Raw genomic sequence first — 115,996 nt, 5'->3', positions numbered from 1 at the left:
ATAAAATCCTAATTACAATATACGAAAGTATTACATAAAACAAGAGCGGTCCAAAGGAGAGCAGCTCGACTATTTTAAGTGCTCGTCAGTAAGGAAAGGGGCATAACTCTGTAAAAAGCAGCATTATGGGATCTGTGCCCATCATGCTAGATAATTACAGAACACAAATGTGAACTAACTTTCAGTAGTTTTCTGGTTACCAACTTACCAAAGTGTGGCATTAACATAGGGGTGAACATCTTTGAATAGTCAAGCTAAAAAAACGGTGCATTCTTGTAGAAATAGTGCTAGGGCAATTACAACAATTAATATGTAAACAGCCTTTATTTGATATTTGAGCCCATGCTAAGATAAGGGTCTGCATACATACAAATAAAGAGAGATGACAAAATGATAGTAATCTATGACATGCTTAAAGGTGAACAAATTTACATTTATTTTTGTGTAGAACACCAAACATGGCGTAATAATGATTAAAGTGAAGTAAAAGACAGCTCTGAATTTGGAAATATTTTATTGAATTAGCATTTTTTTTAGATATGTATAAATGTATAACTCAAGACTTGATGATGATATCTTTGACCTCATTGCGTAACTTTCACACATGCGTACCCTTATGCTTTTATTTTTATAAACATGCTGATAAAATGGTCACATTTATGACTATGAGCAGAGAATTGTTGCATAGTTAAAGTATAAGGCATTGAATAATTGACACTAAACAATAAAATGTTGCAATTCTGGGTGTAAAATTGCTAATTTTTTCTAAAAATTCTGATACTTAAAGAAAAAGAACAAGCAACATATATATCTTTTTTATGGGAATAAAATTGCTAACTTTATGTTACAAATTCTATACCTATAAAAATAAAACAATCAACATATAAATCTATTTTGTGAGTATAAAATTGCTGACTTTTCATTACAAATTCTGATACTTGTAAAAACAGAACAATCAACAAACATCATGCAAACATATATCTTAATAAATGCAACTCTATTGTAATTATTAAAAATTGTAATCTCTGAAGAGTGACCCTCTGATGAACAATTACCTTGTTACAACAACAGTAACATTTCCTCTTGTAGTCAAATCTCAGTCTACTAGAATTAACCTTACTAGAATACCTCTAAACACATTGTCTCCCAATGGATGTTTCTCTGCAGAGATTATATTGTAACATAAACATGAAAAATGTTTAAGAAGAAACAAAATTGTCACATAAATTCATAAAAATATGTTATGATATAATAATTAACTTATCAAAACTATTTTTTTCTTGATTTTTGATGTCTATATTATCTGTTTTCAGATCAGAGCACATGCATCAATCAATATCATCAAAAATCAAAATGTGCTGAAATGGATGAGTGTAGGACAAAAGCCCTCCCGGACAAAACCCCTCCCGTACAAAATTAACAAGGTGGACAAAAGCCCTCCCGTGAAAATGACAAGGCGGACAAAAGCTCTCCCATGAAATTAACAGGGCAGACAAAAGCCCTCCCGTGAAAATGATATTGTGAAAATTCAATGCACTCCACATATTAAAATTGTAATCATGAATATTTTTCTTTTCCATTGGCATAAGAGTGTTTGTATGAGCTTGAGTACATTCCTGATTGACATCTGAATAATAAGTACTAAAATCTGTAAGTGCATAATTATTCACGTTAAAATGAAGAATTACTCACATGAGAAATTTAGACTAACAGAGTATTAAATGATGAAAAGAAGCTAAAATGAACTAAAATTAAAAGTCCAAGTGCCTTGTAATGAGTCAATTACTTTATAAAGTGACTTTGTTTTAAACGTCATTCGTGTGAAAATATTACCTCGTTAAAATTTCTGAAAGGTATATTTTAAATTAAAGGTGGTTCTAGCTCATAAAAATACTTAGATCAATAGAAAACAACAACAAATATATATGTTACAAATTTAATATCTTAAGTGCGTTGAAAAAATGAAAAAACCCACAGGTATGTAACATACATAGATCTATATATTTTGTTACGGGGGGGCTTTTGTCCGCCTTGTTAACTTCACGAGAGGGCTTTTGTCCGCCCTGTCATTTTCAAGGGAGGGCTTTTGTCCGCCCTGTCAATTTCACGGGAGGGCTTTTGTCCCCCTTGTCATTTTTTGTACGAGAGGGCTTTTGTCCGGGAGGGCTTTTGTCCGTTTCCCGAAATGGATATCAAATCACCAAATTTTAAGGGTGCCGAGTTGTAGGATATTAAAAATGCTGAATTGTCCAATTTCAAAAATGAAGTTATCAAATTAACAAATGCTGAACCAACAGTCTATTGGGTCTCCAAATATCACAGATTGTTGAATTTTTACACAATGGACATGTTATCTGTGTGAAAGACTTTGAGCCAGAGACCACCTGGTTTGGAGATTAGCCCTTCTTTACCTTTGGCTGCGAGGTTATATCTCTTGATGATGTTGCCACCTGTATACTGGTGAGGGTTGTCCATGGGAAGTGTGGCGAAGCCCATAAACTGATCCTTAAATATGTTGTGGTTCCAAACCTGTTAAAAGGAAATTGTAATTTTGTATGTTACAAATTTTGTTTGTTTGTTTCATTTTACGCCTTTTCCCAACAGTATTTCAGTCATATAGGCGGGTAGTTTCCTAACCATTGTTCCTGGAGAGTTACACAAGTACTAGACTACCTTCCTTCGCACTAAACTACCAAAGCATATTCCAGGGATCGAACCCATGCCAGAGAGGTAACTGTATTAGAAGTCATCGACTCTAACCCCTCGTCCATGGAGGCGGTTCATGTTACAAATTGGTCTATTGGTTTTAACCAATTGTGTGCTTGCTGACCACTAAGCTCAAAGGGGACAACATCGAATTAGAAATCATTCAGGCCTCTCTGGTTTGATCCTCGGATGAGGTGTAATTTCTCCATGACAATAATTATTGATCCTAGACTTTGAGTCTAATGGTCACCTGTCTCTCAGGACTGATAAGGACAAAATTATATGGAATGAGTAGTCAGTCAATAGTGGAGAAATTGGTAATTGCCAAATAGGAAGACTGTGGGTCAAAGGATTCATATGCTATTGGGCGTACAATCTTTTTGAAGTCAAAGCCCTTGTGACCTTGACCTATAATCCAGTGACTTCAAAATCAATTCAGGTCATCTAATGGTCATTACTAACCACCATGCCAAATGTGAAGACTGTGAGTCAAAGGATTCTTAAGTTATTGGGGGGGACAAGCTTTTTTAAGTCAAGGCTCTTCTGACCTTGACCTTTGACCTCAGAATCAATAGGGGTTATCTACTGGTAATAACCAACCGCAATACCAAATATGAAGACAGTTGATCAAAGCATTCTAAAGCAATTGAGCGGACAAGCTTTGCCCCCGTGACCTTGTACTTGGATCAAATGACCTCAAAATCAATTTGAAGACTGTGGGGCAAGGAATCTTAAGTTATTGGGCGGACAAGGAAAACCGACGGCAGGCCGGACGGACAACCTGATTCCAGTATACCCCCCTTACAACTTTGTTGTGCAAGGGTATAAATATGCAGTAATGACCCCTAACTGTGTTAGTCACACAGTAGAAATATAGTGATGAATACTGCAGTCATTTATTGCACATAACATAATTATAAACTATTACTTGAATCTTTGTACCTTTCTTAAAATCAATGTCATTTTTCTCAAGATTTATAGTCTTGAAATATTTTGGCTCATCTGGAGGCATGTAGCTTTAAGGGTTAAAAGCAATGAATACATAAATTTACCTCAATAATAACATCCTGGTTAGGTTTCTTTCTGTATAGTGTGAAACGATCATTCCATTCAGGGTTTAATGTGTCTTCCTTGTGGTAATTCTGTAAAGTTCTACCCTCATATTTCACAACACAGTATGGGTCTGCAGCTGAAAGAGATATGTCTCACATGGTATGTCATGATACAAAAGATAAGGTCATAATTATGTTGACTTTTAATCTTTATATCTTGAAGTAAAACATTTTTTAAAGATAAGAAAACCACTGACATTGTACTTGTAATTGCAGGTATGAGCCCTAATTGGGTCACAACCATGTTTCTTCATATGACACCATTACTGAATGGTTCGAGGAAGCAGACTCAAAAGTGATTAATAAAGTTGCAAGAACTTGTTTCACAATCCAGCTTAAATAAATATGTTTTAACCAAGTACACAATCACTGGAAAGTAAGCCCTCTGAGACATTTTAAAGTTTTCACTCAATAAGATATTACAAATTAATGTTTAGCTTGTTTGGATTTGGTATCACACAACTTGACAAAACTTGTAAGAGTAACAATGTAACCAGTACGTAAGTGAAAGCCTAGCCAGGAAAAGTTATGTCAGCTGTACTTACTAGAACCTTTGTCTTGAGCCTCAAGTCCATCTGCTTTCACTAGTGTTATTTGAGTGGCTGCAATCTTTGATCTCTTCATACCAAAACCACAACAAGAACCTGGTTGTGGCTCATCATGTATAAGTTCACTGAAAAAATCAAAATTCTTTTTTGAATTGTCTTTTACAGGGTAGTTGGTGGTTATACGATATTTTGACAGATTAATTAAAGCATTTTTTACTGTCCTAGGAAACTTTGATTTATAAATAGACGGCTATTTATTTCACTTATATCATTGGATACTCTGGCTGAGTCATTTACATTTTTTTTTTGGCTGATATCCAGTCCATTACAGGTGTGTCAAAGACAGCCTTTTCATTGATTGCCTCCGAATAAAATCAATCACAACGTCTGTTCTATACATGGCAGTATTAAAGACAAAATTGCGGCAAACAATTAAATTCAACTGTGAAAAGTTCAATAATTAAATTGTGAACAATTTCCAGCAAAAAAAGCATATAAAATTTACAGTTACTCATAGTTTTTACCCTCCCTGGTGAAGAATATAAATTTTGTTAAATGCAATTTCATTGGTCAATATTTTACGCACCTGTTGCTGTAATTGACACAAATCAATTCATTTTACCCTCGACTTTAATACATGTTAATCAACCATGGGTATCCAACAATGTGTCACTCACTTTAATAGAGCTTTGTATTATTAGGAGAAAACCTTAAAGACTTTGGTGTAACTGGTCCAATATACCTTGTATAACCTTAAACAAACATGTACAACATCTCATACTAATGCCTAAACTGGTTCAGACAAGGGCCATAGCTCTATTATTACTTGTCCAATAATTTTCATGAAGCATCTCATTAAAGTAAAGATGAAAAGTTAAGAATTTTCATGATATATGTACAAATAGACAGCAGAAGGCATGGAGCAAATATATATGCCCCTGGTGTGCGAGGGCATAAAAACCTGTACGAAATGTTACGCCCGGAATTGGGGCGGAATATTGGCACGGATTACGCCCAGAAAGTTAAAATTCCTTTAAAATTTACAGTATATGATAAGGGTTCATTTTACGGGCGGATTCTGGGCGGAAATGGCACGGAATTTGGCACGAAATATGTAAATGAGCAGGAGTAAATTCCGTGCGGAATTTTGAACGGAATTTTAGGCACGGAACTATTGGCACGGATTCTGGGTGGAAATGGCACGGAATTTGGCACGAAATATGTAAATGAGCAGGAAAAATGTCCGTGCGGAAAACTGGCACGGAATCTGAGCACGGAATCTTAGCACGGAATTTTGGCACGGAATTTTGGCATGGAATAATCAGAGCAAAATTCCATAAACAGTTGTTTTTTTATTATATTTAATTTAATTAATGATGACCATTTTGTCATGTACTTTGGACCATTGATAATTAAATGACTGGCTAAACAATTGTATTTAGACTATCTTAATTAAAGATATGCATCTAAAATTATAGTTTATATGTAATAATTAATTCAATATTCATGTAGTAAACTTCTCTATAAGCTTATGAGTAACTGTAAACATACATGTATGTTTATATGATTATTCTCTTAAAATCACATCTAATTGTATTTCAATAATCCAAGTTAAGATATGAAAATTATCACAGTTTGTTTTTCTTCACAAATAAAAGATATCCTTTTTGTCTAGCTACAGAATACATCCTACATTAACTTCAAGTGTCACAAACAGCTTTTTTATTGTGCAAGTATCTGTACATGACTTTTGTAGGTACTGCTGCTTTCTTTGATCACCTTGATTTCAACTATTATGTTGTCTGTCACAAACCAAAACTTTCTTTCAAACTGATTATCAAAACCACAATTTTTCCTCATTATGTCAGCTAACGTCCTGTGCAAGTGTTTCCTAGTGGCACATCTTGTAGTTGCGTTCACCTTCAAGGACAAAAATTACAATTGATTTAACCCATTACTTCATATACACGCCTTTTAACGCCTTTTTCACCCCCCCCCCTTTTTGTTGTCTCAAATGATGAAAAAATGCCTTATTTAGGCCCCAAACACTTGTTTTTGTTTGAGAAATGTTGTTAAAAAAATTGACCTCTTTTTCGGCGCGGCCCCCCAACCAAAAGATACATCAGGGGGTTGCCAGAAGTTTTTTGGGGGGTTTGAAGGGGGGCGGAGTCCCCCTCATCGCCAAGAAAATTTTGGACTTGTGAGAAGCTGTAAATGACCCCAGATTGATCATAAGGTAACGTGTAACCAACGCTGAAAAGCATTTGACTCTATCTCAATCCATTGATAAGTTGCAGCACTTTGAAATCAATTTTGATGGAAAAAATCAACGCAAAATAGTGATTTTTGGCAATTTTGAGATGTCCCCTCGTTGCCATGGTAACAGAAAATTTAAGTCTGAGCATGTTGTTGCAAGGACAATGGTCCAGTCAACATTTGTGCCAAGTTTGATTAGTGTTGAAGCCGTTTTTATAGTATTATAGCAATTTGAACTTGTAACGGGAGACTTTTCAATGAAAACAGCCATTTTTCACAAAATGCTCATGAAGCAATGGGTTAATGAAAAAAATAAAAAAATCTACAAAACAACAATTTTTCTTCAAATTTATATGACAGGCCATGTTTAAACATGAAAAAACGCGATTTAGGGTAATTTCAAGTATTTTCATAATTTTCAGTTAACCCATTACTTCATATACACGCCTTTTAACGCCTTTTTCACCCCCCCCCCCCTTTTTGTTGTCTCAAATGATGAAAAAATGCCTTATTTAGGCCCCAAACACTTGTTTTTGTTTGAGAAATGTTGTTAAAAAAATTGACCTCTTTTTCGGCGCGGCCCCCCAACCAAAAGATACATCAGGGGGTTGCCAGAAGGGGGATGTGCCCCCTTCTGTTTTGGGGGGTTTGAAGGGGGGCGGAGTCCCCCTCATCGCCAAGAAAATTTTGGACTTGTGAGAAGCTGTAAATGACCCCAGATTGATCATAAGGTAACGTGTAACCAACGCTGAAAAGCATTTGACTCTATCTCAATCCATTGATAAGTTGCAGCACTTTGAAATCAATTTTGATGGAAAAAAATCAACGCAAAATAGTGATTTTTGGCAATTTTGAGATGTCCCCTCGTTGCCATGGTAACAGAAAATTTAAGTCTGAGCATGTTGTTGCAAGGACAATGGTCCAGTCAACATTTGTGCCAAGTTTGATTAGTGTTGAAGCCGTTTTTATAGTATTATAGCAATTTGAACTTGTAACGGGAGACTTTTCAATGAAAACAGCCATTTTTCACAAAATGCTCATGAAGCAATGGGTTAATGAAAAAATAAAAAAATCTACAAAACAACAATTTTTTCTTCAAATTTATATGACAGGCCATGTTTAAACATGAAAAAAACGCGATTTAGGGTAATTTCAAGTATTTTCATAATTTTCAGTTAACCCATTACTTCATATACACGCCTTTTAACGCCTTTTTCACCCCCCCCCCCCTTTTTGTTGTCTCAAATGATGAAAAAATGCCTTATTTAGGCCCCAAACACTTGTTTTTGTTTGAGAAATGTTGTTAAAAAAATTGACCTCTTTTTCGGCGCGGCCCCCCAACCAAAAGATACATCAGGGGGTTGCCAGAAGGGGGATGTGCCCCCTTCTGTTTTGGGGGGTTTGAAGGGGGGCGGAGTCCCCCTCATCGCCAAGAAAATTTTGGACTTGTGAGAAGCTGTAAATGACCCCAGATTGATCATAAGGTAACGTGTAACCAACGCTGAAAAGCATTTGACTCTATCTCAATCCATTGATAAGTTGCAGCACTTTGAAATCAATTTTGATGGAAAAAAATCAACGCAAAATAGTGATTTTTGGCAATTTTGAGATGTATCCTCGTTGCCATGGTAACAGAAAATTTAAGTCTGAGCATGTTGTTGCAAGGACAATGGTCCAGTCAACATTTGTGCCAAGTTTGATTAGTGTTGAAGCCGTTTTTATAGTATTATAGCAATTTGAACTTGTAACGGGAGACTTTTCAATGAAAACAGCCATTTTTCACAAAATGCTCATGAAGCAATGGGTTAAAAAGAATGGAAACAAATTCTGTTCTATGGTAAAATATAATTGTGTTCCATTATAATATTTCATCTGGGATGTTAAAACACTCATACTCAAGCAAATGCAGTTTCAAAAATACTATAGCAACATCATTTCACAGTAAGCAAATGATGTAAAAAATTGCCCATTATGAGTACTTTAGTAATTACACTTTTGATGTCAAAATTAATAATGATTTTACATTATCTGGGAAACAATTGTAGTCTCTAAAAATGGTTTGTTCAGATATTTAAAAATACATGTAATTACCTTTTCAGACTCCAAGGTAGTGAAATATTGCTGATACTATAAACACTAAGTTGGCAAATTTTCACAGTCTGCAATGGCCCAGTCTGCAATTATATATTCTCATAATTTAAATTGTATGTATATTATAACATGTAAGATCTTATAGAAATTTAGCACTGTAAAACATAAGCTCAGAGGCCAGTCTATGGACCATGAACTTTAAACAAATACTTTTGGTAATACATCTAGATTTAATAAACAGATAATTATTCACAGCATGTAAATGTAGTTTGAATAATTATAAGTTTTATCAACATTACTTTATAATTATCAACCTTATTTTATAGAAACAATTTTTGCTTACTGCCACAATATATTTTGATTGTTTATAATAACCTTTTTCTTGCATAAATGTATCTAAAAGTTGTTTACCTGAAACTTTTTACTATGATTCTTTTGTATAATCTTCCTCCCTCAGTTCACTCTTAGTTCATTTACAACAACCAAACATTTCCACAGTCTTGTCACATTTAGATAAATGTTTTCTTTGAAAATTCCAAAATATGTACACAACATTCAAAAACAAGATGTAATCTCCAAAATTTTGCAAGACCCTTTGTGGTGGCATTCAATAAGCAGCTGACCCATATATCTGAGATTTCAAATTGTTCAACAGTTTAACTGGACGGACAGGTCCATCATTATGTGAAACAGGGATTATCCAAAAATATCAAAACAGTGCCACCATCTTATTTTTACATTTATTGAGTGTAAAAACATATCAAATGATAAGTAAATGTAGAATTTGAAAATCATAATAAGTTTTTGAAAGAGAATCAAAGTGTCAATTACCTTCTTAACTGATTGTTTTGAAATGTATACTGCTCAGACTACCTTAATAATCACATGGAACAGTCTGGTCAGTATACCAGAATGCCCCATCAGGAAAATTAGTCATGCATCAGATAGAGGGAAACACAAGTGTTTATCATTAGTCTTATCTGATCTTTACCTTAATGTCTGTAGTATTTATTTATCCTGACTTTTAAGAAATTATCAAGCACACAGTGGTTATTATATTTAACACATTAATTGTGCATGTATATAATGGGCAATAATGATTATATATGTGTTTATTGTACACAATCATAAACTAAATGGCAATAATTGATATACTAGTATATGTGTTTATTGTAACATAATAAAATAAGTGGCAGAGTAAAGTGTAAATAATCTAGATGTATGTCTACAAATTTCCAAACAAACTTGCTAGTAGATTATGTACTATTTTATATGGCATTTAAAACATAAATTAAAGTTTAAAATATCATTCTTAAATTATTTAACAATTAATTGCTTTAATGCTACCAAGAAATTAAAAATCTATAGATACACACTGCAGGGAAGAATTACTCATGTATTTAGATATGTAGTAATTTAATTAAATAGCATACAATTTACATTTTACTTCAGTATCTTTAGTAATGTAATAAGCTATGTGATATAGAAAATTAAATAAAATTTTGCATTAGATTTTAGCTCTTTTGAAAATTAATAATGTTTGACAAAATCTGTTTAAATAACAGATATAAATAACACTTCGATTATTTCACCAATTATCTTTTAATTGTTGAATTTTCATTCTTGTGTACTGATTTAATGAAGTAATTTCAGTGAAAATTTCCAAACAAAAAATTCTAAGTGTAAAAAAATTCCACCTCAAATTTAACTAAGATTGAAATTTGGCCGGACAGAAAATTCAAAGTTCTGAATTCCGCCCATTCTATCTCAAGAAAAAGTTAAGTTTGAAATTCCATCCAAGATAAAATGTACAAGTACAAAATTCCGCCCGTAATAAAATTCCGCCCGGAATGGTTCTTGTTTTACGCCCAGAAATAATTTCCGTGTGGGGCGGACTGACATGGAATTTGCTTTTCCGTGCTTAGTCCGCCCAGAAAGCAATGATTCCATCCCAATTCCGTGCCATTTACGCCCAGAATCCGTGCCAAAATTTCGTACAGGAAGTAGCAAATAATGCAGCCAACACCAAATTTCAAACCAGAAGATACCACTGTCTTTGGTAATGTAACGGTGAACTTACATCAAATTTAAGTTGTTACTGGCATACAGTCTCAATACATAGTCTCCAGTTTGTCCAGGGTCAAACGTTGAAGGAATAACACAATAACGACCTCTCGTCAACTTCATACGGTTGAATACACTTCTTGAAAGCACAAATGGTCCGGAAGAAACACGCTCCATCCTGTCATGCATGCGATACTTCCGGTTCAAATCAGCCTAAAATTAACAAAAAACAATTTTTAATTGAAGCTGTGTTTTTTAAGACACTCCCTGTTTTTATTTTTCAAATAAAATTTTAAAGAAATCTAGATTTTCATAAACCAGCCAGGGCGAACATAATATGTATACATGCACCTGTTTTACAATATCCTGTTGTTCATAAGTGAACATCAAATTCTCTTATAAACTATTTGTTATAGCTGTGGAGGACAAAATTTAAAATATCCATTTCACTCCTTCAACACTGTAACTAATGAACTTCCAGAATTTCTACCATGTGACTTTCCAATATAAATCATTATTGGATCCAATGTTACCAATTCAGCCATATTTTTTTTTCATTTTCAGAGTCCAAAAAAAATCATATCATATCCATATTGTATTTTAAGTTACGCTGTCGTCATCATTAATTTCTCTTGTACAAGTTATATCACTTTCTGTATCATCATGCACCTTATCACTGTGATTGTATGTTGTATGCAATGAAAGTACTTTAATGATAAAGTGTAGTCACACTGTAGACTGATATTGAACTGACATATTTCATATTTTACTTTGACTGTCATGTGTTTTATCTAATCTGATATATTTTATTCTTAAAATTTGGTAGTGTGAAATAAGGAGATCATTATACATTGTACACAGCTGCGAAACCTATATTGGACTCAGCTATAGTGCCTCTTTTGGCATGAATGAAAATTACACTATTTTAAGGCACTCTGCTGAGGTCAAAATGCCTAAGAACATAAAATTTGAAATTCTTGCATAGATCAAGGGATGCACTTAAAATGGAAATATCTGCGAAAGATTAAAAAAAATAAACTCACAATTACATTGGAAATCAAATTTTGCACATTTTTTAGCCCAGTATGAGTAAAAACCATTTCAATACTTTTCATTTTATGGATTTTTTTTGCTTAGTTGAAATAATTATTAAAAGAAAACAGTAATGGAATGATAGGAAATTTTGCACTTACCTGTACATGTAAGTTACTAATTCAGATCTACAAATAGTAAACACGTCTTGAAAAAATATTTCCAGTACATTCAAGACAAAAAAAACTCAGTGGAGTTCCTTTAACAATCTGAATTTTTTTTTTAAAGAATCATTGAAATGAAATCAGTTTAATACTGAACATACCCGCAATATAGTAAATCCAATGGTATAATTATCCTTCCCTTTATCTACACGCTTATCCTGTTGTTCTAAAGACGCCATGATTTCCTCTTCGTCCTCCGTGATGTCAAATATATACTGTAAGATAGGAAAATATTTATCCTATTGTTCTACCGCAATATGAGAACATATTTATTATGTTGTTCTTTTGAAATATAGCAGCATATCTATCATATTATGTCGTTCTACTGTTATATGAGAATATATTTATCATGTTGTTTTTCTGAAATATAAGGACATATTTATACGGTTGCTTATAGTAATATACATATCCGGTTGTCTTACTGTAGTGAAATATCATATTTATCCTGTTTTTCTTACAAAATATAAGAACATATTTATCCTGTTGTTTTTTTAGAAATATAAGAACATATTTATCCTCTTATGTACTGCAATATAATATCATAGTTATCCTGTTGTTTTACTGTAATATAAGAACATATTTATCCTGTTGTTCTTTAGTCATATAAGAACATATTTATCCTGTTGCTCTACAGTAATACAAGAGCATATTAATCTTGTTGTTCTTCTGTAATATAAGAATATCTTTATCCTGTTGTTCATTGCAATATAAGAACATATTAATCCTGTTCTTCTTCGGTAATATAAGAACATATCTATCCTGTTGCCCACAGTAATATAAGAACATATTATTCCTGTTGTTCTTCTGTAATATAAGAATATATTTATCCTCATATGTACTGTTATATAATAACATATTTATCCTGTTGTTTTAAAAATAGCATGCTCCCCTCTTTATTCAAGTTGTGATGCCTAAAATGTGCATTTACATGTCAAAAAAATAAAAATATTTCTTAAGTTTCATATTTTCATTTACAACGTTTACCTCTGTTATATCAACTATATATTGTAAAAACATCATATTTATTCTGTTGTTCAACTTCTGAAACCTGTGATGCCTATGTATATGTTAAAATAATACAATAAAAATATACAATGATTCTTTAAAGACATCTTGATATCATTTTTAACTTCTTTATTTATGTCCAATAGGTTCAGTACAAAACTAAAGATTTCTTCTGGTTGTTTTTCTGTAATTACATGTTTGTTCTTTGGAATCGAATATGCACTGAAAATTTTTTATCAATCTAGAATAAATATGTTTAACAAATTATTCCCTACCTATTTTAAATAACCCAACATGTAACCTTATAATTACTGTTAACTGATCAACAGCATACCACTAAACGTAACATGAATAAAAGCATAGTTAATTAATTCACCTGAGGATTATTCAGGAATGTAGAGTGGTTCCCGCAGCCGCCAGCCCGATCTGGTCTCTTCCAGGTGCCGCTCACTTTCCCTTCCCGCCAAGTTTTCTTGAAGGAGAAAAATGACATGTTGATCATATGACAGATGTCCATGCTGGTAAAGTAGTGGCAGAAATCCTCGTACGACATCCTGAAAATTGACAGAATAATACAAATTATACTATAGTGAAAACATAACATAGTTCTTGAATATGTTTTAACACAGCATGAATTGCAACAAATAAAAATTAGTTCGGAAAACATCTTTTTATTATGTAATATTATGTCCCTAGGTTTAAAGACAAAATGTTTTCAAGCCACAGTGACTATTAACACTAAATGAGACACACATAATACAAATGTAAGCAATGATATAATAATATTCGGTGGAAAGTAGTCAAGTAATTAACACATCAGACTTATAATTTAAGAATTGCTGGCCACATGGGTTCAAATACTTTCTTGCATAGCAGACTGGCGATTCTGTTAGTTTTCCCGATGTCTCAAATTTCATCTGCCATGTGGGGTGCCAGATAAGTTGCGTGCAATACAACAACTTCATTTTAGCGCATTTTATGAATGAACCATGTGTAAATAACGTCAATTTGGCGCATTTTAGAAGGGAAATATCTGCTTAAGATGACATCGTTGTTATTAAAGTTGTAAATTCATAGGCTATCATAAGAAAATACATGTAATTATGGCTGAAATGACATTAATTTCCATGAACAAAATATTTTATAGAGGTAAACCATTTTAAATATGAAAGAATATGGCAGAATATGCAAGAAAAAATGTCTGACACATGTTTGAAGTTTGGATCGGAATATCTGTCCCTCACATACCTGCCCATGACCGTAGTACCCTCAGGACGGATATTCCAATCGGAACCGTAAAAATGACAGATATTATAAGTTAGGTACTGAGTCAACCCATTACTTCCTTGGGTAAGAAACTTTACACTTAAAAAAATGCATTGCTTCATAATGACTGGTTCAAGAAAAAAGATCCAAAAGTGATTCTATAAGCTAATAGCTTTCATCACAATCAAACTAAAATAATCACTTTATAAACTAAACTAATTATCACTTTAGTTCTTTGTTACTCTCTGAACGCTTGTGTTGAAAATTCCAGCCATTCTCCACATCTATGTAGTTAAATAACAAGACTCTATACACTTTATTGGTCACATTATCTTACTATTTTGATACTGAAATCCATTAAACTAACTATTATCAGGTCTAATTAGGTTCAAACAGGTTGTGTCCATTTTACTAGTTAATCATTCCTGGTGAAAAGTAAGAATAAATGACTTAAATATTCTTGTATAGAAAATAATTATACCAAAACTCTCCATTGTCATCAAATGTCAGGCCAAGGTCTTTCTTCTGACTGTCACTAACTTTCTTCCATTCTGCTGACCTAAATATAGACATTACATGATCATGTATGCACTAAATATAAATATTACATCATCATGGATGACCTAAATATAGACATTACATCATCATGTATGCCCTAAATATAGACATTACATCATCATGTATGCCCTAAATATAGACATTAAATCATCATGTATGACCTAAATATAGACATTACATCATCATGTATGCCCTAAATATAGGCATTACATCATCATGTATGACCTAAATATAGACATTACATCATCATGTATGCCCTAAATATAAATATTACATCATCATGTATGCCCTAAATATAGACATTAAATCATCATGTATGACGTAAATATAGACTTTACATTATCATGTATGCCCTAAATATAGACATTAATTCATCATGTATGCCCTAATAGGGAACACATAACATATTTACAACAGATAATTGTTAATTAATTTAGAAAATAAGATATAAGGAAATACCAAAATATCTCTATTTATTCAATTTTTCTTTCTTTTTGTGGTACTTCATCTACATGTTTCAAGTCAATGACAAGATTCTAATAATAGATGATCCTAAAAAAACTTCACCAGTAAAGTGTCAATTAATTTCAATTCAGCATTTAAATTTCTTTACAGATATATAGGATTTTAACCAATTCTTATATCAAATTAGCTAGTACACAAGGGTGTCACAACAGCATTTAACTGCAAAGTAATCAAAAGGGTTCTAAAAAAAGTTCAGTGATATTTAATATGCCATTGCCGAGTGTATTTGCAAACTGGAGCTTAAAGAAGCCTAGAGAATATCTTTATAACCTCAGACCAAAGCCAGTTACACAAATACACATGTGTAAAGGTTAATATGCATGTTCAGTCCATGAGCTTCATTCTTTACATGCTTCAACTTTAAAACAGGAAGGTATACCCATCACTCCAAGCTCCTTTCCATTCAGTACCACCCCATGGGTTGCGGCATCGAACCATCTGTAAGTAATCTCGTGCAAATATGGAAAACAGTCCAGTCCCCAACTTGATTTTCTTGACAGCTGTGACACTGTAGGCGTGGCCTTTGACAAGACCGCATGATAGTTCCGCCTCCATATCATTGGCTGTAGCCTGTAACAGTGTGAGAAAAGAATCTTCAAATGGAAATATGGTTATAAATCTAAAATGTGAATTATTAATCAGCAAGTCAAAGAAATTCTCACAAAACCAGGTTTTCTGCCAATACATGTACATGTAATTTGTTGAAATCCTTTAAGAATAGTCATTGCCAGGCAAACAGATGTTTAAATGATCTTGAAAAACATTAAATTTTCAGCAACATTATAATGCTGTTGAAAGAGATTTACATTGAGAAATTGTACAAAATTTTATGAACACTCATTATACAGCTCATGAGCACTGGTAAATGAGTGAAAAATTGCATAAAGGTTGCAAAACACAACTAAACAGCAACTCCATATGTACAAAACTCAATATTGAAACTCTCAATTGTCAGGACTTTCAAGACAAAATACATGTGGAATGATAAAAATGTGAAAATTTTACAATCAAAAACCTCAATATTGCTTTCATTTCTCAGTAACTTATAGCCACAAGGTTATAGAATTTTTCTCTATTTTGAATCTCTGGATTTTCATTGGTCAATGTACATTCTGTGGCAGTGTCTGACCAATCAAATTCCTGAGATCTGAGTTTGAGCTTAGAGAATTTCTTTATAACCTTGGACCCTGGCTTAAAAAAAATAAGAGGGCCATAATGGCCCTGAAATCGCTCACCTGTATATAAAAGCTCTCCATGACAAGAAACAGGAAAAATTGTAAACTATAAACAAAAACAGTCTTAAACAGGTATCACAAAGTTCATATTTGTATCTGAAATAGTGCATGTGTAAAAACATTACTGGTTGCTATTGCTAAGGGAAAATGTGACAGGTGAGCTAAAAGAGAATGAAATGCAAAAGAAAAAATGCAAAAAATTGCTGGCACATACCACAATAGATGCACTCATGAGAGAATGATTCTCCTTGGAATGTTTTAGAATTCTAAATAAATCTTTCTGTTTCTCTGGTGTGGTGTAGTCCTCCATAGCTACACGTTCCCCGACTCCGCCTGTCATGTCAACAAGAGCATCCTTTGCATTTCCTGCAACCAGGGATTCATAATCACCAGCCAATCTATAAGAGGAAATTTTGTTAGGAATTGTTATTGAATATAACTTCATTATTCCAGGGCATATTCTTCTAATAGAATGGTTTACTACAACGGCATGAAAATATCCAGTGTCCCTGAACCTACTGCAGTAAGAGGCTAGTGATTTGAAGTTAGCAACCATAACCACTTAGCATTGGCCACCTCATCACTCTATCTCTTATCATTAACCCTTAAATCTGCAAGAACAGAAAGGAATAGGACTAAAACCTGGCCAACTTTCATGTCTGTGCAGTCTGGCCACGTTTTATACTGTAACTGTAGCTCAATTTTTGTAAATCACACAAACTTCAAATAAACAGTCACAAATTCAAAGCAAGATAAATCTATTACACAAATTAAGAAGCTTAAAGGTTAACTTCCAAGCAAGAACAATTCTGATTATGATGACATATCATATTAGGCTGCTTGCTTAATTTAGACCATCAATATGATTTATAATTTGAATAGGTAAAGTGTAAGTAGGTCAAATGTATTACATTGATGGGTGAATTTTACTGTTGAAAAGAGAGGCATTTAAATTTAATCCATCTGTTATTTATAATGTATACGGGAAAGATCTTAATTTTCACATCTACATGATTTATTTATGTCATGCTCACTTACTTGGCATAAGCTTTCTCTAGAAGAGCTGACCAAAACTCGTTGCCTGAATTGGAATGGACAAAGATAAGACGACCATGTCTTGTAGGTAGATAATCGTCAATAACTACATCCACCCACTGCCCACATCGCCAAAACTTAAAGTGAAATATTCCTGCATACTTATTCTTTTCACTCCATTCTTGTTCTTCATAATCAGGCACAATCTAAATAAAGAATAACATGGTTAATTATCTTTACAATAAGATAGTATTATAACTATTTCAAAGACAAATTTTGATACAAGATTTGGTTTAAACATATTTTTTTAAGCTAGATTGCGAAGTTCTTGCATACCTCTTTCGAATCCACTTCCTGGAACCAACCAGTACTGGTGTCATATGAAGAAACATGTTCGTGACCCTATTAGGGATCAAACTCACAATTACTGGGTTTAGAGGCAGACACCTTAACCACTAGACCATCGCTTCCCTTACAAGATTTATTCAGGCATGTATCTGAAATATTTTCCCCCTAAACTGAGACGAGCTAAAAATGATCTATAACAAAGTATTCTGTTGCTATTTTTATGGTTGTGCAATAATTTTGGGCAAATACTATGTTGGCTTTCACAGAAATATAAAAAATTTCAAATCTAAAAAGTCCTATCATGTATGATATGGTATTTTCATCAACAAGTTAGTAAATATTCTTCCAATTTCACAGACATGTAAGCGAAATTATACTTGTATTATACATGAAACATAATAGCAACCCTTAACCAGACTTTCATGATGGAACATAAAAGTTATTAACCTTTGCCACCAGTACAGAACCAGGCCAGCAATGCACATCAGTGCTGCTGTACGAGTCTGACCAGGTTATATACTGTTGGCAATAAAATTGTCATCTTGTTATCCCCAAAATTGATAACAGACAGTCCCATTTAAACATGAAAACTGGGCATGTCCATTTAAGAAATTCAGGTAGTTAAGGATAAAATGCAGAGAAACTTTCACTACTTTATAAACATGTATATACACACTAAAATGTTTCTAAAACACCATTAAGGTGAAAAGAAAAAACTGTACAAATCACACAAACACCTTCTTTTTTTGTAAGCTGCCAGCTTCTCAATGTTTTCTCACATTTTAAGACATAAAATTTGCAGACAAGCTGTCCTGATAAAGCTTAATAGGTAGAGCATTGGACTGTGAGCCTTGTGACCTTGGTTCGATTCCCTGACAGTGCAGGTCACTTTCCATGTGACTAATCATTAAATCCTTCCAGTCATTTGCACTGTTCCTCTGCTCTGATATATGTACAGGAGTTATTAGTTTCTTGCAAAAGTGAAGCAAATATGGTTTAACTGCTTGACAGCCTGCCCATGAATGATGCAGGGACTTTACTGCGCTCTGGTGGATTCAGAGATTCAAGTGGCAAGATTCAGTGGGTAAACTACCAACACCACCACCACAGGGATAACTGGCAAATGGTCTCTCAAACAAGGGCAAGGTCAAACAATCATAAAACAAACAATTGATGAAGTCTGATGGTCTTTAAAGACAAGCATGTACGATATGGTCTTTTTTCTTGAAAGTGTAAGATAAAGTAAAATATGGCTTTTATTAACAAGTGGTCTTTATCTCAGGGTTGACTTCCTACCTTTTTCCACAGTCTTGAGTCAGCCAGGCAGGCACAGGCAGCAACAAACCAACAGTTACCCAACGAACCTTGCGAAAAGTCATCTGAACTTACTCCTGCCTCGAAGAACTTTGGGTTTGTTGTTATTTCCTGAAAAGTTAAAAAATAAATCATTAATAACTGCTATAGTCTTAAAATAATTCTCATCAGCAAGTAGGTAATTAAATTATGTGGTTTATTTATAGTAGATAGACAGCTTAAACAGCTTTGAAGGGGAGATAAATTGGTACTTAATTATGAGAAATGTAATAAAACTACAGAACTTGTCATGAAGGATGATTAATTCCTATTAAAATCTTGGCAGCCACCATTATATAAAATTTATGGCATAATTTTTAGCAGACATAGTGAAATCTTATTTTAGGAAAGTCATATTGACTATAACAAAGTTAATAGTGATATCTAATTGTGTGAAACTTTGATGTGCATTTTACATGACTGTACAATTATAATTTAAAGCAGCATGCCTCCAGATTCATGCTAATTTTCATTAAATTTTGAAAATATATTTTAAAGTACATGTAGAAGTGAACAAAGAATGTAATGTAGGCATTGTAAACGGCATTCTAATTTCAGCAACGCAATCAACATAAATTTCAAAAAAAGAAGTCGAAATATGCAAAAATCTAAGCTCTTACTTATCATATTATAGTCACGTAGTTAAAATGATATGGTGTTTAAATTACCACTATTATACAGTAATTTAAATCACACATAACAAGTAAATTATTACTTGAATCCTTTTTACGTTTCTTGAAATCTTATTAAAGAATGCTTTAATTAAAATTTTAGAACATATTATTCTCAAGCTTGACATTCATGAACTATTTCTGCTCGTCTGGAGGCATGCAGCTTAAGCTACTCAAAAATGAGCTGTTTTTAATTGAAGTAAACATGCGTATAAAAAACCCTAAAGATTGAATGATCAATGAAAGAATAATTTTTAAGATCTGTTCTCTACCAAAATACAACAGAGGGGAGGGGGGGTAAAGCAGTAATTATCCAACAGTATTGAATTGCTTATTTAGACACTTCTTTGCTATATGTCTGTGCATTTGTAAATAACTATCATGCCTGCAAATATTTGTTTTGTTTATAATGCTTAAACCAGACACATGCAATCTAATAGAAACATTAAAACATTACAGTTTTGTACATTATTAAAGTACAAAAAATTTACAAGTTGCAACATAATTAATTGTGTACACCACTTAATAATGTGTACAGACTGTAATGTACATCACTTATGTGCCTTTAAAAGTCTTATTTCACATTTAAAATTTAATAAGAATTTTCAGCTGAAACCGCCTAATATTTTTGAGAGATTTTGGTCATCTTCAGAGTACAAGCATGGTATTGGAAAGATCCTAAAGGATATAACACATATGAAGTAGCATCAATAGTAATCTCCCTTGAAAGAAAAAAGATAATCTACTTCATGTAAATAAGATTTTAACAGTTTTAAGATTAAGATGAGATTTTTGGAAATAAACACTTTTTGTATGTATTTTTTAGATGTACCTTATAGTTTCCTTTCCTAAAAAAAAGTTTTCCAAAAAAGCATGTCTATACACAGTACAATCATGGGCATATCAGTAATTGATCTAATCTGAGATCTTGACCAGAGCCACCTGTCCATACCCTAACCTTCAACTCACTCTCTGCTACCTGTCATTCAGCTGTAGACATTCCCACTTCAGGGTAGAAAAAATGCCTAAAGTAATTAATGTAGTACTCAACCAAAGATCTTATAAAATTAATAACAAAGGTGTTGGCTTGAATAGCTCCAGGGACCGAAGACAGAATTAAAGGAACTTGAACAAATTGTACTGGTTATCATTTACTGAAATTCTGACTCATATTGCAGTGCTTAGTATATAATTGAGCCTTGCCATGACAAAACAAACATAATGGGTTTGCGACCAGCATGGATCCAGACCAGTCTGCGCATCCGCTATCAGTTTCTCTACTTGTTATACGGTTTGTAAGCGAACAGCATGTATCCTGATCAGACTTCCCGGATGCGCAGGCTGGTCTGGATCCATGCTGGTCGCATATCCATTATGTTGGTTTTGTCATGGCAAAGCTCAATTATGTTGTTTATAATGTTCTAAACTTGTCTATCTGTGTTGAATTTATATATTTTAGTTAAATTCAAACGTTAAATTTGTATAAATATGTTGGGTTTTTCAGTTTTCCAGCAATATATTAAGATAATACCTATGGCTAAATTCAAAGCGAGGGAATCTTAGTTAGCTACTTAAATTACCGACTAGACAATAGAGGTGACACCTGTCAGTTTTTTTCTTTCCAATTTAATACAATATGATTTGAAAAATTTGCTCATACTGTGTTAAAATAAATCTTTAGAATCAATTACCCCAGGTCTTTTCCATATAATGTCCGATGGTGCACCCCTGCTGTAGTACAGTGACCTCCCACTGGGCGGAAACACAGGGTCAGTAAATAACACGCCCTTTTTTATACAGTTACTTTTCAGGTCCTTGTACTTCTGACCTTTAAAAGGCACTGTGTCGTCAAACAGACCCATTCTGAAATATAAAATAAAAATATATTTAAAGTAATACCAATAACGTACATGACAAAGATATTGACCTACATTTATCCCAATGACAATTGTATTGTCAAGGTTTTTGACATAATTATGGCCCCATTTTTACTCAGAAAGTGTAGTGAGCTTGTACTACACCCCACAAGTTCAGGTGGTAGTACCCCACAATTTCACGTGAAAAACTTTAATCAAGAATTTCAGAAAGGGTCTCAAATAAATTTGTGAAATAACAAACAATTATGATTGGTGGTTGTCTGATGAGATATGCTGCTGTATGCAAAATTTTAACCCAAAGTGTTGTGCTGACAGTCCAACACCTAGGGGCATATGTAGGATAGACTTAATAATTATTCAGTATAAATAAATGTTTGAATGCCATGCTTTAAATCTCTAATATATAATGATATAATTAAAATATTATGCAAATTTTGCCAAGGTATAGGATTAGGATTATCCGTTACACATTATCCTGAATTTCACAGAACTCTTCCTGATGTCGAAAGACTTTATTTAAGCTTAATTTGACATAAAACTTGAAATGGCTTTAAACTTTTCAAATTTGTTACAATATTTTGAAAATTTTCACCAAAAATAATAAATCTTCCTTTAAAAATGTCAATGGAAGCAAATGTTGTGAATTCAGGCTTTATATGGGCCTTTAAGGTCTTTGATATGCATGGAAAATATAAACACTCTTTGATTTCAAATTATTGGAAGGACATGATAAATATTTACACAAAAATAAAGAATGTATATAGGTACAAAAAAATTAAATTTTTGGCAACCATACTCTGATAAAGCATTAATGGAATTCCATACAAATAAAAGCAAATTAGTTACGGAAACAAAATATCTCATTTCCATAACATTAACCATTTGGCATTTTCTTATAGTTTCCAATTTTTTGGCATTTAAATTTACCTAACAGACATGAAACAAGCATATATACATTATTTATTATCCTTGGGCCTAAAGCAGACATAAAACAAATGTATAACCTATAAGATTAAGAAGACAGGAAACAAACATACAGTTTATATTATCCTTGGCCTAAACAACATAAAACAAATGTATAACCTATAAGATTAAGAAGACAGGAAACAAAAGTAAAGTTTATATTATCCTTGGCCTAAACAACATAAAACAAATGTACATTATAAATTATCCATAGCCTAAGTCTTGATTACTGAAATGTTTGGCAACAATATCAACAAAGCATTTGTACATCATTAAACATCAGCTTCATAATATATTCCTACACCAGGCACTACTTTCAGCTGTCTGCCAGTCAGATATCTACAGACACAAATTATCTGTTACCTTAGCATAAAGATCTACTAAACTTAAACTTTTTCTCTCTCTTTTTTTTTTTTTTTTTTTTTTTGAAAAAAAATAGATAAAATAGAGCTCTGTTAAGATTTTGATGAACTGCATGCAAAACCTCATATTGTAGAATGAAGCACAATGAAAATAATAATAATTACTTCTATATTTCTTTAAATCATCAAAAGTCACAAATCATTTGTCAGTTTTATGTTATATAATATTTTTTTAAAGATAAGTAAAATATAATTTATTCCACTTCTTATTTTAATTCCTTAGGTTCTGAATTAGTATCTTACAGGAAGTGTAGGAATTTGTATACTAACTAACCACTTCAAATATCACCATCTTATAATCATACCACAAAATTATCATTTCCGATATGAAATTAGTAAAATATTTCCTGCATGATAATGGTCAAGACACAAATGATTTCATTTTAATTTAAGCTAGGGTGTAGGGGCGAAAATGTTTGTCTTTGGTATATTAGACTAAAAATTCTTTAATTGACTGTAATTTAGCCCTACTCAGTATTATAATTTAATAACACAGCATCTGGGTATATATACAGCTTAGCATTAGTCTAAGAAGTACTCAAAGACATTTAAATAACTTATCTCAGACTTTGACAACTTTAACTTCATAAATCATGAATTATTAACTTTAATATTTTTATATCAAAATATTATTCCTCATACATATTCAGACAATGTTAAGAAGCTTATAATTATGGCTACTGTGCTAAAAATCAATAGACAAAAATTCACATTTTTAATCCGTCAAATTCTAATGCACACCAGTCCTGAGAAATCTTTAAGAGAATGTTTCCTAAACCTACGATGATCAGGGAACCAAATAATTTTCTTTATTTTGCCTTATCTCAATATATACATTCCAAGTCTCAGACTTTGAAAATTTAGCCACACAGACATGTTTAAATACTGGCAATCTTGTTTAAAATATCTTCTGTATAAATCTGTATGACTAGCATGTATAAACATTTTATCTCTGTTTTATGATTATTTACTTTTCCCTACAAAATATTTCACCAGAAATATATCAATGTTGTTTCTACAGATCTGTTTGAAGATATAAACAAAGAAAATTGTGAATTGCTAGGAAATATAAACAGCATTTTAGACTTATATGTTTGAAGGTATAAACAAGGAAATAATTAATTGCTAGGAAATATATACAGCATTTTAGACCTAAGTAACATAAAGCATAACCACGATCTCTCCCTTATAAAAATAGTTGTTAGAGATCAAAAATAAATTTAGTATTTCTTAAAGCTTAGACGTGACATCACATTTATGCAATTCTGTTAGAAATTAAACATCATTTTTTCTTTATGTTTTTAAAATAATGTTCACAAATCACAATATTTTTTTTTACTTCACTAATACTTGTAGTCATATCTTCTTTTTCTTCTACCTATTCATAAATGAATTTCTCATACTTTGCTTAAATAACCCTGTGCTCCATAATTTGTTATCTAAGGGTATTTTTTATGAAGTTACATGTTGATACTTCCAACACTTTAAATTACACTGATCTGGACAAAAATTGAGTATAAAATTGTCAAAGTAGAAATAAACTATAACAAAATATGCAACAAAGCTAATTACAGAACAGAACAGAACAGAACAGAATTTATTGATTTAGGCCACCAGCCCATAACATATACAATTGTAACATTAAAAAGATACAAAGTTATGTGGATACACTCATCAATACATTATAACAATTCACACAAATTACATTGTTAATGATAAAATATAGACGTATCTAAATCAAAACTGCATAATCATCTTTTTTCGAATTGTTGCATGATAAACATAATTGGCAAGACTTTTTATAACATTTTCATTTTTACACGATAATAATATATTCAATTTGTGCTCTGTTGCACAAGTATAATATTTCTTAGCAATATAGTTTGCTCTTAAATCTGCGTATACAGGACAGATTAGTAGAAAGTGAAATTCATTTTCAAATAATCCTAAGGAACATACTTTACAATTCCAATCATTCGTGTTAATTTTTCTATATGACTTTTTAGTCACTTCTAAATGTGAAAGACCTGAACGTAATTGAGCGTAGCAATGTCTGAATTTCCTGATATTTAAGATAGATATATAAGTTTCCAGGTCATAATTGATATTAATACGATTATACAATGACAGACATTCACTAGAATCTAACTTGCTATACCATCCCTGCAAATAAAAATTATCTTTAAGTCTTTGACAAAACAAATTGGGAAAAATATTTCATTTTGAACGCATTGGTTCAACCAAACTTGCCAAAACCAATGATTACATAAAATAATTACAATTTGCCCATTTAAAATATTTAGCACATGTTGTACTTGAAAGCATTCTTTTAAACAAATTTTTACATATCTGTCATTAGGTAATTTCAATAATTTGAACCAGTACTTTATGCAACGCATGGCAGATTCTACATAAATTGGATAACGACCACAGTCGCCTAATACTACATTATTACTAGATGTTCTATTTACGCATAAAAATCGTTTACAAGCTAAACGATGAATAAGCTCACAATTTTCACGGGGTTTAAAACCCCATAATTCGGATCCATACAGAAGGATCGGTAATATTTTGGTATCAAATAATTTAAAAAATATGTTTGAAGGCAATTGTCCATAATCATACAAAGAAGAAAGTAAAGAAAATAATACTCGTTTAGCTTTCATTGCAAGTTCATTGCTCATAATATTTAACGACATAGTGGATGTAAATGTTACTCCAACATAGGTAAAAGAATTAACTATTTCAAGTTGCTGATTATTATAATAAAAACATTCATTACGCGCTAATCGACTGCCCTTTTTAAAAACCATGACTTTTGTTTTTGATATATTTACTTGCAAACAACTAGACTTGCAAAACGTTTCTAATACATTAAGTTGATATTGTAAATCTCTAATTGTTTGTGCAATCAAGGCTACGTCATCCGCAAACATTAGCAGCCATATTGAAATTTCATTTGGCATTATCTGTATACCTTTAATTTTATCGTCATTGTTCATCATAACTGATAATTCATTTATAAAAAATGAGAACAATTTCGGCGAAGCCAAACATCCCTGCTTGAGGCCCATCGGGCAATTAAAATAATCTGAGATTTGACCGTTAGAACGTACACATGCTTTTACATTATTATACATAGCAATAATAGAATTTAAAAGATTTCCCCTTATATTAGCATTGTAAAGTATTTGCCAAAGCTTGTTACGATTGACAGAATCAAATGCTGTTTTGAAATCAACGAATGCAACATATAATTTGCCCCTTTTCTTTGAAAGTGCCTTAGAAATAAGTGATTGCAGAACAAATGCATTATCTGTTGTACTATAACCAGCTCTAAATCCAGATTGGCATTCGTCTATTTTTATTAAAAACATTGGCATAAAAAGATAGTCGTCTATTTAAAATGGATGTGTATATCTTACTAAAAATGTTAAGCAAAGAGATTCCGCGATAATTCGCTGGATCATTACGATTACCCTTTTTGTGCAATGGTATGATAATAGCGGTACTCCATGAATCTGGAAATTCCCCTTTAGCAAAAAGTCTGTTAAATAAAGTAACCATTAATGGCATAATTAAATCAAATGTGTATTTAAAGAAATTTGGTGGGAAATCGTCAAGTCCCGGCGCCTTGGCAGATTTCAATGAACGAATGCTCATTAATATTTCTTCTTCTGTGATTTCTGCGTTAAAAATTTCATTTTCAATTTCAGTTAAATTTCCATCAACTAGAGCAATTTCATCTGCGTCTTCATCAACTAGGCCTTGAAATAATTTCTCAAAATGATCTTTCCAAGAGTCTAAAGGAATACTACTCTGAGCGCTACCATTTGAAGACGGAGACAAAAAATACTTAATTTTTTTCCAAAACGATCTAGGGTTATTTGAATCTTTTACTAAATCATCGAGCTTGTTATTAAAGAAATGTTTCTTTTTATAATCACAAAGGTTTTTGAATTGTTTTTTAACTTGTATGTAATGCTCGAGGTTAGAATTCGATCTACATTCTCGATAGCGACGTAAATGATAGTATTTACTCTTTTTCAGTACAAAACATTCGTTATCAAACCATTTAGGTTGATGCTTAAGAACAGTCCGTTTTGTTTCAGTCACGCATACTTTAGATTTGTTAAAAATATCCATTATGGAATCTAGTACAGAATCTATATCATTTGAGAAATCTGTAATATAACAAATCATGTTATGTAACTTTGCATTATTTAAAGTGTAAGTTAAAGTTTGTCTCAGATCTGCTACAGTCTTATCACTGAAATTATAAACGACACGTTCTTTATTCTTATTATTTCCGGGTAGTATATTTGAGAACACAACAGTACTAGAAAGATTTACTTCAATTGGTAAATGACTCGATTCAGTTCTGTCCCCAACTTTAAAATCTGACATAAGATTAAATATAGATTCTGATGCAACTAAATAGTCGATTACGCTGCTGCCATTACTGCTAATGAAAGTTTCATGACCTACTCCACAATCTTGACCACAGCGTCCATTTGCTATATATAAAGAATATGTTTTACAAAAATCTAATAACTGAACGCCAAACCTATTAATGACTGAGTCACACGAATGTCGCGTCGGTAAAGAATTTGACAAAATGTCATCATAGTCCGATAATATGGGGATGTTTGAAGTATTTTCAATATAATCTTTATGGTTACTAGTTCGTGCATTTAAATCGCCTAGTATGATATAATCAACCTCGGAAAAATTTACATCGAGTTCAAATAGGTAATGTTCTAACAGTTCTAAACCTTTAAATGATTCGTACATATATGCCGGAGAATTTTCCGGGGGTAAATATACAATGCATAAAATAATATCTCGATTTGCATTAAACAATTGCTTACATATTCTCAAGAAAATACAAAATTTACAATTTGACTGTAATCGTGATATATAACCATTAATAGATTTATGTATATAGACAGCAATACCTGCCATACCTCTTCCTTGAGTATTATACTTAAATGCATTATTGTAATAACAAATATAGTCAGTCAATATATCAACATAATCATCGAAACACAATTCCCAGGTTTCTAATAAACATATAATGGTAAATGTTCTAAAATAGTCTATGATATCCTGATATGAAAATTTATGTTTTACACCTTCAATGTTCCAAGATGTTATTCTCAAAACTTTACGATTGTCAACTTGGCCTCGGCCTAACCCCTATTGATGTTCCATTTCTTGACCATAGGATGCTGGATACACTGTTGGTTTCACGGCACGGTGCGCCTGTCTATAAACCCTGTTTATTTTGTCCTCCGTATTATGATTATCCTCCCGCACGCACAGTTTACCTCTAAAGAAATATCCAGATTTCCCCTCATTTGTTTTAAGCTTTTTGAGCATTTGCCTTTGTTTGTATGTCAAATCATCACCGACACGAATTGAATATTTTCGAAGTAGATCACGACCTTTAAACACTTGATACTTGTCATCATCATGTCTAAAAGTAATGATAATAAGGGAAGAAATACTAGTATCAGAACCTGGAATTATGCGAATGTTTTTTATGTCATCTGGTTTCCATTTAAATGTCGGGCAAGCGATGTTCAATACTTTATCAATTACCAATTTAACTAAATCCGGATAAGTTGAGTCATTTCCGACGGATAGACCAAATACCCTCATATTATTTGAGATACTCTTTACGTTTAACTGTTCAACCTCTTCGTTCAATATTGATACGGTGTCATTGTACCTGCCTACAATATTATTAAGATGGTCCGTGTCTAGACGTAAATTTTCTGTGATTTCATTCAAAACATCGACCTTTTGACTAGTAGACTTAAGGGCTTCCTCATAACTAGCTTGTTTTATCCCTTCTACCTATTCATAAATGAATTTCTCATACTTTGCTTAAATAACCCTGTGCTCCATAATTTGTTATCTAAGGGTATTTTTTATGAAGTTACATGTTGATACTTCCAACACTTTAAATTACACTGATCTGGACAAAAATTGAGTATAAAATTGTCAAAGTAGAAATAAACTATAACAAAATATGCAACAAAGCTAATTGGAACCATGGTTCCACATCGTCGGATACCCATGGCATTTATCAGTTAAGTTATGTTACATGTATCAAATGTGGGTATATGAGGATCTATATGATCTGTACAACTATGTATCAATTACCTCCAATTAATGCTTTTTTTATTAATTAATTAATTAATATATGCCCCAAATAAACGGGACCGGATTGCCCAAATTACCGATATTAAGTTTGACTGAGATCAGATTCCAGCATAATCAGGAGGGGTGGGGAGACCAGGGGGAGTGGGTGGGGAGACCGGGGGGGGGGGGCATATAAAATTACCTTAAATTTATATTTAACTTAATAATGAATCAAGAATCAAAGTGATGATGATGTTGCTTACACTAATGATGGTACTAGACTTTCCTAGAAAAAATGTTGACGAAAACAAAAATAAAAAAAGATAAAACACAAATTGGAAACACAAGTGCATCAGAAAAAAAGAATTTTAAAGGGATATGGCAAATTATTTTTTTCTTAATAAATAAATTTAATTTAGTCATACTATTTTTTTTATAAAAGATAAATTCTGATAACCCACTTTCCAGTAACCTTTTCTATTTAATTTCTTCACAATCCATTCACTGTTTACAGTACTAGGTAAAGGTGTGCCATACTCATGAAGATATCAAGGTAATACATCTTGGAATTTAACAGTTTACTTTCCATTTATCACCGACTTGTAGACATAATCAGTGTTTTATAATTGACAGTTTGCAGCCTGGAGTTATGGCAAAAAAAGCTTCTGTATATTTATATGACTCACCCATACATATCAAAAGAGTGAAATTTTGTAAAAATGTGATTTTTCATTTTGTCTGGAATGATCACCTGTGGTCTGCCAAGTGTTCCCAGGTGTGTTCAAGAGTTAAAAAGTTCAGGGATTATCAGCACTCTGAGTCACAATAACTTTACAGACAAATTGAAAATGTGTACAAAGATTGCTTGAATAAATTGCAAACACAGAAAAACACTTGTTTTGATTGATTCATACAATTTCCATATACATTGTAATTTAATGCAAAGATCTGCATACATTAATTAATACATTAATTAATACATTAAATTAAATGCTAAAATTTAATTTACTCATATATAAATACATGTATTCAGTAAATAATACACAGTGACAGGTTACTGTAAAAAATTCTCTTGGATTCAGATTTATCGCTAACTTGCCAAAACTTTTTCTATACATCAGCAATATCACTTTTCTTTGTTAATTGGTTTTGTCAATTATTGTTTCCTAACCCAATTATTGTTACTTTTTCTATAAACATTGTGAACTGTTAGGGTTATATAAATTATCAGAGAGATACATAATTATCATAGAGATAAAGTGACATATACCAGTATTATATACCGATCCTAGTGTGCAAATGTAGAAAGTCATAAAAAGTGGGATTTGATTTTATTTCCTATGTAGAAATAATAAATAACCCATGTGACTCACAGAAATTTCTATAAATATCGTTGGAAATGTATCGGTGGTATTAGAATTTTAAAAAAGAACCTGGCAGTCTTTTTATTAATGTTATTTTGGTAGTTCTTAAATTATGGCCTAAACATTTCAAATACATTGCCATCATCATTATAATTAAAGTCAATCAAAAGTCTTTTATCTTATTCATTTTCGGAATAGAATATTTTATACTTACAGTAATCAATTCAGTCTGTATAATTTTCAGTCTGATTCCGCAATGAGCAATTAAAGGCAAGTTTAAATCGGAATCTCTTTGACTGCAGAGCATTATAGTCAAGTGCATTTAATAATAATTATTGTCATGCTGTTTTTTCCTCAATTAGTTTTACAATTATTAATTGTCTTTTATCCAAATACCCGAGTACCCAGCTTAATATCTATAAATGGACTAATGTCAATGAAACCATTCATTATTTTAAAGGGTAATTTTCATATTATGTTGTGACTCAAAATAGCAAACAGTGCAGACTGTAGGATTATTTGGCGCAGAATGTGCCAATTTGAATCTGTTTCATTAATTTTGATATTCACTGGTCTTTTACTCGGGTCCACTTCAATAGAATCTGAAGTTCTCACCAGCAAGCTCTGACACTGAGCTCAGTATTAAAAGCCTGCCCGTACTGTTATGTTTCTCCTGTGATCACAATTAACTGTCTGTATAAGTATTAAAACAAAATCTTACATAACACAGTGATTGAAGTTTTCCACTTTAAGACATTGGTCAAGAATTTAAATCCCCAATCATTATATTAAACTCAATTAATTCATAAATCAAATCAATAAACACAACTTAAATTCACATTAAATCCAAAAGAACTGACTGTCAAAAATATTAATTACAATTAATAAATGCATGGTATTAAATAATGTAGATGAATCACCACATGAACTGAACAAAAACTTCTTTATCAAAGTATCTATATCACACAGTTATTTAAAGGAGCTCCACTGAGGTCAAAAAGCTAGGCTAAAAACATAAAGTTTGAAATTAACACACAATAATGATCAAGTGATGCATTTAAAATGGAAAAATTTGCGAAAGTTAAGAAATTAAGAAAAAACACAGATTTAAATTGAAAATCAATTTTTAGTATTTTTTTCTTTTTGCTTGTTTCATTTTTTTTCCATATTATTTTATTCATTTTGCATTACAAAAATGGTTTTTAAGGGAAAACAGATTAGTGAAGAAAAGATCTGATATTTTTCACACAAATTGTTAGGCTCATGTATGACCTTCATTAATTTGTACACAAGTCTAAAAAAAATATTTCCAGTTCTTTCAAGTAAAAAAAAAAACAACACAAAAACATCAGTTAGAGTCCCTTTAAGCCATTTATCTTTTTAAGTCACATAAGTAACTGATAACTGATATCACCAAAGTATTATAATTAATAGGCAGGCAATTAAAGAACTTACAAAATCTAAATGGCTTGAAACATTGATTACCTTAAAATAAGTTTTTCTCATTTTTCTCATTTAAGGGGTTACTAAATATAAAAGATTTTTTTTCCTCCTATGTGGAATGATATTTTAAAATCTAAATTTTAAAACATAACAATAATCTTATAGTAAGTTATAGTAAGAACTTGTTTCTTTTCAAGGCACCATTTAATAACTATATTGTCCTGACCAAAAGACAGTTATCATTGTTTTGTAAAATGGTTATTGAGACAGCGTAATTTACTTCCTTCCAATTTATACAATATAATGCAATGTTAAAGATCATAAAATTTTAATTGCCTAATTATTAGCCATACTTACTTGTAGCCATCTTGCAGTGACTGAATTTAACCTATGCTATCAGTACAGACCAACATCAACCGACACATCCATGCAGACTGATCAGGGTCTGTACTGTTTGCTAATTCAGTCAATACAATTTGTCTCAAAATTTCCCTAAATCTGTTGAATTATGAGTTTGTACAGATTGACACATGAACACTTTTAATCTGTTTAAGATATTTAGCTAGTTAAAAGTTAAGCAATAAAATTAATGTTGTTTGACATTTCGTCACCTTAGTGCAATAACAGGTTATCTCCTATTAAATCATATAAGGAGATAACTTGTTACTGTACTAAGATGATGATTTATTAAAAAATAAACACAATGGCTTATTGTGACAGTGACAGTCTGGTTAATTGATAAAAAGTTTCCAAATTGTAAGTCCAGTACAGAAAGGTCATGATCAACTTATAAAGTTTAGTTGTAATCATTATTTGTTAGTGTAACAAGTAGTTTATGGCAAATGTTTGTGTGCCCTTTAAGAGGATTCTTTAAATGTAAAAAAATAATAACCAGATGTTCATTTTTTATTTATTCTTGACAAGTAATACATAAACTGAAATTTTGTAATTATAAAATAATTGTAGTATGGTCCACAAACATCTACAAATAAATTAAGTTTAAATTTCTTACATAATACTCTGTATCATCTGGTACATTAAAACAGAATGATATGCAAAAAAAATAATGAGAAATATACTTATAATGACATAAACTGAAAAATTTTGGTGCTTAATTCATATCCCAATTTGATTCTGGATAAACAGAAAGTCAGCATTTTAGTGACCTGAAATTTTGCACACAAGTTAATGGTTGAGACCAAATAACATCAAATCGAGCATTTATCTCGAAAAATTATTTTCAGTCCCTACATGTAAAAAAAAACTCAAGTGGTAGATCTATCACTTTAACTAATTGCAAATTTGAGTGAAGAAAGCATTGTTTCAAGTTTAAAATACTGAAACAATAATTAAGCTCATCATTCCAGGGTACCTGTCTCAATCACTAAACAATATATAATACATGAACACAGATTTTATGTATAATCTTTACAATAAATTTTAAATAATCAAAAACACAACAGTTTATACATTTCAATAAAACAATTTCCACAAAATCTTAAAGAAAACGTTTAAAGTAACTTTAAAACCAATTAATTACCTGAAGCCAAAAATATATCAGATAAAAATTATAAATTAAAAAATTATCAAAATTTAATCCTTTGAAAATCACAGAATAATCTACCTGAATCAGACAGTCCTCTCACTGATACTGATTGCAAGCTTCTCTATAAGACTGATTGGCAAGCCTCTCACAGACTTAGATCTTGGCAGATTTACCTGATAAGTTCAGTTCCTCGTTACAAATTATTTCTGACAGCAATAATTCAATGTTTGGCTATATACAAGCTTATATTTCATTTTTAATGACATCTTTATGTTTCCTTCATAAGAAGGAAGCCTCAAACATATAGGAAACAACATATAAATGATACAGCATTATATATTTTGTGTAAATGAAAAACAGCACGAAGATCTTCACAAAATAAGATTTGAATTTCTGAAATCAAAATGTTTTTTGTCTGTCAGTTATTTCCTACATATCTGAAGCATTAAAATTTAAATATCTAGATGTTATATATTGTATAATTTAGTATAATTTAGTACTGTATGTTTATTATTGTTGCAGTTAAAGAAGCATGCTTTCAGATTCATGCTAATTTTCATAAAAAATTTGAAAATGTATCTAAAAGTAAAATATTACAAAGTGAACAAAGAAAGTAATTTACACATTTCATACAGCCTTACAATTAATCCACATAAATTACCAAAAAGAGGTCAAAATATATATAAATACCCCTTTTACTGCGTTGATAACACAGTGGAATTATTATAAGTGAATGATACTGCAAAATCAGTCATTAATCGCACATAACATGTAAATAATTAATAAATATTGAATCTCTTTACTTTTCTTAAGATCTTAATACATTTTTCTAAAGTAGTAAAGACTGAATTTCTTGAAATATTTTAGCTCATCTGGTGGTTTGTAGCTTTAAAGAAGTTACATTTTAAATTATTGTCCCAGTGATATATTTTTTTTAAGATCTGAAAAATTACTGCAAAATACATGTAGAATGACTTTATGATTACATGTAATTACCTGCTATCAGTATTTCTTAACTTAGTACTCATGAGTAACACAAAATACAAAATTTAAAAGTTTTGCTTCTTTATAATATAATGGCATATAATTATGTGACTTATTTTTCAATTTGTTAGAAAAGTTACATAGGACACTGTTACATTGGACTCAAAACTAGATGAAGCAATTAAATGGATGGTAACAAAAACTTGCATTGAGTCATTTGACAATAAAACTGCCTATTCATGTATTATCAGTTTTTGCTTGGCCTATCCAAGTGAAATATTTCTTGCATGAAAATTATGCACTCCTGCTGATAATTATCTTACAGTATAACATTATCTGTACAGTATTCTGCATCTAGAAAATCGACACTCATCTATGATACCTGTATAGTGAATGTATGAAGTACATGCCACAAAGTGCTGTAGAACACATGCACCTGTTTAGGTCATTAGGTCACCTTGTTTGCTTGGATTACTGGCTTGATTAGTAATATAGGTATTTGTCAGCCTTTTATTTTGAAAATATTTTTCAAGGATATTAAGCACTAGATATTATAAACTTATTACCCTCTTAGTACTATCAAAACGTCCTCCAACCCTCCCCTCCCCCCCCCCCCCCCCCAAAAAAAAAAAACAAAAAAAACAATAACAAAACAACACAATTTATCATTCAAAATATAATTATTTTATGTCAATACAAAATCAAACAAAAAAGATTATAATATCAGTAACAGATTTTGTAATAAAGAAGGGCCAAGGGGTACCATAATAACTGATACTCAGGGTAGGACTAGAAATATAATGATTGATAGCTGTGTGGGTTCAAGTTTCATTGAACAAGAAACTCTACATAATCATTGCTTAGAAATGGTTAATGTTTCAGGAATAGATTCAAGGATGTGTCTATGATCTTTTGCTTGTTCTGTTATACACCAAGACCAAGCCAATAAAAATATTGCTTAACCCTTTCCCCCCACGAGCATATTGTGAAAAATGGCCATTTTCACTGAAAAGCCACCTCTTACAAGTTCAAACTGCTATGAAACTATGAAAAATGCTTCAATACTAATCAAACTTGGCACAAATGTTGACTGGACCATTGCCTTTCTAATGACATGCTCAGTCTTAAATTTCCTGTTACCATGGCAACGAGGGGACATCTTAAAATTGCCAAAAATCACTATTTTGCCTTGATTTTCCATCAAAATTTATCTCAAAGTGCTACAACTTCTCAAGGGATTGAGAATTAGAGTCAAAGGCTTTTCAGCGTTGGTTATACATTACCTTATGATCGACCTGGGGTCATCTTAAGCCTCTCACAAGTCCAAAGTCTTCTTGGTGATGAGGTGCGGTGCCGAAAAAGTGCTCACTTTCTTTAACAACATTTCTCAAACGAACACATGTGTTTTGAGCCCAAATAGGACATTTTTTCACTATTTCAGGCCTAAAAAAAGGTGGGGGGGTTCTAAAGTGTGTTGTTTCGCGTATATATGAGGTAAAGGGTTAAGGTGATGAAAGCTCCCAAAACTTGAAGATTTGTTAATGTATTTCAATGTTCATCAGTCAATAAATAAAACAGCAGAACTATAAAATCGGGGTGTTTTAAGCACCAGAGTGACCTTGACTCCAATGAACCAAAGTAAGAGGACAACTGAAGGCAAATTGAAGCTTCTAAATATGAGAGACTTCAGTCATAAAGGTTGCATGGTCGAAAGTGTAAAATAAACAAAAGGGCCATGATGGCCCTGAGGTCGCTCACCTGTATATAGGCCCCTGGAGCGGGCCAGTTTGAACCCAGGGCTTTTATTTGAACAAACTTGGAAGACACCCATAAGAAGATGTTTCATGCTAAACATCTAAGCTCTAGCTCATTGGGTTTTTTAAAAGAAAGTATTTTAAGTTTTTACTATACACATATAGTTAAAAACAATGACAGCCTAGGGTGGGGCCAGTTTTAACCCAAGGGCTTTTATTTGAACAAACTTTGTGGACACTTACTAGAAGATGTTTCATGCTTAATATCTAAACTCTAGCTATTTTGGTTTTTTCAAAGAAGTTTTTTTAAGTTTTTGCTATACAAATATAAGGAAAATCATTGACCACCGGGACGGGGCCAATTTTGACCCAAGGGCTTTTATTTGAACAAACTTGGTAGACACTCATTAGAAAATATTCCATGCTAAATATCTTAGCTCTAGCTATTTGGGTTCTTTAAAAGAAGATTATTTAAGTTTTTACTATATGCATGTAAAGAAAATCAATGGCCCATTTTGACCCCAGGGCAAAAAGCGATTACAAAAGCTCACCCTGTCACTTTGTGACAGGTGAGCTAAAAACAGTTTTTATCAGTCTCTTAACAAGTAGAGACATTTGCCCAAAATCATAGGACCATATTACAAGATATTTGCCAACTAAATAATGAAAGACATCAGTCAAGGAATATAGTATGGTAAGCAAAAGTATAAAAAAATACTTTTAGCACTAAGGTGACCTTACATTTGTGTCCTCTTACTTGAACAAAGGTAATTAAGAGAACCATCCAAGGTATCTACCTATCAAACACAAAAGCTGGATAAGCAAAAATGCAATACAGTAAATATCTTTTTTTTGTATCATGACGCAAGTGACCCCTCACAAAAATGACAATACACTGTCTTTGTCCTCACAAGAGGTTCAACACAAATGGAAGATAGATCATTTATACCAAAAATTAGAAGACCATAAACGGTATGTATATACCAATTATATGTGACATCTGATGATCCATCAGACTGCTCTTCTATGGACATTTGCAAACAAGCGGACCTGGGAATTTATGTTTTGTGAGAGGTCATTTATATAGGCGAGAAACAGGAGGGGTCCTGAAACCAAGTCTGGGGTGACACCCGAGGGTACTGGGATGGGTAGTCCAATATATTAGACATTACAGGCTTGTTATACTTAATGTCGGTCAAGACTGTTGCTTTGCCCAGAAGCAAAAATATCTCAAAGCGACGTCATATTTATAGGACTATGGGATGGGGTTCAAGCTGCTGCCATTTGGCACAAGAGACTGCAGCCCGTTATCTCGAAACTTTTGTTCCATCTTTAAGTTTGACCTATGATTCCAGTCATGTATTCTAAGCATTACTTTCTCACGACTCACCTTATTGAAAGCCTGTCTGTAGTCTAAAATAATCTGATCCACTTGTTGTTTTTTTTCTTTCTCATATATTGAGGTGACCATTGACATTGCAACTAACAAGTGCACTGCAAGAAATAATGAATACTTTCAATTTAACACAGAAATTTAAAACTTACAATTTATTAATAACTCAAAATGTTAATAGTTTTAAACATACACGGAAATTAAAATGGTAATAATTTAGTGATGTTCATCCTGTAAACAAACCGGTTGCTTTCTCGCGAAATCATGTTATTATTGTATTTATGCAACAAAAAAGAAAAAAAAACATTATTGTATGGTAGTGATCATTATTAAACAAAAAAATGGAAGCTTGCTATGTTGATATTTATTCCAAAATTATTCTGCAATAATCCTTACCTTATCTTGTTATTAGAATGTTTCAGTTTGTTTACATTTTTCCCGTGTCACTAGGTTAAAGGTTACTATTGATTTTATTGGGACAGGTTGAACAATACTGTACACTTTCCCTACAGATCGGATCAGCACAACATATTTCGTAACAAAAGATCACGTGTCAAAGTTTGTGGTTAAATCTACATTTATTGTTATTTCATAGTAGGGATTTATTTATTAGGACATGTTGTACTTCGACACTGTAATACTAGCTAGTGCAGGGTCTCTGAAAGACCCTGAATAGGGGATGAACTAATAAAGTAACCAAAATTGATCCTTATTAGTTTCGAGAATCAAGCTTTTTAAACACAACTGAATTATATACTAAAACGACCAACAGTACTGTGCCCAAACTAAAAATGCTTTAAATTGAAGAAATTAATATGAAAAAGGCAAAGCCTCAAAGCGAGCTCGATGTACTTGTTTGAAAGCTCATTTTTATTTCAAATGCAGTGACGAGTGCTAGTGACGTCACACGTACTGTGTTAAATATGGCTCCGCCCCTGTCGTGAAATGAATAACGAGTTTTGAAAACGTTGATAAAACTTTGTTTATTTTATTTCATTCTATAATTTTTCAAGCGAAATAAAGATTATTTTAAGTGAAATAAATGTAAAACTTAACACGTTTGCGACATTAAAATAGTGTACTTGATTTGTTTGTTTTGCACGTGCTGTTTGGCGCTACGTTGTGACGTCACGTAAACAATACTTTAAACGTCTGTACAGCGTTAACGACTGTATAAAAGATATTGGTGTTCGGATTAATTTTCTTAGTTAGACCATTTTCTTTCATTCTAGATAGTTTTCGCAACAAAATTTGACAAAAAAAATTGTTTCTATTTATCAGATTTTTCAAACAAAATGGCGCCTTCGATTTTCATTTTTTATACACAGCTTCCGTTATTCTGGTTCCCTGTCCAATTATGGTTCCCATAGACGTGCGCGGGTGACCAGTCTACACATCCGTTTTCAGTCAGAATTCCTCAGTTTTTATCGTTATCTTTAAATTCGAAAGGTTGCGATGTGTCCAATTCGTTACTTTGGACGAAAGTTTTCAAAACCACCACTTAGCAGGTACTCGCGTTACCGTAAAGCTCGCTTTGCGAGCAGGCCCTTCGGGCCAGCTCGTCGAGCTCGCTATAAAGAGAACCTAATTGCATCAATTTTTGCATGCCCATTATATATACCCAAGAAATGTCTTTATTTTTATTTCTCAAACGTTTATTTTCTTTTTGGTGTTGTGGTGTTATGATTTTCAAAAAGCTATTTATATTCAAATTATCTTAACCATCTTTTGCTTTTGTTGAGATTTGGCAATTAGTATAATTTATTTAGTACTTTGTATGAAAGTCAAATGCTAGATTGATTATATTCTGCTTCTTTTATATCATATATGAATATATTAATTTCATATCCAGGTAGGCTTTATTTTCTCAGATTATAAGTATCTAACATGCTATTGAACTATCATTTATGATTTAGATGTTATTAAATAGTGAGAAACAGAATCTCTTGAGAACACCCAAATCGACACAGGCTTTGCCCCAGACTGTCCATGAAGGGTACTGGTAGTTGCAAGCTACTGTTCATGCCCCTAGCCTGGGCTCAAGCAGAATTCAACATTTTAACCTGAAAATGTTAAAATTGTGAATTTGGAAACATCTGCATATATGTCCATAAGGCAGTTATCACAGAAGTTTTTGCTTTATAAATATTGCTGCCATGGCAACCAGAGATTTGCACAGAATATTATTCTTTGAACACATTTGAAAAATCTTATCACCAGGAACAATCCTTTCTAGTTTTAACATCATTGGCTCAATGTATAAAAGATGTAGTTTGAACCATTATGATTAAAGTTGAAATATGGTCACAGCCCATACTAAGCATGCTGTGCTAATGAAAGTTACAAGGGGCATCAACTAAAAAAATCATACAAAAAGAGTTATAGTTCTTTAACAGTTTGCTTTTCATAAATGATATAAATACAGATGTAAAATTTCATATTGATATCTCCAGTATTTTATTATTTATACCATGGACTAAAATTAGGTATTAAATAAAACAAAATTCTGCAAAAGAAATTAACTGTTTTTGGACCCACAGACAGGCAGGCAGACAGACAGCAGCAATGCAATATGCCCTCTTTTCTTCTAAGGGGGGCATAAAAACATTATTACGACAAATGTAAAAGTTTATGATCGGCATCCTCATCCGCGACAGCAACATCAAGAAAAACTTGACTGTAACAATAGATCTTGTTGTTTTTCCTTCAGAAAAATCAAGCTAAAATGGGCTGACACTGCTAATTATTATTTTTCTTGTTTTTTTTTTTTTTTTGCATTTTTCTTCTAGGACGATTGTTGTTTCAAGAATCCTATAAAATAGTTTAAATTCTACACTCATGTTGATAAGTTAACAGTATTTCAGGTCACAATTTTAGTTTTATTGATAAACATGTTTAAATGTAACATACATGTGCATAAAAATATTTTAACTATCAAAACTCTACATAATCTCATGTGTAACAACTGTTCAGCTGACATTTATTTATTTGTCAAAACTTCATTCTCTTTTGATACTATATGTATACAATATATTTATCAATTTACAATCAACTGATTATTTTGTGCATTTATTTTCATTTGATGTTGGTAATAAGATGTAAAAAAGTGAAACATTAAACTTAATTCTACTACACAGCAAAGTTATATTTCAAGCATTTAAACTACAATAAAAAAATTCATCCCTGAAAAACAAATAAAGATAAATACCATCAAATCAAAACAAGGAAGCAATAGTGAAAAGACCAGCAGACCAAATTCCATTTATGAAATCACAAAGCCCAGAGCACTTGGTGACAAAAATTGAACTGAAATCCAATAAGCAATAAAAGAATATTTGTACAAGAAAAGGCCATTCTCCTCAGGTGCCCCTCTGTCACTGTGCATTATTTCTGGCACAAACGGGTAGTTTTTGACCCCAAGACAATCTGTGTATGAACTTCTGCCTGATTTCATTATAAGAAAAATTCTGACAAAGTTTGAAGTACATGTAGGTATAATTAAACTTACAGATCAGCCTAACAACCTACGTTATTTTTTTTTTTTTGGTTGGGTTTTACAACGCACCAACACAGCAGACACAATATGGCAACTTTCTAATTTTACTGGTGGAGGAAGACCTCTGTTCATAATTTCAGGTACGAATAGGCACCAGAGTAGAACCACCAATATTCAGTATGTTAGCTTGATAGCTTCAACACATAAAAGAATCAAAAGTCCTTTGCAGGATTCAAACCAACAGAGGTAACATCCAATTGGTTTGAAGTCATCAACATTACCCACTTGGCCACGGATGCCCCTCATCAACCTTATTCTAGACAATTGTTGAAAGAGAAACAAATGATTAATTCTAACAGCTAACATTTAAGCACATCATGCTCAGTGCTTTAAATGAACTTAATAAAAATAGTCATGTTTCCAAACAAAAGCTATGTTTTATCAGAAAGGACTGATTTAACCTTTCTATTAGACAAAACCATCTTAGTTATGCAAGTACTTACAGGAACACAAAAACCTCTAAAACCTATCTCGAAATCAACATCCTTTTCGACTTCATTTGGTGTAAAAGGTTTGGTACAACTTTCTTGGTATACTGACAACTTATGACGAGCATGTTCTTTAAACTTGGACTCTTTGAGTTCCAAATATTGTTTAGACTTTAGGTTTTCAATGAAAATTTCAAAGTTCAAGGCATACCATATGCTCAATATAGTTGAAAAATTTAAGATGGGCTTAGATTCATTATCATATGTGAATAGCTTTAAATCTTTCGTCATTATCAGTCTATCTATCTCACAATTGTACAATGTCATCTTGATTTTTTTACCATTGGTAATATATGATGGAATGAAAGTATTGGATAAACTAGGACTCTTTTTTACTTCACAAAATGCATTGACAATTGTTTGAGCCAATCCTTGTGACATTGCGCAAGTACTAATTACACCCCTTTTAACTTTAACAGTAGAGTCAAAACTTTCATCTAAAGTTGAATTGTCATAATCTCCTATGCTTTCAATTTTCATTCGCTTTTTCTCTGGTTCATCACTTCCATCATCTAAATCATCATCACAACTTATTTTGATGACACTTCTTTTTACAAGAATATCTGCATCACCATGCCATACACTGCCATTCCCTGAAAAAAAACAACAGCAAACAAAATACACATTTTTTACCAAAAATGCAGATTAGTACAGATTTCTTAAAACTAAGACAGCTTAGTTACTCAGACTTCCCAAAATATTAATAAATTCTGACTAGGTCTGCCAATTCTTTATTATGAATCGGTCAGACTGTTTATATACAAGTTGCATGTATACAAAATGTCATTGCTAAAGGTTCACCGTGGGTAAGCAACTTTGGTCACGTGACCACAAAAGTCAACGTACACAGCCAAAAAAGCTCGGCTAAGGTAAGTTTTTTAGTTATTATTTTTCTATCGAGCCAATTCAAATTATACTACATAGCCTACCGACCGCAGCAATTCCGATGCTTTCTAAAAATGTATTTGATGTCGTCCAACGTTTTGTATTTTATTAGATCATTCAAACAATATTTGCAAATTGTCGATGACAACGTACACACATTTGTGTAAAAGTGTTGATAATAACTTAATAAAGGATATGCATGTCAGTGCTAAGTAAAATTTCAGGTCTTAAAATATAAAAGAGAATGTTTTAATGAAAAAATGAACTGGTTTCCTGCTGTCATTTTTTGTATTTATTTAAAGATTGACCAACTTACAAAAATGTCAACGTACACATACAGTCTAGAAAGTGTCAACGTAAACACTCCCAATTTAGTTTGATAGTGGTCTGACATGAGGCTGCTACTTCAAAATACATGTAGGTGGCTTTTTCAAACAAAAAGTTGGCTTTCAATTTAGATGCCCTTTCAAACTGTATATAATTACTATTATTTTTACAAAGGAAATAGTTTAGAGTGCATTCATTTCATCGGAAATAAGCTTAAACAACCTTTAACTTGTTATGTTATAAAAATTTATTTGTATACTTTTGTTTTTAGAAGACATATTTCCAGTTATTCAAACTGCTTAATGATTAGCTGAAACAGCCGTTTTTATATTTTAAACTGGATTAATATAGATCGTATTGCAATATAGATCGTAATAACAGTCTGCTTAATAACGTAAACAGCCAGGATAAGGGTCTCTTGCTCAACCAACTATGGCCTTCCGTAGCAGTAAAAGGGTTCAAGGTTGACTATGACGCCAAGTTACAATTTTATATTACCGGTTTTTCAGCAATAATATTTTCAAGAATATATCTACTTGCGGTTGTTATGTAAAAACATATCTTATGAACAATTCACAATTTTATAGGTTGGTAAAGGCAACAAATTACCCTTTTGTTAAATGGTAAGTTACTAGTACCATGTTTCTAGTATAATTAATGCTTTTACTGCTCAAGAAACCTGTTACTGGAAAATGGTTACAAGTAATAAATTTACCGGAAAATGGTTTCTAGTAATAAATTTACCTATCTTATTTTGTGCGCATTGTATGAGCTATAGATATGAATGAATGACATTGTTTAAACATTAAAAAAGTTATATCAAGTACCACAGTCATATGACCCACTTATAATCATAGAAATGCAACAATATATATTGAAATGTTTGTTACAATGCAGAAATTTTATCGACATTTTGCTCAAATAAAATGGTTTGCTTGAATTTAAAATTTTGATTGCAATGTAAATTATTTAAATGTATGGCAATTTTGTTGAACAAATATCAGAGACTTGTAAATAAGTAGACATGGTTGGCAAAATTTGGCATATTTGTAACAATTTTGTCATTTAAAAACCTATGATGTGCAAAAATCACGTGATACACATTAATCAATATCATTATCAAGTTGTAGGACAAGAGGCATCGCCGATACTAAATTTTGATCTAGCAGATAATGCAAATAATTCTTTAAATTTACTTAACTTGCAATATAGCAACAAAATTTAAATTCCAAAGTCAGACTATAAAGGCCTTTGAAAAAATCAACTTCTATATTAAATCAGAGAATTCTAAGAACAATTACTAATTCGATCTTAAAAAATTATTAAATTTTATTTACATGCATTTTGAGCGAGAATGCTCGCCATTTTGTTGGATTTGTCTAAAACTGTTAGGGATTTTAGGCACGTGTGTTAATTTCCGAACTAAACCTTGTGTTCAATAAAAATCTACAATGTCGATGAAATACAAGACCCTTGCGAAACGTAAGACCAGCGGTTCTAACAAAATATACAGGAAATGTCTGTGATGAAAACTGGCGGAAGAGAATAGAGCAATGGCAGCAATGGATATGTACGAACTCTCAGTCACATGGAGACAAACAGTTTGATTTGAATTTTACAATAACAGGCCTTCTGAGTACGCTGCTAGTGTAGCTATGCTGTTACGGGGGCTGCGTTCCATGAACGCCGCTTTGCCTTGTTGATCTTTGTTCTCATTTTGTATGGTCTGAACAACTGCATTCTATTATGAAGAGTGGTCAAAATGTCAATGGGATTTATAACCACCTAAATCATGATGACTAAAGTACAGATCAGAGGAGCATGTTGATGTCATATATATGCATTTGACGCATTTACCTGGACAACAATGATAAAATATCATACAAAGTCTTAATTTTGATATTAAACAATATCAAAATTATATTGCTATATATCCTTACAATGTAGATAACTAGAAATAAAAAAAATAAGCGTTTTTCTCTGATAATTTCTATACCGAGAAAAGCATCCATTTGGGGGAGGGGGCATCCATTTCGGGGAGGGGGGGGTTATTTGCCTCGCTACCAAACCTATGACTTATTCAATACTTTGCATTTATAATCATCCATTAGTGAGCAATAATCATAACTTGTCTTTTTGTGCTGATTGTGCTGATTTATGCTGATACAAACTCACATGCAAGACTTGATAAGAGTAAAGATGAAGGAATTTACATGTACACCACAGTCAGTATAGATTCAAGCTCCTTTGTTGTAAATTTATGACCCATATTATTGTATTGATATAAAATTTTTGCTTTTGTTGTAAAAAAATCCTACACGCTTTATTTTCTATATCCACTCAGAAACCGTACATGAACATCATATCTTTTATTTACGTTATGAACATATCAGGAAACAAAATAATATTACAAACTAAATACAAACTATAACCAATTCTGAAAGTAAAGATTTATTCAATCATTCAAGCAATATAAAGATTCAGCAATGTATAAACATGTCGGATATATATATAGAAATACATATCAGTAAATTAATTATATATTTGTTTGGGAAAAAACAACAAACAACAAAACAGTGTAAATTGATTAAAAAGATAAGGGTACACAGACAAAAGTGATTGTTTTCTTAAAGATACAGATAATATGAACTGATGTGTAATCTTTCTATGTCTCTTTACTTTTTCTTCATTAATAAATATTTGTGTTTAAAAAATACTAAATATTTGATATAACTATCAAATTTTGTTCAAATTTCTAAATCATTTATGAATCATGAGTGGGCATATAACGGACATATATATCCTTTGAATCTATATTACAATGATATACAGTTATACACGTTAACAAAAAGAGCAATAAAATATGTTTAAATTAAATTCCAATTAATGAGAGAAGGTTAAAAAGACAGGGGTACAAACTAATATGCTACAGTGCTGTATCACATACATATCATTACGACGTATAGTTTTCATAAGATCGTTTCTACTTATTCCTTGTCTCACACAAACGTGTCACTTAAATCAAATATATGCTTTTATATAGTATCTTGAAGATTGAGAAATTGACAATAAACTAAAATGTTCTAATAAAATTAAGAAGAAATCTCAACAAACATCATATAGAGCAAAAAAAAAAAAAAAAAATTTATTTTCTTTAAGGCCCAATTTGGGATAAAACCCTTTTTTTTTAAAAAAAAGCTAAAGTTCAGTAACTTTCACGGAAAGCGGGTAAGGATTATAGCTTAAGGTTTTCAGCTTTAAACCCTTTTAAATATACTATAAACAGGGATTTAAAAGGTTAAAGGTCTTTGAACAGCGAAACCCCGTTTATATACTAGACAGGGCCAAGTAAAGATAAAACCCCATGGGAAAACCCCCAAAAATGGGGGGCCGGGGAACTGCCCAGGGCTCGTATTTTATTCATAAAACATGCCCATGAAGAAAAAGTAAAAGCATCCCTTTGGGAAAAAAACCCTATATATAAACTGTTGATAAGCCAAGGATTGACAAATAAAAATCTTATTACGAACATAAACTACCTAATAGTTTCCGACAGGTAAAATTTTCGGCACTTGACCGCCATATTGCCAAAGTGTTTGATCACGTGATTACGAGATTGACCTTTACGAACCCATGTGCTCCAATATTTTTATAAATTACTTTTTTTAAAGATATTGAAAAAGGTGATTTACTGACTTTTATATTCAATACAATCGTATTTAAGTACTAAAAAATAAATGAAAATAAATAAAAACATTATCTTGAATAAAAGTATTGAAATCATGTCAACAAAATGTTCTAAATATAGTACACCACTCTATTCAAATCTGTTCCCGCGAATGACGTCATACGAGATCTCGCGTGGCACCTGAATGTCATGGCCAACTGTAGTCGGCGTAAATTGATATTTTACAGTTAAATAGGCAATTTTAATGACGGTATTAATATTTTGATACTTTAATTGGTATAGAATGATATTAAAATGATTGTTTTATCGTAAAATGCACAATAATTGATTGGGTCAAGTGTATTTGCAAGTAAAAAACAAGAATAAAACAACTTATGCTATTCTGGTTAGGTTTCGTAACGGGTCTAATCCAAAACTTTAATGCCGCATCAGATGAAACACAAAAATGTTAAAAAGCGGCTTATAAAGTTTTGGAAGCCGCATCAGATGAAACACAAAAATGTTAAAAAGCGGCTTATAAAGTTTTGGAAGCCAGAACTAGTAGGATTATGTTTAATTCCTTGTACGGCGTTATAAATTCTTATTTCCTCGTATTGGTGTCACTTATTTTCTTAGCTGCTCATAATCGGTAGTGAAGACATCTGGATGTCTAGGTTGAATTACTGCTTTTCCTCCACTTTGGGTGTAATCGGGACATTTAGGAGGATCCGCACATGTTGTAGACACGGTACTGAAATATTGAAGTAAATGTAAGAAACTTTTCATGCCTAAAGATTTGGAGAATTTTGTGCCTGACAATGTTGTAAATTATATTTTCGCTATGAATTTGGATTAACCCATTACTCTATGTCAATTATAAATATATACACTGAATGTTAATACAGTCATAACAGCAAGCGGATAAAGCAACGTTTTTTCGTGGACAAAAATCAGAGTGTCAAACATCTTTATCAAAACTGCACAAAAGATACTTATTAAAATAAATTCTATTCTCTTACAAAATCAATTCAAATGTTCAAAGGAAAACATTTAAACTTACAAAAGTTTTGAAGAAGAATATAGAAAAATAAAACAACAAAGGAAATCAAACGAACCGCTTTTTATTTTTGTATGTCCAAATGGCAAATACCACTACACAGGCAACTACCAATATCCCTGACACTGATACAGACACTGCTATAATACCAAGCTTGTTACTTCCATCGCCGTTTCCCTGGTTGCTGGTTGGAGGTATGCAGTCTTATACAGCACAAAAAAGACTTACATTAATATGGACATATATATTCATGTACACGTTAAACATGAGTATCTTGGAGATCTTTACATTAACATTATATTTTTATATTTTAATACCAATGACATGGTTAATAATTCTTAATAACATGGAATGAATTGATTCTTACACTGTCAAGTAAAATATGCTTAGTTGCAAAAGTAAAGAAAGTGTGCACTGGTTACATATATAGATCTATATACATGTCCGTGTTTGGGTAAAACGTGGCAAATGGTATTAACATTTGTAGAAATGTATCGACAAAACAATGGTTTACTTTATATCATCAGCCGTTTTGTTTCGTATAAATAACGTCCGGGTAAATAGTAAAAGTTTCGGAATTGTATTTTTAACGCTAATAAGTATCTGTTGAGTCCATCTCGCATATTGGTCGATGACAGTGTTCGAAACTGCATTGACTAGACGTAACTTTCATATAGAGTATGATTTCATACTCACTTTGATGTTCCATTCAAAATATTCAAAATTCTAGTATCTAAAGGCAAAATCGCATTTACAATGTTTACATCGCGGCGGCAATACAATTGAATCGTTCCACACTTGTTTCGCATTTGATATTGATTTATGTCATGAAAAATCAAAAAATGAAATCAAAGTAAACGACAATTATAGACTTATCTTTGCAAATAGTAGTTACATTATACCTTGCTGATCCGTCCACTGATAGCTAGAATCTGATGGACAACAAACGAGATTGGGATCAAGAAGACTTCGGTCACCGTCCCTGTAACACTGGCTATCTATATAACATGCGTCTCTCTGTAATAAAATGGTGTTTAATGTTCAATGACATACAGATTATTAAAATTCAATTGAAACAAACAACAACAACAACAACAATCCATGACTTTCTTTCTTAAATGTTATAAATAAAGATTTAATCATCTATCAATTTTTGTGGTACTTTTATTACATTTGAAAAGCTTGAATTACAGTATGATTTTATTAATAAATATTCTCTAATTTCATTCGATTACTGTAGGATCTAAAGGTGTTAAATTAATTATTTGATCCCTTCTTTCAAACTGAAAAGCAAGTCGCCTGTTGGCATCACGACGAATGACTGACATGTTGAATCAAAGACAAGAACATGTCTACTTGGCCCGTAGTGTATCCCATCGTTGCTAATAGATACAGAGTATCTAACAGTAAACGTATTACATGTGACATCTCTTTTCTTTCTCCTTTTCTCTACAGCCGAGGGACAACAGTATCCGTCGAATACGCTCTCATATTCCCCGTTACGGTCGTGTTTATCAGAATAGATAATTGTTCCGTTTACATCAAGCTGTAAAATAAAGGAAAATGATTAACATAAAAAACCGAACAGTTAACCGAATGAGTATTCAATTTGTTCAGTTAAAATTTAACAGCACTATCGAAGATGTTTTATATACATAGAAGACCAGAAGCGTGCATATAATATGACAATAACGCCCTCGCTTATTCTCTAACTGTTCATGCATGTGCTTCTAGTCCATCCCTGAATCCTAGCTACCGGAATTTTCAGCTGGTAATTTGCACAATCAACAAACATATTATGGAGTTCTTTTATGCAATGCAATTGTACTTACAGAAAAAGTTAATTTGCTGACATGTTTTACAGTAGATTGGAAATGCCTATGGCCCATCCACAGACGTGTTAGAATTAATATATTTTCTTTTGTTTCGAGAAAACAAAGTGCACGGTATAGTAATATGAACATTTATTTCTTCAAAAATGTCCTTTTTAAAAAACATAAAAAGACCCGTATATTTAATCGATTTTGAAAACTCGCTCAGTAGTAATAGTGCAATATCTAAAACCAAATGATGCAACTGAACCCACTAATGTTTGTTTTTTATGACATTGAATATTACAAAAGAAAAGTAACCTGTTTATAGGCATTTACTGCTTAAATTAACATGATATTCAGGCTATTGTGAAAGTCTAGCTAATATAATTATGACAATCTAGTATTAATGTTATTTGTCGATTTTATCAGTGTTTAACATCAGAGGCGTTCATACGGCAGAACAAGATTCTTAAATGTACATTATATCACGCTTCACACTATTCTCATATTAAACAGATAGGGCTTACAAGTGCATTAATGAACAGTATAAAAAGACCGCTTTCACGTCATTCGAATTAATACATAACGTCAATAAACCAAAACGATATCAGGAAAATGACTTCTACGCTCAATGAAGTTAAACATATTTCTAATAGTTCTCTTTTCTATCAACATGTTAGAATGAAATTGATATTAATTTTCCTTACATTATAGCATCATAATGCACGGTTAACCGTTTTAATTCTTTATAATTAATCATTCAAGCCTATAAACCTTCATGATTATAGTCCTGCACATTTAAACACGAACCGTGCATTATTCTGCAACAATGCATCAAAATTGCTATCCATTTCTTAAACATACATCGACCGTATCAATCCTGCACTTGAACCCTTTCAAGAGGTTCTCGGTGTGAAACTGAAGACAATCATGACAATCATCTCCGTCGGCAAGATCGCATTCACCTCCACCTTCTATATCGGTTAGTACTAAAAGTGCTGATTTCTTTACAAAACAAGAATCGCCAACGTAATCGTCGTTGCATACACATGTTCCTGAAATATAGAAATAACATCTGTATTTGAGTCTTACCTTTGTCGTCTTAAACAAATATATTCTCATATTGTTTGAAATTTGGACAACAAATTACATTGAAGTTTGCTGGTACTTCAATATTACTTACAGAACTAAGAAATAAGGAATCGTTAGGTAAATCACACATGCATATCAACATTATATTGAAGTAACTGATTAATTGAACATATCGTTAATTGAACATATCGATCATTGAATCATAAAAGCAACATACCATTGATACAGTTCCCATTACCGTTAGATTGCGATGGACATGTGACACTGATAAAATTTCTGACAACCTCTGACTTGTCTTTTCTGAACGTTCCGTTACGACTGATTTCATGAGCCACAACACTAACCCAACTGTTATAACTTTCTTCCTTCCAGAAATCTCGACCATCAACCTTTATAATTATCATAAAAATATAAACAGCTTGTCTTTTTAAAGATTTAAAAAAAATACTTTAACCGTCTGTTAAGTGTGTACTATAAACTGCGTATGAATTTAACAACTCTCTGTCTAATGCCACAAGCAATCTCGATTTATAACCCAAACGAGGTAAAAAAGCTGTATTTATTTTGATCATCAATGCTTATCATAAAAATGTGAGATTTTCTTTCATTTGTGACACAAATTTAAAAAAAGAAGATATTTTACATTTGCAATGATATGCCGTAAAAATTATTCAGGGGTTGAGCTTAAATGTGAATAGAAATATTTACAGTCACATTATCATGTAAAATAATAATTTGTACAATGAAAAGTATTAAGCATAATATATTTAAGCAGACATTTAATTTAAATATTTAAATATAAGAAATCACAAACCATCATATCATTCACACATGCTGATAAAGAGCCATTCAAGGATATTTCAGGTAAATCATTTATCATGTTTTTGTTTTAGGCTTTTGATTTGAAAACGTCAAGCACTCTTTGTAAACCTTTTTTTTCTTTTTGGTGGGAAAAAAATTAAAAAATTTGTATACTCCCGTTTAAACAGTTAATAAAAAATTTTCAATAGAAAAACCAAAATAAGTCCAAAATTTTATGATTTATTAAAAGACTATGTATGGACATAAATTCCCCAAAAAAGAAATTTAATAATTTCTTAAAGGTTTTTAAAAAACAATCCCGTTACCCAAAATTTTTGCTTCTGTTTATTGCTGTTTCTAAAAATTCCCACTCTTCTTTTAGATGCACCCATTATGTTCTCGTTTAATGAACATTCATAATTATATGAGTATTATCTGCTTTTCATTTTGTTAGGAAAATTTTCTGACGACCAAAAGCAAATTCAGTGAAAAACAAGCCTAAAGACTTTCCTGTTTTTGTGTTGTTTACAGATGGTAACTTTTCCAACTTTCACTGTTTGGTCACACAATCTATGCTTTAATCAATAGTGTTTGGAAACTAGAACCAAGTATTGCATCGTAATACGCAATGAAATTTAACGAAAAGTGAATATTTTTAAGGATGGAAATATAATAGCAAATAGCATTATAATTTGTTATTGAGTCCGTTAATATTTATGGTCAAGATATAATATTCACCTTGCGGGCACAGCTATTTGAATTCTCACTTAATAATGAGAGAGCGAGCAACCTTTTGATATTTCTTCTATGCCTTTTAATAGATCTCTTGTTTCTTATCGTGCAAGTTTTCTTCTCTCCTTGAAGTTGAATGTTATCTGTACATGTTGCATACCGCTGTGAAAAACAATATGCCCTAGAGTCTTTTTGACTATTCGGTAATGCTGACATTGTTACGTTTGGAACAGCCCTTGGACAAATACAAACGTTATGATCGTACGTCCATGTTGGTGGAAGATTGTAACGCACCGTGTTAATCAAGCTGTGTTGCAACCTGCAAAAATGTTTATATTTTTTTGTACCGATTTATTGTCTACAGTATAAATAACAATTTGACTGCAAATATGTATACACATTTTCGTACTCACTTTAATTTTTATATAGTTGAACAATTTGAATTCAATATTGTTATTGTCAACTCAGTACTAGATAGTATGTGATAACAAAGTAGACCTATAATGATCATCAATTGCCTATTGTAATAAGTTTATATACGAGAACATGAATACATCTTAACATTTGTCAAAAGTGAACGGCAGTAGAAGTGAAGAGAACTTACTCCCATGTCTTGATATATGCATTGTTAACATTTTCATCATTTTTTTCCGTTGAGATTTCCACACAAGCCTTCAGTATTCATGACATCAGATGGAGAGGGAAATATGTAGACTCGAAGAAAATCTGACGTGCTGTAATGTCCCCTATTAATTTGAACTTTAGTACCAGTTGGAATGTAAATCTAAAGTTAAAAACTAAATGCATACTAAATATGATTTGAATAAAAAAAATCCAGTGGTATTCACTTTTATGATTTGTTAGAACATTCGGATTCTCTCACCGAATAATTATAATTATTACGGATTTAAAACCGATTGAAAATAGTTCTACCAAGTGATATTTGATGTAAATAAAAGAGGGTGTTATCTTTGTATAATAGTGACGAATGTATATTGTTTTATTTATTTGACATCTGAAGAAAATAATTCATTTCGGTAATATATAAAATCTGAAAACGTGATCATTTTAAAACTACACATAAACACAATGTTAACCTAAAATCCGAAATAATAAAAAAGCGGGTACATTTTTGCATTGAAATCTGTAATTCTGAAAGAATACTTAATTTTTTTATAAGTAATATAGTTTTTATTTTTATTTCTATTCAATGTACTCAATTTTAGTCGAATATTATACAAAATAATGTCTACAAATCCAAGCATTTACAAACTTTTTTAGCATTTGTTTGAATGGTTTAATTTTGTAGCCTAGGTTAGGGATAAATATCGTATCTGTTCTATGTATTCATATTATTGTTTTTGGGGACCTTATACAAAATGTGACTGAAAGGGCCAAGAAGTTGATTGACAGGCGTAATGCGATCTATATAAACAAGGCAATAGCTCCCAAAAGCAGCATATCTTGTTAAAAGAAATATATATGTATACTTTGCATACACATTTGAATCTGACAACATTTGTACAGAGAATCAATGATGGAATATTAAAACATTCATTTAAAATTGGGACAAAAATGTTTTACGCAAGCTTAAATGGCTGCGAAATAAAGGTGTAATCTGTGCTCTGCATTTCTTGAAAAAGACCGGATAAAATGCTACTTAGACGAATGTCTGTTTAGAACTGTGCAGATGTGAATATTGAAGTTAAAAGGGGAGTGATACGACACGGAAAATTCATAACGTCCCTACTGGTACTCTTTTTATACTATAACAGGACTAATGCCGTAGGGAAAGCTAACTAATAATTGTGCCCAAAATTTGACACCACGAGGCTTATTGATATAAAGACAGTGCTGGCATTCTTGTATTGGTTCAATGTAATGCCTTTGATATTTATTATGCATTCCCGAATAAACTAAACGTAAACATTTCACTTAGCACTCCGCTCACTGTTGTACAGCGTTCACCGGAAATAGCACATCAAAATATCGAAAACGAAAGGAAAAAGGTATACGTCGAGTTCACCCGTGGTAATGTTTCAAATATTTCTCCGTCGTAACTTAATCGATTTTTTCAAAACTAAACAATTTCTTGAAGCTTAATATGTCTGGGTTTAGAGCAATTTGTTGAACGATGTTGATATATTCCACTGAAACAAGCCCAAAACGCATATTCTGTATCAAAATCCGTCTTGAATACAAAATATAGACTTACATGTACTTTGCTTTATTATGTGTAACGGTAGTCTTATGTCTTGAAAATGTTATGCTGACTTGTGTTAACATTGTTTAATTATTTCAAACAGTAGTGTCATCATGTCAAAAATTTTGTTTTTGCTCGTCTAGAATGTGTCAAATTATGGCAATTAGTCGCGCTATTTTGTCAAATTGTGGGGCTGATGTGTCAAAAGACTATCTGATCATTTGAAACCGTATGGTTCTCTTGTCGAAATTTGGTGTTGACTTGTCAAAGCACTGATTTATTTGATCAAAGTGCTATGTTATTTTGTCAAAATACTGTGTTTAAATGCCTAACCATTGTCTTACTTTGTCAAACAGAAGTGTTAACTAGCCAACGTAGACTATTGAATTATTGTCTTATTATGTCAAATGTTCGCACTAACTTGCCAAAATGGGGTGTTGACTGGACTAAATCATGCCTTATTATGATGAACTGTATGCTATTTTTGTCAAAATGCGGTTTTGACTTGTTAAAACTTAGTCTTATAATGTAATAAAATCGCAGTATCTTGTTGAAATGTGGTAATGACTTGTCTAAACTCTCTCTTATTATGTACAAAAAGAAGGTCTATCTTGTCAAAATTTGGTGATTCCGTGTCTTATTATGCCTGATAGTTGTGTTATAGTATCTAAACTTGAGAAAGCGCTGTCTGATTTTCTTTAAAAGCGGTGTTAACTTGTCTAAATCATGTCTTAGTGTGTAACTTCCGTGTTAATTGTGTAAACTCGGTTTTGACTTAAGAATACACTGTCTTATTATGTGAAATAACCATGGTATTTTTTCGACATGAAAGGCAGGCTTTTCAATGTACTATGTGAACATGTTAACAAATCAACTCTTGAAAACAAAACTCTTGAATGCTCTTTATTTTATTAATTTTATTGAACATCAAATTTCACTCTCTGATATATGCGGGCTCTGGTCACGTGATACTAAATTTGGACATCTGGACATGATAACACGATTATCTGACATAATGTTGGTACATGTCAAGATGTGTTTCAAAATCAGCACTTTTGTCTGACAATTTAGCACCAAATTTGTACAAGATGCATGACATTTTGATTAAATGAACTAGTGTTAGGCAAATTAACGACGAATTGGGTAAAATACCATGACAATTTGATAAAATATGAGGATTTGTAGCCTACCACTATCGTGTTTTGACAATAAAGCATAATAAGACACGGTATTTAGACAAGTTAACGTAATATATTTGCAAGTCAACGCCACTGTATTACATAAAGATAAAGTGTTTAGTCTACACACCGAACCTTGACAAAATGAAATGACGCTTTGACAAAATAAATGTTATTTAGACAAAATATGGCAAACATGATCAACAAGGAAAGGTGGCGTTCAATGAACGCAACCCCCACACGACGCAGCAACAAGGACCAACGCCAGGAGCCCAGGAGGAGCTCAAACAAAAATCATCACCACGTTTATTATTATTATCTTTTAGAATTCAAACAAACATGTTATAAGACTGCAGCTGTAGATATATGGCTTTAAACACTTTGAATGAAACAATGACAGAGATTTTTAAGAGATATAAAAAAAAGATGGAATACCTCATAAGTGTCGCTAGCTATCTCTCTAACATTCAGTACATTTCCTCGGCAATGGATAAATGATGCTCGTTTAACTTTGTTACATACATGTATATCGAAAGCAAACACGTCACCGCCAGCTTGAATTGCAACCGCGCATGTACATGACGCTGTGTGATCTGCATCACACTTTTGAGTTTTTATTTGGACTTCTGTAAGATGAATTTTGTCTCTGTACATTAGGTAATGCGCAAATGAATCAATATATTCATATGGCCCATCAAATGTACTTAATGTAGGATCGTTTACAACGGAACATTGTCTTCTTTTCCATTCAAGATTTCGACTTCCTCCGAGGTAAATTACCTTGAATAAAAATCAAGTTTAGTATAATTACAATTAATATACAATATGTTTATGTGGAAAACATATGAAATGTACATGTTGTTTATTTTTTTGTTGTAAATAACGCGCTCGTATGAAACACCTGCAAGAATTTATGTAAATACGAATATAGAAAAACATATAAGCCAATTACTACTCAATGACGAACTCCCGTTAAAATAAAAAATAAATATAAGTCAGTCAAAATATATTGGATTGTCATTAAAATCATACTGACTTGCAGTTTGATTATATATTATTTTTTTCTTTCTTTATTAGTTTATTACAGTCTCATCAATTTACACAGTTAAAATTCATATAAAATACAATATAAATGCACATTGCCAATCTATAAGATTAACAAGATACTAAAGGTTGACTTACTATTTGCATGTAAAATTCTAAAAATCTAAAATCTAAAATACCCTTGCTTATTTAAACCAGAGTTGTGAACATATGATAAAATGAATCTACTGCAGTAAATTAAAATTCTGCAGTAGCAAAGTACCTCCAAAAATTCTATATAGAATTTATATTGTGGTTAAATTTAATCAAAATCCGGTTTAGAAGATTATTAGCAAAGGTATTTTCCAGATAGTACATGTATATCTAAGATGTATATTCCAACAAAAATATATTAAAGGTTTCCAACCGATATCTCCACAGACAGCTGCATTTGGAGTATATCTTCAAACGTTCAAAAAGTAGCGTGCAGCTCTATTCTGCACAGCATTAATACAAGAAAATGTATCACAGCCCCAAACAGACGATGCATGTGTGATTATTGGTACAATAGTAGCTTCATACATTTTTGTATATGCTTCAAAAGGAATACCTCCAAAAACTCTAGTTTTAGCAATTAAAATTCCTAATGCTCTATGAGCAGCCTGAGCAACAGATTTAGCTGTAATAAAGAATAATCAAGGTGATCGATCAAAACAAGACCGAGATTTTTGTACTGTGTAACATAGTTTAAACTTGTATCTCCTATTTTAAAGAAATAATCTGAACAAGTTAAAGATGCATTTCTAAAGTGAAGAATGTTAGATTTTAGTGGGTTAACATTCATATGGTTTGTAATACACCAATTATGAAGAACATTTAACATACTTTGAAGATCACTTTCACTTTCTGCTATAAGTACAATATCATCGGCATATAACAGGATTGGTACGTTTTCACCATCAATATCAACCCCCCTTGCCTGTGGCTTTCAATTTCAAGGCCAGATCATTAATATACAGGTTGAATAGTAAAGGTGACAAGAAACAACCCTGTTTAAGTCCGCTGTTCACATAAATCCAATCAGTGTTAAAATTGTTCAGTTTAACAGAGTAGAGTACAAGGTGATAAACCGACTTTACAGCATTTATAAGTTGATTGTGAAAACCAAGTTTAGACAATTTAATGTATAAAAGCTCTCTATTTATTGAATCAAATGCCTTTTTAAAGTCTATAAAGGCACAGAAAGTTGACAGACGTTGTTTCTTTGTAGTATCAATAATACTTGTTAAAGATTGCATGTGATCAACTGTACTTCGACCTGGTCTAAACCCATTCTGACCTTCAGAAATTATATCTTTTTCAAAACACCATACATTAAAACTTTTATTTAATATTAATGTACAATATATCTTATATATAACTGGTGTTATTGCTATACCACGTTAAGACAAATGATCTTTTGGATCACTAGTAGTTGACTTAGGAATCGGTTTAATAAAAGTTAAGTTCCATATCTGTGGCAAAAATCCTGATTTAAAACATTTGTTAAATAATTTATGCAAGTAAGAGATTACAAATTCATTTTTCAATACTTCACCAGGCAGTTCATCAACACCAACAGGTCTGTTTCGTTTAATGTCAAGTACAGCTAATTTGACTTCTTGTTCGGTAAAATCTTGTATAAAAACACTATCAATATCAGGATTGATTGACAAGTTAACATCAACATTTTCACTATCAACAATTATATCATTACCTGAATTGTACAAATTACAAAAATCATTTTTCCATTTATCAAAAACGACATCTTTTTTTGTCGATAGTACACCATTATTATCAAAAACTTCCATAGGGATATCACTTATTCTGTTATCCCTTATCCCAACTCTATCAATAGACTTCCAAAATCAGGAGAGTTATCTTGAGCAAGTGATAATAATTCATTTTGTACACTTAACTAGTGAGACCTTTTATATATTATAATATAAAAAAACATAAGATTGTACCCAAAATAGTGCTATGGATATTTTGTGTTAACTAAAAGCAATATGTGTTTGAAGCTATGTACATTCATATGAAATATTAATTGGATGTTTAGGGTACATGTATTCCAAAGATATATTTAGATACGAATTGAGTATTAAAGATAATTTTACTCAAAAACCTATATTATAATCCGTTTATCTCAGTTGGTAGAGCGTTGGACTGTGAGTTGGGCAAACCGAGTCCATATTAAGGACGGTTGCAGAGTGTACAGAATAAACCTCATAATGTCAAGTTATACTGACGGGTAACAACAAGAATGTTAGAGTAATAGAATATTGATCTAAAATGTCTCAGTCTATGATTAAAAACATTTAGCTTATTGAAACTTAAATGAATGCTGACCATTGTCAAACTTGGGCGTAAGGCAGCGATCTGTTTCAGTTTTGAAAAAAAAATAGACAAGAAAATATTAAATGTTTAAGAATTTCAAAAAGCAAATGTTTGACCCTATGACACAATTTTTATTTGTTCAATTTCAAGCAGAGTTTACCTCTTGAGCTTCAAGAAATAGTCCAAAGAAAAACAATTTAGTATTTTTCTCACCAAAAGAACACAGTAAAACAGTAAATGTTGCCTTTTCTGCTTGCTGACAATTATTACCTTTGTTGACGTAATATTTGAGTACAGAATAAGCAAGCAATTTACCATGTATATTTTACGATCTGTTAGGCAATTTTGATTATGTAGCACTATGCTTTGGCTAAGTAATGTACTTGTTACTTGTAAAAAAGAATACTTTATACCGTTACATGGTCTATACTGGCATTTTCCCAAAATTGGTGTGGAGCTATATTTGCTGTTTTTAATTGTAGAGTAAACGTCTTGTCCTCGGGATATTGAAGTCGATCATTTGACACTGTTATAGTTATCGAGAAGGTTGGTAGACTTTGAGTTATTCTATTGTAGTTGCAGTCGTTAACATTATGTTGATGTACACAAGAATGAGTAGTTGTATTCCGCCATCCAGTTAGTCTACTTCCGCACAGTTTTTGGTTATTTAATGATGTCACAGCGGTCTCCTTACACTGAAAATAACATTCCGTTAACAAGTCATCTACTCGGTATTATTATTGGCTGGTGTCTGTAAACAAGTATAAGACGAACATATGAAAGGCAGGAAAACTAATTGTCAATTGTCGTATTAACAAAATTAAACCCTTAAAAATCCCCAAAACAGTGCCTTGATGACCTCAGTTCCAACGCAAGAAATTGATATATTTTTCCTATGTATAAATAGGTCATTGTGTAACATCTGGGTTGTGCTTATTCTTAACCTTAGGGCTAAGATTGAAGTAACTTTAACTATAGCGCTGTTAAACATATTTGTTTATAAATAGAATAATAAAAATATGTAAATATGGCACCAAAACGGAGCTTTATTAATCCTTAAGCCATAATTCTGTTTCCTATATATGCCTATGTAACTAACCAAAGGGTTATTGTATATTTCGCAAAATACCTGAACTTTATCCCGAGTTCAGGTCAATGGCTACAAACCACTTGCCCCTCATCGATATGGGTTTGAATCTTACCAAGGAAATCGGATTTTATGTCACGAGAGGAAGCTATCCAGCTCGGTAACGAACGTCCAGGTGCCAGTCGTGACGTTCCACTAGCAAAGCTGGCATGTCACCATGTAACATATACAGAGATTTGATGTGTCGGAAAAGCCATCCAAAAGAAGCAACAAAAAACAACATCAACATCAACAACAAGAAAAATATGCATGAAGAGGACATTTATTAAAGCTAATATGCTTTTTTATGCTCTAGACTGGGGCTAAAAGAACAAAAAGTATTTAAATTGTTAAGGCGTATTATTAAATAAAAAAAATTTAAAAAATAAAACTATACCTATACTTGAATTCGATAAAAAAAAATAAAATTCACACTTTTCCCTGTATCACGAAAAAAGCAATGGCTTCGGCACCCAAAGGGGGAATAGGGTTTGTAGTAAAATATGTCCTGCGACCCATTTTTAACCTAATTTGGGGTTTAAAAGTCCTAAATGATTAGGAGAAGACCAATATTCAAACAATATGTAAACCTTTTAGCTTCTGAAAAACCTGAAAAAGTTAGTTATATATATGATGTAGGTTTTTTGTGCTCAAGTTTTGTTATGCATTCAGATTTTTTGTTTCATTCTGTAGTCTCCTCTTATCAAGTTACATTAAAATTGGATGTTGGAAATTATCAACACACCTGAACAGCGTTCGGCATAACAATGTTAATTAAAAACACAAATTCGTTTACTGTTTTACTGATGTATAACAAAGAAGATACAAACAGATTTATAATTCTGAAAACAATATTAGTAACATTTAGAAATATATTAACATGTTAAGACATTAAAGAAATTAAAATTTAAATGTGAGTATCATTTATGTACAAAATATAATCTTAAAGGACTATTTGAACTTTAACCCTTTACCTCATATATACGCGAAACAACGCACTTTCGACCCCCCCCCCCTACTTTAGGCAACAAATAGTGAAAAAAATGTCCTATTTGGGCCCCAAACACATGTTTTCGTTTGAGAAATGTTGCCAAGAAAGTGAGCACTTTTTTTTGTTTGGGGGGGGGGGTTGAAGGGGGCGGTAGTCCCCCTCATCGCCAAAACAATTTGGACTTGTGAGAGGCTAAAAATGATAACGTGTACCCAACGCTGAAAAGCCTTTGACTCTATCTCAATCCCTTGAGAAGCTGCAGCACTTTGAAATAAATTTTGATGGAAACAAGGCAAAATAGTGATTTTTGGCAATTTTGAGATGTCCCCTCGTTGCCATGGTAACAGGAAATTTAAGACTGAGCATGTCGTTGCAAAGGCAATGGTCCAGTCAACATTTCCGCATGTTTGATTAGTATTAAAGCATTTTTTATAGTTTCATAGCAGTTTGAACTTGTAACAGGAGGCTTTTTAATGAAAACGGCCATTTTTCACAACATGCTCATGAGGGAAAGGGTTAAAGTACTTTATGTAATTATTTTACTGTTTTGCGATCTATAGCCTTTTAAAGAGTATTGTGATTGCAAGTTTCTGACCGTTCATAAATAACTTGCATATATGATATGTTTATTTCGCATGAATGTGTAAAACAGTTACATTGGTTCAACAGAAAGTGTTTTCCATATATACATATTCTGAGTATGATATATTTTATTACATAAAATGACATTGATGAAAACAGCTGAGGAAACTAAAACACCATGGGTTACTTTAAGTTGTTACCAGATAACTTAAAACTAGTGCTTATTGTTTAGTCATGAATAAAGCAATATTGATCAAATATGAATGTTAATTTATCTTATATATAATAACTATTTTAACATATCAACGAAATATATTTCACCTTTACACCAGCATAGAATGTATCACTCATTTGTGGATCTGTCTGATTACCGGTAGGTGTACTTGATACTCTTACTGCACATTGGATCTGATAATTTATGAAAAACAAATGATTTGGTTAATTCAATTAATACATTACTAAACACAAATTTATATACAAATATTCGTTACATACAATGTTTTTCAGTAATAATTGGTAAGTGACGATAAAATAAATCTTTAACGCAATATATAAACATATCGGACAAAATAAAGACAACATTTTGTCAATCGGCAATAATTGAGACTAAAATCTGCCTACAACAGGAGTAGCAATAACCTTAAATGGTACATGTACTATTATAAGGTGAATTGTGATCGCGATCAGGTATCAAAGCTGCATCATAAAAAATGTATTTAATTAACGATATTTTTTATTTGAAACAAGTAACATGTTATATATTTATTTCAGAAGAAGCGAAAGTTATTTCTGATTTTAACATTTTATCTATCGAAAGAACCGGTAGTATTGGTGCTGAAACAAGGAAAGAAAAGTCTAAAAAATTGGTAACGCCGGCTTAATTAGTCTAGAGGGCGAAACATTCGATCGATTAGAAAAACATTTTATATCATATATATTTCTAAATTTATAACATGTATTTAAGTCATGAAGCAACAAAACGATTATTCAACTAATCTTAATACCGGTCGTTGTGGTTTAAAAAGAAAAGTTTGTTTTTAGGTCTAAATCACGACTCATGTACATATTTTAAGCATTCCGTACGCATTTAATTTGCTTTTTATTTTAGAAATTGGTATTTTTGATTACAATGTATCGGACTATCTAAATAATTTGATCCACCTGATCTCCCCTCTCAAATAATACTTACAGTAATTCCAAACTTGAATCCTAATGTTCGAAGAGTTGTCTCGTTAAGGTTTGTAGCATCTGCATCATTTTTTTTACTGGCGCAAATGTCTCTTCTCTATTCGCCCGTTTATAACCCTTGAAAATTACAAAAAAGGTTCGTTGCAGAAATAACTTGATAGCGTTTATCAAAAGGTACAGCAGCAAAAATGTATTAATAACAAATTTCAACACATAAAGTATTTAAACGAAGCGTACCAACTAAAATATGCCACGGATATCCTATAAATTCCATGTTCCTGTCGTCAGATATATTTTATCAATGAAAATGCAAAAATTACATAAATGTATCGATATCTTTGTTGTTTGTTTTGTTTGGTTTTAACAATTATTTCTTCTACGTCTTTTACATTGAATTTTCTTTATTTTCGAATATCAGTGTCCTGAACATTTCAGCAGTCCTATCGTATTTTTGCTGTTAAAACTTACATAATTATCTATCTACATTTAGTCTCAAATTTTATGACTATCACAAAATTAAACATTGTCCAGCAAGATTACTGGTATGAGAACAATGTTGGTTTGGTTTATAAATATATGTATTTATTTTGATTTCTTGTGTCAATGTTATAATCCTATCATTATTAAATTCTATCACCTTTAGTAATTTTGGACATTATATAATTGTTATGCCCCCGCAATGATGATGGCAAGGGGTATATAGTGTGCCCCCGCCCCTGTCCACCAGTCTTTGCGAATCTGTGTGCGTGCGTGTATTCGAAAAAAACTTTTCAGGCATATAACTCTAATTAGCTTTGGCACAAATGTTACTTTTCAACTTTTATCCTCCATTTACAAACTAAAACTGGAAAATTTGTGATCTATCACTAAGCTTTTTAAATATCTCGAAAATGTCCTTTACTGTTAAAGGTCTTTTACTGCGGCAGAAAAAAATTATGAATTACCAATAAAGCTGTCCTGTTTAACATCTTTATTCATATCATTTGGTGTCAGATCATATATAGCGGGAAAATCCGTGTATTTCGGGCATATTTCCAGTTTCTCTATTTTTATATTAAAATAGAAATAAAGTTATGTCTTTACCAGCTAACTCCATAGTAATATAATTCGCTTGCCCATCCGAATTACATTTAAAATCAAGTTCGGGTTCTTGAAGTGAGATTTGTATGTCTGTACATCAGTGCCACGCTAACTTTTATATACTACCAGATATCTTGTAATTTGGTGCAGGAGCTACAACTAAAACATATATCAGTATTAACAAATTGTATGGGTCTGGGCATCGCTTAAAGGAACTTAAAGTCAAATATCAATAAATATGGATTGCTATATATGACTAAAACAATAAGATTGCTAGATATTTGAATACTGATTAAATAAAACAACTCCGTTTCTTAATATTAACTTATAAAACTTTTTATTTAATGTTATATTTTTATATTTGATCATTCTGATAAGTAAATATTTACTCACCTGTCATAGAAAGAAGGTTCTGTGAAAATATAATGTAATGCATATGATGATAAGCTGCTAAAAACGTTTAATTAAATTATTTGTTAAAAGTTCGCTACATTAACAGAAGATGTATTTTGTTTTTATTACTGCATGTAACACAAAATTTCTGGATGCTGAATGCTAAAGGAATCAATGAAAGAAGATTTTATGTAACAGATTTTCTTTTCAATTTCAGTATTAATAACAACAGGCTTTGACATATAAATAAGTTCGTCGACAAATGTTTACAAATGTTGTCAAATTATTTGCAAATAATCCCATACCGAAACAGTATGCGCTTGTCCCATCAGTTGGAATTAGATAATACTGAATTTCTCGTCCGCATTTACGAACTTTGATATCATAACGATATTTACAACTGCTGTCAAAGTCTACTAGGCATGCAATGAGAGGATATTCTTTGCCCTCTTCCAGCTTTCCAAGCTTGTCTATATTAATAGAGATAAAAATATGAAGACATTTTTAGAAGACAGTAAATAGTGCTAATTGTGTTAAACAGTATTTGCAAGCGCACGAACTTTTTTCTTTTATACTTCACCATTCTTCATTTTAAAATCAATTAAAATGATCAGGTTTTTACATTCATGTAGTATATTTAATTATCAGACAAAATAAATAGATAAGGTGTTTGCAAAAAGATAACATTTTGCTTAGACTATAAAATGCTGATACAGTACCTTTGATATATATCGGATTATATGTCCCACAATGCGCATACTCTGGTGCTGTTCCGTTAACCAGCGTGTAGAATCGACACTGTCCTTAGCAATGTACCATCCTGCTGGTACTGTAGAGTCAGATATGGTAGGCTCAGCAGATGATTTTATAATATACGAAGGCCCTCTTCTACTGACATCTATGAGCTCACCAACCTGTCCTCTACAGGAAGTAGCAGAAGAATATTCGCAGAAACCTGAAAAAAGCAGAATCAAAAGTAAAATTCTTTTGATGTATTATCAAAACTAGTTTTTAAAAAAGAACAGTTTTTAAACATACTTAATTTTCAACAAAGCTTTAACAGATTTTGTAGTATTTGATATTATTCAAATTAATGTTGTGCGTTTCCTGTTCTACTGTCTGTTTAAAACTAGTTTGAATGTGCAAATATGTTTACTTATGCATCAATCCACATGATATCTCACACGCTGACGTCATTGACAGTTTGTTTAAGTATAACACAAGTTAAATGTTAATGTTGCTTATAAAAGACGCCTGGGGTTAAAACAATTACCAAAATCCACCTAGTCTACAGTGTCAAGAAATACAAATGTTTGTACACTAAATTTAAAATTTTCAATTCAACACTTTTTATTTAATTATTTTTAAAATGCAAGTTTACACTTATCCGTGTTTGTTGTAAAACATGTTCTACAATGATTCCTAAATATAAGGAGGCATCACTCGATTGAAAATGCATTACGGTAAGTAAATGAATTACGCTGATTATAACCTAATTTCTGTTGATATTGATAATAGCCGAATATATTCCACTCGGTAATTTCCTGCTTTAGAATTTAGACTGGCTCATTGGCACGTTATTTTATTGGTAAATAATAAAAAAAAATGAAACTAAAAAGAATGTTATATTTAAACATGGAAGTATCACTTTTGTTAAACGTTTATTTAATTCCTTGACGCTCGGGGACATGTTGATCATCAAAAAAGCTATTTTTACCCGAAAATCTGAAAACTGTGTAATTTTGTTAGAACAAAAAAAAAAAAAAAAAAAAAACTAGACTAAACTTTTCCCCATTGCTGACTGAACGAATGCATATCTGCTAGGCTAATAAGGTATTTTCCTTAAGTGTACTTCACATATCATAATACCATGCGTAATTAAACGTTTTACTGACCTTTTACATTACATCTATTTTCCCTTCAAATTTTGGGCGCGTATCTCTATGCGCTGTATTATTAATCCAGTATTAAAAATAGCTTTGTTTATCTTGACAAAATATTTTTCTGTCACATAACAAGGTGTAATTCTGTACTTATGGTGTATAAAGCGCTGAATAAATAAATTATCAGCAGCATGTATCTGATCTAATTCTGTTATCTCAAAATAAAATATACACACTTGATCAACAAGGAAAAAGTCTTTAGAAATAAGAAATTCAACTCTGTTGTTCAAATTACATTTAAAACGATATTAATTAACAAATGATAATTTGTAGGTAATTTACTACCTATTGAAATATATATTATGCCTGTCCTAGTATCTGTATTTATTGTTTTTATTTCTATTATTACTCTTCATATATCTATTTTTTTCATTTTGTGATACTTGAAGGAGCTGTTGAAAATATGAAATTTTTATACTTTAATGTATTGTTTTGAAAATATTAATTCGTTAAATACAGAGTTTATAATAAAAATAATAATAATAATAATAATAATAATAAAAATAACATTAATAATAATAATAAAAAATAATAATAATAATAATAATAATAATAATAATAATAAAAATAATATTATTACTGCTACTGCTGCTGCTGCTGCTGCTACTTCTTCTACTACTACTACTACTACTACTGCAACTCTTATTCCTACTCCTACAACTTTTAAAAGCAAATTTAATAACAACATTTCATAGCACATATTATTTGTTATAGATCTATATACTTAATGACACATACTGAATGAACAAATATTTTGATCGTATGTATTCAAATATATATTCTCAAAACTAACAGTGATCCTACAAAATATCAAGATCCAATATGTGTTATGAATGGCGAGATCAAAAATATTTTTAAATTTCTGCAGAAAATAAATGCTTTGCTCAATTGACAAAAGTATCAATTTAAGCTAATTGGAAAAAAATAAAAGAATGCTTACCTAATAAAAGTAATATCGTGGCCTCAAAAAGCAACATTGTTGTTTGACTTCAGAGCGTTCTTATAATTTTGAAAAGAAAATTGTCATGGTTGTGATAAACCGTTTTTTTATAACACTTCTAAACTATCGTATTATTAATATATGTTCAAAGCTGAATCTACTCTTTTTTTTAAGAATGCTTTATAAAAGGATGTGGGGACTGTCCTTTTTATATGCTTTGAATAGCATTTATCAATTACGGGAGAACCCCTATCAGATAACAAAGTAAGGGAACTTCTTGGTTAATGATACAAGCATTCCTTATTAGATGTGCATCGACAAAGTTATGCTTTAAATTGTTTGCATAGTACTTAATAAATTATATGAACGCCATAGCAATAAAGACGTGCGTATGTAATGAAAGTGCGTGGCACTACGGGATTTTATTCGAACAAAGTAAAAATTAATTTGAACCGCGCAATCATTTAAAGGACACATTTTGTAAGGAGAGGGTTTTCATTTCACATACACTATATCAAAGATGACATTTCATTTAAGTTCTTCTTTTAAACGATGTATATGAAGAGCTGTCTTAGTCACCTTTGTTCGCGTCAAAATTAATTTCGAAGTTTTTGTACTACAATAAGTTATCAGGGAATGAATAAACAATAAAAAACTAAGAAGTATCTTTTAAAGAAGAAATACTGTACTGAAGTAAATCTGGTTAACATGCATATGTTAGTTCTTAGCTTTCCATGCAAAATCATATAAAAATGTTAGCATAGCTTGCATAACAATGACATAATAATTTCTTGAAGGGTTATTAATCTTGAAAGAATGACACACTTTAAGATGTATGTGTTTCTAAACGGCCTGCCGTGTTTCAGTAAGTGAACTCAATTTTTAAAACCAACATCTACGCAGCCGGTAAGCAATCTTTTTTTTATAAATACTTGATTAATATGCAAAAATGTATGAAAATTATAGACATAATGACAAATAACACATCGATAATCATATAATATATAAGACACTTATTGAACATTGTCAACTAAAGGTACCTTATAAGTTCTGATATTATTCTCGTTATTTCGGACAAAAGTTAAAACTCAGATCTTGTGTAAAATAAACTGTTCACTAGAAAATGTAACAAGATCTGAATGCAACAAGTATTTTTAAACATAACTTAAATATCTGGACAATTTAACTAGAAAGTTAAAGAATAATCTATACATTTTATTTTAGAACTATCCTTTACATTTTATTTTATAATGGCAAGAACTATCCTTTACATTATAGTTTAGAACTACCTTAGAATAACAATAACTATCTTTTACATTTTATTTAAGAATGGCCTATGAGATTCTCAGACTTCATTTTGTAATTCTAAAATCACTGTAAACTCTTCTTATATTCCGTTCGTCCTTGAACAGGAAGTGAAACTGATTTTAGACCGCATTAAACCGGATAAAGATGTTTATTCTTAGTCATCGCCTTCATCACATTTGACAATGTTCATACTTCTGTCACCATCGTATATGAAAATGTTAATACTTCTGTCACCTATATTTTATTATTAATCTTCCATTTTAACAAATTTTCCTTTAAAGGTTTTACCCTATCTTGAAACCTTTTAATTGACAATGTTTGTTTTAGAAAGTTCAGATTTGTTAAATTCATTTCTTTAGCAATATCATGTATGATGTCTCTAGCAATATTCATTTCTTTAGCAATATCATGTATGATGTCTCTACAAAAATAACGACAACGATCACGTATACAATCTTCTTTACACTGAACGAACGTTTGGCAATACATGATTTACGGACTTTTTTGGTACCCCATATCTTATTGTTACACTTTCGTGTTGGTTTTAAACATTTAAACAGACATTCGTCACCTATAACTATCAGAAAAACATACTTATTATAATTTGAAAATTTTGTTGCACAGTTTCTACAGTCATTCTGCAGTCTTTCTTGTAGAGATGGGGAACCCGATAAGTGGTTATTCTTCTAGCTGCCGAGAGATGTTTGAGAATAGTTTGAAGACCGTTTTGAAATGAATGAATGAATGAATGAATGAGTCAGTCAGTCAGTCATATAGACACGCATATAAATCTATATGTATCCACGCAAAAATAATCATTAGTTTCTGAGCATTTAGTAATTGTCAATATTAAAAAGTGATGTTTTGTCTTTTATATTGGTTTATACAAATTTAATTTAGTTCGATTGTGTTGGAAGCTATAAGCTTATTGAAACACTCTCGAATCCGTTCCTGGAACCAACCAGTACTAAGCAATGAATGTAAAGTTTCTTGCTCAAGGAAACAACTTTTAGTTATTTACCTGTATCATGTGTATACAAATACTATCTTGTTGTACACGAAATATATGTAGCTAAGGGAGACAAAACTGCAGTGCACAAAATACTCCTGTTTAATGGTCTGGAGAGTTGTCAACCTAAGTCCTGTAAATCTTTTTAGAATACATGTATTTTATGATTGTATTTTGCATTTTTGATTATATGCTTACATGTATAGATGAGACTTGAACAAACCATGGAAGTTACAATAACAGATTTTGTGGATATTGAACGATTAAAACAAGTCTGAGACATTCATTTGATATGTTCTTTAACGTTTCCATAATTCACTGTGGGAATTATGTGATGGTCAAGTTAGGAAACTACCATTTCCTTCTTCATAAGGAGAAAAGTTTTGTTCCTATGTCTGCCTAGTTTTTTTTATCTTGAGGACATTTACAGAAAGATGAATGAAAAAATCAAAACGAAGAAATGAAAATTTTGCCTGTGTCTCCCTTTAAGTATTATATTATTATTAATATTATTTTAATTATTACGTTTTTCTCTTACTATTTTAATTAAATTGACAACCGGAGAAATCTCTTCAAATTTGATATTCTTATCACTCACATTGCGTTGTGTGAATATAGTTTTCAATTAGCAATGATTATAAATATAAAACAAATAACAGTACTGATTTCTGCTTGAGCCAGTGCTTTGGTGTGATGTCGGTAGCTTGCATTTGACACTGACAGGTATTTTCCATAATCGAAAAGGATACATGAGATATGTCTGCGATGAAACATGTCGAAAGAGTATGCGGCAATAGCAACAATGGCATCAATGGATATCGCATGGAGACAAATATTTAAAATGAAATGTTCATATTGTCTTTATAACAGGTCTTCCGAGTACACTGCTAGGATGTACCTGTCGGATGCTGCATTCTATAAACGTCGCACTGCCTTGTTGATATTTTTTATGTTTGGAATGGAAACGTTCATAATATTAATTCAATTTGTACATAAACCTAAATCATAATGTCTAACGGTCAGAGAAGCTTGTTAAATTGTCATATATGTGCATTTGACGCATTTACCTGGACACCAATGGTAGAAATGTTTTATAAAGTGTTCCTTTTAATAGCCAGTACGAGTTTGCTGTATATCCATACAAGGTAGATGAATAAAAATGAAATATTAGCATTTTGCTCTGATAGTTTCTAAAAAGGACATTGGTCATCATCCTTATTTCTTTTCATATGTGTCATACTTGTCTAGAATAGCACGTATTTACAATTGTGCCTCGGGACCAAAGCTATGATTCATTCAATATTTTGCATTTACCAACGCGCGTATTTTTTAGTACAGAAACTTTTAGCTTGTATTTTGTGTTGGTTACTCTTGATACAAATTCACATGCAAGACTAGATAAGAGTAGGGAGGGATTCATTCAAATTTGCTGAAGTGTATAAAATATACATGTACAACTTAATAATTAGATGTGTAAGTTCCTTTGTTGCAAGCTAAAAACTCCTATCAATGCAATTATGTAGAATTGTTGCTTTTGTTGTTAAAAATCCCACAAAAAATGCTTCATTTCCGAAAAAAACTCTGAAACCACACAACAATATCCTATCTTTTTTTACATTGTGAATATATCGGGAACTAAAATAATATATCAAACTAAATGCAAACTAAAACCAATTCTGAAAGTAAAGATTTATTCAGTCATTCCAGCAATATAAGGTATAAGCAATGTATAGCCTTGATTGACATATATAGAAAGACACGCAGAAAATAAGTCATATATAATATTTAAAAAAAAGATGATTAAAACGTTAAAGGTAAACATATAATATAACTAATGTGTAATCTTTTTTTGTCTCTATATTTTTCTTCATAGCTAAAACTTGCTGATTTTACTAATAATTTAAATTTTGTTTCAGTTTCTAAACTTTTTATGAATCATGACTGGGCAGATAACTCATATAACCTAATGAATAAATATTATGAAAATATACTGTTATGAAAACAAAAAGAGTAATAAAATATGGTTAAATAAAAACGCCAATTATTAAGAGAAGGAAAGGTAGATAGAGAGACATAACGATGCTACAGTGCTGTATCACACACATATCATAACGTATAGTTTACTAAAGAATATCTCTACGAATTCAAAAGTGTCACTTAAATCAAAGATATGCTTTTAGAAACATGGAAAATACAAAAATGATCTTTAAATAAAGCGTTTTACGAAGTAATAAACAAAAATAGAGCTTCATATATTCTTTTAATTAGAGACTTAATATACCCTTATTTTATAAAGTAAGGATTAGTTATAACTCATATGAAATGATTAACACCATCATTATAGCAGTTCAGTTCACGGTAGGATAAAGAATGCATTATACGTTAAATTCCCTATTCTGTGTTCTGTTCGTATTTCCTCGTATTAGTGTCATATTTTCTTTGCTGACTATAATCGGTAGTGAAAACGTCTATATGTCCAGGTTGAAATGTTGCTTTTCCCCCGCTTTGGAATTTCTTATTGTAAGGTTGGTTGCTGAAGTCCAACTCGGTATAATCAGGATACTTTGGAGGTTTCTCACCTGTTGTAGACACAGTCCTGCAATATTGACACTAATACTTTTAACGATTTTAACGATTTTATCTACTGAAATTTCTGTAAATAACTTTCTTCTCTATGACTTTGTTACTTTTGTGGAAATTCTCTTAACCTTTTACCCCATGAGCATATTGTGAAAAATGGCCGTTTTCATTGAAAAGCCTCCTGTTACATGTTCTAACTGCTATATAACTATATAAAATGCTTCAATACAGATGAAACTTGATGAAACATACGTTGACTGAACGATAACCTCTGTAAAAACATGCTCAATCTTAAATTTCCTGTTACCATCGCAACGGGGGACGTCTCAAAATTGCCAAAAATCACTATTTTGCATTTTTTCAGCGTTGGTTACACGTCACCTTAAGATCGACCTGAGCCCATTTTTAGTCTGTCACATGTCCAAAATTTTCTTGGCGATGAGGGGGACTACCGCCCCCTTCAAATCCCCCAAACAGAAGGTGGCATATCCCCCTTCTGGCAACCCCCTGATGTATCATTTTGATGGGGGGCCGCGCCGAAAAAAAGAGTCATTTTTTAACAACATTTCTCAAACGAAAAACAGTGTTAAGGGGCTTCACTGTTTGAGGCCTCAAAAAAGGGGGTGGGCAAAAAGCCGTCAAAAGATGCTTATATCAGGGAAAAGGTTAAAAAAGCGCATGCAGAAATCAGTACACGGTCTTGACAGGGTACTTACATTGATCTAGTTAAACCATTAAATTCAGCAAATGATTACTGGACTGAACATGAGACTAAAAGAGTATCATGTTTATGCGTATTAACCAAAAATGATAGTCCCAGACATCTTATAGACTTCCTTCGTGTAAAATGCATATACAAATATTCATTAAAATGGTTATAAGCAACACCAAAAAATATTTGATACAGTATCACTAGTACAATAATAAGTAGACGAAGTTGACATTGAAATAATATGTTTAATGTATTGTTTTTCCTTGTAAGCTTTGTTAAATTTGAAACGTATTGCAATATTATGTTAATATATACAACTTGCCAAAGAACGACTAAAACTGTCAGTGCCTTTGTTTGTCAAAGAAAAAAAAAACATGTATATTATTTTGTATTGCATAAACCGTCTTATCCTCAAAAATGTGCATGGACACAGGTGTTGGGCTGAAGAATTCAGGCTTGAGTAGAATGTAAACAGGCGTCGATAGTACAAACAAAGTGACTAAAGATTACTATGTACACAATCTATAGAATTATTAAAAAACGCCACACTCAGCAAAGGCTTGAAATTAATGTACAAAGCTAACACTAATTGTTTATAACTTGCAATTAATAAAATATCAACATAATTTTTATTTAACTTGATAGTTTTGAAAACAACTCAGGACGAATTACGCATCAACGAATCCTGCTGCGAACATATACAAAATACTACAGATGAATAAGTTCAATGAAATATATTTTAGATACATATTTGAGAAAAGAGCAAATTAAACGAACCGTTTTTTAGTTTTGTAGGTCCAAATGGCAAATACCACTACACAGGCAACAATCAATATCCCTGACACTGATACAGACACTGCTACAAGTTCAAACTTGCTACTTTCACCGCCTTTTTCCTGATTGCTGGTTGGTGGTATACAATCTTATATCGCACAAAAAGATTTCATTCGTTAGGGAATACTTTCTCAAATATACGGCATGTTTAGCTTTAAAGAATCTCCACTAAGTTCAAATGTGCTTAATGGCAATTTTGATAATCTTACAATAAGAAATTAAGGCACTTAAAATGAAAAACTTGTCAAAGAATTACTAAGAATTATACTCGGAATTAAATTGAAAATCGATATCTTAGCGATTCTCTGCCGAAAGTTCGTGAAAAGCGTTGCACAATAAAATTGTTTATTGAATGTGTGCACGCAAGTTATTGATCAAGAATTCATTCAACTGGTACATAAAAATCTAGAAGAAAAGATGTTTCAAATTCCACCATGTCAAAACATCTCAGTGTAGTCCATATAAAAGCCTGGGCTTCTTTAAATATAATATTTTATGTAAAATTGTTTACCAATTTGTTATTTCATATTATGAGGCTATTACCCATTCTTGAGTACAATACTGAATTCTATAGGAACAGTATACAGCTGTTCAACCTATATAAGACGTGTCGCCATCCGGGTCTGGTAGAGCTTTTGCAGCAGTGTAAGAGTCCAATATAATCAGTACTGTATTATTCTCAACAATGTATAATGTCCTTTTCATTTTACACAATCAATTTTTGATACATTGAGAAAAGTGTGTTAATAAGTAATCTTAAGATTTAAAATATTTTTTTGACTCTGAAAATGAAAACGAGCCAAGATGGCGTATGATATGTATATGATACAGATATTGTCGACTCTGAAACTGAAGAAAATGTGTGATAAAATCAACGTTGAATGTTTATTGCTTTTATTTTGTATGGTGTGTAATAATTATAATTTATATACAACGACGTTAGAATAACAATTAATGCAACAAACTTTGTTTGAAAATAGCACTGCTCTTGTTTTACATTTACTTCTCAAGAACTATTGGCTAATTTCACGAAAAAATAATATACCTTGCCGATTTGTCCACTGGTAGCTGGTAACAAATGGGCAGCATATAAAAAATGGACTCATTAGACTTCGGTCGCCGTCCCTGTAACACTGACCTTTTATATAGCATGTTCCTGCCTATAAACAGAGAGTTTTAAGTATCTTATGATATTAACAATTTTCTTTTTTTAAGACATACATGACTCCGAAAGGCATTTTCAATCTAAATGTTTAATCTTCTTTCAAACTTTTATTATATTGTTCGTGAAAATTGCTAACTACAGTATGGTATTAGGCCTATCTATTTTCCCTGCAAATTTAAATTGCTTTGACTAATGTAAGTTCAATAGGAAATAATAACATTTTAACAGAAATAGTATTTAATTTACGACCCCTACCTTCAAACTAAATAGCAAGTCGCCCGTTGGCATCACGACGTATGATTGACATGTCGAATCAAAGACATGAACAGTTCTACTTGGCCCGTAGTGTATTCCATCGTTGCTAATAGATACAGAGTATCTAACAGTAAACGTATTAGATTTGACATCTCTTTTCTTTCTCCTTTTCTCTACAGCCGAGGGACAACAGTATCCATCGAACACGCTCTCATATTCTCCACTATGATCGTGTTTTTCAGAGTAGGTAACAGTTCCGTTAACATCAAGCTGTACAATTTATATAATACATGATTAAAATCAACATAAAAGAAAATGATTTTTTACATTTAAATAATCATAATTGAAATTAGTCCGTTGACTGTTGATCAATAATTTAATCTTGAATGAGCTTTAATCAAAATTAAATATCAATTTATCTATATATATTCAGATTATTTTTGACATTTATGACACAGGACTATTTCATATTTCAATTTCCATGCAGAGTCACATAAAAAGACAAATTTTGATTCTTATCGTTGGTAACCAGTTAGAGACTATAAGCAGTAAGTGTTTAATTAAACACAGAACCTAGAAACAGGGCCCTCGTGCTTTCAAGTGTCAAGAAAATTTAACATCATAAATTAGATAGAAAGATAACGAAATTTCAAAACCCCCTTCCGATTTAATCGACCGGTTTTGGTACAATTTTTAATTATTTGAACATTTTGCTACTTAAACTCTGTAAACAAATTGAATTACAACAAAATTACATGAAAATTGCAGACTCGGTTTGATTGTGTCTGTACATGAGGGATAATGAATAATTGCAACATCCCTCATTCCGAGTTTATCTATTTACGACAATATGGTAATAAGATTAATTGGTTTCATTGATGTTTAATACGGAACACATTATTTAAAATGGGTGGACATAATTCTTTAATGTAAGGCATACATCAACTGTTTCAATCCTGCACTTGAACCCTTTCAAGAGGTTCTCGGTGTGAAACTGAAGACAATCATGACAATCATCTCCGTCAGCAAGATCGCATTCACCTCCACCTTCTATATCGGTAAGTTCTAAAGGCGCGGATTTATTTACAAAACAAGAATCGCCAACGTAATCGTCTTTACATACACATGTTCCTGAAACATAATGACTCGCTGGTTTGCTTCTAACATGTGATATATATCACTACATGTCTATATCTGAAGAGTTTTTTGACCGATGATATTCAAAAAGATAAACACACATACATATTTTATAAAACAGTGCAAATTTCCAGACGTAAGAGATTGTCATTAAAAGATTATTTGCTCTTAAATTCCACAACATACCATTTATGCAGTTCCCATTACCGTTACATTGCGATGGACAAGTAACACTTTTGAATTTACCGACCACCTCGGATTTCTCTTTTCTGAATGTTCCGTTTCGGCCTATTTCTTGAGTAACAACACTGACCCAATTGTTGTAACTTTCCTCTTTCCAGAAATCTTGACCGTCAACCTGTGTAATAAACTACATATATCTTAATGCATTCATGAGATAAAAATTCACATGTATACAACAATTGTAGTAAATTTTTCCCGGTGACACATTCTCAATACATAGAAGTTAATTTATTTGTGATATCAATTTAAACAAGAGCCGGTTGAACCGGGTGGTGCTCCTCCCTTCAGAAAAGTGTACCTTATGTAGTTTCAAAGTTATCTCCCGGACAAGGTGTTTAAAGTGCAATTATTCAAAACTTAGCCTGATAGTGACTGTTCTTCGCACTGCACTTCCACTCCATGAGATCTATCTACCGATTTAGTTTCTTGTTGATACCTCTTGTAGTTTCATATTTATATCCCAGACAAAGTTCAAAGTGAAAAGATAAACAAAGGGCAATCATTCAAAATTTGGCAAGGAAAAAAAGTCATTGTTCCTTTTCACTGCGTATCTTTCAAATAATATCCATCTACCTACAAAGTTTCTTGTACATATCTCTTATAGTGTAAAAGTTATGTCCCAACCAAATTTTAAGGTGTATCAATAAACAAAGGGCAATAACTCTTAAATAAGACAAGTCAGAGTAACGGTTCTTGTGCACTGAATATTTACTTAATAAGATCTATCTTCCCTACAAAGTTTCAAGTTGATACCTCTTGTTGTTTCAGAGTTATATCCCGGACAAGAATAGCGGACAAACAAACAATGCTGCGGGCAGCATAAAAAGAGACAATTTTACAAAATAATGAAAAGATGTGATTGCATCATAAACAAAAATACATTTGTACATGTAAAATGAAACAGTAAAAATTAATATAAAAAACCTACTTGTGTATAAGCATAAAAGGAAATAAGTTTCACAATTTAAATTTACAATTTAAAGAAATCATTAGTACAAAGAATTGATAAAAATATGAAAGCATACAATACATTATTAGTAAAATATGATAAACAAGATCAACAAGGAAAGGCGGCGTTCAATGAACGCAACCCCCACATGACCAAGCAACAAGAACCAATGGCAGTAAGACTTTAGAATGTGTAACATATCTATACAAGAAATCACAAACCATCATATCATTGACACATGCTGATAACGAGTCATTCAATGCTATGTTAGGTAAATCACTTATCATGTTGTATGTAGGTTTTGATTTGAATACATCCAGACACTCCCTGTATGCTTGTTCTTCAGTGAGATGTGAGTTCGTAGTACTCTATACAAATCATAACAGTGTTAACAATAGAAAGTACATAGCTCATTTTATATGATTTAATATATGCATTTAAAAAAATCATAGGTATTATCAAAATCAAACATTGAATGTTGCTATTCACTCCAAAGATAGATTTCCTGCTATAAAAAGGTTGTCAGCTACATGCAAGGTTATAACATCAAGGCCCTCTTAACATTTATTTGTATAAGATCCATTCAGTAAAGAAGCACATTTATTACCATAGTCGAGTACTATGCATTCATTCAAGAAATGACACTATGTGCAAAAATTTGTTTCAATGGCCAGATTACAACACCTACAACACCTTTGTTGATTAATATATTAATAATCATGTTGCATTAAATTCCTCACAGATCGGGTAAATGGTACATGGGCAATTGTTGGAATTTACCACTTTCGTCAATGAAAATCCAAACAAACCTAAAAATTTTGTTGTGTTTTATTCCTGAGTTTTGAAAACTAAACAAATATAAACACTCTACTCACTGATAATATAACGATAACTTTCAGATGTACCCGCTGAAAGTTAAAAACGATTTCGTAAATGATTATGATGAAAAATAAAACTTGATTTAAAATTGTACTCACCTTGCGAACACGGCTTTTTGAATTCTCACTTAATAATGACAGGGCAAGCAACCTCTCAATATTTCTTCGATGTCTTTCAATAGATCTCTTATTTATTATTGTGCAAGATTTCTTTTCTCCTGTAAGTTGAATGTTTTCTGTACATGTAGCATACTGCTGAGAGAAGCAAATTGCTCTAGAATCTTTCTGACCATTCTGTGTTGCTGACGATGTTTCATTTGGACATAAGCAAACGTTATGATCGTACGTCCAAGTTGGTGGAAGATTTGGGGGCACTTTGTTTATCAAACTGTCTTGTAACCTACAAAATGTATATACTTTTTCGTACCTACTTATTTTTAATATTTTTGTAATGAAAGACGTTGATTTACTTTGTTAAAGCTCGTAGTAAAAATGAGCGTACTTTTTAACAATTGCGCAAATAAACGTCTAAAAATATTTTAAATAATTGTCTCTGACTCATGCTAAACTTTTAATCAAATAAAACTGTTTTATTGAGGTAGAAATAAAATTTGTTTAAACACATGTTTTGTTGGCCAGTTTTGGTAAGCATAACATATTAGTATTTGTATTAATATATTAACCGAGTTTGACCGTTAAATTACAGAATTCCCTTGGGGAGACTTACTGCCATTTTCTAACATATGCACTGTTAACGATTTCGTCTGGTATCCCGTTAAGATTTCCACACAACCCTTCAGTATTCCTGACATCAGAGGGAGATGGATATATATTAACGTTAAGAAAATTTGACCTGCTCCAACGCTTCATATGTATTTGAATCTTTGTACCAGTTGGAAGGTATATCTAAAATAAGAAACAGCATTAAATATCGAATGTGTTTTATGTGGAATGTGTAAAGTATTATTTACTAGTAATATAGTTTGACTTGATTTATTTGAGAATACAGGGAGAATGAGATCAATGTGAACCGAGGGGACATTTTTCAAAAATGGCAGGCTCGGGTTCCAAATGTTTCAACATAGCATACACGATTAAATCTGACCACTTTAGAATAAGGAATAATTGATCGCAAATAAAATTAATTTTCCTACAGCAGATCCATTGAGAAACCTTAGCAAAAAATAAAAGTGAATATGATTTGTATTTTTTTATCATACTACCTATACATCAACCGGAAAGGATACAATTTGACAAGTCCGGAAAATGTTCGAATTAAGTATGACATACCTCATAAGTGTTGCTATTTATCTCTCTAACGTTAAGCACATTTCCCCGGCAATGGACGAATGATGCTCGTTTAACTTTGTTACATATATTGATTACGAACACATCGCCGCCCGCTTGAATTGCAACCGCACATGTACATGACGCTGATCTATCTGCATCACATGTACGAGATTCTATTTGGACTTCTGTATGATATGTTTTGTCTTTGTACAGTAAAAAATGTGCAAATGATTTAATATAATACCGGAACCCTCTATCAAATGTATTTAAGATAGGGTCATTTATAAGAGAACATTTGTTGTTTCTCCATTCAAGATTTTCACTCCCACCTGTGTAAATTACCTGAAAGGAAAATAAATTTTGAAATCAGAATAATTTGATAATACCCGTTATATTCACTGTACGTGAAAAATAATATTAAATTTAGTTTGATGATTTTTTTTGTAATTTATGCATGGCCTAAAATATAATATTATAGCAACATGAAGGTCAAATATAGTGTGAGCACTATATAAATATAAACTATTACTCAAATAAAATATCTTTCAGACACAAAATGACTAAGAAAGATGATTGTTCTGATATCTATTACATGGTTATTTTGGTTTTTTTAATTCAAAAACGTTGTTACAATTACATCAAGTGTATCTGTATAAGAAACAATATTGGTAACAATATTTGTACAAACTAAAAAAATACTCAATTGTATACATGCTTTAAAATAACCAATGATAGAAAATATTACACTCTGCGGTCAGCAACGTATTCTACACATGTGATCAGAGCAGACCTATGCCGTTTGATCATAGCATTGTTCACTTCTGTCATCACTTATTGTTTTAAACATACCTCTAAAATGATGAATATGAATTGTTTTGTTCAGAATGAAAGATGCACAAGTATATTTCACATATTAAACGTTGTAAGAGCAATAAGATATTACTTTTTTAATGTCCCAAATATAACGAAATTTCTGTACTGTCATTCCGCACAACTCACAGTTTCAATCCGTTAAGTGTAACACCCTTTTTGTTTGGAAATGTAGCCCTTTCTGACACATTGTTGGTTCAACGTTTTGCTGTTTTTGTTTTTATTTAATATTAAGATGACATTATAAATGTGTTCAAAAGGAGCAATAAGATAATTTTAAAGATATCTATTGAAACGCCTGCATGACCACGATTACATACTCTTACACATTATGATGACCAATTGCCTCAATCAGTATTTAGAAGGACAGAGTATTGTAATAACATGAAGCTCAGCAAGTATCCAGGCTACAATTATGAAAAATTTAGCAACCTACATTAATTTAAAAAAGCTTAAAAGCTAGTGTTTCACTGATATTTAACTCTTTATGTCGGGCAAACAATAAGAAACACCATCAGGCCAGGGTGTCTTGGGGAAAGGGACTTTGGCCTCTTAGTCATCCTCCTGTCGATCCGTGCCTGATTTCATTACATTGGCTGTTTCGCCCAGGTACATGTAGACAAAATTATTTTAGTTATATATACTAGTTTTTAAGCTTTTTTTAAAATTAATGTAGGTTGCTAAATTCTTCATAATTACACATAATCCAAGGAATACCGAATTTTTCGCAGTAATGCAAGAAAATCTACCAATTTTACAAAATGATGAAATAATGAAGGAAATATTGAAAGAAGCCACATTATTAAAAGTAAAAGACAACCGGCTAATCTGAAAAAAAAACTTTTGACCAGGGCACGATTTTCTTCAACATTGAGAAAGAATAAAATAATAAGATGCAGCAGTTTAAAATGTGGCCTGTGCAAACACTTGATAGAAGGAAATACATACCATTTCAAGAATGGCCGCAAATTAAAAGTAAAATTCTCAGGATCATGCGACATATAAAATGTAATTTATGCATTGAAATGTAATGGTTGTTCCAAAGATTACATTGGAGAAACTTCAAATTTAAGAATTCGAGTAACATTACACGGCCAACATATACGAAATCCAAACAATGCATTATTACCAGTCAGTCGACACATTGTCATGTGCGCAAGAGACATCACTCCAAAGTTAAATATAATGCCAATCTATAAAATGCGAGAACCAGACACATTCAAAAGAAGAATGAAAGAAACTGTATTAATAAACGTTTTTAAACCAGAATTGAATTCAAAATAACTTTGATATATATATAACAATAATATTAAAGCTTATTATTATGTCCCTTTAAAATGTTATAAGAGTAACGTCCCTTTACACTGTTTTGAAGTCGTCACCAAGCGACGTTATTAACGTCATTATCTTGAAGATCCTTTAACGGGTGAAACCGCTTGATATTTCTCATCAATTATTATTACAGTTTTGTTAATAAACAATTGCCATGTAAAATGGAAAAAGCATCGCTTCATTCTTTTCCCCCGCTATTTTTGTCCGTATTGTTTTAATTTTTACATTTTATATATATAAACATGACAAACGTCAACCTTTCTGTGTAAATGATTCATACATGTTAGTATAACTGATATCATGACCTAAATTGAAATAAAATATAAGAAGCAAAGGTCAAACAGTGTATTAAAACATAAATAGAGCTTGGTCAAATGTTTAAAACTATATACATGCGCTCAGAACTTGTATTTCATTTTCGTATAAAGTCTCCCTTTGTGGTTATTTCTTGATTTCGGCATGGATTATTATTTAAATAAAAATGTTATGTTGTATGGTTTAATTATTTTTCTTGTCCGTCTGTTTTTCCCTATTTAATTTATTCTTCGTGTCAAGAAAGTTTATTTCGTTACCGGGTGATCTGCGAAATGTTTCCGTTTTCATTCCTTTGAAATCATTATCAGTCCTTTGCCATATTTCAAATGGAGGCAAGCAAATATATTCAATTACAGAGAAACAGACAAACAGAGTGTGGAAGCATTTTCCCGTAATTTCTTATTGTGAGAGTGAACAAAATGCTTCATACCGTTACATGGTCCACAGTGGCGTTTTCCCAAAATTGGTGTGGACCGATATCTGCAGTTTTCAACTGTACGGTAAATGTTTTGTCTTTGGGATACTGAAGTCGATCATTTGACACTGTTATATCCATCGAGAAGGTTGGTAATCTTTGTTTAATTCTATTGTAGCTGCAGTAGTTAACATTGTGTTGATGTATACAAACATGAGTACTTGTATTCCGCCACCCAGTCAGTGTACTGCCGCATAATTTCTGGTTATCGAGGGCTGTCACAATGGTATCCTTACACTGAAAATGACATTCATTTACAACGAATTTATCTATCGTTACTGGCTGGTAAATGTAGAATAGAAAATTGCGCTTCATCAAAGCATTGACTTTTTATCTTTATTATGAATACACACTTATGATTGCCTGCTTTGCTAGTATATACATAATTAAATAATGTTATCATCGAATACACACATCTTAAATAAAACAATTGGACTGTAAGTTGTTAGAGACAAAAACATTATAAACAAATCATCCCTTCGGGATCATTGATTCCAGCACTATTAAGTGTTGAGAATTGAGTACCACTCAAGGCGGTGCTAGGGGCGTGAGGGATGTTGCACTTTTTCATTATCTTTCATGTACAGATTCAATAAAATCGAGTCTGCAATTCTTATGTAATTTTGTTGTGATTCATGCTTCCGAGGGATCACTTTGTTTCCAGAACTTTATAATGGCATTTATGTTATAACCTGGTACTTTGAATTCGGATCAAACATTTCAATATCAATGGCACACGGTTCCTGGCGATCACTTGGGAAAGCATCTGCACGTCGACATCCAAGAGGGATCGTTGGTTGTAGTGAAATACGACCTCGTGATCCACTGGACAATTTTATTTGAGGCGTAAGAACCTAAAATTGTAAGAAACGGAAAAAGAAAATTGTGACACAAATATTGTTAGTATAGCTTTGTCATGAAATGCATGTTTGAACTTAAAAAGTATTGTGTTTTTGCGATCTATTGTCTAATCTGCGGCAATATTTTGTTTGAATATTGCAGGTTTCAAATACTTTTAAGAAATGATTTATGTGTAATTCTTACTAGAACTTCAAAAGAACTGATAACTCCATGAAAAAGTATTTTTGTATGCAACCACATTTTGAATATAATGAATTGTTCTAACAATCAATTTCAGTGACACAAAAACTGTGCTGCTAAGAATCCCCTTTCATCACATTGATTTTTAACTCTATAACCTTAAATACTTGTACATGTTTAATCATGACGACTGTAACTCAAACGTAACAAATATCACCTTTATACCAGCGTAGAAAGTATCGCTCATTTGTGGGACTGTTTGATTTCCGGTAGTTGTACTTGCTACTCTAACTGCACATTGGAGCTGACATGTAAAACAACAATACTATGATCTTTGCCATATAAAGTTAAATTTAATAATGAAAGATTAAACTTGAATTCAATACTTATTTTTTTTAATTTTAGACAACTGTTGTCTTTTTCATCTATTATGAGAAAAAAGATGAAGACCAATTTATAATTGAAAATCAAAGATGCAAGTCCCCTTGAAATCAAATATGCCACTTTAATTATATCGCTATTAAATTGAGCTTTAGGCCTGAATAGATAAAAGGTAGAACAAAAACATTGAGACATGCGCTTTGTGGAAAAATAAAAATTTATCATGCTGAATATTTTGAAATAATACCAGAGACTATAGTTTTGGTATATATTTGTAAACAAGCTTGTACTTTTTCACACTATGTGTAAGTCAGTTTCAATTGATTTTTTATTCTATATCATACAAATAAATTGTAATACCTTAAGAGTTGCAAAGCCAATTATTATAAACTATTGTCATGTGGAAGGTAGGTGATGCCCATGTATGCCTGACATAAAGAGAGGCAATTGAGGTCTTCCTTATCCAGAAAAATATGAAAGTCGCCATATGATTTTAAAAATGTGTGTGATTTGATATTTTAAATGCTCATATTACGTGCTGAAAATAAATATAATTAGGGTGTACACTTTCCTATTTCACTTTTTTAAAGTGTACTTTGCTTTTATGATGATTAAGGGCTTGATAAGTTACGTATTTCAATATATTTCAGTCAAGTATTGTATTTTTTGAAACTTTATCAGCGTCGGTGGAATACATGTCTTTTGACCTAAACTATACCAATTTACGCCCCTTTGCCTATTTACCAACCCGATTATTATCATACATATGCTTTTTTATCATCAGGTATATGAATCTAGAAAGTTTCATTAGCAGCAAAAACCGACAAAAATGCCAAGGCATTAATACCAGGACTCAAAATGAAAAATCAATGCAATTTATCTTTTGTATCGGACGGTGTCAACTTAACATCAATCATAAAACATTGTACGGGTTTTGATATTTACATACATCGCATTTGATTCAATCTGAATAGCTCAGTTAGTTTAACGTTCATGTTTGTTAAGTCATCTGATCGTTATTTTCGAAAATAAAACAGGAATAAAAAGAAGATTGTTTTTAAGAAAAAAGCAAATACGTGTATTTAAAATGATTATATTGACTATAACAGAGAACTCGTTGCCTCCAAAATTAGTGTGACTACTATATGACTTTCCTACCGAAAACCGTAAATAAGGACATATTCCATTAACAGCTTTTACATACATTTTCTATTCACGTCATAAAGAAACACAATTATTAAAGTTATTATAACAGGACTATAAATGATTATTACGTAACATAAATGTTTATGTGTTGAATTAATTTTTCAGGTTGTCGGTAATGCCATTTATACGACAGTATTATTCTTATTATAGTATTAAAGTAACTCATAATTATTTACAATTATTTACCGACTTTCTTGCGCATCTATATTTTGGATAAACAAAATGATTAGATTTGTAATTTGAAAATGAGAGTTTTTACTTATTTGAATATTCAATATGTTTGATCACCTAAAGTTTGTCCAACAAACAATACGTACAGAAAATCCAAAATTGAACCCCAAACTGCGAAGAATTGTCTCATTAATGTTTGTACTATCTGCCTTATCTATCTTCACTGGTACAAATTCCTTGTTAACTCGCCCGTTAATAACCCTTTAAAAAAAGAAAATAGGTAAATACAAAAAAAAAGAACTTTATTTAATAAATCAAGTTCGTAAGTGAAGTATTTCAAATGTTAGGCTACATAATGTCATGGGCAATTGAAATTACAGATGTGCTGTGGCGAACAAAATGGTGTGGTTGATAAATACAGTTAAACGAAGTCTACAACTAATTTCTCTTTTCCTCAATATAAATATATTGTATCATATTTGGCATCATGGGAACATTTTCTTCATATTTTATTTTTTAGACAAAATGTCATAACAATTACCAGCTCACTCTATAATAATATAGATTGCTTGCCCTTCCAAAATTACATTTAAAGTCAAGTTCCGGTTCTAAACTCAGCTCCGCGTGTCTGTACATCAGTGCCACGCTTACTTGAATGTTGCCAGGAATTGTGTAATTAGGTGCAGGTTCAACAACTGAAATTATGATTTCCAAACACATTCAGTACGAAAAAATCAATGTTAAGCAATCTTAATAAAAAATAATCAGTATCATTATTGAGGTTGCTTTCGATGGCTTAAACTATAACATTTGCAAATGCAAATTTAGTAAAAGAACAAATTTATGACTGTATAGTTTCCTCTATCTACCCTTCAACACGTTTCAAGTTAAATGAAAAATGAAAAGAATAACTCACGTGATATAGAAGATGGCTCTGTAATAAATAAATAATTGCTTTTAATATTAATAAGGCAGAAAAGTGGAGTAATTTGTTTACTGTTTTATGTTTTATGTAAAATACTGAACTATTAATTCATATGGATCATTGCCCGCTTCACCATTAAATTATAATTCTATTTTTTTAGATGAGTCCTAGAAAAAAGATATCGCATGCATTGGTTCTCTACACAGATCCAGGATCGCGATTGGAACATGGCAAGTGCTGTTTCCATACATAGTCCTGAAAATAACAACTTTTATTTATAGGACTAAGACTCTTGCGTCTTATTATTAGATTCATTTTAGAATATTTTCCTATGTTCGACAAAAAATTTTTTCTACAATTTGAGCATGAGATTATAAACTAACAGCTAATGTGCTAAACAGGTGGTGTTGGTGACGTCAGTAGCAAAACCGCTACAAACGAATCACCGGTACACAGTCCACGAATTATCAGGCATGCCTGATGCTTACATCGGGTCTTCTTATTGATTCTTATAAAAGAATTGAATATAAGAAATGTGTTTATTTTTATGGAAATATATATACGTGTTATTAATAGAACAGAACAGAACAGATCTCTTTATTTCTTTCCCAGGGTACAATGCAATACAACATGGGGAAATACTATAAACAGATACAATATGATAAATAAACAAACTTACGATAGTACTTTATCAGCTGATGAATAGTGTTTTAATTCAAAATAGTATGAAGATTCGGTAACATTTATAGATAAAGGTGTTAATTTTGGGGGAATCCTTCAATAAAGATTTAATATGCACATTATTCATCTGATGATATAGTTCTTATCTATATACGTATGTTAAAACAAGAAAATATAAGAAAAGAAAAAAGAAATGACCAATAGCGCACTAGAGTGTTTTCATTAACATTTTGTTGAGCTAGTTATCCTTTGAAAAAACATCAAAAAAACATTTAAATGTACAGTAATACATAAACACATATAAAATAATATCCTATACATAAGACAAAATTTTTCATATGATCAGCATGCTATATAGAGACTTTTTAGCCATAAATTATACAACATGTATTGTACTTTACAAAATTAAAGAGAGAGAAAAATAAAATGAAATGTGTTTTTTTAAGTAAGATTAATGATAGAGATAATTTAAATTCATATAAGTCAATATCAAGCCTTTATCAAGGAGCATAAATAATAATCTTGCATGTACGCCCCTGTAATCTTAAATCGTTAGCCTAAGTACATATACAATTCGCAATGTTAAATAGTTCGTAATAAAACACATTTAATTAACAGGATAATGTTAATAATAAGATGATATAATACTCATACACGGTAATTAATAGAATTATTTTCCCCGACTTTGTTTTATAAATTATAGCCTGTGCTCAAAAGAAGATAATACTTATCAATATATATTTTTTGTAATTTAACTGCGCATAATCATATTAAAGATCGAACGATGATATGTGAACATTATTAATAAAACATTTTTATTAACGTTATAATTTAATTCCCGTTGAATTCCCATATTATCAAGAGAACAAACGGAAGGTGACTGACTACCTCCCAAGTTTTCGGGGGGCAGATGAGATCGCGTTCCTTTTCGCTTTATTTCCAAAAACAAAGCCCGGTTAAAGTTACATAATGCAGACACCTAGAGCACTATCTAGGATATGGTATTTAGCAAGGATAACGCTTGTTGCATTTAGTATTTATTTCGACGGCATGAACGTCATTAATATTACTGATCACGTTCGCCGGGTCGCGTACCCCTTGTCATTTAAAGTTGTCACAGAATTTGTATCTGTTACACGATTGCATTGTTTTTACTGTAAATAGAGGACATGTTCCGATATTTGTTTCTTGTAAAATTGTGTACGTAGAATAAAAATGTGAACAGTAGAGCTGTAGTCCACCCTCATAAGTCTATGTGTGTGTCGTAGATATGAGTAACCGAAAATAAACAGTATTTTAACCCGAAAATTTGTAACGCAAAATTTCTTTCTAAATGTCAAATTAGACAATTACAGGTATTACCAAAGATAAGACGAGTATTTCTTTTTAATACACATACGACAATATAATTTCTTTACATATCTTTAATATAACTCGTTTCATGAAACTTAATAAACAAAAAATGTATTGTGAAATTCTTTAAAACGTTCCTACCGAAACAGTATGCGCTTGTCCCATCAGTTGGAATTAGATAATACTGAATTTCTCGTCCACATTTACGAACTTTGATATTATAACGATATTTACAACTGCTGTCAAAGTCAACTAGGCATGCGATGAGCGGCTCCTCTTTTCCTTCTTGCAGCTTTACAGGCATGTCTATAAGAACATAAATAAAACAGCACACTTTCATTATCCACTTAAAATGTCTTTTTCTAGCATAACATGTACTATAATTTATTTGCAGGCGCACTAAATTTTACTATAATTATTTAGTTGTCTTTAGTATTAAGAGGCAAATATTATTAATATTTAGAAATAGAAACCATATATGCATTGTTGATGTAGTTTCGATAGAGAGAAAAAAACAGCTGTTATCCCGGCGCAGCAGAGAAACGTAAGAAAAACATTTTTATTTCAGAAGACGTAGGAATGCAACACTGATATACTTTAGCCTTTGATATGCTAATGATGACAGTACCTATGACATATATCGGATTATCCGTTCCACAATATGCATACTTAGGTGCTGTTTCATTAACCAGTGTGTAGACTTGAGCATTGTCCGTAGCAATGTACCATCCTGCTGGCAATGTAGAATCTGATATCGCAGGCTCCGAAGACGATGTAATAACGTACGAAGGTCCTCTTCTCCCGATGTCTATGAGCTCACGTGCCTGTCCGTTACATGATGAAGCACGTGTATATTCCGATAAACCTTTTAATATGAAAAATCATTTTGCTAACAGTTGTAAACAGTGATATTTTTTTAAAATACCAACTAGAAGATCAACCCATAAATATGATTTTTGAACCTGGCTTATACATTCCATTTCTTTTTTGTCATATTTAGATTTAAGAGATGCATTATCTGTCCCTTAGACTGTTCAACATAAGTTTTACTTAGATTGGTATAATCATGTATGATATTGTCATGTAAGTTAGCTACCCAGCTAGCTATCGGGTGAAGGTGTTTTTTACCCAGGTGACATTTTTTTCCAAACTATTTTAAAAATTAAAATTGTAATTGTTAAATTATTCTGATTTCAGTCATGTGTTGTCTCGGTGACACTAATAACTAATTAATGATGAAATGACAATGTATATCTTGACAAAAAACAAGTTATGAAAAAGCAACGTTAATTTCTAAGTATTATTTCTAAATAAAAACATTCAATTGCACATATTTCGGCATTCTGAAAAACAGACATAAGCAAATGAACACAGACCAGTTTAATATCAACAGGCATTTATATTAATATTTTTCTTAAAAAGAATAATAAAGTAAATAAAAAAGAACACACAAAATAATTAATAAATAAATAAATAACAACTAAACAAACAAAATTAAAGGTTAAAAGTTCTACAGTGTGTTCATTATACTGATGAACATTCATTCAATTGATATTATGTAATTATACCGCATAAAACATGTAATAATATAATTATTACTAGTTAGTATACTTGTTCAAAATTATGCTTACCGACTAAAAGTAAAATAGTTGCCCTAAGCTGCATCATTTCCATGTGTCCTCGGCGCTGTTTTTTTTAAATTTTGAAATGAAACCTGTGCTCTTTGTAACACACCTTTCTTTTTATAACATTTCCATACTCTTGAAACAGAGATTTCAATTTGTTATTTATAATGATTCAGAGCAGAAATTACTCCTTTTAAAAAGACTTGTTGTACCAACGCTCGCATTTCTTTTTATATGTTTTAAATGGCATAAATCAATGTTGGGAGAACCCCATCTAAATACATTGCCAACGGTACTTCCTGATCTATGATCGTAAATAATTTTCAGATAGATTGAAAGAGATGTAGTCCTTAGTAGAAGAAATTTATAGACAATTATCTTTTAATCTATATATCTTGTTTAACATTGGTAATATTTCATGCAACGTAAGCTTGCGGGACTTTGTTCAAATAAATGAAAATTTGTTTTTCTTGAAGCAGATTATTTTGTGTGTTTATGTTGAAACTTTTCAGAAGCAGCCATAGTTTAATGAAACACAAATGAGCCGCGTCATGACGAAACCAACTTTGTGCGTTTGCGACCAGCATGGATCCAGACCAGCTTGCGCATCAGCGCAGACTTATCTGGATTCATGAATTGTTCGCTATCAGATTTTCTACTTGTAATAGGGTTTGTAAGCGAGCAGCATGGATCCTGACTGCAGACTGCACGGATGCACAGGCTGGTCTGAATTCAAGCTGGTCGTAAATGCACTATGTTGGTTTTGTCATGACAGGTCTTAAATTTAGATCGACTGAAACTTGTTCTTCTCAATCCGGCGTACAGGTCATCATCCTGCTTCTGGATTTCTGATTATTGTTTTCACATTTTTTCCGATTATCTGATTATCTGATTATCAGTTCTTTGTATCATAGTTTGGGGACCTTTCTGTTAAAAAATGTGTCAGAGTTAAATCGTATACATGCACAGTGCGTTAACTCAAGTGCACGTATTTGTTACCTGCACTCCAGAGCATATCTATTGATTGGCTCATTTTTGCTGAGGTTTACTTATTGTGACGGCAGAGAAGGGAAAAGCGATAGAAATATCATATTCAGATGCTCCTTCATTGGTTACTTTTTTCAGGGGTTTTATATTGTAACAACAGGGAACGAGTTTTTATGTTTGACTACGTGTATGATACAAAAGAGAAAGAACATCAAAACAATCGACAATCAGATTAATACTCGGGGCGGGGAGGGGGGCTACGCCGTATCGTCGGATAACCTCGTTTTTCGATGCTCTTTCTCTTAGATAATAACATACACTATTACTTACTGTAAAGTATTTAAGTTTTTTTTTAAATCATTACTTTTTTCTTCGTGTCGTCAACCATATGGCATAGTTCATAATTCCTGTCGCCATTACTTTATTAATTATCTTCCCTTTAAGTGTATTTTTTTGTAAAATGATTATATTTCATTTGAACATTTTATGTCTTACAACATTCATACGGTTTGTACCAGTTTGAAGGTTCTTTCAGGTTTTTTTTCGAATTATGATTTGATTAAAAACGAGGTGTCATATACACTAGACACTTAAGACATATCAACGGACTATCTCCATCAATAAATATTCAATAGGTTATATTTCAACTAATATCCATTATTCATTATATCCAATGGGGGTTTGATCAGGAAGTCTAGAACTTTAATATCCTTTTTATATCCTTTTTTAGCCAGATGCGATGATTTATTGTTAATCTCTCTGATGAGTTTGAATTATTCAGAACAGTGCAAACAAGGAATATTTGTTTTCCCTCTTTTAAATCACCCACGAGAGTCCTGACAACAGATAGACTGATTGATCTAATATTTATTATAAGGCAAAATGATATAAGCAGTATCTGAGTAATATACAGGTGATTGTTTTGATGATAATGATCGAAATGTGGTCTAACATTTGTCACATTATACCACATTGTATTAAGAGCAGCACAAATCCATAAATTTAAAATGATTGATAGCACACTTTCGAATTGATACATTTGGAAACACTCAGACATGTTAAATATTTAGTCCAAGAATGTAAATTATCATAGATCAAAGTGAAAGCTTGATTTATTTCTTTTGAATTTATAACAAAGCTATTTACAAACATAGTCGTTTAACGTCGTTACATCCAATGTAAATCTTTTATAATCGTTCAAAACAGAAATGAGATCGTGTTTTCGTGTTTTAGGGATATATGATACACTAGAGATGCTACTTCAATGATAGATGTAGATACTTTTATTTTCATCACATAGAGAACATACTAGCATACTTCCATAAGAAACAAATAAGAATGATATATATCACAGCATGATATAATGATGTATACATGCTTATAAACATTGTAAACAGAATATTACCCTTCTTTACAGACTATCCTAAAAGTAATTATTATTCAACTTAAAGAATATTTGAGCTGCTTCATGACAAAACCAACATAGTGCGTTTGCAACCAGCATGGATCGAGACCATCCGCGCAGTCTGATCAGGATCCATGCTGTTCGCTTACGAACCCTATTACAAGAAGAGAAACTGATAGCTGATGCGCAAGCTGGTCTGGATCTATGCTGGTCGCAAACGCACTTTGTTGGGTTTATCATAACGCGACTGATTTGATATAATTAGTTTTAGGTATTTTTACTAATGCATTATGAAGTTCACATATAAAAAACATTGACATTTGATCTTTTGTTGAATATAAATGATATTTTAGTCACTTGGATGACAAATAATAAATGAGCAATTATATTTTGGCAGGTGTGGAATCAATATAAATAATTACACACGCATAAATGCTATATGTGGCTGAAAATAGCCGCCAAATACAATTTAATTAACAAAAATAGGATAAGCTCTATCTTATCACAGGCTCATTAGTCAAGTAAGGCAAGACCTAAGCAAACTATAATCTAAGATGAAGTATTTATTTAAATCGTTGACTGTAGTAGTTTCTTTTTGCCCGTGTGCTTGTCCTGTTTGGTATCTTGCTGGGCTTCATACGGTATTCCTGTGTTATTGATCTTGTTTTTCATATTTAAGTCTAATTTAATACACTATGTATTTATATCAAAGCTTCTTAAAGATATGTACCATTCGCAATTTCTATCAAAGTGTAAAACAAAACGATAAAATTTGAGAAAGCTGCTTTATTCTAAAGAATAATTTAATATCCAGCGTAATAAATGCTTGACACATCAGTGACTAACTGATATTTTGGCTTTAGAAGCAATGATGAATGTTTATTACCCTTCCAGATTTTTTCCGCCTTTTTGATTGGATATTGATCACCCGAAAGAAATTGATATAACCGAGCCAGACGGGTAGTATACACACTAAATTTCCACGTTGGGTACCCAACGTTGTAAACAACAAGCGCTGAGGTGATGCGCATACGGTTCGATTTTTACGCGGTGTAAATTCCGATTTAAAAGCACTTTTTAAGTGTCAAATGATAAAATTTATATTTACCAAAGTAGAGTAAACATATTGTTTGGTTTTATTAACCTGTCAATTACATACTGATTACATGTTCAGTGCACAGTATATTTATCTTCGGTAGATGTTCGGTCAGTTCCGTGAGATGTACGCTGTACGATGGAATTTAATTTAATTTGTATCTCTAAAGTAAGTGTACTCAGCGTTACAGCGCAATAAGGTAAATCACGAGTTTATGATCTAATTAAGTTCCACGCATGTTTTAAGCTCGAGGCCGCGTTGGTCCATGTTTTTCTTACTAATACTTTCAACATTATCGAATCTATATATGATTATTTTATGTTGTTCGATTTTTTTATTATGTTCTACTTAATTTTGTAATGTAAATACTCTTTTTTAAATAAAATGTTTTTTAAAAATTCAATGTTTAAAATTAAAACGGATTTGAAAATCAATAAATGTCTTTTCAATGCCGTAAAACACACTACAAATCTGTTCCATTAAAATATACTGCAAAAATAAAGAAAGTGTACTAAAACAATGACAACAGTAAGGATCGAACCACAGACCTCTCAATTATCAGGCATTCTCTTTTTACCGACTGATCTATCAACGATAACATTCACATAAAGCTGGCGTGACTTTCAATCCATGACTAATATACTCCACATTAATTCTCGTAAACTACACGGACCAAACCGAAGTTGGATCGAATATTTAAATGTGTCCTATGATGTATTCATAATTGACAGGTCAATAAAATCAGACTATAAATATTAATATCAGTTTTGAAAACAAATATGACCTTGTGAAAGCTTGATATCAATTACAAAAAAGTGCGTTCAATAGACTACTCCTTTTCTCTTGTTTACATTCGTTAGGTACGGGAAAAATACGTCATGTATTTATGTGACGTCATGTTGTGACGAAGAGGTACATGTACTCTAAAGGGAATCTTATTTCCACGTTTCATTTGAAACAGCATTGATTTTTTAAAAGATCGTCTAAACTCGGCAGGGGAAGGGTAATAAAGGTATTATTTTGACAGCCACACTTCTTTAATAAAATGACAGCCACACTCATGTAATAAAATGACAGTTAATGAAGGATATTTACAAATATTTTTTGTGGTTAATGGGATTTATACATTACTCAGTCATTTTAAATAAATGATCACAGAATCATGACAAATGCAAACCTACCCAGGAAAAACATGATTCAGCACCCTTAGCATTACTAAATGTGAAATTTCTCAAATTGGCCAGATTATCTTTCAATATGGACTAAAGCATTTATCAATTTGAAAGAAACTTCACAATTTGTAGTGAGTGAAAAGTGAATAGTGCAGACCATGATAAGATCTTACAACACAGATGTGCCTCCACAATAGTTTCTACAATTCTATAAAGTGTTAAAATTGTATAAAATATGTAACCATGCAGCTAAACAGAAATTTAATCTATGTGTGCATGGAATATAGAAAATTAAGTAGCAATTATTTCATACAGTGTTTGATTTCTCTTAAACTCTTTTACAATGGTTGTTTTTTTTTGTTTTGTTTTTTATTTTTTTTTATTAACAAAATACAAATGTAATTATATTTAGAAATTCTAAAATATTAACTATATTGATATTCATTTCATTTTGTTAACAAGAATATGTGAAGCTGTAGATGATATGTTTTGAAATTGTTACATATTAATATAAACATTTACAAGATATCTTCCAGATTGAACACAATAGAGTAATTTATGTGGCTTTTAAATAAAAAAATCTTGTAACTGTTATCATAATTTATATATTAATTAATATAAAAGGACCATTACAGTTATCAAAATTGATTTATTAATACACATGTCAGGGTTGTGCAGGAGATTAGTGCTTTTCATGTATTAAAAAAACAACTTATAATGAGGGCCCAGTGGATTTGTTCTTTACTTGAAAGTTGAAAACACAAACCTTTTTTAGGCAAAGACTGTTAGGAGCATTTGGCATATGTGTATATTTATTTGACCTTTATAGCTGAATGGCTTAAAGTTTAGTATTCATTTGTCTAAATACTAGAACAAAACATTGCTTCATGGACAGTCAAAGTTCTTGACAAGTAAGGCCCCCACGATTACACGTTTAAACGGATTCGTTTCGATTTTCATTCATAAACGTTTACGATATTGTTAACCGTTTAATCGAAATGACCATATTGGCTTACAAAATTTCTTAATCATTGCCTGTAATCATGGATTTTAACAATTCTAGAGGTTTATTCCAAAGTAAACAAACGGAAAATGGGTGTTTACAACCCTCCACACAGCATTACCGTGCAAAATTGCTCGTGACATAAAACATTTTTGGTAAAAAATGGGGTTACAATGCAAAAATGAGTGCTGACTCAATGGTGATGAGCCTTGCACATTCTTTATTTGTACATGTATTAAAAATAGAAAGAAAGACATCATTTTGCGACTCAAATACATGGTGTTAAGGTACCACCGTTTAAACGGTATCGTTTCGGTTCTTAGCAGTCGTGTAAACGTTTACAAAAAATTGTAAACGTGGGAGCCTTATTGACAAGAAATGTAAATAATACATATGAGCCGCGTCATGACAAAACCAACATAATGGGTTTGCGACCAGCATGGATCCAGAAGAGCCTGCACATCCGCCCAGTCTGATCAGGATCCATGCTGTTCGCTATCAGTTTCTCTACTTGTTATAGGGTTTGTGAGCGAACAGCATAGATCCTGATCAGACTGCGTGGATGCGCAGGCTGGTCTGGATCCATGCTGGTCACAAACCCATTATGTTGGTTTTGTCATGACGCGGCTCATATATATCTTCCAAAATCCATAGGTCATTTGAAATGTAAAAAGTTTGTTATAGTTATATTTCTCTTTGGAGAAGTTAGGCACAAATATCTGTCTTATCAAGTGTTTAATGTCACATAATTACAGGCTGCCTCAAAAACAAAGTTACTATTTAAGTTTGGCCATTATAGCTACAGGGATTTTACTATTCCTAAATGTAAGGTGCTTATCGGGTATTGAAAGTATAAATTAAATAGTGGCTCAGAAGGAAATATTTTAGGAGATGATTTAATTTCAAATTTTAAGTTTCTGCATTTTGACAGATTTCTGTAGATGTTTAAATGGATCAACACCATTTATTTGTTATCCTCTTCTAAAATTACGGTGGACTATATTTTGACATTTATACAATATAGTTGGTTTATGATTTTCTTTGAACAACAGGACTGTTACTGTATAATTAAATGATGTTTTCATACTGTACAAATCTTATATACAGTACTATATACATCTTTATAATTGAATAAATGTCATAACTTCTGTTTTTAGGGTATATGACCAAAACCAGAAAGATGTGTTTCATCCAGTGTTCACTGTTCACAGGGGTTGAAGAGCTTTGCTAGCACTTACAGCTACAGCTAGTCCAACAGATTGTGCCAAATAAACATTGTGTACTAGGTACATGTATAAAATAACCATTAGAAATAGTACAGTTGAACTTGAAGGCAGAAAACATAGAAGAAATCAGTGATCAAAGTATCTGTGGATCTGAAAGTGGGAAGTAAATGTTATGAACAAATGACTTATGTGATTAACATGCTTTTACAGAAGATAAAATAAGGATTTTGGACCTTTTTTATTTATTTTAAAAATAAAATTTGGGATGAAGAATTATTTGACATACTACTACACCAAATATCAAATCAAGTCATCAATCAGAGTCAAATAGCAGTCTTAAAGTCTTCATAACTGCAAAAATGTTGAAATATGGTTAGACTACAATACTTGTACAGTATGGACCATCATCAGTATATGATCAGATACCTGCATTCAACATATTGATTAAGTTTAATTATAATTAGTATTATAGTATAGTGTGTAATTTCAGGTCAAAGTTTTGCCCAAGTTTTGTCCAAAATGATAAGTTTTTTGAAAGGCAACACTGTCACACATAATCCTTTGCCAAATTCATGAAAACTACACATGTATTGGTGCTGCAAGTTGTGACCTTAATCAGAAAGATGTTATGATGGAAATTGTAAAAATTTATTTTTACTGGTATTATGAAATACATGTGAATGTGCAATTTAAATTTTTAAACAGTTATATAATCAGAATCTTTTAAGTTTCCTATCAACACTCACATCAAATGGCTGTACATAGGTTTAAAATTCTGGCATCATTTTCCATGAAATTTAGATCTTTTCTTATACAATTTTGTAATTTTTGATAAATTTTAACATAAGCTGTTTTTGAAACTTTAAAATTTACTGTGTGAGATATTGTGTAATACATTAAGGATGTAACAAGTTGAATTTTGTTGACATCATTTTCTGCCCACATCAGGCACCAGTATTTTGTGAATGATATCCCCTTTATAAATTTGAATATATAGGGTATTTACAGTATCTATGTTATTACTGTTGCTTATTTATAAATGAGATAGCACTTTTAATTAATTAACAATGAGTTATGTCTATTTTTTTCATAGTCTTGAATAAATGTAGATCTGCAGGAACCTATGTTATAATTACATTGTAAATGATTGCATTTGAACTGGGGACATTTGTTTCACATTAGCATCATATCATAAAGAACAAGTTGCATAAATCCTGCATGATTATATTTGTTTAGGAATATGGTTCCTGTTCCCAAGTTAGATTTTTTAATTCAACTTGTAATGTCTGAACTAACAGTTTTGCTTTAACATGAAATTATTTATGGGATATTTGTCATTCATGACAACATAATAAGACTTGCAGCCTTTCTTTAAATGCCTTTAGATGTTACCTATATGATTTTGAATTTTGCAAAATGAAAGCATAGATGCAAAATTATATCAACCCTTAGCCTGTAGAGTTTATAAATGGACATGTCTGGCTTATATATTTAAAAGTGTTTATTATCATTTTGGGTACATTATTCATCAGGATGAAAAGTTAAAGTTAGTGAGACAACAGTGTGGAGCCTGTTCAGTCTCCATAGCCTGGCTTTATACTGCTGGCAAAGGCTAATCACTTAGCTTATTTACAATGAAGCATGAAAATAGCCAATTACACTGTCCTATGGATAATGCTAAATTACAACAAAATAATATGACCTATTTTGAGTAATAGCCTCATAAACCAGATACTGTTCTGGCCTTCTTTTGGCAGTTGTCAAAATATTTATATATATAATTAGCTCACCTGTCACAAAGTGACGTGAAGAGCTTTTTTGATGTAACAATGTGAATGGGTATCATAATTTCACTGAACATAGTAACAATATGACTGGGTATCTGAGTATTAAACCAGTGCTGAAGGCACAAATTGTACTTTAAAACCTGAAATATCCAAACTAGCTTAAATATACATTGCCTACTCAATAGCTAGATTATCCCAAACTATATATATTTAGTGTTCTGGTCAAGTTTGATCTTGTTTTTCTATTGTTACTATTGGCTTAGGATGTTAACTTCATAGGAAAAGATATTTGTCAATTTATCCCTGTGATTGTAAGTGACATTACAGCCAACTTATGTACTCTTATTTTTGTTATGTTTATGTGATCAACCCTTGATACATTATATTTTAGGACTGTGGTATACGTGTATGTTAAATCAATACAATATTGCGTTTGTAATTTCATATTACATATTGTTTTGAGCATGAAGACTTACAGGTGTGAAATAAATTCATTGATGATCTACAGTGTAGTTATTGTTTTTAGCTTAAATATTTGAAGAAAAATGGGGCTATCCTTTACATCTGGAATTCTTCATCAGTGTAACATCTTAATGTTTTTCGTGCAACTAATGGCTTGCACTTCACCTTGGTTTGAAATCCACAAGGAACATTGGATTCTTTCATGTGTAAAAGACTTTGCACACTTTGGGATCACTTTCCAAGGCCAGTAACTCTAGCATGGATTTTGACAGAAGTATGACCCTCTAAACTTCTGATTTAATACAGGTGAAAGTTTTACCTGCAAAATTAATCTTGAAACTTAATAATAGTATACCTTGGGCGTCACTGTCAAAGGCTCATAACTTGTGAATTTTAAATGAAATATGGCCTCATGCGAACATTATATGTAAATAAATGAAATATTCCTTAGTTAATTCAAACATTTTCCATCAAATTCTGATAATAGTTGAATAGAACAACTGTTCTATTGACAGCCCTTGTTGATATTAATGGACAAGCTTGTGGTTGCTGTGGTAGTCTCCTGATTGACTACAATATTATTAAGTAGAATAGCTGAATTTCAAATGAGTAACCAATGCAGTTTTACTATTGATGTGTAAAATAGTGTTGGTTGAGTCTGCAGATATCTGTATGTAGTATGTATGTCATTTTGCACATACATGTATATCATGACTTACAAAACCTGCCCATCCATGAAAAAACACAGGGTAAGAAAGTACGTCAAATTCTTAAATGGCCTTTATTAAAGCTAGATGATACTGACTTTGTATGTACTGTTCTATATAAGATCAGTCAAATTAATATTTTTTAAATTACTTTTTTGTGCATAGTGTACACCTGGTGTATTAATGTTGCAATAGCATGTGATAAATTCTTCCGCTTTATTCATACGTGCATAAAAGAAATGATGTTTTTCGAGGGATTGGTTAAATGCTACTGCATGGTCATCCGAGAAATATAAGAAAAATAATTTAAACGGCCTGACGTGGACTTTCTTGCAGCCAGAATATGCGGACCATTATTCGTATTGAGCTACCGTTTACGTAGACTCCATTACAATTGACTATCCGTAAATAATATATCATCGCGAATTTACCATTTTGGTCGTTTAAAACATAGGTGTTCGGCGCGTTGATTAGTCACTACCCCCGCACCCCCCCCCCTCACCCCACACCCACTCTACAGCCCTCATACCTCTCAAAACCATGTAAAATACAGTATTTTTCATTTGAAACATGTTTTAATATTTGTTTTATGCTTTTAATTCAATAACCTTCATTTCCTACAAAATAAAAAATTGATACATATATAAATATATATGTATCAATTTTTTATTTTATGTATCAATTTTTTATTTTTTGTAGGAAATGAAGGTTATTGAATTAAAAGCATAAACCAAATATCAAAACATGTTTCAAATGAAAAATACTGTATTTTACATGGTTTTGAGAGGTAGGAGGGCTGTAGAGTGGGTGTGGGGGTGCGGGGGTTGGGTGCGGGGGTAGAGACCAATCAACGCGCCGAACACCTATGGTTTAAAACAAACAATTTTAAGTAAAGTACAAATGAACACGCATTGTTTACATTACGGTGCGTCAAATTCAGGTATGTGAAAATTCGTTACAAGTAAGCTAGTCACTGATTGGCTGAAGTGTAGATACGGATTTTCCTGTCTAAAAATAGAAATATCGGTCTGAACCTACAATTTTAGCAGAGGTAAGAAGTGAGCGATAGTGGAACATTCGACCGATGCGCAGGAGAGTAGCTCTGGTTAAGTATATTATAAGTCTATGATTTACTTTCCATGGTCCAATGACACTGAAAGCTGTCTGAAATGGTTTCCAAACAAAGAAACAATTCACGTCTTTTATTTACACAAACCCACAGCATAAATGTACGTACTAACATAATATACCTACTAACACTTAAATATATTGTACTGATTCCGACATGAATGTGAATAATTATGACATATGTTAACCATACCTGTTTTGTAATATGAAATTAAAACCATGTTATCTAGCGCCTTTGGTAAGCTTATTTGGGTAAATAAGACGCAAATGACGAGGTCAATAGATAACAGATCATATATGTACAAGAGAGTTGGAGAGGTTATCCACTTTCCTTGTTCCTGGATGGACATGGAAAAACTGAGGGATAGTGTCATCAACGGTTAAATTCTTTTGGAAATATATATTGAAATTTGGTAGCTTCACATTAGCATAACAAAGCCTAATGCCTAACTCTGTATAAGCTCGTTTTGTATCAAGGAAACATACATGTACTTTGCTGCCATATTCCTAACAGTATTATATACCGGTATTTTCTTTCACAAAAGACGTCATCTTGAAACTTAACCTTCCTGGAAGAAATCATTTTAGATACTATTTTATCTTTGCACCTACCTAAGTTCATATATTTTTTCAGCAGAATTTGGATAAGTACAATAGCTAGACAGTTCTTCAATTATCTTTTGTTTGCCAGCACCCATTGGACCTTCACTCATATTGCCTGGGATGAACCCTAGTCTAAGCATTTCTGAGAATGAATTCGGCGCTGCAATAATTTACACAAATCTACCAATATATAATGTTCATGATATGTAAATCGACTCCACTGAGGTTCAAAGGCCTACATCATAAATTTTGAATTTCTTTCATTGGTCAGCTTAGGCACTTGATTCAGAAAGATATGCAAAAGATAATAAAGAGAGATACTCAGAAACAAATTGAAAATGGTATTTTGTGTTGTACTTTGCGCCCGATTTGAGTGACAGGAAATGTAGCGCTTTTCAATTTTGGGTCAATTTTCACAATAAAACAGAGAGAAATTGATATGAAATTTTGCAAACAAGTTATTGGTCTGGAACTACATCAAATGTAATTATATCAACCTCGAAAAATTATGTCTAGTCATGTCATGTATTACAAAATCTCAGTGAAGTCCCTTTAGATCAATACAACTTTGTTCTTTTTTTGATTTTGTTCAAGATTGTGACTTACAATTGACTTAGTAAGTGTTGAGAATTGAGTACCGCTCAAGCCAGTGCTAGGGGAACACTTTGTTTCCAGATTTTTATACTTCACAACAGCAGGTGTTAAGTGCTGTGAAGCAGCTGTAAATAGTTGCCTCGCACTTCACCTCAGTGTAGTTTTATTTTTCTGGTCCTTTTGGGATCATTGATGCCAGCACTATGAAGTGTTGAGAGTTGATAACCGCTCAAGCCGGTGCTAGAGGGCGTGAGCGATGTTGCACTTATTCAGTATATGACTCAATCAAACTGAGTCTGCAATTCTCTTGTAATTTTGTTGTGATTAATGCTTCCGAGGGATCACTTTGTTTCCAGATTATTTTTTACGGAGACAATGTGGCACAGAACATCAGATGGCTTTACTCAATTGATGTTCACTTGACCATTACTGGTCGAATATATCCCTTACTTCAAGATTATGCAATTGTTCATAGCCATCTTTCAGTCTTACAAACATTTTTCACCATAACCTGTTCCATTCAAGTGCCAATCATGCTTTTATTTTCATTTCTCAAAGCTTTTTAATTTTGATGGCTGTTTATAGTTACCAAAACATTTCTTTGGACAACTATCTAATCCATCGTTTGCTTCTGTTGCATTTTTTCTGAATTAGAATAGTGATAGTGATTAAATATTTTGTATGGAAAAAACAATACTACTTTGTTAACATTTTCATACTTTATGACAAATTATTTTACATTTCGTGCTACTTTCGTCATATGCAAAACATCTAGCATGCTCTATAAGTTAAACATTATAAAACACTTGTATAATCTTTATAAGAGGGCCTTTATTTAATTTCTGTATCTTGTCTAGATCTTTACTGTTCTCGTAATGAGTTTCCATAACTAGCGACCATCAAGTTCAACAAGTCTATGTATTTTGCCAACACCTTCCTTTAAGTTTTTAGTACTTTGTAACGTAAAATTAATGTATTTTCGAAAATTGATGAAGCAATTAATACAAGAAAGATTTTAATAATTGTCACCAAGTCAATGCCTACATGTACATTGCAGGACTAAACAGAACATATTCTTGTGTGTATTAATTGTCTATTGAGTTGCCTGTCACACAATAAAGTTCGAGTAGTTGTCAAATGATGGTTTTCAGAAAGACAACAATACTCAATTGTAACTTTATGTAATATAATAATGAAAGTCATATAGCGCCATCGGAAATGTTTAAACAGATATTTGGATATTTTCTCTCATATGGTTGCTTCTTATGTCTGTTCTTTTCTCAGTAACAGTCATATTACTTAAGTAATACAGGAGACTAATTGTCAGTTTTTTTTTTAAAGTATTAAGCAAATGTTACTAGGACATAGGAAACTTATGCTTTAAGTAAATGAATAGTAGGATGCACGAATTATATGGACAAGCGTGATTAACGATTGTAGTACTTTATAATCATAGATCTTATTTAGCTGTACGATAAAAGCCATATACATGGCAATAATGTACATACAACAATGGAGGCATAAAATAAGTAATCTTTTAGCTTCTAAATAATTAACTGTGACATAAGTTTACTTTGAGGTATATAGCACTGTGTCATATAAACATGATTTAATATAAAATGTTTTTGAAAGTTGTTGTAATTGTTATATTTGTTTGCAAAATAAATGTCCAGCATAATGCTTCCTATTTCAGAATTGCCTGGTCACCAGTTATAGCCCATCAATTACCTAATTATCTTGGGATACGACAAATTACGGCGTACGTTTATGATGGGCACATCGTGAAAACCTGAAAGCAATACAATGTTAAGTTCAAGGAAGGGCACTTATGCAATTACAAAATTAACAGTTTTTTTAACAGGTCACTTTGTTTTTAAAATCTCATCCGATTATCTTTTTAATAATTCATCAATAGTGGAGGGGCGGGGACCGAACACAATTCTTCGTGTGATTACTCGATAACTCGCTATAAAATGTATCTGCTTTTATAAATAAATGTGATGTATATTTATATTAACTGGTGAAATCCTTCAGGTATCATTGCACAATTGCAACAAATGAGAGTTTTCGTTTGCTAAATATCATTTACAATGTAATTGACTTGTAGCCAGTGCTCGGGGACGTGGACGTTAACTTTCATTTTTCAGTACCGTCTCTGAACAGGTTCAATCAAATCAAGCCTACAACATTTCAAATCTGAACTGTTTTTACTTTAAGTATAAGAGAAATATCCCAAATATTGTAAACCACGTCTGAGCATTTGAATTAATGTTCGATACCCGATAAAATATAGCAGATGACGTGACCCGTATGCGTCAATATTCTGATGTCTTTTGCCGTCCATGTGTTATAAAATTATACATTGACAGGTGGTGTAAGGGCAGAAATTATCAAGTCTTGTTTATTGTAAAGGCTACAATCAGGGTGATGTTTAGTTGAACATATTATTTATTGTTAAATCTTTAATTTAATCTATACTGAAATTTCTGTAATGGTCTGACCAAATGCACACATGAGGATAGGTAGTGCAAATATGCTAGAATGGGAGTAGGGTGAGGTATCGGTAACCGTTTTTTGCAGAACTGCTGCCCGGAAAACATTTGATAAAAAATAAATTGTTAGGAGGGCATCAGTCAAAAATCACTTGAAGCCTGAAATCAAAATATAATAATATTTAATATTCTCCTCGGACCACGATAATAAAGTATAGCTATCGTAAAGGCGCTATATAGAGGCACTTAGGATCTACGCATTATTTCTCGGTTCCTCGTGTAACACATTTCTCATTTGCCGCTGTACACTGAAATTAAGATAGTATTGAAAATAAATGTGATCTGTTATTAATTTTAATTGATGTGTCAGCAAAATATTTGAAAATCATATACTAATTAAATTAAGATAATCACGCCTCTTTATCACTTAACAAAGTCCAAATATATGGTTTCACTTTATCAATTTATTATATCCTAAAGATCCAATGTGGGCTGTGAGTGCTTGCAGCACCTTTCTACTTGTCGTTTAATTACAAAACTATGACGTGGAAACCACGTGATATGCCCACAGTTTGAACTTTGAACAAATATATCTAAATAAACTTTACTTACGTCATTGTCTGTTGTGCAAACCGTCCTTTTCAACATTAAAACTCTTTTAATGTTAGCTAACACTGTGAGAACCTTTATAAAAACGATACATTTTAAATATTTATCACGTTTATATGGTAAACGTATCGAAAATTTTATATATGTATTTTATATATGTATTTTATAGTAAAACAATAAAACAGAAGCAAGAAATGTAAGTGTACGATGCACCTCTGATGGTCTCAAAAATCTTTAATTTCAATCGAAAAGAAATTACAAAAATCAATGCATTAAAGTGACATTATGCTCAATTTCATCGTCAAGTTGAGCTGAATTGAATATATATTTTAAAAAAGTTGACTATTTTAATGGTTGATATGCGAAAGTTTTTAGGATAAATTTTTAAAAAGACAGCATCAGTCTTCCCACGGTAGATGGATATTTACAGAAATTTCCTTTGGCCACGTGAGTTTTTTAACGTTCATGATGAGTAATAACAATTTCACATTTCTTACCCTAGTTATTGTCCAAAAACCATTTTTAAACATCTTGAAACCATTTTTCTATTTTAAGTAACGGTGACATTGACCTTGATCCCCTGGGAATCCAAGTGCAATACTAACCAGGTCATCATATATGCTTGCTAAATACCAAGTTTGATTCCAAACTCTAGTTATTGTTCGGAAACCATTTTCTATTGTTTGCAACGGTGACCTTGACCTTACCATCAGGGGGGTCAAAATACAATACCAACCGGGTTTCTACATAAGATTGCTATTACCTACTTTGATTACAATAACTCATTCCAAACTCTAGTTATTTTCCGGAAATCATGAAGGAGACCGAATGACCGACGGAAGGACGGACCTAACAAACGACAAACTGACTCCCGTATACCCCACTAAACTTTGATTGTTAGGGTATAATAAAACAACAAACAAACATTCAAGTTGATTAAAATGACAACAGTACACTGACTTACGTAATTGTTTTATTAAAGATACATTTTATATGAACTGATGTATAAGTTATCTTTGTTTTTTTTATATTTTTTCTTCATTACAAAGACTTGTGTTTAAAATAATAATGTTTGATACTACATGTACAATAAAATTTTGTTAAATTACAACATTTATGAATCATACGTGTGCATAAAACCTGATGAATGAATATTATGAAAATATACTGTTTTCCCCGTGAGCAAAAAAAGCAATAAGATATGTTTATATAAAAACGTCATTCATTAAGAGAAGGAAAGATAGAAAGACATAATCTTTCTGCAGTGCTGTATCGCGAGCGCACAGACACACACACACACACACAAACGCACGGACGCGCGCATGTACGCACACATACACATTATCAGTACAGAAAACTGTAAAATGTCTTAACTAAGTCCTTGTCTCACACAAAAGTGTCACTTACATTAGACGTATACATTTATTAGAAACATAAAAATTTTGTCATTTAAACGAAAATTACATGAAAAGAAATCAACGCACATTTAGTTTACAGATTTTATAAATTAGAAATTCGATATGATCACTTATTTTGATACAGTTTGAATGAATCATAAGTAATAGGAAATATTACACACATTATAACGGTCATGTTCAAGGAAGCGGGTAGAATAAATAATCCATTTTTCATCATACTAATTTGTGCTACGTTATTCGATATTCTTCGTTTTGGTGTTTATTGACACGTAGCTGCTCGTAATCGCTAAAATCGGTAGTAAAGGTTAAAACACTGCCTTTCCTCCTTTTTCAAATTCTCACTGCGCTGCGCTGAAACCCGAATTGATATAGACAGGAGGTTCTGCCCTTGTTGTATGCATAGACTTGGTCCTGGAATATTGACGCATATCAAAAATTTAATTTACTTACATTGTTGTATATGACGTTTGTTACTTTTGTTATTGTTATAACCAATAATGTTGGGATCCCAAAGGCACAAAGATGCATGCAGAAAACATAACACTGTCTTAATTGATCTTTTCAAGTATTTTAGACGGCACTTGATTAATGGGAAAATGATTTATTTTGTATTGTCCGAAACTGATGATATAAGACATCATATTCATTTATCGAACAAACTTCCTCAATTATATGATGAATCAATAAATGTATGGCTTAAGCAATCCTAACATATTTAAATAAATTATTTACTTGTTAAGTAAAGAAACAGAACAATCTGACATTTATTGTTATGTTCTTGCTTGCAAGCATTTCTAAATTAGAAATGTAAAGCAATATTATACAAACAAATACAAGTCAACAACATTTCTAGAATGTGAACAGGTGTTGTTCGTAGAATTAAAGTGACTCATAATTTCTCATTCATTATTTACAATCTGTAATTCGAACACAACTCAAAATAATGAACTAACACTAGAATGAAGAAAAGATAGCTTGCAATTAACATGCAAAACGTCTTACTGATGGTAAATAAAAATATGGAAACAAAGTGATCCCCCGGAAGCTTAATCACAACAGAATGACATGAAAATTTCAGACGCGGTTTGATCGAGTCTGTACATGAGGGATAATAGATATGTGTAATATCCCTCACTCTGCTTTCCTGAAACATCAAATATAATTTCTTTGTGATAAAAAAGTTACTTTCGTTCAAAAAATATATTAATCATGCAACGTCGAATACTGCTAGTTACATGCACACGACCTCCGATAAACATGTTCAATAAAATATTTCTGAAATGTATTAAAAAATATAAAGAAAAGAACCAAACCTACCGCTTTTTAATTACGAAGGTCCAGATGACAAATGCCACAACCCCGGCAACAATCAATATCAATGACACTGATACAGACACTGCTATAATAAGCTTGCTACTTTCACCACCGTTTTCCTGATTGCTGGTTGGTTTTACACAATCTTAAATTGCACAAAAATATTTTATTCTTTGAGATATATAGTTTCATGTTTATCATTAAAGAGTAATGGTCGACTATGGACAGATTCATATATCATTATTTCAAGGTATATTGTAATGTAAAATACTAAATACTATAACTCTTACACCGACTTCGACACATAACGAAATACCTAGCTCGAAGTAACTATTAGCGTCTTCCGCTTAACAGTTACCCGATATCTGGATGTTCATGTCTGTGATGACGGGCTGTGTATGGTTCCTTTTCTTGCAAATTACATATAAATCATATTGCGGAGAGAAATTGCGAAAGCTAATATTTTTCTAAGCACCTTTCTATTATAGTAGCGATTGAATTTACAAATGACTTTGTCATATAAACGCAGTTCATTCATAAAAAAATGTTTGGGAATGACATCTTTGCAAGCAGGCAACGTACACGGGAATGTAAGGTATGTTTGAAATAGCATCGGTTTAAAGAATAAATTAACCTGTCTGATATGCATGAAATAACTAACATTTATAAACCTATTCACCAATCACACAAGAAAATTTCAAGTTACTATTGTATGTAACATTTTTTACTATTTTTGGTTAACATTTAAATGAGATACAACGAAGTAAGAATGACAATGTAAAGCTATTCATTTAATCTAAATACAGCAACGATAATATTGACTCATTCTGCAGAGTTGTTGCTCCAGGGACCAGTTGTTGATTTCACGGAAATCAAAATCATAACAAATGAAAGTTTTCATTTAAGTATTTCTTTGCAAATAATAAAAGTATACCTTGCTGCTTTGTCCACTGGTAGCTAGTAACATATGGGCAGCAAATGAGAATTGGACTCTCTAGACTTCGGTCGCCGTCCCTGTAACACTGACTCTCTATATAACATGTGTCTGTCTATAAAATAAAGTGTTTTATATCTAATATTTAAAAATGTAAAGAAATTATTCATTATCTTAAAAGCCATCCACGACTGCTGAAATTTATTTTAAATTAACTCATTTATTCATGAGCATTTTGTGAAGAAAATGGTTGTTTTCATTGAAAAGTCTCCCGTTACAAGTTCAAATTGCTATAATACTATAAAAACTGCTTTAATACTAATCAAACTTGGCACAAATGTTGACTGGACAATTGCCCTTACAACAACATGCTCAGGCTTAAATTTTCCCCTTTAAACATCCCCCTTCTGGCAACCCCCTGATGTAACTTTTGGTTGGGGAGCCGCGCCGAAAAAGTGGTCACTTTTTTAACAAGATTTCTGAAACAAAAACAAGTGTTGGGGGCCTAAATAAGGCATTTTTTCACCATTATCGCGTAATGGTTCAATAGATTTAATCTTCTTTCAAACGTCAATAATATTGTATGTGAAAGCTTTAACTAAGAAATGCATCAGTTATTTTCCCTGCATAATTCAAGCATTTTGACTACTATAAATTCAATTGGCAAAACAATTTTAGAAAACATGTATTACGAACTCCACCTTCAAATTGAAAAGCAAGTCGCCTGTTGGCATCATGACGTATGATTGACATGTCGAATCGAAGACATGAACATTTCTACTTGGGCCGTAGTGTATCCCATCGTTGCTAATAGATACAGAGTATCTAACAGTAAACGTATTAGAGTTAACATCTCTTTTCTTTCTTCTTTTCTCTACAGCCGAGGGACAACAGTATCCATGAAACATACTCTCATATTGTCCGTTATGATCGTGGACATCAGAATTGATAACCGTTCTGTTAACATCAAGCTGTGCAATACATAATTCATACATAATTAAAATCAAAATAAAAGTAAATGAATTTTTTTGAACGTTTTACATTTAAATATTTATGAATAAAATGTCTGTTGAATGCAAATCTAATTTAATTTAATCAAAATGAAATATAATTTCTTTTCTTTTCAGATAATTATAACCATCAACGACAAATGGAATTTTTACATTTTCGCTTTTCATTGAAAAGTCACATACATAGACAAATTTACAATTTCTATCTAAGATCATCAGTATGAGACTTGTTTTAACATTCAAAGCCTAGCAAATTCTAAAAGAAAGAAGATGGTACAATTTTGAAAACTTCATAACTTTCTTAGTAGTTATGTAACAAATTAAGAGCGATATAGCTTAACAACTGATACATTTTAAATCAGTTTACTTTGTATTATTTTTTACAGAATAATTCTGGGGAGAAATCAGTACTGTTTGTACAATTTTGTTATTGAATAATTCTAGGGTGAAAATAATCCGTTATGTTTATTTAAAAAAAGTGTTTGTAAATGATTTATAAGCCTGTTTATAAGATTCAATTTAAAATTGACATTGTGTATATTAAGGTAATGCACAGGTTATATTAAAGCCAAGTTTATCTAATTACAATATGGCCATCAGATAAATTGTTGTCATCGATGTTTGATATAGAAAGCGTAAATAATATTGATTGACAAAATTATAAATGCACGGCATACATCAACTGTAACAATCCTGCACTTGAACACTTTCAAGAGGTTCTCAGTGTGGAACTGAAGACAATCATGACAGTCATCTCCGTCAGCAAGATCGCATTCACCTCCACCTTCTATATCAGTAAGTTCTAGAAGTGCTGATGTTTTTACAAAACAAGAATCGCCAACGTAATCGTCTTTGCATACACATGTTCCTAAAACGAAATATTACTCATTGGTTTATTTCTAACTTTTGTTATATTTCACATCAACATTTCTTTATCTGAAGACTTTTCTGAAGAGGGATATTTGTTCAATAAGATGTATTTTAGATTACTTGTTTTATACTGTTCATGGTATTTGATTATAATCGATTATTCAATAAATGAAACAAACGTGAATGTCAAATGAAACAATTTAAATTTCCAGAGGCAACCTTCTTTTATTAGAAGATTATTTGAATTTTTAATTTCACAACATACCATTTATGCAGTTCCCATTACCGTTACATTGCGATGGACATGTGAGACTTTTAAAATGTCTGACAATCTCGGATTTCTCGTTTCTGAATGTTCCGTTTCGACCTATCTCCTGAGTAACAACATTAACCCAACTGTTATAACTTTCCTCTTTCCAGAAATCCCGACCGTCAACCTGTATAATACACCTATACATATTTGTATGCATTTATCAGGTAAAATAAACAATTATATTCTAATATATTTCTCCTCTTTGAGAAATGCTTATCATAACGAAGTTGATTCATTTCCGATATAAATTTTAAGAAGGGACAATTAATGAAATGTAATAATATATTGTAAAGAAAAATGGAAAAAAGATAATAAAACAGAAGAATTAGATTTCAATAAAAAAAGACATTTGTACAATGATATGATTAGGAGCTTTAATATACTATAATAAACTAAAATAACTGTAAAATTTAAAACCATATCTTTACAAGAAAACACAAACCATCATATCATTTACACATGCTGATAATGAGTCATTCAAAAACATGCCAGGTAGATCATTTATCATGTTGTATGTAGGCTTTGATTTGAATAGATCCAGACATTCTTTGTATGCTTGTTCTTCAGTGAGATGAGCATTGGAAGTACTCTACAAACAAGATTACAGATACAGAGTCAACACTAGGAAGTACTCAGTTCATTCTATATGATTAATATAGGCATTTTCCAAAATCGATGTTAGACATTTATCGATAGGTTTTGTTAAAATCACATCCTGAATAGTCCTTATTCACTACTAAGATATCGGTATGTTTCCTGCTTTAAATATATGTTTTATTGCAGTTTAAGAGTTATAGATGTACGTTAATTAGTTGTGTCATAGTACAGCACGATTATTTCGTGCTCACTGATCTTGAAGTGTATATGTACGTTATTGAAAAGCGTATAGATACGCCCCTCGAGGACTTCGCATTGTACTGTACATGTAGTATTGTGTTTTGCGTACCTCTAAGAAGAAAATGAACGTGGTAGATAATTGGCAAGCAATAGTTACAGTACGAGGAATAGGTCTGCATAGTATCTACTGACGCAGGTGGCGGTTTGAAGACCGAGAGAGCGTAGCGATCCACAGACACTTGGGGTTATGTGCGTGGCTCCCCTTCTTGAGCCGCACATGTATACACCATGCGTATTTTTATCGTGCAAACCGTACGTCCAAATATTTTTGCATATTATTACGACCTGGTCATATGTTTTGATCATAAAACTTGTTTTCCGCTATTTTAACCACGTTTAAAAAAGTCCCTGAAATATCATAATTTCATAAAGATAACAACGTACGCTTTCCTTTGATGTGAGACGACTGGAGTGAGTTTCGGCACTGTTTTGCGCTTTCATTTTCATGCCGAGAACCCTGAGATTATTTCTCTCTGGTTCAAATCTTAAGTTTTCTTTTAATTACTGTGCATTAAACAGATATTTAAGCTCATTTACTTTACACAAGTATTTTTACATTTACTGTAACGGGGGTAAGGTCTAGACAAGACAAGCTTTGAATTTCTTTATAATGGATATTAGGGATTGGCAGTTGTGTGCAATGTCTTCTTCTTTGTTTTTTATTGATTTTGACAAAATGGAAGGCCTACATTCTATTCAGTGTTGTTTATTCTGTCCCAGACTAGGTGATAACTGATTTATTTTCGTTTAAGCGAAGCGAATCAGAAAATAAATATTTTATTGCAGTTTTAGAATTATAGATGTACGGTTAAATAAGTTGTGTCATAGTTTAGCACGATTATTTCGTGTTCACTGAACTTGAAGTGTATATGTAATTGATCGGCGGAAAGATACGCCACTCGAGGACTTTGTATTGTATTGTACAGGTAGTATTGGCCACCATCCTGTCCCCTTAACCGTTATGAGTCATAAACAATTTGTTCTGACTTAAAATAGCCATGGTTTTATTTAGTTACATCAAGATAAGCCCCATGTTATAATATATAACAGTAAACGTTTCTAATTTTGCTGGCAGTGAGGCTTTTGGTTATTGTTATCGAAATTAGAGCCATGTTAATAATCAAGATACTAGTTTATTTTACAGGCTGGGAGCTAGTTCAGAGGTTCATCTTCCGCAGACATAAAGTGTTATATATCGTATTGCTGTGTATAACAATGAGAAGGCCATTCAGTGTTGTTGTTTATTCTGTCCCAGACTAAAGGTCTTATAACTCTTATTAGGTGATAAATTATTTATTTTAGTTTTAGCGAAGCGAATTAGAAAAAAAAGTATCTTTTGAAAGCTGTCTGCATAGTGCAGGGTTTACCACTAGCCATTCATAAAATTCATTTTCATGCAGATCCATCTAGTGTTTTTTCATGTTTGGCACAATCATAACCATAATGGAGTATTATGTACTCTTTCAAGAAATGACCATAAGTGGTTCGATAACCAATACCGTATGCCGTTTGCTTGTTTGTTTCTTTCATTTTACGCCTTTTCCAAACAGTATTTCAATCATATAGGCATGTAGTTTCCTAACCATCTTGCCTGGAGAGTTACCCCAGTACTGGACTACCTTCCTCTGCACTTAACAACCAAAGCATCTCCCGAGGATCGAACCCCATGCCAGAGAGGTAACTGGATTAGAAATCATCGACTCTAACCCCTCGATGGCATATGCCTTAAAATAATGTGATTTTATTGCTCAATAGATCGGATGCGAATAATTATAAAATGATGCGCATCCGAACGACAAACAATGTGTTTATAAAGCGATAAAATCACCGATTTGGGTGTATTATTTCGATTCTTACACGAAATTAATAAATAAATGCTACCATTTCCGATATTAAGCTAAATTGTGCAGGATTTGTTTCCGTACTCATTTCTGCGCGTCTAATGTTTAGTGGTTATATAGAAAACGTAGATTCTGTGCAACACAATTGCCAAAACAAAGAAGACAGTAAATAAACGAACCAGCATAGTTCGTTCTAAATCAAATTTAAAGGAATGAATAAGTGCATACGGCTGCAACGACATTATACGTTAACCAGCATTACATTTTTTTCAGGAATTTGTTTACTTTCTTAGATCATTCACGAGAAAGACATCCTGATATAGCCGTATAACGAAAGAAGGAAGCTGGCAAAATATAGGATTCAGCTACTTTTAATGAGATAACCGCCGTTGCTTCAGTATTTCATTCACGAATTCGGCGTTACATTGTTAAAATGGCCTCAATTACGTTTCATCTGCTAAATTAAGTGTAATATGACTCAAGTACACCGAATATAAAAAAAATCATAAAGTAATATGAACGTTATTGTACGAAACTATGGCAATATGGCGTATGGCAATTTATAGTCCTTATACACATTCATTTTGAAAACTGACAAATTCAAACGCTGTAGACAAGAATTAAAGATATACTTTGCTCAAATTCGATGTAAAAATATTGATTATTGCTACACAGTTTCTTTGCAAAATTAAATAAACATGTTTTGACTTCACACGAATAAAATATGTTATGTTTAAAATTCTACACATTTTTAGTTGTCATTATATAACAATATATAACGTCAATAAGAAATTGGCAGCTGTTTTTAGATAGAGCCACTTTTACTTGATTCATTAAAGGGAATGCAGCTTCACAACCAAGTTTATTCATTAGATATATTCAGTAAGAATCTTATAAATTTTGACAAAAATCTGTTCTAAAATATTTTACTCAAGGATGAGCATAGTATATCTTTAATCTAACAAAAAAAGTTCAGACATTCGTAAAGAGTTCGTTAATGATTATAGTGAATAAACCTATTTGTGATATAGAATTATACTCACCTTGCGAACACGGTTATTTGAATTCTCACTTGATAATGACTGGACAAGCAACCTGTCGACATTTCTTCTATGCCTTTCTAAAGACCTCTTGTATTTTAATGAGCAAGTTTTCTTTTCTCCTGCAAGTTGAATATTTTCTGTACACGCAGCGTACTGCTGAGAGAAACATATTGCCGTGGAATGATCATTCTGTAATGCCGGCAAAGTTGCATTTATGAAAGCTTTTGGGCATAGGCAAATTTTATGATCGTATGTCAATGTTGATGGAAGATTGTACCGCACCGTGTTGAACAAACTGTTTTGCAATCTGTATTAATCATTTAATAATCTTCTTTAGTCACGAAAAAGAAACATAATATGGGAAACTATTTTCTTCTTGTACACATAGCAACAGTTCAAAATAGTGTAAAAGTACTGTTTGTATATATTATGAAAAAAGAAATATACGCCATTTACGTACATTATGAAAAATAAAACAACGAAGAAATAATGGCAATACATTCTGCTGTAATTAAAATGTTTACTAAAATTTCGAAAATTTACTAAATATTATATCTTTATATTTTCACTAATGTGTTATGATCTTTAATCAATGAAAATATTTTTTTACACATATATTTTCATTTAAGGCCAAAAACAAGCTAATACTTAACACTACAATTATGAATTAGATAGAACAAATACCTATAATTTATTATGTATTTTACTAGCCAGTTGTAAACAAATACATATGATATCATCAAATGTAATGGAAAAAGTATAAATTTGGTATGTTTTGATTTAAAATTAGAGAATAAACTTACTTCCATTTTTCGAAATATGCATTATTTACACTTTCCTCATTTCCATCGAGATTTCCACATAAACCGTTCGAATTATTTACATCAGACGGTGACGGGTTAATATAAATTTTTAAAAGTTTGACGTGTGATAAAATCCAATTTCAATTATAACTTTTTGGTGCCAGTTGGAAAAAAGGAAAA

At 31.8% G+C, this 115,996-nt stretch overlaps 5 protein-coding genes and 2 long non-coding RNA genes across 10 annotated transcripts; all 7 read right to left on the bottom strand.

Moving 5' to 3' along the window:
* Positions 1-2,188: 2,188 nt before the first annotated feature.
* On the bottom strand, positions 2,189-42,042 carry LOC132738058 (calpain-5-like). 4 transcript variants are annotated; one of them, XM_060725484.1, is made up of 13 exons: positions 41,925-42,042; positions 21,721-21,892; positions 19,302-19,430; positions 17,661-17,863; positions 16,837-17,020; positions 15,767-15,957; positions 14,786-14,863; positions 13,415-13,592; positions 12,135-12,248; positions 10,794-10,990; positions 4,364-4,491; positions 3,759-3,895; positions 2,189-2,529 (listed from the first exon to the last, which is right to left on the bottom strand). In XM_060725484.1, the coding sequence occupies exons 2-13, from the start codon at positions 21,889-21,891 to the stop codon at positions 2,335-2,337; spliced, it is 1,905 nt and encodes a 634-aa protein (XP_060581467.1). In that variant the 5' UTR covers position 21,892; positions 41,925-42,042; the 3' UTR covers positions 2,189-2,334. The 4 variants fall into 4 exon arrangements, with proteins under 4 accessions (XP_060581467.1, XP_060581466.1, XP_060581465.1 ...); XM_060725483.1 differs by lacking the exon at positions 41,925-42,042 and adding an exon at positions 37,923-38,023; XM_060725482.1 differs by lacking the exon at positions 41,925-42,042 and adding an exon at positions 33,873-33,994.
* On the bottom strand, positions 5,336-9,634 carry LOC132738060 (uncharacterized). The gene is made up of 3 exons (XR_009626813.1): positions 9,125-9,634; positions 8,714-8,796; positions 5,336-6,286 (listed from the first exon to the last, which is right to left on the bottom strand). It is a non-coding gene; the product is annotated as an uncharacterized LOC132738060 (long non-coding RNA).
* Positions 42,043-47,412: 5,370 nt separating the features above from the next.
* Positions 47,413-48,922, bottom strand: LOC132738043 (uncharacterized). Its single transcript, XR_009626811.1, has 3 exons — positions 48,808-48,922; positions 47,964-48,108; positions 47,413-47,599 (listed from the first exon to the last, which is right to left on the bottom strand). It is a non-coding gene; the product is annotated as an uncharacterized LOC132738043 (long non-coding RNA).
* Positions 48,923-49,166: 244 nt separating this feature from the next.
* On the bottom strand, positions 49,167-51,691 carry LOC132738052 (uncharacterized). The gene is made up of 4 exons (XM_060725474.1): positions 51,626-51,691; positions 51,029-51,200; positions 50,584-50,774; positions 49,167-49,451 (listed from the first exon to the last, which is right to left on the bottom strand). The coding sequence occupies exons 1-4, from the start codon at positions 51,689-51,691 to the stop codon at positions 49,167-49,169; spliced, it is 714 nt and encodes a 237-aa protein (XP_060581457.1).
* Positions 51,692-55,809: 4,118 nt separating this feature from the next.
* On the bottom strand, positions 55,810-63,979 carry LOC132738051 (uncharacterized). The gene is made up of 5 exons (XM_060725473.1): positions 63,956-63,979; positions 62,145-62,231; positions 59,538-59,819; positions 56,161-56,505; positions 55,810-55,818 (listed from the first exon to the last, which is right to left on the bottom strand). The coding sequence occupies exons 1-5, from the start codon at positions 63,977-63,979 to the stop codon at positions 55,810-55,812; spliced, it is 747 nt and encodes a 248-aa protein (XP_060581456.1).
* A 7,424-nt stretch (positions 63,980-71,403) lies between these two features.
* On the bottom strand, positions 71,404-90,299 carry LOC132738049 (von Willebrand factor D and EGF domain-containing protein-like). Its single transcript, XM_060725472.1, has 19 exons — positions 90,109-90,299; positions 89,106-89,342; positions 88,619-88,783; positions 86,435-86,452; positions 86,060-86,213; positions 85,665-85,779; positions 83,978-84,064; positions 83,412-83,573; positions 82,675-82,956; positions 79,728-80,069; positions 79,165-79,343; positions 78,537-78,837; positions 77,781-77,927; positions 76,554-76,725; positions 76,171-76,361; positions 75,231-75,500; positions 74,856-74,970; positions 73,754-73,898; positions 71,404-72,280 (listed from the first exon to the last, which is right to left on the bottom strand). The coding sequence occupies exons 1-19, from the start codon at positions 90,149-90,151 to the stop codon at positions 72,076-72,078; spliced, it is 3,330 nt and encodes a 1,109-aa protein (XP_060581455.1). The 5' UTR covers positions 90,152-90,299; the 3' UTR covers positions 71,404-72,075.
* Positions 90,300-106,341: 16,042 nt separating this feature from the next.
* On the bottom strand, positions 106,342-115,930 carry LOC132738042 (von Willebrand factor D and EGF domain-containing protein-like). Its single transcript, XM_060725464.1, has 9 exons — positions 115,817-115,930; positions 115,014-115,320; positions 111,675-111,821; positions 111,185-111,356; positions 110,727-110,917; positions 109,741-110,010; positions 109,040-109,154; positions 108,109-108,250; positions 106,342-107,202 (listed from the first exon to the last, which is right to left on the bottom strand). The coding sequence occupies exons 3-9, from the start codon at positions 111,738-111,740 to the stop codon at positions 107,130-107,132; spliced, it is 1,029 nt and encodes a 342-aa protein (XP_060581447.1). The 5' UTR covers positions 111,741-111,821; positions 115,014-115,320; positions 115,817-115,930; the 3' UTR covers positions 106,342-107,129.
* Between the last annotated feature and the right edge of the window lie 66 nt (positions 115,931-115,996).

This window comes from Ruditapes philippinarum, unplaced genomic scaffold (genome assembly GCF_026571515.1).
Source record: "Ruditapes philippinarum isolate M1 unplaced genomic scaffold, ASM2657151v2 ctg1031_1_1_1_1, whole genome shotgun sequence".
Lineage (NCBI taxonomy): Eukaryota > Metazoa > Mollusca > Bivalvia > Venerida > Veneridae > Ruditapes > Ruditapes philippinarum.
The sequence above is the reverse complement of the archived record's forward strand: the minus strand, read 5'-3'. Positions and strand labels throughout refer to the sequence as shown.

What these genes read in the sequence shown, in the direction of transcription:
- LOC132738058 (XM_060725484.1), bottom strand. Translation starts at nt 21,891, where the DNA reads ATGGGTCTGTTTGACGACACAGTGCCTTTTAAAGGTCAGAAGTACAAG. An exon ending in ACTCAAGACTGTGGAAAAAG is followed by an intron (nt 17,864 to 19,301) that starts GTAGGAAGTCAA and finishes TTCTTTATTTAG; the next exon opens with ATTGTGCCTGATTATGAAGA. An exon ending in CATTCCTGAATAATCCTCAG is followed by an intron (nt 12,249 to 13,414) that starts GTGAATTAATTA and finishes CCTATCTTACAG; the next exon opens with TATATATTTGACATCACGGA.
- LOC132738052 (XM_060725474.1), bottom strand. Translation starts at nt 51,691, where the DNA reads ATGATAAATGATTTACCTGAAATATCCTTGAATGGCTCTTTATCAGCA. An exon ending in CATGTGTGAATGATATGATG is followed by an intron (nt 51,201 to 51,625) that starts GTTTGTGATTTC and finishes ATAATTATAAAG; the next exon opens with GTTGATGGTCGAGATTTCTG. An exon ending in TAATGGGAACTGTATCAATG is followed by an intron (nt 50,775 to 51,028) that starts GTATGTTGCTTT and finishes TCTATATTTCAG; the next exon opens with GAACATGTGTATGCAACGAC.
- LOC132738051 (XM_060725473.1), bottom strand. Translation starts at nt 63,979, where the DNA reads ATGTTAAACAGGACAGCTTTATTG. An exon ending in TAAACAGGACAGCTTTATTG is followed by an intron (nt 62,232 to 63,955) that starts GTAATTCATAAT and finishes ATAAATTATCAG; the next exon opens with ATCCAATGTGCAGTAAGAGT. An exon ending in CATTCTATGCTGGTGTAAAG is followed by an intron (nt 59,820 to 62,144) that starts GTGAAATATATT and finishes TGTTATTTTCAG; the next exon opens with TGTAAGGAGACCGCTGTGAC.
- LOC132738049 (XM_060725472.1), bottom strand. Translation starts at nt 90,151, where the DNA reads ATGGAAATGATGCAGCTTAGGGCAACTATTTTACTTTTAGTCG. An exon ending in AACTATTTTACTTTTAGTCG is followed by an intron (nt 89,343 to 90,108) that starts GTAAGCATAATT and finishes TCATATTAAAAG; the next exon opens with GTTTATCGGAATATACACGT. An exon ending in TAATCCGATATATGTCATAG is followed by an intron (nt 88,784 to 89,105) that starts GTACTGTCATCA and finishes ATGTTCTTATAG; the next exon opens with ACATGCCTGTAAAGCTGCAA.
- LOC132738042 (XM_060725464.1), bottom strand. Translation starts at nt 111,740, where the DNA reads ATGATAAATGATCTACCTGGCATGTTTTTGAATGACTCATTATCAGCA. An exon ending in TAATGGGAACTGCATAAATG is followed by an intron (nt 110,918 to 111,184) that starts GTATGTTGTGAA and finishes ATTTCGTTTTAG; the next exon opens with GAACATGTGTATGCAAAGAC. An exon ending in GCAGGATTGTTACAGTTGAT is followed by an intron (nt 110,011 to 110,726) that starts GTATGCCGTGCA and finishes TGTATTGCACAG; the next exon opens with CTTGATGTTAACAGAACGGT.